The sequence below is a fragment of the Grampus griseus genome (assembly GCF_964374135.1).
Source record: "Grampus griseus genome assembly, chromosome: 13".
Classification (NCBI taxonomy): Eukaryota; Metazoa; Chordata; class Mammalia; order Artiodactyla; family Delphinidae; genus Grampus; species Grampus griseus.
Window position 1 is genome coordinate 46,259,184 of NC_139007.1, and position 107,993 is coordinate 46,367,176.

The 107,993-nt window shown below is 37.9% G+C and overlaps 2 protein-coding genes across 3 annotated transcripts; one reads left to right on the plus strand and one right to left on the minus strand.

The window, feature by feature from the left end:
- Window positions 1-20,498: 20,498 nt before the first annotated feature.
- On the minus strand, window positions 20,499-61,381 carry GOPC (golgi associated PDZ and coiled-coil motif containing). Of its 2 annotated transcripts, XM_082668893.1 has the most exons (9): window positions 60,901-61,381; window positions 38,845-39,009; window positions 37,256-37,279; window positions 33,455-33,630; window positions 32,307-32,472; window positions 29,837-29,932; window positions 29,009-29,173; window positions 26,710-26,890; window positions 20,499-24,005 (listed from the first exon to the last, which is right to left on the minus strand). In XM_082668893.1, the coding sequence occupies exons 1-9, from the start codon at window positions 61,186-61,188 to the stop codon at window positions 23,875-23,877; spliced, it is 1,392 nt and encodes a 463-aa protein (XP_082525019.1). In that variant the 5' UTR covers window positions 61,189-61,381; the 3' UTR covers window positions 20,499-23,874. The 2 variants fall into 2 exon arrangements, with proteins under 2 accessions (XP_082525019.1, XP_082525020.1); XM_082668894.1 differs by lacking the exon at window positions 37,256-37,279.
- An 11,678-nt stretch (window positions 61,382-73,059) lies between these two features.
- On the plus strand, window positions 73,060-90,932 carry LOC309831712 (nephrocan-like; the record flags this gene model as incomplete). Its single annotated transcript, XM_082669026.1, has 3 exons — window positions 73,060-73,248; window positions 79,485-80,386; window positions 90,485-90,932. The coding sequence occupies 3 exons, from the start codon at window positions 73,060-73,062 to the stop codon at window positions 90,930-90,932; spliced, it is 1,539 nt and encodes a 512-aa protein (XP_082525152.1).
- Window positions 90,933-107,993: the final 17,061 nt, after the last annotated feature.

The following is a 107,993-nucleotide window of genomic DNA, read 5'->3' on the forward strand; positions in this document are numbered from 1 at the left end:
TGTTTAAACTTAATCTTGTTGTTATTATGGCTCATTTCCTTTCCTTTGATATCGAGAACTAAAAGCATTGTTAACAGTCTTCTCCTGGAAGGAATGAAATTACTTGAAGCAAGAAAAGCACACCAGGGTGGTTGTTTGTTTGCAATTATGACTGTAGATTAAAAAGAACAAACAAACAAAATACACCACCTCAGCAGCTGCCAGTTCCTTAGACTCCACTTCAGGTGGGGATGCTCAGCGCCTGTGAAGGTGTGCAAGGTGCAGGGGGTCTCTGGGGCCTGCAGAGGCCTCGCTGCCCGCAGCCTGTGCGAGCAGGCTCCTGAGCAGCTGGCCTTCACACTGCTCGCTCACCTCAGGCCTGGCAGATACTTGCTTTCACATGCAAGTCTGCCTTTTCAAACTGTCTGCAAAGCCAAATGCTGAGACTTAACGGCAACCAAAACTGCTCTCTCAACAAACTGAATGAAGGTGGCACAGCAATTACGCTGTAAATTACTGTGTCAGATGCTTTTGTACCTCAGATTAAAAATATTGCTGAGGTCAGACACCCACACTTTTCATGACTTTCTTCAGAAATAGCACATCGTACTCTGAAACACAGAGAAGTTACTTGACGTGTTCTTACAAAAGTGACTGAGGCCAAATCTACATAGAGCTTTTCTACTGAGATGGTTGGAAACTGAACTAATTTTGTAAGAAAAAATTTCCCCTCGAGTATGTGTCTGTAATTCCAGATTAGCCCAGACTTCAGCTGTACCTCATGTTCAGTGGTTTTTACCTGAGTTTGCTTTGTGAGTTCATGGTGGGGGGATTTAACCTCTTTTGCCAAAGAGGAAAGTGTATGTTTGTTTGTTTTAATAGAAAATGTGGACCAAAAAGATCCTTTCCCTAAAAATGTATTATAATCCTATTTGCATGACTGACTTTCTGTGAAACATAGATTTTAGAATACTGAGGTGCTGGAAGGTCACAGCAGACTATCTGTGGTTATTGTGGAGGTTAAACCATTTACCTTGTGAGTTTACATGGTTTTCTACGATTACTAATTGCAATAAACTATGCCAAACCAACGTACATACCCCAGTCTCTCACTGGTGTCCTGCTTGCTGGGCTACTGAAGGCACTTGAGGCTTGCTCCATAGAAGTGCAAGTGGTGCAGTGGAAGGAGCATATCTGGCTTCCTCTGGTTGGTCCTAAGTTGGAACTGGGGACAAAAATTATGGAAGCTGTCAGTTATTAATAAAATCTTAGCGATTTGGGGTCGATTGTTTCATGCTTCCTGGATTGTTACAAAAAGTAACAATCCAGTCTACAACTTGTAGACTTCCTACAAGTCTGACTTACAGCAGGCTGCCGGGTTCTGGGCTGGTGACGATGGATGATGAGTTGGTTTCCCGTGCTTACTGCTGTGCACTGCCAGCCACAGTTCCGTTTTTCCTTATGGTATGGCCATGATCCATTTGTATATTCAGTTGGTCACTACATAACCCTAAGCCTCAGTTTCCTCATGTGTAACAAGGATGTGAATGTGCCTTCCTCCAAGGCTTAATTAATTGTGACAACATTTGGGCTGTATATATTTTTAACATTAAAATATTAGTCCATAAAAACAGACTTCTTTATAGTGGGGCTGTGTCCATCTATCACATTTCTTCCCTGTATACATGATCTAATCATGACAGAAAGTGGGAGAACAGGACTTTGTTTTGGAACACCGCTTCCTCAGAATGGCCTACTGTGTAGCCTAGCATGGGCAGTGGAAAAGTCTGTCTGATACACGCAACACAGCCAAGCTAAACTAGAGGATAAGAGCAGGAAAATACTGTTTTTCTTTTCCACTGTTCTGCAACGTTAGCACATAAGATAAGGCAATTGTCTGTTTTTCTGTTATCAAATCCTATTGGGAGGCAAAGATTGCATTCTGTCACTTTTTACAATTGTGGTGGAAACACATCTGCTCTGACAGACAAGACTATGCAGTCCACAGAGGCTGCTGAAACTGTGCTCTGGGTTCTACTACTGTGATTTACACTTGCACCAATATTTATAATCAGCCTAGAAAACCTCTGGAAAGGATGCTAGAGATTTTTCTGTGTTTATCTTACACTGCTTTAGATTCTTAGCAGAAACTAAAATCAAATTTATATTATATGCACAACTATAGACACCATGAATAGCCTTTCATAAAAACATCACCACAAGGCCTTTCATAAATACATACATCAGTTCAGCAATCCAAGTATAGCCACCAGCTTGGCCTCACTATTCTCAAAATGCTTCTCCTGCATTCATTCATGCACCAAATATTTATTAAGGTTCTGAGAGCAGTGCTCATCCTGTACTTACTTGAGTTAAGAGAGAGCACATGCCTAGGCTCTTGCCAGGAACGGGGAGGAGCTGAGTCCCACTAATGAGAAGCTAGGGTTGAATACAGTCCAGCTAGCAGTCCCTCCCCAAAACACAGCCCATCCAGTCACCCAGTGCCCCTCTCAAAGCCACACTGCTGTGTTCATGGCCCGCTACACATCTCTCATCTCCCACTATGGGTCTCTTGCCCAGCCTCTCCCTATTTTGGGAATAAATTCCCTTAGAGGCTTTAAAGATTTCTCACTCTGCTTTTTGGTATTCTGCAATTTTACCACTTTGTGTGGGGCTATAAATTCATTTGTATTCACTTGGGACTTGTGCTTCTAGAATCTTAGGATTCATCTTTATCAACTGTGAAAAGTCTCAGCCCCCTTTTTCCAATACTACTTGCCTCTTTGCTGTTCTCTTTATTCAGTCCTGGAATTCCTGTTGGATGCTCATTGGACCTTCTCATTCTATCCCCCAGGTCTCTTCATCCCTCTTACTTTCCATCTCATTATCGTTCTGTGCTGCGTTCTAGGTAAATTCCTGAAAGACAACATGGCACAGTTGTTGAGTGCATGGTGGACAAGGCACCAGAACTTCTCTGCACCTGTTTCCTTGCTTGTTACCTGGGGGAAAAAAATACTCTCCCCCTACCTATGGCTGTTATAAAGATTAAATGAAGCTTTCAGAGCACCGTCTGGCCCACATGAAGCACTGTATAAGATTACATATTACACTCCAGTTTACTAATTCTCAGTTCTGCTATCTAATCGGCTGTTTAATCATTGAGGTTTTAATGTCAATTATAAAAAAATTTCTGGACGGTCTGCTGATTCTTTTTCAAGTCTTCCCTTTTCTACACTGTCTTGGTATTTTCTTTGGCTTTGATTCCTTCTTTTAATCATTTGAAACCTACTAATTTTACATTCTCTTTGATTTTTCTGTTATCTTCATCTCATTTAGAGTAAAAGCCAAAGTCTGTGCAGTGATAAGGCTCTGTCAATACTGTCCAGTAAAACTTTTGCAAGAATGGAAATACTCCCTGAGCTGCTCAGTAGGGTAGCCACCAGCCACCTGTGTCTATGGAGCACTTGAAATGTGGCTGGAGTGACTGAGGAATACATTTTTAATTGCTGAATTTTCATTTATTTAAATGTAGATGGCCACGTGTGGCTACTGTGTTGTACAGGACAAATCTGTGATCTGCACCCGCCATCATGCTGTCACCTCTCTGACCTCATCTCCCACTTCTCCCACCTTGTTTACCCCATGCCAGCCACGTGGGCCCTCTGGCTGTCACCTACACGTGCACTTGCTGTTCTCTTCCTGGGAAGCTCTTCCCCTGGATGGCTGCACGGCTTGTCCTTTTACCTCTGTCAAGTCTGTACTCCACTGAAACCTCCACAACCTCTTCCTTCCTCTCCCTGGCAGAAAACTGCACATTTCTCCTCTAACATATTTTCTATCTCCTTTCCTACTTTACTTTTCTCCTTAATGTGTGTCACTAATCCGGCACAGTTTTGTTTTCTTATTATCTGACTCTGCCACTAGACCACATCCCATGAGGGGAATGACTTTTACCTGTTTTGTTCCCTGCATACTCCCAGCACTTAGGACAGTGTTCAACAAGTATTTGCTCAGTGAATGAACAAGCAGAAGTTCTTGAGGCTCTGTCCTGTTTGTTGTTTCTACCGACTCTTGTTTGTGATGGTTTGTGTCTTTGTGTGGTCTCAGACTTTTGATTGTGAGCCATCCCTCCAGCAGGGCTTTTTCCTCCTTGTGAAAACTTCATGACAATGTCCTTTCTGAGGGGTTTCGAATTTCTATCTGTCAGGTACACCAGGTAGGTCTGCCAGATAAAATACAGGATACCCAGTTAAGTTTGAATTTCAGATAAAAAACAAATAATTCTTTAGTTCAAGTATGTCCTGTGCAATGGGACAGATTTATACTAAAAAAGTATTCATGTCCTTTAACTTTTATTTGCTAAATCTGGCAACCCTAATACCAGGAGTATCACCCACCCTGCACCGGTTTGTATTTTAACTTTTGGATTGGCGGTTCCTAGACTATACTGAAAGTTTAGACCCAAGCCTGTGTGCAGCACAGCCCCCTGGTTTTAATTCCTCAGGGGAGACTGCCCTTGTCACCCAGGGTCATTCATTCATCCTTTGTTGTCTTATTGGGCAGATTTTTTTAGGTTCACTCTTTCACTGTTCCTGCCATGCCTAACCCCAAATCTTGTTTCCTATCCCCTCCTGGAGGTTAAATACCCAGCATCTAAGGAAATGAAACCCTCCCCAACCCCAGGATGCCCAGAGCCTCAGCTCTAGTCAGTGCTTGTCACTCTACTTGTCAGTTTCTTCTTTGATTCTGATACCTGGGTATTTCCCTTTATTTCTTAAGATTAGCTGGGCCTTTTAAAGAATTCTGATTTTATTTTACTCAGGAATTCATAGACAGTTTTTCTTATCTAGTCTGCCATCTTGGAATAATACCTCCCCAACAGACAGAAGATATCATATTTTTTGCAAATATCACAGGCTTTAGAACCATATAGAACTCAGGTTTAACCTGGGATTTAATCTTTTTAAATACATGATTTCAGGCACATTATACTGGTGTTAAATTAAACAAGGAGGACATGAGACTGATGTGGCTCTAATGCCATGGCAGCCTAGGTAAGCAAACCAAAATCTAAGCCTGTAAATAACTCAAGGTTATGAAATGGAAAGCTAAGGACAACCAATCACAAATAGCGAACTAGTCTTTACGCTGTAGACAATCAAATAATTTCCTTTCTTTGCTTCCATACTTTCTCTAATAAGTCTTTCTTCTGGCTCCTTTGGTGGAGTGCTCCTAACTACTTCCAGCTTGTCTTTACCCAATTAGAATCCATAAATGCTCAAACAAACTCTTAAAAATTTTAATACGCCTCGGTGTATCTTTTTTTTTTTTTTTTTAAGAAGATGTTGCGAGTAGGAGTTTTAGTAATTTATTTATTTATTTTTGCTGTGTTGTGTCTTCGTTTCTGTGCGAGAGCTTTCTCTAGTTGTGGCAAGCAGGGGCCACTCCCTATCGTGGTGCGTGGGCCTCTCACCATCGCGACCTCTCGTTGCAGAGCACAGGCTCCGGACGCGCAGGCTCAGGAGCTGTGGCTCACGGGCTCAGTTCCTCCGCGGCATGTGGGATCCTTCCAGACCAGGGCTCGAACCCGTGTCCCCTGCATTAACAGGCAGACTCTCAACCACTGCACCACCAGGGAAGCCCAACCTCAGTGTATCTTTTAACACTGGTGATTTCTAAACCCACTTCTTAATCCCTAAAGTGGAAAGGATTATAAAAGGGCTGTTGGGGCTTCCCTGGTGGCGCAGTGGTTGAGAGTCCGCCTGCAGATGCAGGGGACACGGGTTCGTGCCCCGGTCCCGGAGGATCCCACATGCCGCGGAGCGGCTGGCCCCGTGAGCCATGGCCGCTGAGCCTGCGCGTCCGGAGCCTGTGCTCTGCAACGGGAGAGGCCGCAGCAGTGAGAGACCGCGCACCGCCAAAAAAAAAAAGGTGGGGGGGAGGCTGTTGTGAAGACTAATTATATCAGTGTTTTGCATAAACAGGTGATCAATAAATACTGCCTCCTTTTCTTTCTGCCCAATCTGAAGTCTAAATTGTCTTCCAACACCATTTCTTTTAGTCCTTTTCAAGTGGAGGCTGCCTTTTCTCTTCAACTATCCCACAATGCACACCTTCCTCCTGATTCCCACTTCCCCATCCACTCTCTTTCAGCCCCATGCAAAACTCTCTGCCTTTATGATACTCGTGCCGGCTAGCTCTACCACCTTTTCTTCTCCGTGTGTCCCCTAATATCTTCCAAGCCATTTTCCCCATTGACTGAGGACTGTCACCTAGCTCAATTCTCCGTTTTTCCTCTGTTAATCATGTTGAACAGTTCAGTGTCCAACATGGTCACTTGTATGATTTTTTGACATTTACTCTAGAAACCTGCAGTTCACTTAAACCACCTCCACACACGTCCACACTTGTTATCAGCAAGAACTCCAGCTCTGAAATCTTAATAATTCTGTCTCTGCTCAAAACCTCCAATTCTTCTGATTCCTCACCTTTTATACTACTTATTCATTGATCTCATTAAGAGATTTAATTTAATTTCTTTAATGCCTAGATCCAGTCATTTTCCTCTGGTTGCTAAGCTTTTTCAGTTGCCTCTTCTTCCCCATCCATCACTTGAACTGTCTTGTCTGGGCATTTTCACTCTATAGTCTCTCCTGGACTGCCAAACCTGAGGCCCCGACAACGTAAGTGCCCTTCAGGAAACCATCTTCACATCTCCATCACCGCAGCAGAAAAACACTGTGTAACTATTCACACAGGGGCTCTTACCAACTCCCAGTTTCCAATTTACCTGGGGCTCATTACTCCTCAACCCTTTCACTTATCTTGGATCCACTTCTTTTTCCATCTCTCAGCAGCTATTCCAAAGCAATGCCACTCCGCACAGTTTCCCTTTACTCTGAGATCTTGCCACCTCCTTCACCTAGGAAAGTCATTAAAATCAGATCCTACAACTACCTGTCCATCCCTCTTCCCACAAAAAGCTGTATCTACTCCAATCCTTCCCTCCTGTGTCGATGGAAAAGGTGTTTGAAACCTTCACCCACTGCCTCTCCCTCACCTCTGATTTCCCTCCAATTATTTCCATTTCCCTTATTTTCAACTTCTCCCTCTGAACTGGTATCTTCCTCTTGACCTATAAACTTGTTCAAATCTCACATATGTAAAGAACTCTCCCTTAATATCCCAAGCCCTTCTAATTACCTGTCCTCTTTCTTCCAAGAGCGATCTAAGCCTAGAATTTTCATATGCTTTATCTCCCATTCTTTTTTCTAATGGAATTTTTATTTTCTATAATAACCCTTTCCATTTGTTCAAGCCTTCTTTTGCATCCTTTCAGGGCATTTTAAATGGTCTTCATATTACTAGTACACATTTTTGGTTTAATTTATGCTTAGGTGTTTTTTGTTGTCATTGTAAATGATCCCACGCGCCTCCTTTTATATATCAAGAACCACTATGGCCCTAGTGGAAAAAAGCATGAATTCTGGGACTAGCCTGCCTGGGTTCAAATTCTGCTCTAGTTGTGTGACCAAGAAAATGTTATTTTACCTCCATCTGACTCCATTTCCTTATTTCTAAATGAAGATCATAATAGTATATACCTCATGGGGTTATGGTGAACACTGCAAGAGTTAATACATGTAAAACCTTTAGAACAGTGCCTGACCCACGATAAGCACTATGTTGGTATTAGCAGTTACAGACATATATATTTGAATATATAATTAATTTTTTGTCCTGATTGATTTGTTTACACACTGCTCCTTTACTAAATTCCTTATTTCTAGTAGTTTTTAGTTGATTTAGTTTTTTGGGAATGTGATCATGATGTCTGCAAATAGTGCTGATGCAACCTCCTTTAAAATACTTATATGTACATTTAATTCCTCCAGTGCCATATTAAATGCTTCTAGTATCTCCCTACTCAACATGATGCTGGCTTTGGGGCATACATTATGTTGGGGTATATGTTATTAGATTATGTCCCTTTTTTCCCCTCACCAAGAATGGGTATTGAATTTGACCAATGCCTTTTCAGCATCTATGGAATTAGAAGCAAATGATTTTCTTCCCTAGGATCCCTCTCTAGACCCAGCCAAATGATTAATTATACCAATAGATGCCCTAACATTAAACATTTGGTTATGGCATATGAGTCTATTAAACTGCTGCTGAATTCACAGTGATAACATTTTATTTAGAATTTTTGCATTAATATTCTTTTTCAAGATACCCTTTCAATTTTTTCTTTGTGCCAATCCTTATCAGGTTTTTTTAGCTTGACAAAAACAATTTAGAAGTTTTCTTCTCTTCCTAGGTTCTTCGCTTGCTAGGCATTAGAATTATCTGCCCTTTAAAGGTTTAGTAGTATTGCCCTGTGAAACTATATATTGGAGTAATTTGTCAGGGTTGGCAGCAATCTGACCATTTTTTTCCTAGAGAAATCTGTTTAGATTTTAAAACTTCAGTTTGGGTAAATTGTATTCTCTTAGAAAAGTTTTCAAATTTATTCATATGGAATTAAACAAAACAGTCTTTCGTTATCCTTTTAGTTCCCTCTGCTTTTATGGCTATTTCTCCCTTATTTCCTATTTTGTGCATTTGCCTTTAGTACTCTCCTTTTTATGACTGGTATAGCCAACAGTTTGTCTTTTTTCCCTGAAAAATCAGTTTTTAATTTTTTTTTTAGTTCTACTATTTTCCCACTTTCAGAAGCTGATAATCCACTTGTTACAGCCATAGGCAGAAGTAAAAATGCCCTTAACAATGGTGAGGATGACAATAGGAAGGCACCTAGTGACAATGACACTTCCCTGAATGTCACAAACATTGCTTACTAAAGAACTGGGAACCGTAGGCAGGCGCGCGCACACACACATACATACACACACACACAGAACATTCGTGTGGGGGAGGAAGGGGAATGCTATAGTCTCAAGGATGGAGGACTCTACTTGTAACCTCAGAAGTTCTTGCATTCTAACAGTCACTCAACTACAAAGAAACTATTTCTACTGAAATCCAGGGCAGGTCAACCATCATTTTTAAAAATCAAAACAGCTGGACTTCCCTGGTGGCACAGTGGTTAAGAATCCACCTGCCAATACAGCGGACACAGGTTCGAGCCCTGGTCCAGGAAGATCCCACATGCTGCGGAGCAACTAAGCCCATGTGCCACAACTACTGAGCCTGCACTCTAGAGCCAAAAGCCACAACTACTGAGCCCACATGCCACAACTACTGAAGCCTGCGTGCCTAGAGCCCATGCTCCACAACAAGAGAAGCCACTGCAATGAAAAGCCTGCGCACCACAACAAAGAGTAGCCCCTGCTGGCCACAACTAGAGAAAGCCCACGTGCAGCAATGAAGACCCAACGCAGCCAAAACATAAATAAATTCATTAATAAAAAAAAATCAAAACAGAATCAATCCTAGGCTTCATCAAACCTTGCACTATTTAAGAGAACTAAAAATAATTATTGGGAGAGCAAGACTGAAAAACCAACAATTTCATCTGTATTTCCCTTTTCCCTCTTTGAATATGGCCTATTAAAGATAAACCAAGAGATGGATTTGAGTTCTGCCTCTGACACTTACTAGGTGTGTGACCCTGGAAAGTAATATCTTTCCTAGTTCTCAGTTTGTTCATCCTCATAATAAACGTTATTTTTTTTTATAATCTTTATAAAGCCTTCCAGCTCTTAACAATAGGTGGCAGTAAAATATCACATTTGGAATCTTCTGCCCCCTGCTGGCATTTTAGCAAATTGCAAATTTTACCTTTCCAAAGCATTTACGTTCTGTTTTACGTTCTGTGTATCTAATTTTCCTTCTTATAGTCCATTCATCTATCATCCCTAGCCTATCAAAGGCTAAGGCTTTCTTTTATAACCAAATACCCTCTTTAACTTGAACTTTAAAACAATCTTGTTACTTTTGCTGTTTAAATCTTCCTTCTCTCCTAGTTTCTTTGAAAGTTTTTTTGCAATCTCCACTATTGTGAGGGACTTTTATAATTTTCTTATGGTTCTATTTTTACTTTATAAATTTTGAGGCTAGTTAAAATTGGCATATACAAGATTAGCATTATTTTCACATTGGAATGTGAAGTAGCAGGATACAAAATTAATATACAGAAATCTGTTGTATTTCTTTACACTAACAATGAAACATCAGAAAGAGGAAGTAAAAAAAAAAAAATCCCATTTAAAATCACATCAAAAAACCCAAAAAACCCAAAACCTAGGAATAAATTTAACCAAGCAGGTGAAAGACCTATAAGCAGAAAACTATAAAACATTGATAAAGGAAACTGAAGATGATTCAAAGAAATGGGAAGATATCTCATGCCCCTGGATTGGAATAATTAATATTGCTAAAATGGCTATACTACCCAAAGCAATCTACAGATTTACTTATTTTTTTATACAGTAGGTTCTTATTAGTCATCAATTTTATACACATCAGCGTATACATGTCAATCCCAATCGCCCAATTCATCACACCACCATCCCCACCCACCCACCGCTTTCCCCACTTGATGTCCATATGTTTGTTCTCTACATCTGTGTCTTTATTTCTGCCCTGCAAACCAGTTCATCTGTACCATTTTTCTAGATTCCACATATGTGCGTTAACATACGATATTTCCTTATTTCTTTCTGACTTACTTCACTCTGTATGACAGGCTCTATCTAGGTCCATCCATGTCTCTACAAATGACCCAATATCATTTCTTTTTATGGCTGAGTAATATTCCATTGTATATATGTACCACATCTTCTCTATCCATTTGTCTGTCGATGGGCATTTAAGATGCTTCCAGGACCTGGCTACAGTGCTGCAATGAACAATGGGGTGCAGGTGTCTTTGAATTATGGTTTTCTCTGTGTATATGCCCAGTAGTGGGATTGCTGGATCATATGGTAATTCTATTTTTAGTTTCTTAAGGAACCTCCATACTCTTTTCCATAGTGGCTGTATCAATTTACATTCCCACCAACAGTGCAAGAGGGTTCCCTTTTCTCCACACCCTCTGCAGCATTTGTTGTTTGTAGATTTTCTGATGATGACTATTCTAACCGGTGTGAAGTGATACCTCATTGTAGTTTTGATCTGCATTTCTCTAATAATTAGTGATGTTGAGCAGCTTTTCATGTGCACCTTGGCCATTTGTATGTCTTCTATGGGGAAATGTCTATTTAGGTCTTCTGCCCATTTTTTGACTGGGTTGTTTGTTTTTTCAATATTGAGCTGCATGAGCTGTTTTAATATTTTGGAGATTACTCCTTTGCTGATTCGTTTGCAAATATTTTCTCCCATTCAGAGGGTTGTCTTTTTGTCTTGTTTATAGTTTCCTTTGCTGGGCAAAAGCTTTTAAGTTTCATTAGGTCCCATTTGTTTATTTTTGTTTTTATTTCCATTATGCTAGGAGGTGGGTCAAAAAAGATCTTGCTGTGATTTATGTCAAAGAGTGTTCCTCCTATGTTTTCCACTAAGAGTTTTATAGAGTCTGGTATTACATTTAGGTCTTTAATCCATTTTGATTTTATTTTTTCTGTATGATGTTAGGGAGTGTTCTAATTTCATTTTTTTACATGTAGCTGTCCAGTTTTCCCAGCACCACTTATTGAAGAGACTGTCTTTTCTCCATTGTATATCCTTCCTTTGTCATTAGTTGACCAGAGATGTGTGGCTTTACCTCGGGGCTTTCTATCCTGTTCCATTGATCTATATTTCTGTTTTTGTGCCAGTACCATACAGTTTTGATTACTGTAGCTTTGTAGTATTAGTCTGAAGTCAGGGAGCCTGATTCCTCTAGCTCCGATTTTTTCCCTCAAGATTGCTTTGGCTATTCGGGGTCTTCTGTGTTTCCATACAAATTTTAAGATTTTTTGTTCTGGTTCTGTGAAAAATGCAATTGGTAATTTGATAGGGATTGCACTGATCTCTGGACTGCATTGGGTAATATATTCATTTTCACAATATTGATTCTTCCAATCCAAGAACATGGTATATCTCTCCATCTGTTTGTGTCATCTTTGATCTCTTTCATCAGTGTCGTATAGTTTTCCGAGTACACGTCTTTTACCTCCTTAGGTAGGTTTATTCCTAGGTATTTCATTCTTTTTGTTGCAATGGTAAATGGGATTGTTTCCTTAATTTCTCTTTCTGATATTTTGTTGTTAGTGTATAGGAATGCAAGAGATTTCTGTGCATTAATTTTGTATCCTGCAACTTTACCAAATTCACTGATCTAGTAGTTTTCTGGTGGCATCTTTAGGATTCTCTAAGTATAGTATCATGTCATCTGCAAACAGTGATAGGTTTACTTCTTCTTTTCCAATTTGTATTCCTTTTATTTCTTTTTCTTCTCTGATTGTTGTGGCTAGGATTTCCAAAACTACGTTGAATAACAGTGGCAAGAGTGGACATCCTTGTCTTGCTCCTGATCTTAGTGGAAATGGTTTCAGTTTTTCACCATTGAGAATGATGTTTGCTGTGGGTTTGTCATATACAGCCTTTATTAGGCTGAGGTAGGTTCCCTCTATGCCCACTTTCTGGAGAGTTTTTATCATAAATGGGTGTTGAATTTTGTCAAAAGCTTTTTCTGCATCTATTGAGATTATATGGTTTTTATTCTTCAGTTTGTTAATATGGTTTATCACATTGATTGATTTGCGTATATTGAAGAATCCTCGCATCCCCAGGATAAATCTCACTTGCTCATGGTGTATGATCCTTTTAATGTATTGTTGGATTCTGTTTGCTAGTATTTTGTTCAGGACTTTTGCATCTATATTCATCAGTGATATTGGTGTGTAATTTTCTTTTTTTGTAGTATCTTTGTCTGGTTTTGGTATCGGGGTGATGGTGGCCTCATAGAATGAGTTTGGGAGTGTTTCTTCCCTTGCAATTGTTTGGAAGAGTTTGAGAAGGATGGGTGTTAGCTCTTCTCCAAATGTTTGATAGAATTTACCTGTGAAGCCATCTGGTCCTGGACTTTTGTTTGTTGGAAGATTTTTAATCACAGTTTCAATTCCATTACTTGTGATGATGGGTCTGTTCATATTTTCTATTTCTTCATGGTTCAGTCTTGGAAGGTTATACCTTTCTAAAATTTGTCCATTTCTTCCAGGTTGTCCATGTTATTGGCATAGAGTTGCTTGTAGTAGTCTTGTGATGCTTCGTATTTCTGTGGTGTCCATTGTAACTTCTCCTTTTTCATTTCTAATTTTATTGATTTGAGTCCTCTCCCTCTTTTTCTTGATGAGTCTGGCTAAAGGTTTATCAATTTTGTTTATCTTCTCAAAGAACCAGCTTTTAGTCTTATTGATCTTTGCTATCGTTTTATTTGTTTCTATTTCGTTTATTTCTGCTCTGACTTTTATGATTTCTTTCCTTCTACTTTCAGTTTTGTTTGTTCTTCTTTCTCTAGTTCCTTTAGGTGTAAGGTTAGATTGTTTATTTGAGATTTTTCTTGTTTCTTGAGGTAGGATTGTATTGCTATAAACTTCTCTCTTAGAACTGTTATTGCTGCATCCCATAGGTTTTGGATTGTCGTGTTTTCATTGTCATTTGTCTCTAGGTATTCTGTGATTTCCTCTTTGATTTCTTCAGTGATCTCTTGGTTATTTAGTAATGTATTGTTTAGCCTGCATGTGTTTGTGTTTTTTATGGTTTTTTCCCCATAATTTATTTCTAATCTTACAGCGTTTGGTCGGAAAACATGCTTAATATGATTTCAATTTCCTTAAATTTACCAAGGCTTGATTTGTGACCCAAGATGTGATCTATCCTGGAGAATGTTCCATATGCACTTGAGAGAAAGTGTAATCTGCTGTTTTTGGATGGAATGTCCTATAAATATCAATTAAATCTATCTGGTCTATTGTGTCATTTAAAGCTTGTGTTTCCTTATTAATTTTCTGTCTGGATGATCTGTCCATTGATGTAAGTGAGGTGTTAAAGTCCCCCACTATTATTGTGTTACGGCCAATTTCCTCTTTTATAGCTGTTAGCATTTGCCTTAGGTGCTCCTATGTTGGGTGCATATATAATTGTTATATCTTCTTCTTGGATTGATCCCTTGATCATTATGTAGTGTCCTTCCTTGTCTCTTGTAACATTCTTTACTTTAAAGTCTATTTTATCTGATATGAGTAGTGCTACTCCAGCTTTCTTTTGATTTCCATTTGCATGGAATATCTTTATCCATCCCCTCACTTTCAGTCTGTATGTGTCCCTAGGTCTGAATTGGGTCTCTTGTAGACAGCATATATATGGGTCTTGTTTTTGTATCCATTCAGTGAGCCTGTGTCTCTTGGTTGGAGCATTTAGTCCATTCACATTTAAGGTAATTATCAATATGTATGTTCCTATTACTATTTTCTGAATTGTTTTGGGTTTGTTTTTGTAGGTCCTTTTCTTCTCTTGTGTTTCCCATTTAGAGAAGTTCCTTTAGCATTTGTTGTAGAGCTGGTTTGGTGGTGCTGAATTCTCTTAGCTTTTGCTTGTCTGTAAAGCTTTTGATTTCTCCACTGAGTCTGAATGAGATCCTTGCCGGGTAGAGTAATCTTGGTTGTAGTTTCTTTCCTTTTATCACTTTAAATATATCATGCCACTGCCTTCTGGCTTGTAGAGTTTCTGCTGAGAAATTAGCTGTTAACATTATGGGAGTTCCCTTGTATGTTATTTGTCGTTTTTCCCTCCCTGCTTTCAATAATTTGCCTTTGTCTTTAATTTTTGTCAATTTGATTACTATGTGTCTTGGTGCGTTTCTCCTTGGGTTTATCGTGCCTTGGACTCTCTGTGCTTCCTGGACTTGGGTGGCTACTTCCTTTCCCATGTTAGGGAAGATTTCAACTATAATCTCTTCCAATATTTTCTCAGGTCTTTCTCTCTCTCTTCTCCTTCTGGGACCCCTATAATGCGAACCTTGGTATGTGTAACGTTGTCCCAGAGGTCTCTTATGCTGTCTTCATTTCCTTTCATTCTTTTTTCTTTATTCTGTCCTGTGGCAGTGAATTTCACCAATCTGTCTTCCAGGTCACTTATCCGTTCTTCTGCCTCAGTTATTCTGCTATTGATTCCTTCTAGTGCAGTGTTCATTTCAGTTATTGTACTGTTCATCTCTGTTTGTTTGTTCTTTAATTATTCTAGGTCTTTGTTAAACATTTCTTGCATCTTTTCGATCTTTGCCTCCTTTCTTTTTCTTTGGTCCTGGATCATCTTCACTATCATTATTCTGAATTCTTTTTCTGGGAGGTTGCCTATCTCCACTTCATTTAGTTGTTTTTCTGAGGTTTTAATCTTATTCCTTCATCTGGTACATAGTCCTCTGCCTTTTCATTTTGTCTGTCTTTCTGTGAATGTGGTTTTCGTTCCACAGGCTGCAGGACTGTAGTTCTTCTTGCTTCTGCTGTCTGCCCTCTGGTGGATGAGGCTATGTAAGAGGCCTGTGCCAGCTTCCTGATGGGAAGGACTCGTGGTGGGTAGACCTGGGTGTTGCTCTGCTGGGCAGATCTGAGTAAAACTTTAATATGCTTGTCTGCTGATGGGTGGGGCTGCGTTCCCTCCCTGTTCGTTGTTTGGCCAACTCCAGGAGGGCTCACACCAAGGAGTACTTCCCAGAACTTCTGCTGCCGGTGTCCTTGTCCTCGCAGTGAGCCAGAGCTGCCCCCCGCCTCTGCAAGAGACCCTCCAACACCAACAGGCAGGCCTGGCTCAGTCTCCTATGGGGTCAGTGCTCCTTCCCCCTCAGTCCCGATGTGCACACTACCCTGTGTGTGCCCTTCAAGAGTGGAGTCTCTGTTTCTCCCAGTCATGTCAAAGTCCTGCAATCAAATTCCGCAAGCCTTCAAAGTCTTATTCTCTGGAAATTCCTCCTCCCATTGCCAGACACCCAGGTTGGGAAGCCTGACATGGGGCTCAGAACCTTCACTCCAGTGGGTGGACCTCTGTGGTATAACTGTTCTCCAGTTTGTGAGTCACCCACCCAACGGTTATGGGATTTGATTTTATTGTGATTGCACCCCTCCTACTGTCTCATTGTGGCTTTCCCTTTGTCTTTGGATGTGGGGTATCCTTGCTGAGTTCCAGTGTCTTCCTGACGATGACTGTTCAGCAGTTAGTTGTGATTCTTGTGCTCTTGCAAGAGGGAGTCAATCTACAGATTTAATGCGATCCCTATCAAAATACCCATGACATTTCTCAAAGAACTGGAATAAATAATACTAAAATTTATACGGAACCACAAAAGACCCAGAAAGTCAAAACAACTGTGAGGAAAAAGAACAAAGCTGGAGGCATAATCATTCCAGACTTCAGACAATACTACAAAGCTACAGTAATCAAAACAATACTACAAAGCTACAGTAATCAAAACAGTGTGGTGTTGGTACAAAAACAGACATATAGATCAACGGAAAAGAACACAGAGCCCAGAAATAAACCCACGCACCTATGGTCAATTGATCTACGCCAAAGGAGGCAAGAATATACAATGAAGAAAAGACAGTCTCATCAACAAGTGGTGCTAGGAAAGCTGGATAGCTACATGTAAATCAGTGAAATTAGAACCTCTCATCACACCACATGCAAAACTAAACTCAAAATGGTTTGTCATGACACCATAAAACTCCTAGAAGAGAATATAGACAAAACATTCTCGGACATAAATCATAGCTGTATTTTCTTAGATCAGTTTCCCAAGGCAAAAGAAATAAAAGCAAAAATAAACAAATTGGACCTAATCAAACTTAAAAGCTTTTGCACAGCAAACGAAACCATTAACAAAAGAAAAAGACAACATATGGAATGGGAGAAAATATTTGCAAACAATACGACTGACATTAGTATCCAAAATATATACAAATAGCTCATACAACTCAATATCAAAAAAACAAACAACCCAATCAAAAAATGCACAGAAGTAAGTAGACATTGCTCCAAAGAAGATACAGACAGTTCCCCAAAGAAGACATTCAGATGGCCAACAGGCACATGAAAAGATGCTCAACTTTGCTAATTATTAGAGAAATGCAAATTAAAACCACAATGAGGTATCACTTCACACCAGTCAGAATGGATGTCATCAAAAAGTGTACAAATAATAAATGCTGGAGGGTGTGGAGAAAAGGAAACCCTCCTACACTCTTGGTAGAAATGTAAATTGGTGCAGCCACTATGGAAAACTGTATGGAGGTTCCTTAAAAAACTAAAAGTAGAGCTACCATATGATCCAGCAATCCCACTCCTGGGCATGTATCCAGAAAAGATGAAAACTCTAATCTGAAAAGATACATGCACCCCAATGTTCATAGCGGCATTATTTACAATAGCCAAGACATGGAAACAACCCAAGGCCCATCAACAGACGACTGGTTTAAGAAGATGTGGTATATGTCTACAATGGAATACTACCAAGCCATAAAAAAGAATGAAATATTGCTATTTGCAACAACATGAAACAACCTAGGGAATATTATATTAAGGGAAGTCAGACATAGAAAGATAAATATATGATATCACTTAAATATGAAATCTAAAAAATAATACAAATGAATCTATCTACAAAACAGAAACAGACTCAAAGACATAGAAAACAAACTTATGGTAATCAAAGGGGAAAGGAGGGGGGAGGGATAAATTAGAAGTATGGAATTAACAGATACAAGTTACTATACATAAAACAGATAAACAACAAGGATTTATTGTATAGCAGAGGGAACTATATTCAATATCTTTTAACAACCTGTAGTAGGAAATAATCTGAAGAAAAAATATAACTGAATCACTTTGTTGTACACCTGAAACTAAAAAAATATTGTAAACCTACTATAATTTTAAAAAAATACATATATATATATAAAAGTAGCTTTCTCCATGTCTGATAATGCTTTTTTTTCCCTTGAAGTCTATTCTCTCTGATATGAATATTAACTATCTCAGCTTGCCTTTGGAGAATATATGCCTAGTGTATCTTCTTTATCTTTTCACTTTCAAACTTTCAGTATCCTTAGGTATGTTCCTCATAAAGAACTTTTTGCTGGATTTTTTTCCAATTTGAATCCTTTCTTTCAACTGGAGAGTTTAGCCCTTTATCAAGCACTGTCAAAAATCTAATCCCAGTAGCACTTCCTTGGCTTCTGCCAGGATACACTAGCCAAATCTTACCTTTTTTGATGTGTGGTCTTTCTTCTCCCTTACCAGGCCCAGCACATCTGCAGCCAGGATTTGCTAGGATTTAACCCTAGTTATAGGCCTAGGAGCAAAGAGGAGAGGGGCAGTTACTGTCTTGGACTGCGGGGGAGAGGGGGAAACGGGTGGGAGGAGGAGGGGTGGATATCAGCCTCTGAAGCATCTTCCAGCATAAGCAGAGGTGACTTATTAGGGAAGGCTGGGCTGCTTCTGAAAGACTACAGGATGCAGTAGGGACTGTAGAGTCAACATCTTCAGAGGCATCCATCCAGGTTTCCCCATGGCATGTTTCAAGGTTCTAGGTTTTCCCTACCAGCACCTTGAATTTCACAAAATATAATGTGGCTGAACATTTAAGTCAAGTCTCCGAAGCTTTGTGACTGTAACAATTAGATGCTCAGCCTGAATCTCAGCTGTTTCAATCCTTCCATTGCAGGAGAAAAGGCCTCCTTATGAGCTCCCCAGAGGTCCTTTGGCTCTCACATTTCAGTATTAACAGCTTGATAACATCCCTCAGTCTCTCATTATCCTTCTATAGGTCATCAATACAACTAAGCAGTAACCAGCCAATTCTGCTGTTTTTGTAGACACTGTCCTTTCTGTATTTATCAAATACCTGCCTCATTGAACTTCTAGAGAATTCCTCTCCATGGGGATATTTGCCTAAGTTACCACCTGTTTCTGGGGTCTCTAAAACCACCCCCAGGTTGAGCGACTTGCTAGAAGGGCCCACAGGACTAAGCATAGACCTGTACTCACAACTGTGATTTATTACAGAGAAAGAACACCAAGCAAAATCAGCAAAGGGAACAGGCACATGAACAAAGTCCAGATGAAATGAGCACGAGCTCCAAGAGTCTTTTCCCAATGGAGTCACATAGGATGAGCTTAATTCCTCCAGCAATGATGTATAATAATATGTATAAAGTACTGTCCACCAGGAAGCTGGCCTGAGCCTGGGCATAGCAGTCCAGGGTTTTTATTGTGCCCAGTCAAGTAGGCACTCTTTGCCTAGCATGTACCAAATTCGTGATTCCCAGAAGGAAAGCAGGTGTTCAACATAAACCCTATTGTCCGTACAAACATTTCAGGCACAGTAAACCACTCTTATCAATTAGGGAATGGGGGGAACACCCGTGAAATCCAAACTGCTGGACAGTAGCCACAGGTGGACCTCAGAAGCAGGCCTTTCTAAGGATAACAGGTTCAGGCCTGCTTTGGTAACTCTTTTCTGCACACCATCTGTGAAATATCTAGTAACTGAGCCATAACCTTGTGCCAAGGCCTATATGTACACCACTCACCAGCCAGGATGTCATCCTCTTCATCCTTTGGGAGGGAGATGAACCAGCTCCTAATCTCCTATTAACCTGTTTTCTCAGATCTCACTTCTGGTCCACTTGTGTTAGTCTGGGTCCTCCAAGAAGCAGACACCAAGACCAAGAAGGGATGAGCTATAGAACAGACTTACTAGGGGCAGTGCTAGTGAGGAAAAGCAGGGTGGGAGCTGGGGTTGGTGGGAGGCTGGGAGGCAACCAGCCCCTGATGCAGGCATGACCCCAGGTAAATGAAAGAAGGAAGGTTGAGTGAAAGTGACTTAGAGACTATAACGCAATCCTAAAGGAGTCTGGCAAGACCGTCAGGTAGTCTTCAAGCCAAAGTGAAGGAGTCAACTCTCTGCCATGCTCAGCCCCTGGTTGGCAGCAGCATGAGGCAGAGCCTGTGCGTTAATGTGGGGATGACCAGAGTGCAGAGGCTGGAGGGCCTTCAGTCCCTTATGTTCCTTCCTGCTGGAGAGCTGAGGGGTGCATTCTCCTGGCTGCCACGACCATGACTGTAGCTCTCAAAATACACCTGAAAAAGATTTGTGATCAAAACAGATATTTAGCACCAACAGCACATGGTAATTTGCAATAATACCTTTCAGCTAAAATTTTTTTTAAAAGGTTAATTATAAAACCCCTTTAATAAAATAATCTTTTTAATTTAATAAAAAGAACAATATCCTATGTGGGTGAATTCTGGGGAAAAGACTTTTCCAAATTGCTTGGTGAATTGGAAGCTGACACACAGCGTATTGTATTAGGACTAAATCAAAGTTACTCAATGACAAAAAAATAAATACCTCTAAATGTTCATAACTCAAGTAATTTTCTGAAATATGGTTTACATTAATTAATACTTAGAGTAAAATACCATTTGTGAGTTTTTCCTCCTGATTGACCTCAGATACCCTTGATAAAGAAAAAGCATTCCTACACATTCTACACATAGTTCTTAGGTTGACTATAAATGACCACACGTACAACTTCTGAGGCAAACAAACTGAACAACGTTTATAGATATTTCTAAAATTATTTTATATACAATTTGGGAACTTCTAAATCATATATGCTTAGATGATAAAATGGATAAATACCTTCTTACATAGTATCTAATAGGATTTGTTTTCTAATTTTTATCAATGCTATCCTCAAAGGCAACATTCGCCATCAATATTTGTAACATAAAACTCACCCAGGGAGACTAGAGTTTTTGCATCTGCTACGATTCAACAGAAAACTGGTCCCACAGCTGCTCTGGCAGCTTCTTCCAACCAATATGCTTTTAACTAATTCAGATTAAATAGTTCCTAAAATCAAACAGTTAATTCCTACTAAAAAAAACTGTTCCACCATAGTAACTAGGTTCAGCCTTTGCATGGACTTTATGACTTGCTGGTACAAATAACAGAAGCTACTAGAAATAAATAATAAATAAAATATATAACATGAAAGAATTGCAAAATGTTTATTTTTTTAATGCGATTAATACCATTTTAATGTAGGAGAGGCCATCTTTATTTACAGGCTAATAAAAAAATACTAAATTCAACACAGCTAGATATAATACATTTGTCAAAAATCCTATAGATTTGAGGCTGACCCTATGTGGAAGACTGGATAGGTGGGATAGTGATTACGTAATAAGGATGTCAGAAATGTGCAACTTACACATGAATCAATATACTGTTTCTAAACATGAAAACAAAATAAGTCCACGGTGGGGGGAACAGAACCAGCACCAATGACAAGCTGGGCTAACTTTTGACAACTGTTCAGCTAAAACCATTCAGTTATATTACCAAGGATCAAAAAACTGTCATCTCTTTTCAATCTATTTTAACAAGTCTCATAACCCAAATGTTGTCTGCCATCATATTCACAACAGACACTTAGAATTTTAGAAGTTAAATGTAAATATATACACACATACATACAACCCTCACATTCTTGAAAATTTTTTCTCAGCTATTCTGTTTGTGTGTGCATATGTATATTTTTCTTTTTCCTTTTTAATTTAATGGCTTTGCAACAGTTCTCTCCTTATCTGTTTGGTTTTGTCCTTGAAACTCGTTATGAGTTTCTTTCCTGTAAACGTGAAAACATAAAAACTGTTTCTCATTCAGTCCTTTGGGAAAAGTCTGTAATTCTTAGTTCATCCCCCAAAGACTATATATTCTAAAATGAACTTTTAACTGAGTACTTTCTAAACACCTGATGGGAATCTCATAGTAGCATCTGAGCAACAGTGCTCTCACATAGGCCTGCAAAAGCAAGGTGAGGCAGGAATGAAATGGGAACTGACCTTTGCAATTTTAAACTACCTGGGAAATTTTTCATTCTGCTTATCACCCCAAGAAAGTTTGTATCACAACCATCTCATACAGTTCTTCATATCACATGGCGTCCTCACAGAAATGCCAATTCAAGGCTCTAAAGAAAAAACGCTTTATAGACACATTAGTTCTTGAAAATCAAAAGGTGTTACCTAATATTTCCTAAGGAATCAGTCTTAGTGGTAAAGGATACTCTCTGAAAAAGTGCCATGGCCATCCCATCCCAGGCTGTGTTTTAAAAAGGTAAAATAACATGGTTTCAAGTCAAAACACAAAGTTTTCAGATACGTGACAATGGAAATTTTTTTGACTAAATGAATACACTGGCTAAAATCCAGTTTGCAGATCTCATGTCATGCATGGGGGCATGTGTTGGAGCAGGGGATGCATAAGGAGAAGACTTTTTTTCTTTTAAGAGGCCTAGCCTACCAGGAGCAAACAATAACATGTAGCTTGCTTATTCAGTTATACAATTAAATACTAGCTTCTGCTTAGAGGCAACGCTATGCTACAAGGTATTTTAATATCAGTAACCATATATACTATGAAGTGCATTTCTATTACAAATTAACATGGTGATATACAGATGAACAAAACCACCCAAAACAAACCATAAATGAGCAACAGTTAAAACATAAAATTTATAAATAGCAAAACCACCAAATAAAGTATATACATTTTATAGATTTACCTATGAACAAATATACAGTGCATCTAGGAAAGATAAAAGAACATGTTTTATATCCCATAACATTTGAATATTAGAAAGAGATACTGATAATACTATAAAAGCCTTCTCCCAATCAATACTGCCTTCAACGTATGTCCTTTAAAACAATGATATTGGCAAAACTATCATCTCTTTAAATGCAATATTTTCACTTTCCCCTGCCCAGTACAGTGGCCTGCGGAACAGTAAATAAGAGAGCAGGCACTCCATGCTTATTCCTGGGATAAGCGAAGTAGCAATCTAGTTTGCATATGAAAAGCACTTTAGTCAAACAAACACAAACAAGAAAAGCCAACCAAAACAATTACCATTTCAAAACAGGTTCACCTTATCTTACCCTCCAGTGCCTCAGCTTTTTGGATGACTGGCAAATCAGTTAGGTACTTTCAGAGAAAACTGCTTTTGAATGTATCTCATTGACATGGTAATAAATTTGAGCTTTTACTGACAGAAAAGATGTATCTTTAAGTGCCAGGACTATCACAAGACAAACATTATGAACAACTCAAAATGTATAAAACTGTCTTTCGTGGATTCCAGAAAAAAAGCATTTGTGACTAAACATTAATAACGTAATACTCCAATACCATGCACACAAGATCAACATAATTGAGAACAGATATTTTACACTCATCTGCATTTCTTCTAAAAACCTAAAATGTACAATGTACAATAACTTTTCTGAAACTATTTCTAGTGCAGCACTGATTGATAACGGATTGCTTAAAGAAAACTATTTTGTACTGAATGAATAACACTGAAAAGCAAACTCATAATAAATGATCATTAAGAACTGATTTAGATATCAGGAAGCACATTAAGTTAAAAAAAAAAATTAAGTCAAGCCTACATTTCTGCTATTCAAGTTCTGTCCTTTGAAACACCACACTTAACATTCTGGAATATACAGTATGAATTCATTTATTCTCTTATATTTAAAGGCTATTTCTTAAAAACATTCCAGTTAGCACTGTCCTTCTACTAAATGGAAAAGGAATCAAATAAAACAGTAGTGCTTCATTTAGTACTTAAGAGCCTACTACTATCCTTTTGGGAAACACATGCTTTGGTGCTTTACAATTTTAAGAAAATCAAAATTACTTTACATGCAATAGCCAATTATGGTATACCACAGAAAATAGGGAGTTTTATGCATTTAGAATTGTTCACGTGAAGCCCTGAGGTACCCGCCTTTCATTTAGGCAACAGCCTCCCTTGATCTTGTACAGTCTTTGTCACCGTCTTCCCTAGTGCCCCAAATTCAGAATAGTCTGATTAACAATCTTGTCTGGAGATAGTCAGTTTAATAAGATTTTTTATGATACAGACTGTGCAGATCATCTAATTTAGAAGCACCATCTTGGAGTGGAGTTTCACTTGAAGTTCCTAGGTCTCCATTTTCATGTCCATCAGTTACTGCTTTCTTATTAAATCCTGAAAGAAAGAGAAAAAATCCAGATACTTTCTAGTTAAAAAAAAAAACTCATACTTTTATTGAGCTATAACGAAGGAATGCCCACTGTAATTAATAATAATATGGAGCAAATAATGGGACCCTAGATTAATCAAGTCAGCAATCTCTGACAAAGGAATTCTTCCTTCTTATAGCAGATATCAAACACTGTACAGATTTTTTAATATTATCTATTGGACCTATCTAAAAATTATATAAAATTTCCTACCAAATTTTCTATGAAACTTAGAACTGACACACACAATCCCAAAATTCAGTAAGTTCTACTCACACAAATACCTGTTGAACTGTAAACTGTATTTTTCTTTTACATTTTGCTTTCACATTATTTAACTTCAGTTCACTGAGGCACATACTCGTTTACCATTACATCTAATTTGTCCAATGTCCAGATAAAATTTAAAACTGATTTTGGTTAATCTACAAATAGTACACATTTTGAGTCACATTTTAAGTAGTTTGCAATTTACACAGGTGATAGAGAACCTTTTAGCCTCAGCTGCAAAAAGCAAGGGACAAGACCTCTAATCCTGACAAAAAATAGAAGAAAGGGTGAAAGACAACAAAAGCAAAGGAAAAGTAGCTCAACAGCGCAAGGTTTTGACATAGTGTCACAATCGTTTTGTTCAAGATGCACGGGGAGAACGATTGCTACTGCTGTCTTTGTATAGATAATTCACAACATATAGATTTACCAAAAGGGCAACAGTTCATCAGTTCACTATAAAACTCTATGCCAGCAGTTCTCAAACTTTTTGGTCTCAGGATGCCTTTACACTCTTAATAAGTACTGAGAATTGCAAAGAGCTTTTGTTTATGTGGGTTATTAATGTTATGTGAGGTACTGATGTTTACCACATTAGTGATTAAAACTGAGAAATCTAAAAAAAATTTATTACTTTATTAAAAATGATAATAAACTCCATAAATGTTAACATAAATAACATATTTGTTTAGTGAAAATAATTCTACTTTCCAAAAAATTTAGTCAGAAGAATATCATTATTTTACAGTTTTGCAAATATCCTTAATGTCTGGCTTTACAGAAGATAGCTGGATTCTCATATTTGCTTCTACTCAATGAGTTACAAGTATATGAAGAAAGTTCACTCTCACACAGATATATAGATAGAAGAGGGAAGAGTAACTCAGCTTTTTCAGATAACTGTCAATATTCTTCTTTGATCGTATACCAAAATTTTACAGTATAGAATCTAAAACCATATCAATGAACTTTCACACTCTGCTACATTAAAATCATTTGTCTATCTTGCACTTTGAATGGCTCTTTTACCCATGCAGGATTTAGTAACATCATGCACTGGTCATTTGAAAAATATCAGATCACTGAGTTACGTAGCAATTGCAAAAGCTGACACATTTCATTTTACTATATCAAAAAAAATCACAGTCGTTAATATCACCACCAGTCTTATTAGAAAAGTTCTTTAAGTGTCCGGAAGCTGTTGAGCTCATGGTGGTTGATGCGTGTTTTACAAAATTCTAATTTTCACTTGAAAGCTCACGTTTTATCACTGGCAATAAATAGTCAGTTGTTCTCTTTGAAGTGATGGATTCACTTTGTTCATTTTAAAGAAAATGGCTGCCAAATAGTCTGAACAACCATAATTTGTCGGTCATTCTTTCAAGTAAAAATTGTCATGCTGTCATCCATGAAAAAAATGACTAGTTCAGCTAGCAAATTAATCACTTAAGTACTTTTCCTCAAGACCAGTATCTCTGTTCAGCATACACTCAGTAATACAATGCATACTTCCCATTTCATCACACAGAATATTAAAAAGTCATATATTCAAGATTTAATAAAATTAGCAGTTTTTACTATTTCATCAAGGATATTCTTAAGAGAAGCTGGCATTTTCTTCTTCTTCATTCTGAGTGGATGGCAAGGAAGAACACAGTGATCACTAGTAAAGTGGTACTACTGCTTTGACTCGCACTAAAGTATCAATAGTTTTACCCCCATTGCTTTTGTACCATCAGTGCAAATATCAACACAGCAAAAAAAGACAAACAATGCCTTAGTGTTATTATGAAAAGTTTTGACCTCAAGAACCCCCTGAAAGGTCTCAGGGTCCCACAAAGATCCATGTATCACAATTTAAGAACCACTGCTCCATGTAAAAGAAAGTGCTAGAATTTTTCTTTAAAATATGTATAAATGATAGCAAAGGAACTAAACCAAAAATCCTCAAGATCACATATCCTGATTCTATTAATAACAATCATAACAGTCTAATCACTTATTCATATTTAGCCTGTAAAATCATTGCATTATGAGAGAAGAATGCGCATTACAACAGCAAGATGACATTAAGATGTATCTACTCTAAAAGGCATGTTGGTCTTTGTTTCAGAGTCTAGAAAACTTGAATTTTATTTATTTTTCAAGGATCAGTTATAGTTTAGTAATTGGTCACGTACTTGTCCAAGATGACTCTAGAAGAACTTACATGTAAATAAAATTTTGGTGTAGTTACTGGTGTACAATAAAACTATAATTTAGCAAGGGAAAGCTATCTATTTTGTTAATGATGGTTTCCCCATCATTAAAACAGTGTTACTAAAGAACAGCTAAGGCTTTTATATTTTTAAAGTTTATTAATAATAAATACATTAATTATAACTTTGAGTAATTTTTACCTTGTAACACTTTGATTTCCCCACTCGTGTCTTTGCAACTAGCACCAGGATTACTACTTCCCTCTAACTCATCAAGGTACAAACGGTAACGATGTCCACTCTCATCTTCATATTCCACATTTTCATCATCAGAATCCACTTCAGGAGCCACATAAACTACTTCAAATTCAATCTCTCCTCTCTAAAATGGGGAAAGAAAATGAGGAAACCAAGTTACTGTAATTATAATTTTAAAAGATTTCCAAATTCTTTGTGGTGAGAAGTAGTAGTTGGACCTCAGATGTATCTCCTTTCAAGACAACAAATAATGAAATTTTAGAATCTCAAGAGGTAAAAGTAATTTCCTTTTAATATTACAGATTTTTCTACTGATCAAAATATTTTTGTTAACAGACCTAAAATAAAAAAGGATGTTTATTCAAGTTACAGAATTTTGGAACAAATGTTCAGTTTAAAAGTCATTTTGCCCTTTTATACTTTCCATAATAGCAATTCAGCAAATCCATCTAAATAGTCAGATATTAAAGTTGCACCTAAGGGTACCACACAAACTTTTCTCTAATTCAAGAAACCTCTACACAATGATTTGTTTCTTACTGAATAGGTCTTGAGCCTTTCCTTAACTTTCACCAAGTGCCAAAGTGTTAAGGTATTCTGTTCAGCAGTAATAGTAATTACTGTATTTATTGTACAAAATTACTATCTTTCAATCCTCAGAATAACATTATTATAGTCCCTTGTACATGAATGAGAAACCTGAGTTAGTCCTGGAGAGAGCAGGTAACTCTCTCAATAAGATGAACAAGTAAAACAGAAAAAGAGAAATTTGACTCCAAAGTCCTTGCTCTTTCTACTATACTAGACTAAATGTGCAGTATTTATATTGTAATTCTTTAATAACAACTTTATGTTCAGGTAAAAAGTTACAGATTATTTCATGTTAAAAAAATTACAAGCTACAATTGTCATTTTATAAGAGACTACAATCACTATTCCCAAGTCTGGTATTTATAATTCTCTGAAAATTATAGCCTGCCTTTGCTCAAAAGAAAGCATGCCATTTTTTTTTTTTTTTTTATTGCTACTCACTAAGTTAGTCTCTGCTGCTCCTCTTTCCCAGCAGTTTAAGGTTATACTTCAGAATTTTAACATGCGCTTAGTGTTTCCATACAACTTTGTATCTCATGAACTGCATCTCATGAACTGACTGTTTACATCTCCTTTACCACAGCTGCTGTTCATCTCACTCTTACGCTACTGGATGACAGCCAAGTCAGGCTGAGAAAACACCAACTTAAAGAGACTAGCACTGCATTCTTAGGCAATGCTTTAAAAATACCATTTGGGGGGAGATGGTAAATGCAGTGGTCTTCAGTAAAGTTCTCTAGATGACAGAATCAGGTCTGTGGGTAGCTGTCATGAAGAAACAGATTTTGCGCTTAATATGAGGAAGAACTTTCTAAAAATCAGCAACGTACAACAATGAAATGGACTGTTTTATCACCAACAAGTCCTCCCTTTAATACAATTATTTAATTAGTGATATTGTAGATATTTATGCATCTCGTAAAGTTAAACTAAACGAGCTATAAATTCACTTTCAAGTCTGAGATTCAATTCTACCCTGGCATACTATGCTGATGATCCAACACCTCCAAATATCTCAATGTACTAACCAACACCTCTCTAATTCCCTCAACCTTATTCTTGAAGGAAAAAAACAAAACAAAACAAAAAAACGTTGTAAGTGCTCTGGATAACAAATATGACTCCTGGATGTAACTCTCAACTCTTTATATGTTCTGCAACCTTAAGCAAATCATTTAATTTCTAAGAAGCGTAGTTCACTCATTTTAAATAAGAGGGTTGGGCTAAATGATTTCTAAGGACCCTTGAGTGCCAACATTTATGACTGTAAAATCAATCCACTTCTAACATTGTTTTTTCTATAGTACTTTATATTTGTATAGCGTTTTAGTCATTAATAATGTTTTGCCTTCTAAGAGCCAAGTCCTGTTCTGAACACTTTATATGTATTAACATACTTAATCCTTACAGCTCTTAGATGAGGACACTGCAGCATAAAGGACTTTAAGTAACTTGCTCAAAACTATACAGCTGTGAAGAAGAGCAAATCTTTTTCAGTAAATCTGGCTGAATGTCTTCTATAATAGGGAACTAGTATCTATATATATACACTTTACTACTTGAGAAACCTCCTAGGGAAGTACAAAATATTCAACAGATTCAAAAAGGAACAATCAACAGATCCAATTTTAGTTACATAAAGGGTACTTACCTGCTGGGAAAGAATGGTTACAGCTTCTTTATGCTTTGTGTCCCTCAGGTTAACTCCATTAACAGCCAGAATAGCATCTCCAACATGTAGCCCTCCACATCTATCAGCAGGTTGCCCTGGATGAATCTCAGAAATGAGGATTGGAACACCATGTTCCTTTCCACCCTAACCGAAAAAAGCAGTAAATTAGTTTACCTTTGCATAGTCACAGACTATTCTACTGATATTTTCCTAAGAACATTTCAGTAAGCACCTATACTATCTCTTATTATAAATACTGAGTGAAATTCTATTTGCTACTATATTTAGGTAATGGTAAATCAAATTATTATGAATATCAAAGTTACTTCTAAATAAAACGATTAATAATATACATGTGCTTTTTAAAACGCATTCCAGAGCCAAAAAACGAAGAACCCTAAAAAAACCAAAAAAACAACAATTAGCTGCTCTCGTAAATAAATAAATAAATATATTTTATGTATTAGTAGTCCACAGCACTATTAGATTTTATCAAATCTGAGTCACTATGAACGGTAAGACAAACCATTATTTTATGTTCCACAAAAATAATTATAAGATGAATCTCAATTTCACAGATGTTAAAATGTGAAAAAATATGCAACACAAAGTGGATGAAATGCAATGTTTGGTACATTCCACCTTCTAGCTTTTAATCATAATTGTGTGTGTGTTGTTACCCATGGGGATAAATTTAGTTATTTAGAAAATATATTCAGAATACTTTATTTCCCAACGATGTCCAACAAAGGAGCATGATAATACTAGACAACTGTAGAAAACAAGACTGGAAGCACTACTTCTTACTGTAATTGAAATGCCAAGGCCTTCATGGTCTTCCTTAAGGAGGAGAACTTTTCTAATTGGACCAACACCTTGGCTTTTCTTTAAAGAGTCTTGATCCTTATTGAAGGAAAAAAAGAAGAAAAATTAGTACTACTTAAATAATATACCATATAGAATAAACCCATACTATCATAACTTGCTTTTAGCAATCTTTATTAGTTGCCTGTAATGGATACACAGTATAGTGTTAAGAAAGTAATTAATAAATAGATAAAATGGGAAAGCAAAAATAGTTCCTCTGTTAACACGGTGAAATACAGATGATTTTCTCACGCTCTTATTAACTTCTTTAATACATCTGGTACATCTCTTTTTAAATTGTAGGACATTACAAAAGAAATCACTGCCAGGAACTGATAAACAAATATCTTCAAGAAATGAAAGGAGGTAACTTTATCTTAACTGGAAAAATGCCTTAAAGATCTATATCCATTTTAACTGATTTGTAGAACTGAAAAACATAATGCCAACTGGATCATTAATTACTTTTTCATTTCTTTGCGTTCTGGAGTCTACCTCTTAACTAAAGGACCTTGTTCCATTAATAATTCTTTCTCTGGTACCTTTACTCTTTCCCTCTCTCTACAAGCTCCTTCCCTAATTCAGCACATGAAAAAACTCCAGGTCTCATCCAGCTTTAAAATACTGACCATGTACAAACACAAAACAACACAGATAAAAACCCTTCAATCACCCACTGTCTTCTTTACCTACTATCCTCCCTCCATCTTTCCTTAACCGGCACACACAGTTAATCCTAACTGTAGTTATTTCCTTGCCTCCTACATTCAGTACTCCAACCACTGTAATTAGGGTTTTGCCCCCACTTGCTCCAATGAATCTGTCTTCTCTACAGTCACTGGTAACGAATGTGGCTACTTCCAATGAATACGTTTGTTAGTCACTGCCCTTCTGAACCTTGCAGAAACTTGATACTGTTCACTATCCCCTCCTTGAAACCTTCTCTTTTCTTTGGTATCTATTACACTAGTGCTTTCCTAGATGGCCTATATCTGATAGCTCCACCTCAGGCTCCTTCCTTTGGTGATCCATTTCCGTCCCTCACTCCATAAAAGTCTCCTTCCATCTTTTTACTTTCTATATATTTTCCCTGGGTGACTTAATCAATTCCATGGTTCAAAGGATGATTTACCTAATAATCTTCAACTCAGAATTCTCTCTAGAATTCCAGAGCCATATATCTAATTGGATATAACTTGGCTGTCCCACTGGCACCTCAAACACTACATGTCTAAAACTGATCTCATCATCTTTCTGCCAAAATCTTCCTTTCCCTCTATTTGCTTTATCAATGCATGCCATCTCACACAGCTGCCCAAACCAAAAACCCACATTCCCTTCTCACTCACCTAATTAACCAAAAGCAGTTAGTCACCAGATCCTCTTGATTGTACTTCTCTCAAACCTGTCCTTCCTCTAACCACTTTCTCCTTATTTTATTATCTTTCTAAATGTAACTCTCCGACTTCAATTAGGCCCTCTTCCAATATATCCTCTTCACTATACCAAAGTAATTGTCAAACAAATATTAAATCTTATTAGTCCACTATTTTATTGAAAAACCTCATGATTATCAGGTTAAGGTTCAAATTCCTTTATTTAGCATAAAATAACATTTATGATCTGGCCACTGCCTAGAAGTTAATGGGGACCAACAGTGTCCCAAAGTAGACAATGGCATAAGCGCTTATTGCAATCGCCACTCCTCTCCCACCAACTAGACATACATATCAATTTTTCTTGCAATAATCTTTTCAGAGGCAACAAATAATTTTACTATTCAAGGTCAGGCTTTATGTGTTACTAAGATATGTGATCCACTGGGTAGGAGTTAGATATGATTTTATTATATTAAGGTTTCTATCATTAGGCTGCTGTTGTAGTGAAATTTAATAAATTTTTATCCAAGTAGAAAGAAAACCTCCTGTACAGTGGTGGCTACAGAAGCAGACAATTGGACACAGACCTCAAATTCCACCTTAATGCAAGACCAAACAGTTATAAATGTTAGTTCAGAAACTACAAATAAATCTAGTTACTAAAAGTCCCCTGTAAAGAACTATCCAAAAATATTTGCCAATTTATCAATGGGATCACATGCTCTCTGCTTAGCTTAAAATATTTGTAAACATGCCTAATCAAGATTCAGGAAAATTCTGAAATATGAGCCAAAGCAACATGCATTTGCTAGCAATAGTTCACTGTCTTCAGAAATATCATTTTTGGGCATTAGTAAATCTGTAAAGAGCTATATGGGTTGCTGAAACTTTAAATATGTACCTATTTTAAATAAGTTTAATTCACTTTTAAATAAAGGTTTTAAATACTAGTAGAATTTTTTTAAATGCAAAGGACTTGTGATTAAAGAAAGGGCAAGGCTGAGTGAGAAACAGCAGAAAAGCAAACATACATGGCCTGGTGGTGCATGCATTGGTCGCTTCAGGTCATTACGCCCTCTACAGGCTCTGATAACAGTTTTGTGACGATGCAAATGTATTTCAGCTTCCAACTGGTTCCAAAGCTTATCATGAGCAGGTCCCTTCATATCTCGTCCTAGTAATTGTATTTGTTGGACCCTTCATATTGGGAAAAGAATTCAGTTAGTTTTTTATCATACATACTATAGAAAGAATTCAGAAGAATTACTGAACACAAGTAGTTTTTGCATAAATCTAATTCAGTAATAAAACTAATACTCAGGAACCTCCTGATGTGTCTCAGATTTAGAGACATGAAAATTCTGAAAGAGACAGGTGTCTTCAAGGGAAAATCAGTTTAAAAAAAAAAGAATGATTGAGACCTTCTTTAGTCACATACTTAATTCATATACATCTTAGAAACAATTTACTAATGTCAATTAACATGTTTCATGTCTTGCATGCAATCACACTAGTCTTTAGGTGAGGCTAACTGTACAAAACATTTTTTCCAATGAGAGTATCTTTTTACAAAATGATTATTTCTTTAAATGTGGTAAAATTATTAGAAAATGTGCACTTCAAGATGATATAAATTATTTTTATTTGTTCCACATCAGTCCTTAATATGACATTAGAACAATAAGCTGAAAATTATTTAGTAATAATAATGAATCACCAAAGTTTGTGAATAATTTACCATAAAAAATTAATACAAGCAGAACTCTGTATTATTATGATAAAACCACTGTCATTCCAACATGTTTTTGAGGGGCAAGAAAGACTGGGTTTCAATGATCACAGAAAGAATTCCTACGGAAGTCCTGCCGTACATGGGAACATCAACTGTTATGGTGTCAAGGCAGGAAATGGTAAAAAGTGCAGCTCTAAGAGTTGTTAGCATTTCACAGTAATTTACTAACAGTGTGTGTGTGTAAACCGGAAATACTTATTTAGTATGGCTAAATAAATTTGCAATATGTTATGCTATCAATATTAAGTTAACAGTAAGCTACAGTCAATGATAAAATCACTCTTAGGACAAAGATTAATATTTCATTTACCAAAAGAGATAAGAGTCAACCTCTTTAACTATGCAGTTGGTCACCTAAGAGCACAGGGGTACTCATTTTCCACGCACCTCCCTGCCAGTTCCTTATCCAAGTACTTGGCAGCTAGTCTTGCCCCATAAACTTCAGCCTGGAGAACAGCTATATGTCTACGAAGGGCTTCATTCTCTTTTCTCAGCAACTTCACTTCAGCTTCAAGTTGAGCTTCTTTCATTTTCTCTTTTTTGTTTGCTTCAAGCTCTCTTTCCTATTGCAATTTTTTTATAAAAAATAATGCAATGAATACACTTTTAAGACTCTTTAGCAATAGACCATGTTCCTTAAAATACACAAAAGCACACAATCTATGACACCAACAATGAAAGCATATGATAAAAATTACCACTTCGTTTCTATAAAATGGAACACAAAGATTTGGATCCAGTTTTTTTTAAACTAGTACCAGAAGGTGTTGGAACCACTTCTAGGTAAGATAATAACATGGCTTGGGGCACCTTGATCCTGAGGATACCAAGATTAGTAGCCTTCTCTAAGCTCATGTTATCACACACTAATAGTAATGGCTTCAATGGATAATTAAATCTACTCCCTACTTCCTAAAAATGACTCTAAAACTAGACCAAAGTAATCACTCTGGTGGTTGTGCCCAAACATTTAATGAACTTTAATGCAGCAATTCTATAAACAGGTCAAAGCCATTCAGTGACGCAGAGATACATTCTATGACCAATTTATCTTACAGCATTATAAGAAACTGACAATGCTTAAATTAGAACAGATATTCCAATTCTTTTAAAACATTTTATGGTCATGGAGAAATGCTGGTAACAACTGCATTAAAATATTTACACATTAAAAAATGTCTACACAGAGAAGAGACTTGTGGTTGCCAAGTGGGAGGGAGGGAGAGGGATGGAATGGGAGTTTGGGGTTAGTAGATGCAAACTATCATGTACAGGATGGATAAACAAGGTCCTACTGTAGAGCACAGGGAACTATATCCAATCTCCTGGGATAAACCATAATGGAAAAGAATATTAAAAAAGAAGATATATTTGTGTATAACTGAGTCACTTTGCTGTACAGCAGAAATTAGCACATTGTAAATTAACTATACTTCAATTAAAAAAATATGGCTTATGGTAAAAAATATCTATAGCATAGATATCTATAGTATAGTATCTATGTATATATATCTATGGTATATCTATGGTATAGATTATCACTGAACTTTGGGATCTGGATCATCTATTTGTCCATATGTTAAAGTGACTGAAGAACTGTTTTCTGAGGAAAAATACTGGCCTCACTTGCCTACTATGAGGTTGGATGGATATTCATTTTTACTCTCAAAAAAGGATGCCATCCTATGCTCCACTTGGTAGATAACCCATATATATGAATTTATAGGTGTTAGCCAGAGAATATAACTTTAAGATCTTTGCCATCAAATTTTTATCACCAGCTCAAATGTCAGAGAAATAATTCTCAATATACCTTCAAAGTATAAAGTACAGTGTACCTATACATCAAGGGTTACAAATGTAAATACCTTTGGAATTCAAGCACAGAACAGATAGGCAGGTACAAGACAAAGTGGAGGGGAAAACAGAAGGTACAAAATCCTGCCTAAAGGGAGTCAAATTCAAATTCAAACACACACACACACACACACACACACACACACACATAGACTGTGTGGCAAAATAAAACTCTTCTGAGAGTTGGACAAAAGATCTTTTAAGTGTTATTTTTGGATCAAGAGAACCATCCCAAATTTGAGTGGAAGTGTTTTTACTGACTTAGAGAACTGCTTTTACTGACTCACTATGTACAGAATCTATAAATCCTGTGAAAATTCAGTTATATTTATTGATGAGATGTGGATGACACTGTTCACTACACCATGTCCCCTTCAGGAGATTTAAATAAAGATCTACATCTCAGCACAAGAAGAATGTTTCTATTGAGTGAATGGCAAATGATATTGTTTCTAATGTATGAGTAGTGACTATTATAATTATTTCCCTTTTTATCGTGAATATTAAGCTGAGAAACAAATGTAAGCAAACTTTTAACAATTAATGGAATGTATTTGGTAGTAATTTCAATGTCTGCTTTGATCTACTGTTTTGACAACAGCATATCAATATATGACATATTTAAACATCAATATATGATATACTCAAATACAAGGCAGTGAGTACCACAATCGTAAAAACAATAACAAAAAAAAATACAAACTAAAATGAATGACAACTACCAAATGTTGAATATATTTATCACTTCCTTGATTAAAATATCTGTCATTATATATGTGATAAACAAAAGGAAGATTAATTAGCATGCTTTTTCAACTTGTGTAAAAAAACAAATATAACCATTAGAACACAACTTGTAGATTTAAAAAAAATTATTTTATTTTATTTTACTTTTTTTGGCTGCACCCCACAGCCTGTGGGATCTCAGTGCCCCGATCAGATATTGAACCCATGCCCCCCGCACTGGAAGCACGGAGTCTTAACCACTGGGCCGCCAGGGAAGTCCCTAGATTTTTTTTTTTTTTTTTAATCTGAAGAACTAATAATCTAGAATCCTCTTTTTACAACAACTTTGGAATTCTTAACATCTCAATTTACTTCAGAATCTCTTTCCTAAAAGGGCAGGTATCAGTTACAAAACCTCAGTTTGGACAAGATGAACAAAAATCTTTTTTTATGACATTTACTGAGGTTAATGCTGTTTGTTTCATAAAATGAGTTCCTAGAGACCAAGAATTTTTTATTTACGGGCTAAATAAATTTTATGTTGAGGATTATCTACTTACACTTTAATGAGCTATTTATATAATATTTATGAAATCTGAGAAACATATTAAGACACTACTTTGCTTTAATGATTTAAACCCCTAATGAATCTGACAAACTTGCAGACCTGAAATTAACAGATGCAAGCAAGAATAGGACTAAGAACACTGAAGTTAATCACTTTTAGATTTTTTTTTTTCCCCGGTACGCGGGCCTCTCACTGTTGTGGCCTCTCCCGTTGCGGAGCACAGACTCCAGACGCGCAGGCTCAGCGGCCATGGCTCACGGGCCCAGCCGCTCTGCGGCCTGTGGGATATTCCCGGACCGGGGCAGGAACCCGTGTCCCCTGCATCGGCAGGCGGACTCTCAACCACTGCGCCACCAGGGAAGCCCTCACTTTTAGATTTAAAGGAAAAAACCTTTTTGTTTTAGTTAACCTGTTCATCATTAGGTAACAACAAAGAAGTTAATTTTGTATTCCGATATCCAAACAGTATATTTTCAAAAGAAGAAAAGTCATATGACAATTTAGAACCTGATTAGGTTGAAGTAGTGGGAAAAATATTAAGAATTTATATATTGTTATTTTCCAAAATAAAAAGGGTTTCAAAATTCAGTTGTTTCAAAGGCCACACAATTATTCTCAAGACTGATGAAAAGTTATAACACATGCAGTGGATAAATAAGAAACCAACATGCACATTCTTTCTCTGGGAATAAATTCAAACAGAAAAGGAGGAAAGAGCTAGGCCTGCATAAGGAAAATCAATTGTTCTTTTGAAGTAGCCTATGAGCAAGTTACAAAGCTCAGAAGTTGTCAAACGCTGATGGGTTCTGCAAATAATGGCAACAAATCACAAACAAAAGAAAAATCTTTTAACAACACAAGGTGCGAAAAGAGCAATGGGCTACTCGCTGAACTTTTCACGTATTGGCACATTAAAAAATTACCATCGTTAATATCACTTTCAAATACATACAAAGTGACAACATGTACTATGCAAATAAAGCACTAAGAACATTTCAGCGTAACATATTAAAGCAAAACAGAAACGGCATACTTACCAGCTCCTCCACAGAGGGGACAGACTTAAGATATAAGAAAAAAGTTTTATAATTAGAAAAACATCAAACAAATGAATTTATTTAGTGGTACAATCATTACAAGGAAAATTCCCATATGTTGAATATCACTTGGGTAAAGTTCATTAGAACAAATATATTTGCAAATCCATAAGCAATAGTAACTGCACAGGATTAGATTAAAAATGTTTGTTTTATCGAAATTAGTTAACACACCTGGTTCAGTGCCTTTCCACTACAGCACCATGTTTCAAATCTAATGTTAAAATGTCAGGTGAATCCTTTTCTAGTGAAATTGTACATTGTTTCTCAATGTTAGTATCAAACATTCCAAAGAAGCAGTTATGAATCTGACTCATTTCAGTTAAATAAAACAACACTAATAATTTATATTTATAGAATTTCAGAATTTAAAAGGACTTTAGGAGAATGTAAATATTCATTTAAATAAATTCTAACATATCCTTATTAGAAACTAACCAATTAAACAGAATTAACTGAAAACGAGTAAAACTTTGAACTGTATTACTCTCATCATCAACATCATTTCATCTTCTGCCTCTCCCAAGCTTTATCTGTCTTATTTACTGCTGTATCCCCTATAGTTAACAAAGTGCCTGGTACATAGTACACAATACATATGAGGTTAAACAGAAATGAGACTTTAAAAAAATTCTATTTCAGCAACCTACATTGATTAAGAGGGCAATAGTTAATCATGGAACATTTACACAATGAACATTATGCAAACATGACAAAGCACTCAGTGGCAGGGAAGATACTTATATTAAGAGCAAAAGAAAAAATGTGCCACCGGTTGGCACCCCATTCCATTTTCCTCTTCTTCCTTATTAACAGAACTCCAATTTTACTGGAGGTGGTCATGTGACCAACTAAGGGAATGACATGCAGCTAGGGATAGCCAGTGAGACAGCGAAATGATTGGCAAAAAGCTGACGAGGATTCCGTGAAAAGGTCTTTAAAGAAAACTAATGCAGCTGGGAAGCATCATTTTGCCCTTAGATCTTCCTGCTTCCTACCTGGAATGCAGATATGAAGAAATCCTGAAGACAGAAACCATGAGCTAAAGATGGCAGAGCAGAACAACAAAAGGAAACTGGATCCCTGATATCTGTGGAGCTGCCATATCAGCTCTGAATGCCTGTCTCAGGGCTTCTTTAACTAGGAGAAAATAATTTGTACTATTTAAGAATAATTCCAATGTTACTTGGGATTTCTGTTACATGTAACTGAACTTAATCTTAACTGATACAATAGGTCCAAAAAAATGTTTATATGTTATAATCACAAATATCTTTTAAGTGTATTTATATAGATCTTTTTAAATGGGAAGAAGATCCTATTCTAAGTATCAATTGGTTATTGATGTTATCACTGATCATCTCCAGGTGATAAGATTGTGGATGATTATGATGACCTTCACATTTCCTGTATTTTCTAAATTTCCCAGGAGCACATATTAACTTTTATAATTAAAAAGACTCATTAAAGATTGTCCTTTTCACCCTCTAAAACACATATAAATATATGTTACCCTCTAAACTACTTACCAATTTTGCCTTAATGGTACCAGAGTCAACACTTTGACCAGTTTTAGCATGAAGCTGAAGCTGAATAGAGTGCAATTGTAAAAGCTGATCATGTACTTCTTTCTCCAATACAACTTTCTCTGCTTGGGTCTCTGTCAGTTCAGATTTCAGATCCACCAACTGTGCCTTATAAAAACAGCAACAATAGCAGAAATTAACACAGCGTTGTAAATCAACTATACCCCAATAAAAATTTTTTTTAATAAAACAGCTACAATAAAAACATTAAGTATGCTTAATTTTCTTTATTTTGACTCTAATAATTATTATTCAAGAATGACATAGGCTATCTTTGAAATGAATAGATGAACACTAGAAGTCCATTATTAACTGTAAGCTACAGCTAACTGTTACACTGTAGCAGAACAACTCATCAGAGCCACTCAGCCATTCAATCTGAAGCTTTTCATTTTTCACAATCGATACATTGTTTTACAATTGCAAACAGGACATATCCCTTGTGTGTGTTTGATCTTCCCAACTAACAAGTAGGTTAAAGACCAAGGCAAGGCCTTAGTTTTCTATTGAACATAATTTTACTAATAAGCATCTACGGAGCCAACAAGTATGCTGGTTCAATGAGGGGAAAAAAATTGTGGAGAATACTTTCTAAATTATAGGTGATAATTATTTATGCCCTTGAGAAGCTTCCTTATCAACTGAGGTAATAAATATGCATCGAACCAACTAAAGAAAAATGTGTGGCAAGTTACAGATATATTTAGAATCGGTCAGGTCCCAAGAAATTCAAAGTAAAGGAAGGTTTAAAGAAGGTTAGTGAGGAAAAGAGAGTTTAGAAGGGCTTTGAAGTTAAATGACAACAAGGACAAATAGAAGCAGTAAAGCAGTCAAGAGATGAGAAGACTAGCAAGGGGAGACAGACTAGAAGCAACGTAGGTAAATTCTCTGAGTAGAGAGACCAGAGAATTAGAATCTACCTAAACATCCCAACTGCACCAACTAGTGCCTACTACATAAAAGATGCTCAATAAGTATCTTGAAGTTGAAACAAATTCTAATACTAGCCCTGTGATTCCAGATAAATCACTGTGTCCATTCAAGTTTCCCTGATTTTAAAATAGGATAGTATCTACTAGGTATAAAATAAATAAGATACAAGGATGTAATATACAGCAACAAGGAATATAGATAATATTTTATAACTTTATATGTAGTATAATCTATAAAAATATCAAATCACTTTGTTGTTCATCTGAAATTAATGTAATATTGTAAGTCAACTATACTTCAAATAAGATTTTTTTAATAAATAAAATAAAATAGGGATAATACCCATGGCTTTGACTATTTTCATATTATTAATCTTATATATGAAAGCACTTACTAGAATATGAAGGTGTTATTAGCAAGGAGATTAGACTACTGACAGGGGCTGTACATTGACAGACTGCACAAAACTGGATAGGAAAGTGAGGCTAGATACAACAAATGGCTTTGGATGATAAACCAAAACTGAGATTAAATCTGGTAGGAAATCACTACATGCTCTCAATGACATTTTTGTTTTTGTTTTTAATAACAGCTTTATTGAGATATAATTCACTTACCATTAAAACTCACTCTTTTAAAGTGTACCGTTCAGTGACTTTTCGTATAATCATAGAATTGTGCAACCATCAACACCATATAACCGTGGAACATTTTCTCTCAATGACATTTTAGCTACATGATATGTGCAGGTAAGGAGGTGAAGACAGGTACACTAGCAACACCCTACATAGCTTTCTATGGAATACAATTCTGGTGAGTATATATCTAGGAAGGAAACTTCTGGTTTACAGAGTATGAATATGTTAAACCTCAGCAGAAAAGGCCAGTTTTCCAAATGGTTGTAGCAACTGACATGCCCACCATATATGAGAACTCTGATCGTTTCACAACCTTGCCTTCATTTGGTATTGTGAGTCTTTTTAATTTTAGCCATTCTGGTAGGAATGTAGTGGCATTTCATTGTGGTTTTAATGAAAACTTCTTGATTACTAATAAGGTTGTCCTTTATTGGGTATGAGTTACAATTGCTTTCTTCCATTCTGTGGCTTGTCTTTTAACTTTCTGAAAGGTGTCTTTTGATGAACAGAGTGCTTAACTTCAATGTAGCTCAATATGTCAGTAGTTTCCTCCCCCACATTAAATGCTTTTTGACCTGAATTCTACCTTATCTGTTATCAAGTTTGCAACTCCTACTTTCATTTTATTTGCATTTACCTGGTATAATTTTGTCTATTTTAACCTTTCATATTTTTCATTTTATAGTTGTAAATAGCACATACACATGTAAGGTCTTAACTGCTCATTGCTAGATTTTAAAATATATATATTTTTTAGTATTCTGGAAACTCTGTAACTTTAATAATTACTTTTAGATAATATCTTTAATTTCCTCTTTAGATTATATTTAAGATAACATCCTTGCTATGAACAGTCACGAAACTATTAGCATTTTCTTCCCCCTTTTCTTACTCTTCTCCAGCATCTTGATAAAGCGTTATCTTGGTATTTCAGCTAATAACTATGAGCAATCATCAAGCTTATACTACTTTCAAGATACTCTTTTCTCCCATTTTCGGTAGTTGCGCTATATTTATAATGCAGAGCATACAATATGTAATGTTTAAACATTTTCTCATCCTTAACACTGATAGTCTTAGTTCCACTATTAAATAAATTCTATACTGACCACTTGACCTTTTACCAGAGCTGCTCCTATGAATTCAACTCATTCTCTAGCCTTGTAGATTTCTCAGAAAGCTCTCATAACAGTATTCTCTGATTTCTGGCATGTTCATAACTATTTATTTGTGGTCTTTATATCTGAAGTCAGTTTGGCTGCATATAAAATCTTTGGCTCATATTTTCTTTCCTTGAGTATTTTAAATATGTTGCTCCTTTGGCTTCTGGTATGAAACGCTTCTATTTAAATGTCCAAAATCCTAATCTTTTCTTTCTCTTATAAGTGACTTGATCTTGTGTCTGCTTTATTTTTAGTCCCATATTTTACTAAAATGTAGCATGGTGTTAATCATTCTAGGTCCATGTGTACTCTTCTCAACATGCAGATTCAATGCTCTGTTATAGTTTTAAAGAGTGAATTGGTTGGTAATTTGTTTTTTATTGAGGCAAAATTCATATCACAGTAAATTAACCATTTCAAGTGAACAATTCAGTGGCATTTATTATAATTACAATGTTGTGCAGTCACCATCTGTATCTAGTTCCAAAACATTTTCATCACGCCCAAAGAAAGCCTCGTACCTGTTAAGCAGTCACTCCCCACTCTCTCTGTCCCCAGCTTCTGGAAACCACCAATCCACATTTTGTCTCTATGGATTTAACTATTCCAGATATTTCATATAAATGGAAGCATTCAATATGTGACCTTTTGTGTCTGCCTTCTTTCACTCGGCATGTTTTCAAGGTTTATCCATATTATAGCATGTATCAGTACTTCTTCACTCCTTTTTAGAGCTGAATAATATATTTAACTATAAAAATTCAGATATAATATATTCAGCTATATAGTCCACTGTATGTACATACCACAACTTGTTTATCCATTCGTCAGTTGATGAACATTGGGCTATTTCCATCTTTTGCCAATTATGTTCAGTGCTGCTATGAACATATGTGTACATATATTTGTTTGTGTACATGTGTTCAATTCTTTTGGGTATATACCTAGGAGTGGAATTGCTGAGTCATAATTCTATGTTTAACTTTTTAAGGAACCATCAAACTGTCTTCCACAGTGGCTGAACCATTTTACATTCCTACCAGCAATAAATGAGAGTTTGTTGATAGAAGTTTTAAATATTGGTTTTGTTTCATGCTTCTTCAGGGACTCCAATTATACTAATATTAATTATTCTTTCCCTATCTTTTATATTTGCAATTTCCTCTCAAATCCTTTCTGTTTTCCCCTTGTATATCCTCTTCCTCTTGCTGTACTTACTGCACTACCTATTTTTTACACTTCTTCCAAATTAGGATCCATTCTGAAATGATTTTTTTTCCTATTTTTTCCCAAAGTTCTGCAAGTATTCTTTTTATTTTTATTACTTTATTTCTGAGTTTTCCTATCTCTGAATTATTCTGTTTTATTCATAGGTGAATAACATTGTTAATTTCCTTTATTTTCTAATATAGTTTACAGTTTCCAACTGCTTTGCAGCCTTATTTTTCTGATATGCCTTCGTTGTCTGTTGTCACATTATTCTATTAATTTTTACCTTTTCTGATTACAGTACATTTATATGGGGTTTAAATAAAATCCTTTTCTGTTACTCATGTTTAAATGAAATGGGTTTTCATGTAGTACATGTTAGGTAGGAGGAGACTTCCATGGAGGGGTTTGAGGTGAGCAGAGGGAGCTTTCCTAGCTTCAGGCTAGCGGGCTCCCACCCCTGGCCTTAAACTGAACTATTTAAAACAACGGCCTGTCTGTAGCCAGAACTACTGTTTTGCAATCAACCTCCTATGTATGTATTCCTCCCCTATCTTGAATACAAACTCTCCTCACTTCAAACTTCATGTTTCTGCCCTGCTGAATTTGGATTCTATTTCCAGCAGTGTTTCTTCAGAATTGGACTGTCTTTCTCAAAAGCAGTTTTGTCAGAAATCTCTGAGATTCTGAAAGCCCACCCCAAGTACTTTCTAATCTTCCCGCTGCTGCTTAATGTGTCCCCATGGTTGTTTTGCATTCCCCTGCAACCTGGTGGCAGTTTTGCCAGTTGTTCTTAGATCGTTTGCTCAAGTTTCCCATCCAAAGTGATGTCTTCTCCTTTGGGGCTCTGTTAGTGATTTCTGTGCCTGGGTCCCCTTGCTATTATTTATTTCTTTTGCCCCACAGGTGCTCATCCACATGCACTCTGTGTTGGTCCTGCTACCCTGACCAACCCATGTTCTGGGGTTTGTGAGGATATGCCCTCCTCATTTAGTTTTGCTGAAGAGGCTATCACTGGGTTTTGTGGGGTGTTTTTGTTATGCTAGTTTTTCTGTTTTTACAAAAGATTTTTTAAAATTTAAAACTATCAATCCACTGTGATCCTTCTCAGACCAGAAATCCTCAGCTCATGTTTTCATTGCAATAGAAAAGCTGTGATATTCTAGTATAGCGCTGCCTAAAAGAAATTAAATATGAACCACATATGTAACTAAAAATTTTCTAGTAGTCACATTTTATTTATTTATTATTTTATTTTGCTTTATTTTTCTGGCTGTGCCGCGCAGCATGCAGGATCTTAGTTTCCCCACCAGGGACTGAACCCATGCCCCCTGCAATGGAAGCATGGAGACTTAACCACTGGACCTCCAGGGAAGTCCCCTAGCAGCCACATTTTAAAAAGTAAAATTAGGGACCTCCCTAGTGGTCCAGTGGTTAAGACTCCACGCTCCCAATGCAGGGGACCTGGGTTCGATCCCTGGTCAGGGAACTAAGTCCTGCATGCCACAACTGAAGATCCCGCGTGCTGCAACTAAGACTTGGCACAGCCAAATAAATAAATAATTATTTTAAAGTGAAATTAAACAGGTAAAATCAAGTTTTATAATATATTCTACTTAACCCAACACATCTAAAATATCATATAATATTATATTCAAGCATATAATAATATAAAACAATGATTAAAATATTACATTCTTTTTTTGATACTCAGTCTTCAAACCCATTACGTATATTACACATACAGCACATCTCAATTTGGACCAGCCATATTTCAAACACACAATAGCCACATCAGGCTAGTAGCTGATGTATTGGGCTGGCCCTTTTATTATGAATCTGAAACAGTAACAAATTCCATTAAGATTTAAATGCTAAAATAAATAATAATACTAGTACTTGACTCTATTTTTTAAATATAGTAAACATATGCAAGAGATTAAATAAAGTAGAACTTCACTTCTATTGCCTTCCAGAAAAGAATGTTAGTTTAACAGTTTTTACACCTTTCACAAATACTCCTAACCAAAAACCTTAGAAAAGAAAAACAAAAAAACAAAAAACTTACGTGTATGATAAAAATGTATTATAGACATGCATCAATTTAACAAATTGCCCACCAAAAAAAAAAATTATAAAAATTTAAAATCACCTATTACTAGAATGTTCAGTATTCCCTGAAGACTGTACCTTTAAAGTACAAATGAGCCTGGTCTAGACAGTCCTTCTTAGTCAAAAAAATACCTATTGAGTTTTATAATCTTTGAAATAAAATAATCACAAAAGGAAAATAGATATTTGAATAATATGCACTTTTTGAGCAATATGAAGCTTATGCTAAAGTAAACCTACCCAGAAATAGTTTAAAATAGGCCATTTAATCTATAACAACCCTTATCTTTTTTTTCATTACTTTGACTTTCATTCTGTATCTGTCTTACTGTTTCTTTGCAGTGTTGTCTAATATATTCCTCTATTCCTTATATTTCCTATAAACTACAAGTAGATCTAAAGGTTTAGATTTACAGTCAGCCCTCCATATCTATGCAATCTGCATCCACAGATTCAACCAACTGTGGATCAAAAATATTCAGAAGAGAAAACTCCAGAAAGTTCCAAAAGGCAAAACTTAATTTGCCTCATGCTGGCAACTATTTACATAGCGTTTACATTGTATTAGGTATTATAAGTTATCTAGAGATGATTTAAAATATACGGGAAGATGTGTTTTGCTTATATGCAAACACTACACCATTTTATAAAGGGGACTTTAGCTTCCATGGATTTTGGCATCTGCAGGGGTATGGGCGGGGAGGCCTAGAACCAATCCCCTGCAAATACTGAGGAACTATGGTACTTAAATGTTTGTGGCAAGAAGTACACTGTGTGTTTCAAGAGGTATATATTGTCTGGTTGTCCCACTATGATTTATGTTTCAAACCAAAAATCTCATGATTTATTAATAACTGAGTAAAACTGGCATTAAGATGCTAAAGAGGCACAAGTGGTATTCATTAATTAATGTGGCAGACTAATATTCAAATCAGAAGTGACTGTACTCTAAAAAGGCAAGGAAAAACAGGGTAGTATGGAGGTTTTTTGAAAGTGGCCTACTAGAAACATGGACTCTTCATTAAGTGAAATAATTTCTCAAGAGGTCGCTCAAATTTTTAAAAATTAAGTAAAAATTCTTTACAAAGCAAGGATGCAGGTATCAAAATTCAAAGCCCAATTTAATTATTTTGGAACAAAACAAGTGTTTCAAGTTTACTCTATACTTCATAATATTTAAATAACTCTTTTCTTGTCTATGATATCAGCATTTTAGCTGCTAAGAAAAGTTAGTTAATGGTAAATTTTATGTGAAGATTAGAAATTTCCATATTTTATTCAATGGCTAACCTCCTAATATCACAGAACTTTATAATCAAAGAGATCTTAGAGAACATAAAAACTATGATTATGACGATTACTATTACTATTATTACTATTTAGATAATAAAACCAAGGCCCATCAAAGCTGCTTTTATTTCTAGGGCTACCCAAATGGTCAGTAGCAAAACAGCACTTTGAACTCAATTCTTACTCTCAGGGCAAGGTAGTAAAAGTATTATCAAGCAGTTAGCCATAAGGAAAAATGTGTTTCTACAGCTACGATACCTATGTTTGACTTACTAACAATATTCACAGCTACCATAAAGCAAGCATTTACCTACCAATATGGCAAGCAATCACGTACCATGCGCCATCTGTTAATTCTTACCATGATACTCTTTTTTTTAATAGCTAAGGAAACTGGAAATCAGAGTTTAAGCAATTTGCCCAAGATCACACAGCTAGTAAATAACAGACTAAAAACTAGCTTGACCATAAAAAAAGGCTGACCATCTTTCACCTCACTGTCTTACCTTGGCAACACTATAACTAGCAAAGAGTGAAAATTAATAAACAGTTGATTTCAACCTTCAACTCTTAAATTTTCAAGTGATTCCAAAAAAATCTTTTAAAAAGCAAAATCAAAACCAGTTAATCAACCAGTTAACCCAATCTCTTCACTTTCCTATATTTGATCTTGGATTCATTTACAGAAAAAATAAAATAAAATAAAATAAAACAAAGCTGACCATCAGGATATTCTTTCCCTAGAACTCATCAAGGACAAAATGACCTCACTCTAGGAGAATCTCTGAGCCTTAAGACCATGGCCTTCATTTAAAGGCCATTAAACAACCAATGGTGAGATTTTCTAAGGTAGTGATTCTCAAAATGTGGTCCCTGGGGACCTCCCTGGTGGTCCAGTGGGTAAGACTCTGTGCTCCCAATGCAGGGGGCCCCGGTTCGATCCCTGGTCAGGGAACTAGATCCCGCGTGCATGCTGCAACTAAGAGTCCGTATGCCACAACTAAGAGTCCACATGCTGCAACTAAGAAGTCTACACGCCAAAACTAAGAAGTCTGTATGCCGCAACTAAGAGTCTGCATGCCTCAACTAAGACCTGGCACAGCCTAAGTAAAGTAAATAAATATTTTTTTAAAAACTTAGTTAAAAAAAAAATGTGGTCCCTGGATCTCCAATATCAGCTGGAATGGAGTGGGGAGATATATGAAACTTCAGGGCACATTCTGCAACATAGGAATGAAGTATCCCCAGGAATGAAAAAGACAGAGAGGCAGTGTATTTAAACAAATTTTGAGAATTATCATTACCATTTATTTGTAAATGCAGTCATTACTATTCTATTTCTTCTCTCAAACTCTTTTCCATCAGGATAATTCCTTTCTAATATAATTCTTAACTTCTGGATTCCACTCTGTGGCACCAAAATCTAAGTAATTTTTTATTCAGAGTTTCCTATTATTCTACTCTGTCTAGACCTTAATCCTCCATCCATATAATCGTGTAAAAATACACAACAGGACTTCCCTGGTGGTGCAGTGGTTAAGGGTCCACCTGCCAATGCAGGGGACACGGGTTCGAACCCTGGTTTGGGAAGATCCCACATGCCACAGAGCAGCTAAGCCCGTGTGCCACAATTACTGAGCCCGCATGCCACAACTACTGAAGCCCACACGCCTAGAGCCCATGCTCTGAAACAAGAGAGGCCACGGCAATGAGAAGCATGCGCGCCGCAACGAAGAATAGCCCCCGCTCGCTGCAACTAGAGAAAGCCCGCGCATAGCAACAAAGACCCAACACAGCCAAAAATAAATAAATAAAATATAAATAAATTTATAAAAAAAACTACACAACAGCTGCACTTTCTCTTTCTAAACGAAGGCTAGTTTTTATTTAACTGTCTTATAGATAAAAATGCCAACTACTTTACCTTAAGCACCCCTCAAAAACCTCTTGTTCTGGGGAGGATTAAACTAAGACAAGACATTAGCAAACATCAAACAGCAGGGAACTTTGATCTAGCTCACTCATTGGTTTTGGCATTTCATATAGCTCTTTTGATAACATTTTAGAAGATGTAAGAACCTAAATTAAAAATCTGGTAAAACATCTTTATTTTGCACATGAAGAATTGAGGCCCAAAGAGATTAGGTGAGTTGTCCTAAATTACAAACTGCATGGGATTAAAACTCAGACCTCCTGACATCCTTTATAATTCTGGCAGTAATAGGAAAAATGGAAAGGAAGGTGTCCATGAGTTCCGAATGAGATCACATTCCCAAATCTCAGAACTAGACAGGGCTCTAAGCAAGAGACTACTCTGAACATCATCCACCTAGCCAGCCCCACCCTTCACACACCCAAATGCATGCACACACACACACACACACACTGGAACTCATGTGCACACACAGACACACGTGTAGGCATGCACAGGCATGCACACAAAAGCACACATACTCCAAGTTGTATTCTCTGTAAGAATTACAAAGAAAATAGCTGACTTCAAATAGCAGTTTAACTGTTATGAACCATAGCATTGAAAGCTGCTGATAAAGATGTAAATATTATCTCACGTTTACCTACAAATTGCTTCCACACCTTTTGTTTTAAAATAGTGTACAGGGCTTCCCTGGTGGTGCAGTGGTTGAGAATCTGCCTGCTAATGCAGGGGACATGGGTTCGAGCCCTGGTCTGGGAGGATCCCACACGCCGCAGAGCAACTAGGCCCGTGAGCCACAACTACTGAGCCTGTGTGTCTGGAGACTGTGCTCCGCAACAAGAGAGCCCACGATAGTGAGAGGCCCGCACACTGCGATGAAGAGTGGCCCCCACTTGCCGCAACTAGAGAAAGCCCTCGCACAGAAATGAAGACGCAACATAGCAAAAATAAATAAACTCCTATCGCCAACATCTTCTAAAAATAAATAAAATAGTGTACAAAAGGTAATCACATCATTAAAAAGAAACAATTATGCTTTTAAATGTCTGTATGTTTTTAATATTTGCAAATGCAGTTTAGGATGAAAAGTACAGACTGGAACTTAATCGCTAGCAATTATACCATTTAATGCCAATATCTAAAATTTATCATCTACACCCACCTACTTACCAAAAGGCTTTAAAGCTCGTAAGAGCAATAAAACAAATGTAAAAAATAAAAATCATAAAGAGATGGCAAGATATGACTGTAAAAAAAAAAAGACATCTTATTACTGTTGAGTATTAAATACTGAGTCTCCTATTAATAGGAGAACCTTTACAGATTATAGAATTCTCCTTGACTCATTTAAAGAAGCAACGCCATTTTATCTGGTGAGACTGTCTTTTTTTTCTTCGATCGAAACTTTTAAAAGAATCTATTATAGAGATTCTTATATAAAAGATCCTAAGCTATTTATTTATACCTGACAGACAGCAGAACCATTCTTCAAGGTGATAATGTAACTAATGAAAGCATTTTGATCCATTCTCTTTCTTTTCTTCTACTTCTTCAAAATAGCTGAACAAAGTCTTAGAGCTCATTTAATTTAAGCAACTCCTTTATAAAGAATCTTCCTCAGGCTTCCCTGGTGGCAATGGTTGAGGGTCCGCCTGCCGATGCAGGGGACACGAGTTCGTGCCCCGGTCCGGGAAGATCCCACATGCCGCGGAGCGGCTGGGCCCGTGAGCCATGGCCGCTGAGCCTGCGCGTCCAGAGCCTGTGCTCCGCAACCGGAGAGGCCACAACAGTGAGAGGCCCGCGTACCGCAAAAAAAAAAAAAGAATCTTCCTCTATTTTATCTTTTCTTCCTGTGCTCAGGATGGTTAGTGCTGCCCTACTATCGAAGATCACAAAAAGCCAATGAGCCTGTTCTAAAGCAAAGACTGTGACCAAACAGAAAATATATTCAAAGGTCAAAGATAAAAATCTCTGTCATCCCTCAAGATAAGAAATAATATTCTTTTTTATTACATGTCAGCTCTTGAAGCAGTCTGTTCATTTGGCTTATGAAAGTTCTGTGAGAAAACTCCACCTATTTGCTCCAATTTCCAATCCGAGCATAGAGACCGCAAACTTCATCTGTCATTATTTCTCCCCGAAGTGTTCTACAGTTCAAGACAAGCAAACATATTTTTAGTTTTAGTCTCCCACAACATCACACATTCATTCAACATGTATTTATTAAGCACCAATATATGCCAAGCAGTGGGCTGGTTTCTAGGGATACACTGGTAGACAAAACAAATGTGGAGCCTGCCCTGCAGAGCTTCAGTGGCCTTGTGCAGGAGGTAGCTCATAAAGAAAATGAATGGCATATATAATAATAGTATTAACCATGTGCCAGGCACTGTTTTGAACATATTCATGTTTTAATTGTCCTAATCCTCAAAGATACTTTTTGTATTGAGAAGGAAAGTGAAGCACAGAGGTTAGGTAACTTGCCCAAGGTCACAGCAAAGCCAGTAGTAATATACATAACTACAAACCATAATAAGTTATAGGAAAGAAGCAAAGAGAATCAGAATTAGTGGGGTGGGAGTGTATGGCTATCCTTCTGGGAAGTGTTTCGGTTTATCAGAGCAGCAGTTCTCACAGGTCTATGTGACTATTTCAGGGCATCCACAAGGTCAAAACTATTTTCATAATAAAAAAATATGAATTGCCTTTTTCATTGTGTTGACATTGTACTGAAGGTACAAAAGCAATTATGAATAGAATGCTTACAACACAAGTCAATGCAGTGGCACCAAACTACCAGTAGTCACTGTACTCTTCACTCTCATGCACTCGCAGTCAAAACAAAGACAAAAAACAAGGACTTCCCTGGTGGCACTGTGGTTAAGAATCTGCCTGCCAATGCAGGGGTCATGTGTTTGAGCCCTGGTCCGGGAAGATCCCACATGCCGTGGAGCAACTAAGCCCTTGCACCACAGCTACTGAGCCTGCACTCTAGAGCCCATGCGCCACAACTACTGAGCCCACGTGCTGCAACGACTGAAGCACGCACCTAGGGCCCGTGCTCCACAGGAAAGGGAAGCCACCTCAATGAGAAGCCCGCCCACCACAACGAAGAGTAGCCCCCGCTCACCGCAACTAGAGAAAGCCCAAGCGCAGCACTGAAGACCCAACACAGCCAAAAATAAATAAATAAATTTATAAAAAACAAATAAACAAAAACAAAACCCAAAAATTCACTTAAGAATGTCCTTGATAAAGCAGTAAAATTATTAATTTCTAAAAATCTCAACCCTGAGTAAGTCTTTTTAATATTCTGTGTGATGAAATGGGAAGCATACATAAAGCATACCTGCTGCATATCAAACTATGTTGTCTCAAGGAAAAGCACTTATGCAACTGCTTGAGATGCAAAACTGAACTTTTTTTCTTGGAACACCATATTTATTTGAAAGAAGAACAAACTGTGGTTATTAAGATTAGTATAGGGCTTCCCTGGTGGCACAGTGGTTGAGAGTCCGCCTGCCGATGCAGCGGACATGGGTTCGTGCCCCGGTCCGGGAAGATCCCACATGCCACGGAGCGGCTGGGCCCGTGAGCCATGGCCGCTGAGCCTGCGCGTCCGGAGCCTGTGCTCCACAACGGGAGAGGCCACAGCAGTGAGAGGCCCGCATATCGCAAAAAAAAAAAAAAAAAGATTAATATATTTGGCAGACATGTTCTTGAGAATAAAGTGAATCTGTTATTTCAAGGAAAACAACTGACAGCATTTGTTGGCAATGATAAGAACTTATACTTTCAAAGTGAAAATTAGAATTTTGGAAAATTGGAATCCATCACCATAAGCTTGACAGCTTCTTAATACTTACAGATTTTTCTCATGAGACTGCAGATATTAACAAATGTGATTTTTTGATATTGTATAATGAGACGTGTCCACATTTGGAAGATCTGGATAACTCAGCAAACCAATATTTTCAAAATGACCAATGCACAATGTTAAAATCATGCCTTGGTAAAAGATCCATTCAAAGGCTACAAAGATAGACCAATGTATTTTAATGTAACGGTGTATGAAAAGTTTATTGATAGGGTTTCAGACTCCACATTGTAACTAACCTTTAAGAAACTACCTTTTACTATCAAAGAAGAATATCCACAATTATCTGAAATGGCTACTAAAATACTCCTCCGTGATCGAGCTACTTCTCTGTGAGGTCAAATTTTCTTCCTATAACCAAAACCACAAACCATAACTGTTTGAAAGCAGATGTGAGAGTCCAGCTATCTTCTATTAAACCAGATATATATTTTTAATTTTAATATAAAATAATACTACTCATAATTTTTTGGAAAATGTAGTTTTTTTTTATTAATAATGATATTAACATGTAATGGGTTTATTGGGTTTATTTATGGGTTTATTTATGGGTTTATTGTTGCTTTTTTTTTTTTTTTTTGCAGTACGCGGGCCTCTCACTGTTGTGGCCTCTCCCATTGTGGAGCACAGGCTCCGGACACGCAGGCTCAGCGGCCATGGCTCACGGGCCCAGCCGCTCCGCGGCACGTGGGATCTTCCTGGACCGGGGCACGAACCCATGTCCCCTGCATCGGCAGGCGGATCCTCAACCACTGCGCCACCAGGGAAGCCCTACTGTTGCTATTTTTAACTGATGTAATATTTACAGTTTTCTCAGTTGTAATTTCTAACACAGTAAATACCAGTTGATATAACCCATATTAAGGAAAAAAAAAAGCTCTTTGGGGACCTTATAATTTGTAGAATGTAAAGGGGTCCTAAAACCAAAAAGTTTAAGAATTATTGTCTTAGAGTTTCTGAAAGGAGACCCATGTGGCCTGGGCCATACAGAATAAGAGGAAAGAATGATAAGATACGACATTGGAGGGCTATCCAGAGGTCAGATCACACAGAGCTTATCAGTGATAAGGAGGCTGAATTTATTCAAAGTACAATTGAGGAATTTAAAACAGAATGACATGATCAAATTTATGTTTTAAAAATGGCAGCTGGACTTCCCTGCTGGCGCAGTGGTTAAGAATCCTCCTGCCAATGCAGGGGACACAGGTTCGAGCCCTGGTCTGGGAAGATCCCACATGCTGCAGAGCAACTAAGCCCGTGTGCCACAACTACTGAGCCTGCGCTCTAGAGCCCATGAGCCACAACTACTGAGCCCACGTGCTGCAACTACTGAAGCCGTGCTCTGCAACGAGAAGCCACAGCAATGAGAAGCCCGCGTGCCGCAACAAAGAGTACCCCCACTCACAGCAACTAGAGAAAAGCCCATGTACAGCAAGACCCAACACAGCCAAAAAGAAAAGGCAGCTATGTGTAACATGGGAGACAATGTCACTGAACTAGAGTTGGGGGATTTGAAATGGAGACAAGTAGATAAGTCTATGATGTATTTTTAAAAGTTAAAGTACTTTAAACCTCAAAATGAAGTTCCAAACAAGATAAAATGTTTTCTGTTTTCATTTTAAAGAATTCAGCTGCTCTATAATTAAACTCGAGGTGGGATGAGGAGAATCAACCTACCAAATATACTAGAAATGTCAAAAGTACACTAAATCCATATTCAATATTCTAATGTAATGATGTTATTTTTAGTCAGTTTCAAATTTTTCTTAAAATGGAATACCATGAAATATTAACAAATCATATCTTTGTGATTGATTCAGTCTTTCACTAATATGGTGGGCCCTATGTTAGACACAATGGATAGTAGAGTCAACAAGACAGACCCCATCCCAGCTCTCATGAAACTTGTATTACAGAATGATTACTGATAAACTTTGAAGACTCATGGCAGAATGAGGCAACTAAAGTTGTTTCAAATAATTTATTCATTCAAATAAACATTTATTGAATATACACAGTGTGCCAGGATCTGGAGACAAAATGATGAATAAGACATGGATTCTGCCCTTGAGGATTTTACTGTCTAGTAGAAACAGATAAAAAATACATTCCCAATTATGATGTAAAGTGTTGTAAACACTAGTGTACAGGCATGTGTGATGTACCAATTCAAAAAGAAACAAAGGGAGTCAGAAAGGAGAAGTTTACCTGAATGCTGAATGGAGAAAAGCTAATACATGGAGTAGGGAAAGGGAAAGGTCTGAGATGTGAAAACCCCTAGCAAGTGAGATAAGAATGTTAAGTGGGTCAAAAAGGTTGGTGTTTAATGTGTGAGTTCCAAATTTCCAAAAATTGGCCCCTTTTTAAAAGGGGCCAAACACCAATTCTGTAATTCACATATAAATCAACTTGATATCATGGAGAAAAAAACTACCAACCAATTCTTAGAAACCAAAATGGGTTCACAAACGGATAATGCTACCACCAAGTCAGCTTTCACAAGCATTTGATAGTTCAGATTATTTCAGCTATGACAAAGTCTTGGCCTTCAAAGAGCTTACCTTCTAGAGGTAGAGAAATGTGGCAACCACAAGTTATAGTACAATGTATAATAACAAATCTTGTAACAGCCCAAGCAAGTTCAAGGTGTTAAGACAGCCTCTGCCTATAGAGAGCAGAGAGGAGTTGGGTGAGGAAAGCCTTCACAGAGATGGTGATGTAAGTGGTGTGTTGAAAGATGAGTGGGTGTTTGACACTGTAGACAAAGGGGACAGAGAAGGTATTATACACAAAAGCCTGTGCCAAAGTAGAGATACCATGAAAGAGCAGGCCTATTTAGAGAAATGCAAATAAACCAGTTTTATTTGAGGCAAAAGCAGCTAAGAGGGGGTGACAAGAGATGAGGACAGACAGACTGGACACTGATCAACATGCTGCAGAGTTTGAATCTTAGCCAGTAAGTAATAGGGAGGTATACAAAGAAGAGTGACGTAGTCAGACTTGCCTTTTGATATGAACCATTAATATGAATCACTTTAGAATGATTTTGGCAATGAGAGGATGATGTGGAGGGGGTAAGAAGCAATTAGGAAACTATGTTAGGAATATGCAAAAAAGGGATACGGACCTTAACCATGCACAACCTCCTAAACTCAACCCATTATCTTTCCTGCCAGACCCACTCCTTCTCCTGGATTCCTTACTTAAGTGAATGGTATAAGTCTCCTAGGGTTGTCATAACAAATTACCACAAACTTGGTGGCTTAAAAGAACAAAAATTTACTCTCTCACAGTTCAGGATGAAGGAGCCCCAAATCAAGGCACTGGCAGGGTTGGTGCCTTCTGGAGACCCTGAAAGAGAACTGTCCCATGCCTGTCTCCTAATACTGTGGTTGCCAGCAATCCTTGGCATTTCTTGGCTTGTAGACAAGTCACTCCAATCTCTTATTCCATCCTCACATAGCCTTCTTCTCTGTGTCCCTGTGTATCCTCGGAGGATAGTCTCACTGGATTTAGGACCCACTGTAATCTGCTATGACCTCATCTCCATCCTTATATTAATTACATTTCTAAAGACCCTATTTCCAAATAAGGTCACATTCTGAGGTTCTGTGTAGACACGAATTTGGGCGGGGGAGCACTATTCAAGTCACTGTAGGTATCAACCAATATATTTCCCAAACAGAAATGTGGCATCATCCTTAACCATTCCTCTTCCTTTGCATCTAGATAATTATCAAATACTATTTCTACTCCTTTAAAGATTATCTCCTTTTCTTCATCCCCAATACCATTTTCATTTCAATAACACTCTTGTCTATATAGCAAACTCCTTGCTACAGCACTGGTTGAACTCAATTATTACTCTCATTACTGTGCCTGTATTGCCAGAGAAAGTCATACAACAGGGCAGACTGGTTTTACCATGAATTTATGGTAACTCCAAATTAGTCCCCAGCATTGTCTGGCAGTCTCTATTTCTCTGGCCAACTTGCTCTCCCACTCTTCCATTACCATTTCAAATCTTTTTCACTCTCCTCGAGCTCTTACTTTCACCCACTTTCAGCAGTTGTCCCAGGCTCCTATTCTACAGAGAATAAAGAAGCCGTCACACAAAACACTCCCGCTTCTGTGCTTGTCATCTCTCCTTTCCCTTTAAGTATAATAGCTGTCCTTTCAATATAAAGCCATTCTCTCTACATGTATTTTGGATTTCATCTTCACTCAGAAATCTTACTAATTATCCTCTCCTTCTCTAGAATATTCAGATTTTCCCTCAACTAGATGCTTCTCATTGGCTTGTAAACATGTTTAAGTTTATTTTTCCATTAAAAAAAAAAAGAAAACAATACCTCCCTTGAACTCCCCCTCCCCCTCCCGGCTATCCAGCCACACTCAACTATTTCTGCTTGCTTTTTTTCTCTCCACCTCCTCCTTCCCCAGCCAGACATAAATGTGTTTTTGGAGAGCTTGGTTTCTCTAGTTCTGTAGTCTTGGGCCCCTTACTTAATCCCTATAAAATGGGAATAACAATACTAAACCTACCCCACAGGACTATTATGAGAATTGGGTGAATTGATATATATAAAAGACCTAGCACAGAGCCTGGCCCATAGTAACTGATCAACAGTTAGCAATATAGTATTGCTAGCAATATATAATATCCATCCATTTATCCAGCCAACTGACACCTTGGAGTCATCCTGAATTCCCTCATCCCTCTGTTCCACCTCATCCCTCTGTTCCAACCCATCCCTAGATTTTATTTTTACTTCTCAAATCTCTCTTGTTCTGAACACTTTCCTCCACCTCTGCTATCCTACTCCCATCATCTCACATGGATCAGAATTAAGGGCCCCCTAAATGGTTTTCTGCATTTATTCTTGTTATTTCCCCAAATTCTCTCCTTATCATAGCCAGAGTAAACTATTCTAATCTCCTATCTGAGGTTACCACTTAATTTAAAACATTTCCCATTGTTATGATAAAGCCCTCAAATCTACTACATGGTCTAGAAAATCATGTAGATATTGTCCCTACCTACCTGTTCAAACTTATTTTGCATATCACTTCTTTTGCCCTATGCTCTTATAACACATACCAACTCTCAGTTCTTCAAATGCATTAGCACTCGCCCATCACAGGTGCCTTCTACATCCTGTTCCCTCTACCAGAATGTTGAACGATACTCCTATTTCTCTTGGCCTAATTAATTCCTACTCATCCTTTATGTCTCAACTCAACAGTCACTTCCTCAAAGAAGCCTTTCTTGATGCCCCAGAATAGGTTCTCATTACTCTATGTACCTCAAAGTTGGAATTTCACATTTATATGATAATTATTTCAACAAATTCCAATAAAATCCAAGTTCCATAACAGTGATGATTATGTCCGTTTTTGCTTTCCATTGTATCCCAAGTGTCCAACACATAATTAGCACTCAATAAATATATATTGGAGCAATATTAAACTTCAAGTTCAATGCTGCAAAACAACCTCATCGCTTGTTTAAAAACAGAATAGCTTTCCTATACTAGTCTAGATTGCTACCCAGTTCATCCAAGTATGGAACATGGCACTAGAAACTAAATATGAATAGCCTTGGTATAAGTAAGTAAGTAGAAGGGCAAAGGGAAATCAATGTAGTAATTATTGAAAAAGAGCAAGGATGGGGAATTCCCCGGCTGTTCAGTGGTCAGGATTAGGAAGGAGCTCTTACTGCCAGGGGCCCAGGTTTGATCGATCCCTAGTCGGGGAACTAATATCCCACAAACCGAGTGGCCAAGAAAAAAAAAAAAAAGAAGAGCAAGGATGGACAGGTGAGAATGGGGGCAGATTATTGGGGGGGGGGAATACTATTTTTGAAACCCACCATTTTATGGCACTGAAACTGTTCAATGAGTGGTTAACAGCCAATGTTAAACAAATTGCAATAAAACTGATATACTTAAAAAAAAAATCAGAATAGCTTTAAAGCAGTAAAAGGGTAGTATATCATTAGTTCATTTTCAATGTGGCTCTAGATGGCTGTGAACAGTAAATCACTTTAAAAAAAAGATACTTATTCAGCAATTGCTGAGGGAAAGGAGGACATGACAGGAGATATATTGTTTTGCTGTTATTTTAAAGAAGGGGTGAACAGGCAGAAAACCGTACTTCAAGGCAGAGAGGTGAGTTTTTCTAAAGCACTGGTTCTCATCTTTTGTTCTACTCCAACACACCTACTACTGCTACTATTACTATTACTACTACTACTATCCCAATTAGTACCTGTGACTCCAGCACAGCTGTCACCAAGTGGCTCACCATAGCAGGGATTCTCAAGCAGGTGGGAAGTATAAAAGAGATGTGAGTAATTTGAAATGCACTACCTCAAAATATTCTGAATTCTCTGCCCTCCCCTTCCCCTTATAGATATCCCTCTCCCCAAATATAATTTATGGAAAAAAGCAGTCACATAGATGTCACTTATATTTAATTTTTTAATGTAACCTCTGACTTTTTTTGTAGCAAAATTGTTTTCCTAACTACTATATTAGTATTAAATTAACTACCTGAAGACAATGAGCAGAAGAAGGGCGATCTGGAAGGATACTCAAGACGAATTTAAATATATCATAAGTTACTCATACTGGAGGTACCCCTCTTGATTATAAAAATATTTTATTATGGCAATATGGTTTAAGGTATTAATCTCTAAAACCACCGAACTTTGGTGCACATCTGCTATATCAAATTGTAAGTGACCTCAAATATTATGTCTTAATGCCCATATCCTTAAAACAATAGAACTAATTCAATTCACTTACTAAGAAATAAAACAGGGCAAGAAAGTATGGAAATCTCTTCTAAAATTTCAAGATCTCAAAAGATTGCTAACAGTACACAGGCAACCTCTGAAATTCTGCAGATGATACAATGGCAGATCTACTTTGAAAAGCACTACTGACAATGAACCTCTCTCCTCAGCAATACACAACAGATTCCATGAAAACTGTAGAAACTGCTAAATATAGAAAGAATAACCCCACAGACAGAGAAGTCAACTGTAACTGAAAAAACACACCAACAATCCCCATTTCCTAAGATCTTTAAATCAAAGGCTTCAAGCATGTTGAAAAAACATGCTCACATTGTGATAGGCTAGCATTTCTTATTTTGAGAAATAATGCCACCTTCTAAGCCAGGACATGGAATCAGAATATGTAATTATAATTTCTGAAAAAGAACATGCATAATTTATTACAGCTCTGAGTACTCATTTAAAATATTTAAAGATGAAAAAAACTGAGCATCACCTCCTGCTCATAGAACATAATTTTCTCCAAAATCAGGTTTTATATCTGACATCCAAATAGCACTTTAAAGTTTCCTTAAGTCATTTAAAAAATGAATTAGATCTTGTTTCACTTTTTAAAATCTGTTTATCTCAGTAAATACTCTCAGTTGTAGAGTAGCAAAAGCTACTCTTGCTCTGTTATTTAAAGCTGAAGTACTATTTCTAAAGACCAACAAATGTAATTTCACTACATGAATAAATAAACATCTTCTAGAAACTACCACTAAAGCAAGAATTCAAGAGACATTTTCATATACCTAGATTAAGAAGTGATTAGCCTCATATCAACACTTCTAACCTTTTCAGAAAGGATGAAAGAAATTAACAGTCCTTTCAGTGAACAAGAGTCACAAAATCTCCCATATGCAATTCTATGCTAATCAAAGCTAAATTATACCACCTTTTCCACGACTGACAGGAAAGAGAAAGAATGCTAACCACTAAGCAAGGAGAGGATGCATTTCTGATATTCATATTAATTTGGATCCAATGGGCATTCTCAATCACCACAACTGATAGTAACGATGATTTCTCACAAAATCTAATGTTCAAAGAGCTGTGCACATCATTTATTATCCTATTTTTACCTACTTTAAAATGAAAGACCCATTCTCTTATTTAAATTATCTAGTTAGAAAATGATCTTTATGTAATAATGGTAATCTATTATGCTTTCTAAATATTGTAAAAATTTAATTTTCTGCAAAAATGGTAGGTTTGGGGGTTTTTTTTGGAAGCACCACCACTGCACTCACACCCACAACCAAGATTAGAGACTAAAGCAAATGATCATCCTTCACACACTCTCAAAAATAAACCCAGACTTTGGGAAAGATAGTAAAGTACAGACAAAACCTCAATGTTAGAAGTCAGCTGAATAATTGTAGGGCGCTCTGGAGGGATGTGCCTGTAACTTAAGGACCAACTAACTGTAAACTGAAATAGACATTGATACCGTCTTGCTTATCCCACTAACTTTTCTTAAGAGCTTTGATCAAATTCCCCTAAATAGTTCGTGTAGTCAAGGTACAGTACGTCTGTGTGCAACAACAGAAATTGACCTGAAATAGTTAAAAATAATCAGGACTGTGTCTGTCTGGTGATATACAAACCTAGTTTATCAATGTGAAAGTAGATCTAAAAACTCAAATGTTAAAAGGTGAGCTAAAGTATTCTTATGACAGAATCTCTGAGCTTCAGTTAAGTCTGAGATCTGTTAACGTAACAGGCACAAGTAGGCTGGAGTAATTAGTTCCTGCTTCCTCTTCATTGAGATACAAGGAAGGTGGACGACAGGATCCCGGGAGACCCACACGTCAGTCCACACACCTTTTTCTGCTCTAACCTCACCTCACTCCTTTCCTGCGCGCGCGCGCACTCCCCCGTCACGTAGTAAGCCCAGGTGCCCCGGCTGGCAGTTTTCTAGGGTCGTTTCACGGGTGCGTTAAATGAGGTCTGATGACTGGAGTTGAATGCTACCCCCTCCAGCGCCCAAAGCTCACCTCTAGCTTGTGGTTGATTTGGGACACAGTCTGGGCTTTGTGGCAAAGCTGCGCAAAGCAGGAGCTCAGGCTGGTCATCTTCTGTCTCCCCTCATAAGTGATGTCCGCCTGGTCCGGATCGATCTCGCCCAGGAGCAGATCCACATCCACGAAGGCCTTGTCGAACTCCTTCTCCAGCACCTCCAGCCACCGGAACATGGATACCCCGCCGGGGGAGACCCCCACGGCGCATGAGGCGCCTCCTGGGCCCCCGCCGGCTCCTGCCGGGCATGGGCCGCCCGCCGACATGGCGCCGTCTAGGGCCTCCCCCGACTGCTGCTGACCTCGCAGTCCACCCGCGAGAGGAACTGATGGGACTGCGGGAACCCCCGCGTACGCACGCTCCGTCGGTCCCCTCTCTTAACCCTCGCGCGGCTAACGCCGGCTATGCAGCCCCGGAGGCGCAGGAGCGGCGAAGCTCTGGCGCCAGCGGTGGCGGCGGCTCACGGAAGACGCGGGCCGTCCCACCTCTCGGCCCGCCCTCGCCGCGCATGCGTATCGAAGGCCTCGGCGGACGCAGCCAGGAGGGATGAAATGGGCGGGGCTGGGGTGCGACCTTGGCCTATGAAAAGCCTCTGCTTGGGACCGCCTGTCAGCGGCCATATTGACATCTGGCAAACTCCTGCTTGAATCCCCGAGAAACCGAGGCGCGTGGTGTTGGCTTCCAAGTTGGAAAGGCCCGAGGAAGAGAAGGTTGTCCACGTCGCAGAGAGGAACAGCTTCCACCCGTTTGACTTCAGAGTGGGCGGGAGCCGTTTTAGAGTCGTCCGGGAAAGTTTCCGCGGTGACGTCCCGGAGCAGAGAAGGAAGAGTGAGAAAGGGACGTTTGAGCCTGCGCAGTGGCCACGTTTTACTTTTTCCAGTCCAGTTCATTTAGGGTGAGGTGCGTGGGGTGTGTGGACACACTCGTTCTTCTTGGTAAACCAGGCCTTAAATTCCGGGTGGAATCTGTCTAGAACTGCAAGTTGAAGGGCGGCGGCTCACCAAGTTTTGCTGAATTAATACGAGGCCTTTTCTCTTGTGATTAAAAGTCAGGCAGCCTTGGGTTCAAGTTTTAAACTCTGTCACCTATTAGCTGTGCCATCTTAGTTGTATTCTTTAATGTCGAAGCCTCAGTTTCCGAAATTTACTTCACTCAGTAGTAAGGTAAAATGCTTAGCTCCAGTGCTTGGCACTTGGTATGCCTTATTATTCACACCACAGGTCATACGTTTCCAAAGCAACTACCTAAAAAGGTGTACTTATTTTAAAAACTGGCGTAGTGTTCCTACACGTGACAGGTTAAAAAAAATTATGAGGATTCATATATTCATAATTATATTGAATGCAGAACCCTGTTGAGGCATCGGGGGCACAAAAATGAATGAGGCATGACCCTCACGTTAGCAGAACTCATAGGCTACTGAGTCTAACCCTTATAGCTGCAACTTTAATTTGAATACTCACTCTCAACCCCCTTCCACTTCAAGAGTAGCCCAGTCTTGAAAACAGAAGGAGAAACCAGTCTGATAGAGTAGAAACTGCCCCTCCTAGGAGACTTGCCTAAGGGAATATTTTACTGGCAGAAGACAGGCTCTTCCAGTTAATCTCCACCAAAGCCTGCACTGTGGGCCCCTCACTAATGCTATGCCAATGAGGAATAAGAAATCATAGCTTTAGTTTGCTCTCTGAGTCAGGGCAGACTGTTTAGCATAAAGTCCTTTGGCTTCAACAAACTTAGCTAAGCAAAACTACTCAGAGATCCTTGCCTTGAGATTAAGTAGGCACATTCACACAGGTTTTACCCAGAAATAATATAAAACTAAGATTTGCATCTTTCCCCTGCTCCCTTCCAAATTAACTTTTTTTTTATCCGCCGTATTTGCAAGAACATCATTACTACAGCTACCAAGTTCCCACCACTTTCTCTATTCATAATATAGTTAGCAATCCCATTTTCAGGAATTTAAAGTCCGAAAATAATTTAAAGTTGAGGTTGAGGGGCCCACATACATATGGAATCACAATAATAGCTTTCAGTTATTGAATACGTACTATGTGCTAAACATTGTGCTATCTGCTTTACTTCTTTGACTCTCACAAAATCCTGTCAGTTAGCTGTGGTCAGTTTTTTATAGATGAGTCACAGAGAATTTAAGTATCTTGATAAGCTTGGTATACAACTAAAGATGCACTGAGGTGAGATTTCAATCTAGGTGTCTTTTTCTCCCAAGTCTTAGCTGTTAATCACGGGGTATAGAAGGATGAGGAAATCCATTTCTTCATGTTTAAGTTACCAGTGTAATAAATTGGCAAATCAGTCTAAAAGTTATTTTCAAAAAAATAATTTTTCCCAATTATAAGCCATATACAAATCTATTAATATATAAGAACTGTTATCCAAAAAATTAACTGTAATACTCATTTTCTATTACTTAGCACTTTCTTTTGTTTATATGAACTACATTTGAAAACAAATTTCATTTCTTTAAAAAAAATATATCATTCAACTTCCTACTATATTGTGTGGGTACAACTGAAATGCATTTTAAGTGTTTATATGTATCCAGTGCTCTGATCCTTTGTGAATACCCCCATTTTCGGGATTGAAGAGCCTGACTCCACTTCTGTGAACAAATTTTACAACTCGCAAGTCACACCCTCTATCTCAGAACACTTTCATCTCATATTGTCCCTTCTCATTACCATGCGATGTAACAACTTCCGCATCCCTGTGTGCTTGCTGCTTGGTGCTATGTGACTATTTCAAATGCTCATGAGGAACCCTCTATGTACACATTATCTTTTGCCCACCTTGACTGGGGTTCTGCATTTTTGCAAGTCACAGCCTAACAGTGAAGTGAAAGGCAGGGTTTGATGTTCTAGTGCTGCCATCTGTTGTCAGTGTGCTTTATCTACACTTGTTGCCTTTGGTCTACTTTGTTTTGGTCTACTTTGGAATTTGGAATAGTATGTAATCTCAATACTTGTGGGACTTATTTTCCTAGGGATAATAAAATCTTGATACTTCTGTTTGCAATTGCACTGGCAGAAACCTCCAAAAAACTGTTTCATGAATCATGTTTGTGTGATTAAAAATTTCTTGTATAACTTAAATGTGACAGTCTTGTTTTAAGAGTTTTACCATAAGGTATTACTAAGAATACAGTGGGGGAATGAGGAAACTGGGAAAAAAAGGAAGATGCTGAAGATTTCTTTGGTGGGTAGTGGTAATTAGCCGTGAGGTTAGTGTAGAGTTCAAACATTTATTAGCACATCGTTAATTGCAAAGGCACTGTAGTGAATGGGCATAGAAGTCTCCCTCTCCTTGGACTGGAGAGGGAGATTATCACTTATTGAATGTTACTGTGTGCCAGGCCCTGCACTAAGCTTCACATGTTTCATTTACTCTCTGGTAACCCCACAAGGAAAAGGAAAAGGAAAAGATATTAATAAGTATTATACCATTGGTCGCTAGAAACAATTGTATAATGAATAAAGAGGGCCAGGGAAGACCTGCTACCATTTTATTTGAGCAATGTGGGGAAAGTCTTGGAATATCATAGTCATATGTATTATTTATATTTATTCATATTTGCTAAAATCTGAAATTCTGTGATACATATGCTGAAGAAGTTTGGGCATTCCAAGGTGATTTATTAGCTTAGTTCTCCTGATTATTTCTCTTGCATACACATATGGAACAACTGTTTGCCCTCTTGTTCTTAGAACTTGAGAATTTTGGTGCAGTGATGTAGGATTAGCTAAGAAACCTCTTCCAAGAGGCCTTCCTTTATTCTTATTTGGAACTGTGGACTCCATCCCTGTTCAGTTTCCTGCAAATACCTGCTATAGTATTTATCATACATTTTTTGGAGCCCCTTGGACTGTGAGCTCCTTGGCAATAATAATGGTATCTTGCTTATCTTTGAAGCCCAGGTCCTAACACAAGATCTTGAATATAGTAGGAATGCTGAAAATATTTGTGTTGTCAGTTAAAAAATTAAGACATTACAACAGTCTACCTAGGAAATTCTAAAGAATTAGAATTTGCTGCTAGAGAGCATAGCTAAACATATTTTTTTATATTGGCTCAAGAGTTAGGAATATCTATAAAATGTATGTTAAATATCTATAAAATACATATTCCTTTAAAATCCAAGGAATATTTTTCCCAACCTAAAGAGAAAGGTTCATTTAACAGTGATGGTTGATTTGACTAATAAATCCAGTATAATTTAGGCATCAAAAATTATTTTACCTATTCCATAGTTAAAATTTATGAGATACTACATTTGGTATGGTGTACCCAAACGTAAAAACAAAACACAGCAAAAAACAATTTGAAAAAGTCCTATTACTTATTGTTAAAATTGTCATACTACCCAAAGCAATCTACAGATTTAACGCAATCCCTATCAAATTTCCCATGACATTTTTCACAGAACTAGAATAAATAATCCTAAAATTTATATGGAACGATAAAAGACCCAGAATTGCCAAAGCAATCTTGAGGAAAAAGAACACAGCAGGAGGCATAACCCTCCCAGACTTCAGACAATACTACGAAACTACAATAATCAAAACAGCATGGTATTGGCACAAAAACAGACATATGGATCAATGGAATAGAACAAAAAGCCCAGAAATAAACCCACATGTCTATGGTCAATTAATTTTCAACAAAGGAGGCAAGAATATACAATGTGGAAAAGACAATCTCTTCAGCAAGTGGTGTTGGGAAGTTGGACAGCTGCATGTAAATCAATGAAGTTAGAACACACCCTCACACCATACACAAAAATAAACTCAAAATGGCTTAAAGACTTAAATATAAGACATGACCCCATAAAACTCCTGGAAGAGAACATAGGCAAAACATTCTCTGAAATAAATTTTGGCAATGTTTTCTTAGGTCAGTCTCCAAAGGCAATAGAAATAAAAGCAAAAGTAAACAAATGGAATCAAATCAAACTTACAAGCTTTTGCACAGCAAAGGAAATCATAAATAAAACGAAAAGACAACCTACAGACTAGGAGAAAATATCTGCAAATGATGTGACTGACAATGGATTAATCTCCAAAATATACAAACAGCTCATACAATTCAATAACAAAAAAACAACCCAATCGAAAAATGGGCAGAAGATCCACATGAAAACATGGTCATCATCGCTAATTATTAGAGAAATGCAAATCAAAACTACAATGAGGTACCACCTCACACCACAGGATGGCCATCATTAAAAAGTCTACAAATAATAAATGATGGAGAGGGTGTGGAGAAAAGGGAACCCTCTTACACTGTTGGTGGGAATGTAAATTGGTGCAGTCACTATGGAAAACAGTATGGACAGTATGGATGTTCCTCAAAAAACTAAAAATAGAGTTGCCATATGATCCAGCAGTCCCATTCCTGGGCATATATCCAGACAAAACTATAATTTGAAAAGATACGTGCAGCCCTATGTTCATAGCAGCACTATTTACAATAGCCAAGACACAGAAACAACCTAGATGTCCATTGACAGATAAATGGATAAAGATATGGTATATACATACAATGGAATACTACTTAGCCATAAAAAAGAATGAAATCATGCCATTTTACAGCAACATGGGTGGACCTAGAGATTATCATACTAAGTCAGACAGAGAAAGACAAATATCATATAATATCACTTATATGTGGAATCTAAAAGAAGTGATCCAAATGAACATATCTACGAAACAGAAACAGACTCACAGATATAGAGAACAGGCCTATGGTTGACAAGGGCGAAGGGGGGTGGGGGAGGGAAGAATTGGGAGTTTGGGATTAGCAGATGCAAACTATTATGTATAGGATGGATAAACAACAAGGTCCTACTATATAGCATAGGGAACTATATTCAATATCCTGTGATAAACCATAATGGAAAAGGATATGAAAAATAATATATATAGGTATAACTGAATCACTTTGTTGTAAATCCCTATTACTATATTTTTATTCCCTAACACTCTCAGACTGCCTATAACTGCTTTTCCACTGTTACTTGAGCTACATTCTTCATTTACCCTTTCCCACAGCTCCAGGTTTGGGTCAGCACTATCTAAAACCACCATTTATCAACCACGCTATCAGAGTTTACTGATCATTGATCCTTCCTCTTTCATCCACTGTCAAGTTACTCTTTACTTCTCAGATTATCAGACCTTACAGATCAAACAGACTCCCCCTCATCAGCCTCTGTCATTTATTATATTTCTTCCACATTAGTTCTAAAAGGGGCCCAAAACAATTGCATTCTGAACACCATTTAACATTATCTTTTCTTTGCATGTATATTTAAAAGTATAAAAATATTTTAAATGATTGCATTAGAATTTTTGTAGTCTTCTAAATGAACAAGTCAGAAAAGTATAGTGAAACAATTACACAAAAAGCCATGTCACAACCATTGTTAGTAATATAATTTGTTTGGTCCTTGGTTGCAACTCGCTCAAATCTCATTTGGCTTTTGTGGTCATGATGAGCAGCAGTGAGGGTGAAAAGATTTCTATAGTGGACATTTGTCACTACAAATAGGGGACTGTCCATATTTGAACCCCTTTCCTTTGTTTAGGGAATTCCCTCTCTTATGTGACTGGAATATCGGAAATAGTGTCCTCCTCCCATAATGAACTGAAAACATAAGATAATCACTTGCCCAGCTCTGTGACAGCTAGAGCACAGGTATATGACCTAAGTTCACCTGACCAAAATCATCCACCTAAAATTTTTAACGTGGAGATAGTGAGGCAGGGATTGAAAGAATTCTTGTTGGTAGGGAGTAGAGAGAGATGGGGTGGGGGTTAGCTGCATCCTTTTTCAGTAGCCAACAGTGCAGACAACGGTATCCAATTTCCAGTTCAATGGTGGAGGCCAGGGCATCCATGTGTGGTGATACTCACTGAAGTGTGTGTTTCTGGCTATACAGCCTTCCTTTATTCTGTCCATTTCCAAATCTGGTTCTCCAGGTTTTCCTACAATTCTGTGTGCTACCCAATTTTCTTTCAATAATTCCTTTTCTTCTTAAGCCGGCCAGAAATTTGTTTCCATTGCTTGCAACTAATAACCCAAACCCAAACTGATACAACCATCTTTTTTTTTTTTTTTTTTTGCCACACCGCACGGCTTCCAGGATCTTAGTGCCCCAACCAGGGATGGAACCCGTGCTCCCTGCAGTGGAAGCACAGAGTCCTAACCACTGGACCACCAGGGAATTCCCACAACTATCATTTACTGAGACCCTATTTTTGCCTATGGACTTGACATGTCTTAGTACATTTCCTCTCTTTCTTCTGTAAAATTGAAATTATTTCCCCCATTTAATCTTCATTCTACAGAAGAAAACACTGAGGTGTAGAGAGGTTAAGTAGTAGAAAATTTTATTTTTTCTTTTATTTTAAACTTAGGCTGTTTTTGCAAAGAAGAAGCAGCAAACAAGTTTAAAAAAATCATATTCACCATTATTTTATTCTTTAAAATTTCTTTTATTTTGTCTCAGAAAGAGATTTTAATAAATTAAAGTCTTCCGTTTAGCTCTTGGTTGATCAGTTTTATAATAAGAATCACAAGCTAATCTAAATTCAGGGAGAATTTGGGTTAGTCAGTTTCTTCTCTGGAATTCAGTTGCCCTTTGCTTTTTTTTTTTTTTTAACATCTTTATTGGGGTATAATCGCTTTACAATGGTGTGTTAGTTTCTGCTTTATAACAAAGTGAATCAGTTACACATATACATATGTTCCCATATCTCTTCCCTCTTGCGTCTCCCTCCCTCCCACCCTCCCCATCCCACCCATCCAGGCGGTCACAAAGCACCGAGCCGATATCCCTGTGCCATGCGGCTGCTTCCCACTAGCTATCTACCTTATGTTTAGTAGTGTATATATGTCCATGCCTCTCTCTCGCCCTGTCACAGCTCACCCTTCCCCCTCCCCATATCCTCAAGTCCGTTCTCCAGTAGGTCTATGTCTTTATTCCTGTCTTACCCCTAGGTTCTTCATGACATTTTTTTCCTTAAATTCCATATATATGTGTTAGCATACGGTATTTGTCTTTTTCTTTCTGACTTACTTCACGCTGTATGATAGACTCTAGGTCTATCCTCCTCATTACAAATAGCTCAATTTCGTTTCTTTTTATGGCTGAGTAATATTCCATTGTATATGTGTGCCACATCTTCTTTATCCATTCATCCGATGATGGGCACTTAGGTTGTTTCCATCTCTGGGCTATTGTAAATAGAGCTGCAATGAACATTTTGGTACATGACTCTTTTTGAATTTTGGTTTTCTCAGGGTATATGCCCAGTAGTGGGATTGCTGGGTCATGTGGTAGTTCTATTTGTAGTTTTTTAAAGGAACCTCCATACTGTTCTCCATAGTGGCTGTACCAATTCACATTCCCACCAGCAGTGCAAGAGTGTTCCCTTTTCTCCACACCCTCTCCAGCATTTATTGTTTCTAGATTTTTTGATGATGGCCATTCTGACTGGTGTGAGATGATATCTCATTGTAGTTTTGATTTGCATTTCTCTAATGATTAATGATGTTGAGCATTCTTTCATGTGTTTGTTGGCAGTCTGTATATCTTCTTTGGAGAAATGTCTATTTAGGTCTTCTGCCCATTTTTGGATTGGGTTGTTTGTTTTTTGTTATTGAGCTGCATGAGCTGCTTGTAAATTTTGGAGATTAATCCTTTGTGCATTGATTCGTTAGCAAATATTTTCTCCCATTCTGAGGGTTGTCTTTTTGTCTTCTTTATGGTTTCCTTTGCTGTGCAAAAGCTTTGAAGTTTCATTAGGTCCCATTTGTTTATTTTTGTTTTTATTTCCATTTCTCTAGGAGGTGGGTCAGAAATGATCTTGCTTTCTGATTTATGTCATAGAGTGTTCTGCCTATGTTTTCCTCTAAGAGTTTGATAGTTTCTGGCCTTACATTTAGGTCTTTAATGCATTTTGAGCTTATTTTTGTGTATGGTGTTAGGGAGTGATCTAATCTCATACTTTTACATGTACCTGTCCAGTTTTCCCAGCACCACTTATTGAAGAGGCTGTCCTTTCTCCACTGTACATTCCTGCCACCTTTATCAAAGATAAGGTGACCATATGTGCGTGGGTTTATCTCTGGGCTTTCTATCCTGTTCCATTGATCTATCTTTCTGTTTTTGTGTCAGTACCATACTGTCTTGATTACTGTAGCTTTGTAGTATAGTCTGAAGTCAGGGAGCCTGATTCCTCCAGCTCCGTTTTTTGTTCTCAAGATTGCTTTGGCTATTCGGGGTCTTTTGTGTTTCCATACAAATTGTGAAATTTTTTGTTCTAGTTCTGTGAAAAATGCCAGTGGTAGTTTGATAGGAATTGCATTGAATCTATAGATTGCTTTGGGTAGTAGAGTCATTTTCACAATGTTGATTCTTCCAATCGAAGAACATGGTATATCTCTCCACCTATTTGTATCATCTTTAATTTCTTTCATCAGTGTCTTATAATTTTCTGCATACAGGTCTTTTGTCTCCTTAGGTAGGTTTATTCCTAGATATTTTATTCTTTTTGTTGCAATGGTAAATGGGAGTGTTTTCTTGATTTCACTTTCAGATTTTTCATCATTAGTATATAGGAATGCCAGAGATTTCTGTGCATTAACTTTGTATCCTGCTACTTTACCAAATTCATTGATTAGCTCTAGTAGTTTTCTGGTAGCATCTTTAGGATTCTCTATGTATAGTATCATATCATCTGCAAACAGTGACAGCTTTACTTCTTCTTTTCCAATTTGGATTCCTTTTATTTCCTTTTCTTCTCTGATTGCTGTGGCTAAAACTTCCAAAACTATGTTGAATAAGAGTGGTGAGAGTGCAGTTGCCCTTTGCTTTTAATACACCAAGGAAGGCCAATATCTATTGCATAGAAGCACACATTTGTGTTTATTGCAGGGTTTCTTAACAATGACATTACTGACATTTTGGACTGCATGATTCTTTCTTGTGCGGGCCGTCCTGTGTGTTGTAGGGTGTTCAGTAGCATCCCGGCCATTAACCTTCTAGATGTCAGTAGCACTACCTACCAACCCACCCCCATCCTTTTATTGTCATCAAAAATGTTTCCAGGGCTTCCCTGGTGGCACAGTGGTTGAGAGTCCGCCTGCCGATGCAGGGAACACGGGTTCGTGCCCCGGTCCGGGAAGATCCCACATGCCGCGGAGTGGCTAGGCTCGTGAGCCATGGCCGCTGAGCCTGTGCGTCCAGAGCCTGTGCTCCGCAACGGGAGAGGCCACAACAGTGAGAGGCCCGCGTACCGCAAAAAAAAAAAAAATGTTTCCAGACATTGCCAAATTGCCCCTGGTTAAGAACCACTGGGTTATAGGAGGGAAGAAAGGATTATAACTACTGGGTTATAGGAGGGAAGAAACCTGACAAAACTGTTCACATTGTAAAGGAGTAATATATTAGAGATAATGCCAAAATTGCAGGAAAGCTATAGAAATACCATGGAAAAGAAGAAAAATATATTATACAGTATAATTTCAAGGATTAATCAAAGACAAGAGAATCTCATGGCTACCTACAGAGGATAGAAAGTGAAATTCATCGCTATGCTGCATAACAGAAAAATTAGCTGTCATTAATGGTAGATGAAAGGTTAGGATTTTATAGGCATTTCATTTCAAGTAACTAAATATGAACTTACCTTCTTAGCAACACAGAAAGTAAGTGTTCAATGAGTATTTCTCTTTGCCGTTTCGAAGCCTAGGCAGAGAAAAAAATTGTCTGATTTGGAGAAAAGGTTTGATTTGGAGACAGGACTGAAGTTTTTTTTTTCCCGTCCTTGCTCCTTTTTCCAAATTTTCTTTTATTGAGCATTACTTTTCTATTTGAAAATTCTAAAAACTAAAAAATAATTCTATTAATGGACAAAAGAAATAAATAATAAAGCTTCTTGAAAATCAGAATATTGACAGAAAAGAAATCTCTTATCACTTCTTGTCTCTGATAGTAAAAGAAAACAAAAGGCAAACAATCAGAAAAGAGGAGTAGACAAGTCTTTTGGGAAATGCACACAAAAATCCTTCCTCTGGAAATAGAATGAATTGATTATTAAAGTAAAGAAGCTTTTGCCTTCAAAATGAAAATTGTAGCGAAGAGAGGTAAGGTTGAAGAGGAGATCTGAGAAGGTTTTCAATATTAGAAAGTGTTTCTTTAGAGCAATCTGCTGAGGCCAACCAGCATGGGGAAATTTAGGTCTTCCATTTGCGGGGAAAGAGCTTCTCTATATAATCTTTTGCTTAAAATGCTTTTAAATTCCTTCAGCAGGGATGATCACAGCAAGACAAAAAGCCACAACAAAGGGGCACCCAGGACAAGGGAAACCTTCCCTCGCTGGTAGGAACTCACAGCTAAGTTCCTCTGAAGAAACTAGAATCCTTTTCTTCCATTATTACAAATAAATAAAGATAATAGACCTAGTTTTAAGTTTTATTCTCATTTGAGTCAACAATATTTTTGAATGACAAAATATTTTCTATATATGATATTTGAGTGATCAAGTGACAGGTGAATTGAACAAGTTATCTGTGGCTCTAAATATCTCTACATTGTACTCCCATTGTTTCACTAGCAATAAAATGTTATTGAAACAACAATAATAAATAGAAAACCTGCCTATTTTCCCATACTAGTTAATGTGAGAAGAAAACACCTGCCCATTGCAGTTCCACAAAAATGGTTTTAATATAGGGTCACAGAAAATTCAAAGGTTTTATAGCCCACTATAAAACAGCACTTTGTCTTTTCCCACTAATTCCCTAGTGTCACATTTAACAAAACAAGGAAACTACAGATAATAGAGGTGTTTGCAGATTAGCCTTCCAAGCCATAAATAACATAGGGTTTTGCTCACCTACAAATATTAAGGCAGCTTATCAATGTTTAAGCGCCTTCCTCTTTGTAATGGTCGCTAACATTTTAACCCAGGCAAATTGAGAATTTTTTCTTTCCTGTCTTCTTACATTGACAGAGTACACATTCATAAGATTCTATAATCAGATTTCACGTTATAAAGAGTGAGACATCACCTAAACACTCGCCTGCGACCTGAAAGGCCCTGTTTTGGAAGATGTGTCTGCTTTATGCTTTCTTTGTTTTGCTCTCTCTTAGCTATGGTTTCGATCCTAACTGTCCTGGAAGATGCAGCTGTGATTCAGAGCAGTCGGTGCAATGCTACAGGCTAACGGAGGTGCCGTCAGGTATTCCTTCCACCACCAAGAAGCTCTACGTCAGTCATAGCAAAATTCAGCACCTTCAGGTAATTACTCATTCTACACTCAAGTTACTGCAATTTTATTTTGTGAGATAGGGTGAGGGGCAAGTGTGGGTTTGTTAAACTTGATTTAAATAATCAAAACGTAAAGTGATGGTTATGAAGTCGGGTAGTTGCACTAGCTACCTGTTTGCTCTGTATACTGAGATGGGTATATGCCTCTGGATATTTCTTTTTAGGAAAGTAGCCCCCCCAAAATCGGAGTCTATAATTAATTTTTTATTTTTGAAAATTCTAATTATGTTGTTGCAGAGTAAAAGTAAAGAAATGACTCTTTCTTAACAAAAAGAGTTTGAGATCATATGGCCCCTTTGTCTCCCCATGTTAAAAAGAAGTCCTTTTAGGGGAAAAGTAGTTTTGTATGTGCCATAGAAGGCAGATGATACTTAGAACATTATAAGACTATCAAGGTGAATGCAGCATATGAGAATTATTCATACAAGCTCTACAAACCAGCCAGGCATCAGTGTCTTTGTGGAAACATATACAGAAGAAATATGTGTTTTTGTTTTGCCACATTACTGCAATTCTCATTCTACATGCTTTTAATTATGATGTCTATTTTCATGCTTACCTATTCAGAGGGCACTGAAAAGAGTGCTATAGATTTGTCTGACTTGTATAACACAAAGAAACTTTTTAAAATATTTTACTTATTTATTTTTGGCTGCGTTGGGTCTTCGTTGCTGCGCGCAGGCTTTCTCTAGTTGCAGCGAGGCGGGGTCGCTCTTTGTTGCGGTGCGTGGGCTTCTCATTGCGGTGGCTTCTTTTGTTGCCGAGCACAGGCTCTAGGCATGCGGGATTCAGTAGTTGTGGCACACGAGCTTAGTTGCTCCATGGCATGTGGGATCCTCCAGGACCAGGGTTCAAACCCGTATCCCCTGCATTGACAGGCGGATTCTTAACCACTGCGCCACCAGGGAAGCCCGAAACTTTTGTTTTTGACCTTTGGTATTTTGAAAGGCATCAAGAGACTAGAGTTCTCATTCTAGTTTTCTCATTAACTAGAGATAGAACTACCTTAGACAAGCAGTTAAAAAAATCTGCAGACCTCATTTGTTACCTTTATGACGTGAGAAGGCTGGATTAGATTGGGGATCCCAGGAACTTTCTAGATGGAAAATTCTATGACTCTGAGTTTGCCTTTACTGGTCACTGCTTCTCCCTCATTGATCCAAATCTTAAGATAAGGAAATGCCTGTCTGTGATCCAGGTGCAGAGAGTCAGCAGGTGAATGTATTTTTCCTTCAAACAGAGACACTTCCCCCTCCCTTTTTATTTGGTTAAGAAATTTTAATGTAGGTGCACATAAACACAGGGAGTTTAAAATATGTGGCATAGTATTTATTTCGAGGCTCAATAAGCACAATTGCCTGGTCATCATCTGTTTACTTTCCTCTTCTAATCCAGTAGTGCCTAATGCCAGAGAGCAGGTCTGACCCTGTCAGGTCTCAGCATTCAATCAAGACACCTGGTTAAAGGGCAAGATGCTTAAATATTTGTCCTGAGGACTTGAGATACCGAGAGCGGGAGTGTCAACTAAGCCTGGTAATGATCCCACACTGCTGCTTTGCAGCCAATAAGATGAAATTATGCCTCTCGTCAAATTCACTTATTGGATGAGTTCATTTGTCATTGGTTTAAGTTCACTGAACAGCAATACTGCCACTTCCCTGACTTTAACCCAGTTAATTATCTCTAGGAAGCACAGTTCACAGCAGAAAGTTTGGCAAAAGAGAGGATTGTTTTGTGAAGGAAGTAGAAAGCTCTGACCAATAATCCTTCTCTTTTCTCTTTTAAAAATCCTTAGGCTTTAAATGACCATAGTTTACTTGCATTTGGTGAATGCAATGTATATTCTGTTTATTTGGTTTGAACTACAGATTGGGTGCCTATATTTAAAGTAAAAAGTCTTAAAATGGATCTTCAGATTAATAGCAATAGAATTTATATATATATACACACACATATATGTGCATATATATACACATACATCACATATATGCACAACATATATATATATATATATATATACACACACACACGTATATGTGTATATACACCACAATTTTAAATGTTTCAGTTACTTGTTCATATAATTCAACTGTCTTTGGGTCTGTGAATGCTGTGTTTGAGACTGGGGATAAAAGATGAAAAATTCAGTTCTAGGAGTTCCCTGGTGGCCTAGTGGTTAGGATTCTGGGCTTTCACTGCCATGGCCCAGGTTCAATCCCTGGTGAGGGAATTAAGATCCTGCAAGCCATGCAGCACAGCTGGAAAAAAAAGTAAAAATTCATAGTTCCTGCCTTCAAGAGGTACTTTATTTATCCATTTATCTGTAAAAATCCCTACTTCTTTGAGGTGCATGCCATCACACTGTAACACTCTGTTCCTCTGTGTGTCTTATACTGTGCCCCTGGTCCCTTCCATACTGGCTCCTACTCCTCCTCTCCATCCTAAGTCCTGCATCTTTTGGTGTGCCTTCAGTGTCTAATATCCTAGTCCCACTCCTTGAACTCATAAAAAAGTATCTATCTACATTTCCACTTCACCACAGCCGTCTACTCTCTTGCTTATATCATAATCCTCATTGTATCTGAAACTTCTGCACTCAAAAATCTTGAATTCCCCTACCCACTCTCTGGTCATCATGTCCTTTCCCTTCAGCTGCCATACTCTACACTTATCTTTCCACTTCATGGAGACTTCTAGTCCTAGATCTACCCACTTTCTCTCAGATAATCAGTTCATTTCTTATCTATCTTCTTTCCCTAACCCTTCCCTCTTTGCATCCCACAATTAATTATCTCAGCACCTATTCAGCAAAGCCTCAGTCTTACATTAGGGTGATCATTTTCCTTTGTTTCTCCTATATCTGGACAGCTGGGTGCTGCTGGAGAGGATTACACCTGGTGTCATATCCAAGATAGCTTTTACCAAATCCAAGGTCATGAAAATGTATGCCTATATTTTCTTCTAAGAGTTTTATAGTTTTAGCTCTAACGTTTAGAGGACAAATAGAAATGTCTTTATGGTGGCAGTCAATTAAAATAATTGCACTTTACATCTTTTGTGGAGAGAAGAAGCTACTTCACATTCCTCTTGGCTAAGAAATATATGGTTTATCAACAAGTGTGGGGGGGAATTATAGATTCTTTTTATATTCTCTCCATACTTTTCAGATTTTTAAATTGTTTACAGAGAACAAGTGTTGCTTTGATCATCAGAAAAAAAATTCCAACATAATTTACAAACTCCTTGCTGGCTTGGTTCACACATGTCTGAGGCAGTCACTGTGAGGGTGTGTGAGTTTCCTGTGTGCACTGGACCTATAAGGTGACTAAGAAAGGCAGGTAACCTTCTAATGCTTGAAGTAGGGCCTGCCCAGCATTAAAACCTGAAACAAAGCCTTTTCACGGGGAAACCAGCAGAAGTTGCCCCTCTATTTCATTTTACTTGGTTTGCTTTTTTTTTCTTTTTAAACTTTTCTTATTATATAGTAACTTTTATCTACATAAGTATTAGGCTCACTAAACTGTACAACTGTGATGGCAGGAATTTTACTTAGCTAAGCTTCCTAAGCCTAATTGTTAACACCAAGCCATACTTGCCTTGCTTTTTAAGCAATGTTGAAAAACTGCCAGCAGCCCCAAGGTTAGCTGCAGGGCAAAAGCATCTCTTTCCACATCTCTTGAGCACAACCCTGCTTAGGCCATGGAAATGGAAAAACAGGTCTGGCAGAATTTTTTTCCCTTTGTCAGCTCTGCAAACTCAACTGATAAGTTGAAAATCATTGGGGGTCTTCCTCACTGTTTGTGGCACCAGAACTCTCTACTCTTCAGCTAAATGCATGTTATAAACACTAAGGTTAAAAATATATGTGTTGGGGTAAGGTAAACCTGGGTTGGAAGCCGAACTTTTCAACTTACTAGCAAGACATACTTGGACATTTTGTTTTGCCTTCTTGAGTTTACCTCATTGAAAAGGGAATAATCATGCTTACACATAGATCTTTGTAAAGATAAACATAGTAAATACTTAGAAAATGGTGGCCATTTTAACTAATAATAATCAAAAGTAATCTGCACTGACCTGATAAAGAGCAAAGGTTCTCTATGCTTAATAATAGGAAAGAACTATTCACTGGATTCAGTTAAGAAAATGACCTATATTTACTATTAGCTAGTCTATATACTTTACAAATAGAAATGAAGACAAATTGAAGCTCTGACACCACTCTTTGTCTAGTCCCCATAGAAACTGCCCATTCAGATCCATGTCATCTCTGAGACTTGCTACATAGTCAGCAATCTTTTAGGGTCTGTGGTCACTCAGATAGAAGTAGAAGCATTTGCAACACCAAGGTCTTTTTTGTGGGAGATCAACAGACCCAAAGGTGAAAAGCTATGTGTAGAGTCAATCATGACTTTACATGAAAGAAAGCCTAGAAAAAGGTACTTCAGAATGAAGAACAGATTAAACAACACTGAATCTTGGACAGGTCATTTAATTTTTTTTTGGCATCATTCCTTGTATGGAAGTTTTGGACTAGATAATCTCTAAAATTTCTGCTTTTCTAAAACTCTATGATCTGTGTCCAGATCTTGAGTCTTTTTTGAAAAACATTAATTATAGACCACAGGCAATGGAAAATGTATTAGAAAATGATGAGTTGAGGAAGAAAGGGCTTTGGAGTCCAATGGACTTTGTTGAAATTCTCAACTCTTTCAAGTTTGACGATAACAAACTTTCAAGTTTGACGACACCAAACTTTCAGGGTTATTAGGAGAATTAATGATAACACATAAAAAAGTACTTGGAACTTGTAGATGCTCAACAAATGCAAAAAAAAAAGCTATTGATCTTGGGATTAAGACTAATTAATACATCTGTTTAATCATTAAGAAAATATCAAATGTTAGTAACAATATATAAGCCAAGGCAGCTATCAAAACTATTATAATTAAAATCTGTTTATGGAGTTTTTAACATGAGATTCTTCAGCTAGAATATCATATTAGGAGATACTTTAAAATATACCATAATTCACATCACGTGTCTTCCCAGAATATAAATACCTGTAACAAATATGTGATGCAAAATTAACCCACTTTTAAGGTATTAATCATGTATTGATGTTACAAAAGAGCTCAACTTCACAATTAAATCCAACATTTAGAAACTGTAGATAGTAAGACATAAAAGTGTGCACTGAAAATTCCAGTTTAATTGAATTCTAAAGCAGGTTGAAAGTTTTGTAAAGATTTATCAAGCTCAGGAAAATCTGGAACAATTCCTCTTTTTGCCTAAACATGATTTTACTCTGAGAACCAAATACCAAATTACATCATGCTAGAAAAGAGGTGGATGTCCACCTAGGAGGAGTTTGGGGGATATGTGGAGAGATAGGGGTGCTTGAACTTGCAAACCATGGAGAAAGTACAGCAGATTTGGTAATTTCTAAAATCTAGGAGAGGAATAGCATTAGGTCTGGGATATATGCGTGAATGGACTCCTTGCTCTACAGAGATGGAGACACATGTATCCTGTTTGTTTCTTCATGAACCTTTTTCATCAGTGAAGCGTAAATTGGCCGGTAGGAACAACGAGGCTAGTTTTCCAAACTATTATACAGTTGAAAATGTTTTTCTGATAGGCCCATTCTATTGATAGCAGTATCTAGGACATTAAAATTTTTTTACTTTTAATGCTTAAATTGTTAAAAAGGTAATTTATAATTTAAAAAAACTAAACATTGCAAAATGTAGATAGATAATGAAAATTCCTTATAATTTTATCCCCTAGAGTTAGAAACTCTATAGTTTGGTGAAATATTTCCAGATTGTTTCTTTTTTGGCTATTACAAGATGATGCAACCAAGAACAGCCTATTGCATAAATCATTGTGCAATTTTTAAGTACTTCTACCTAGAAGTAAATTTGCTGGGTCAAAGAATACGCAGAAAAAGTTGGCCAACTTTATGTCTACCAATAGTGTGTGAAAGTGCTTAAAATATTTTAGACATGTTATACTGTTAACAAATGAATCAAAATGGTCAGAACCTGAGTTTCTATCCTTTTCCAAGAGATATTTAAATAGATCCTGAAGGGAAATCTGAAGTATCATTAGCATTGAATGATAATGTATATGGCTTTTTTTTCTTACAATAATCCTAATTTACTGCTTTTCTCCCCCATTCCCCATCCCTGAATTTTTTGTAGCTGTCTACCTTCACTCAAATGTCAGCTCTAGAAGATTTTATTCTGCTGGCCAGTGGAACAGAGTCGGTAGAAAATGACACTTTCAAGACTCTGAGTACTTTGAAGACCTTGGAACTCTGGAAAAATAAGTTAAGACAGGTCCCCAGTGCTCTCCCAGCCAGTCTTGAAGTGTTAAAACTAAATGATAATTCAATATATGTCCTTCACGGATCTGATTTTGAAGGACTGAAGAAATTAAAAATCCTTGAACTGAAAAACAATCTGATCTCTTCTCTCCCTCCCAGCATGCTCTCTTCTCTTGTCAGTTTGCAAAGCTTGGTGTTGGACAGCAACAATATCGAGTCTGTGAATGGACCACTGGCACTTCCCCATCTGAAACATCTGAGCATGGAGAATAATAAGCTACATCTCATACCAGCTAGCTTCTTCACTTCTCTTCAGTCTTTGCAGTTTCTCAGTTTCAGTAGTAACTTTCTGACTAAAATTCCTATTAACCTGCCCAAATCCTTGCTCTCATTAAAAATGGAGAGAAACCGGCTCAAAGTGGTAAGGTTTCAAGATATGAAACATTTGGAGAATCTTTCCCATCTTTACCTGTCAGAAAACTCACTCTCTTCCATAGATGGGGCACAGCTCCTTGCCAATCTAACTACCCTTGAGCTGTCCCAAAACCAGCTTCAAACGTTGCCCCTCAGACTACCAGCAAGGCTACAAAAGCTTGATATCAGCAACAATCTGATTCAGAAAGTTACAGCACAAGACTTCCAGGACCTCCGAGATTTGAAACATTTGTTTCTGGACAACAACATTGTCAGCTTGTTTGAAGCTGGAGCCCTGCAAAGGTGTTCCCAGCTCTCCAACCTGGCCCTGGAGCAGAACCTGCTCTTGTCTATACCTCTACGGTAAGTGAGCGTTATCATTTACAGTAACTACTAAAAAAGTTTTCCAAAAACTGGGACAACTAAGTACATTATAAAAGCAAGAAAAGTCATCCAAGCATACATAAAGTATCTGATCAAGGCTATCCAAGGGTTCAGGGGTGGAATTTAAACAGGGGTTTGGAATCTCCAACCCTCAAGCTGACCCCTGCACTGACTTAACTTATCTTGCCTGTAGGACAAGACACCAACAGGGGACATCTGTATTTGAAAATATGCAATGTCACTCTGGGGACGTATGGTAACAAACATCATAGGGGGATGTTACTTGTAAAACTGTGTTCTGGTTTCTAAGTATATGGCCTGGATCTAGCAACAGGCTGACTAGGCATGTGCTTAACCACTAGCAAAGCAGGACACCAGGAAAAAATGAGGTGGGGCGGGGTTGGGGGGAATGTACTAATACATTTATATTTTTAAAAAGCATTGAAGTAGTATTTGTGGTGAAAAAAATCAAAACTCTGTAATCTAACATTGTATTTATTTTGAATTATGTATTGGGAGCCTCATGTTCTTCTCAGTGCTGTGATTTTTAAAGGGCTTAAGGGATGCTGCTTATTTCTCTGGGTGTCTGTCTGTGAGTGTGTGAGACAATTTGTGTCCATCTTACTTTCTGTTTTTGGTTGTTTCTTCTGTTCTCTTTCTCTCTCACACAAACACACACACACCCTCATACTCTGACAGTTAATTTCTCTTCCAAATATCCCTCCTTCTATACCCAACCCACTGTACCTGTACATTAATTGATCCTATTTATTTAAACTTTATCACATGTTCCACATTTTAAAGTAGAATTAAAAAACAGTAGAATAAATACTATTATTCTCCTAAAAAAGATATTATGTTGTTTATTAAATGTGTCTATTAGTGGATTCTTTTTCCTTTCAGAACTATAGAAAAAAATGCTTCCTGCCCTATTATTGTTATCAAATTTCTCATAATTAATGTGCCAGCTTCTGGCTTCTGTAGAATCCTGTGGCACTTGATTTACTTATTATCAGTGTTCATTATGATAATTTTTCTTATCAATGAGAAAGGAAAAAATTATCTGATATGGACAGATACTCATTTTTTTTGCACTGTACCCAATGCAAAACATCGAAAGGTGATTTTTTGAACTGAAATCAGTATTTTAAATTATGTATTGAGGATAATTTGAAAGTAATCAATTTCTCTTAATGCCTAAGCATGTGCATACAATTAATTTAATTCAACAAGTATGTTTTGAGCATTCACCATGTGCCAGGTACTTTACCAGGCACTTGGGATACATCAGTGTAATAAAAGAGGTAAAACTTCTTGTTCTGTACAGCTTAAATTCTAGCAGGGAAAGAGTGACAACATAATATGTAAGTAAAGTATATAATATTGAGATAGTGTTAGGTGTTATAATTAACAACAAAAAGGGGCAGGCAGGATTACCAGGTTCAGGACTACAGTGAACGAGGGTGGATGGTTGCAATTTTCAATGAGGTAAGCATGGTAACCCTTCTGAAAAGGTAAGCTCTGAGCAAAGACTGGAAGGAGGTGAGGGATTTAGTTGTGAAGCTGTCTGGGGGAAAAAGTGTTCTGGACAGAACAGCCCTGAAGACAAGAACATGCGGGCAGTATTTCAGGACTCTAATTCTTGTTGTTATTTAAATAATTTCTCTACTATGTTCAAGCCTTATTTTCTATTACTGCATGCTCCTCCTCCAAACAAAAAATCGTGTATAAAATAAAAACTCATCAAACAGGTTAGGGAGTGACTGTATCACATAAGGATTCTCAGCAGGCTATGACAGCCATGGGCAAAACTGTGAACTCGGTGGGCTTTTCTATTCGGGTGACCTTTAGAAAGCATTTGGTGAAGTAATCCTGCTAAGTTTAATGAGTGAAAAATAGCTTAATTATTTACTCCTGCCAGGGTATTTGTGTTTTAATAAGTGACTACAGAAAGCACAAAGTTTCTACCCAACAGAGTGTATAATGGAATTGCAAGCCTGAGCTAACCCTAATTTTCAAGTCTGACTTTACGATGGAATTATCTGGAGAACTTTTATAAAGCCTACTCATGCCTAGACCTCATTTCAAACCAATTAAATCAGACACCCAAGGGTTGTGGCCCAGGCATCGGTATTTTTTAAAAACTCCCCAGATGAATTTAATGTGTAGCCAGGTTTGAGAACTACTGGGAAAGGACAATGGGGCAAGAAAGAAGATACCAGGGGGCTTTTCCTATGAGGCTTAAATGAAACAACACAACTGTCTGCTTTGTCAAAGAACCTGGCCTGTTATGAGAGCAATGCTCCTGTAGAGAGTGATTTTTTTTTTTTTTTTTTCGGTACACGGGCCTCTCACTGCTGTGGCCTCTCCCGTTGCGGAGCACAGGCTCCGGACGCGCAGGCTCAGCGGCCATGGCTCATGGGCCCAGCCACTCCCCGGCATGTGGGATCTTCCCAGACCGGGGCACGAACCCGTGTCCCCTGCATCGGCAGGCGGACTCTCAACCACTGCGCCGCCAGGGAAGCCCTAGAGAGTGATTTTTAAATTCCCCATCAGGACCACCGCTTCCCAAACCACCATTCCCCAATTTTTCTTTAAATTGGAAAGTGGGAAGGACCCCAAAAAATTTTCCCGTGGTTTTCCTCCCATAAAGAATTAAAACACAATACAATCTATTCCTTATATTTGAATTTTGAGACTTTTATTTATGAGCTTTAAACATTACACTCTTTCTTTTTATTTGAATGCTTCTTATTCATACACAAAACTACACTTTGAAATTCAGTGTTCTATAAATAAACTGTAAACACAGGCAACCTATCTGTGCTAGTTGCTAACCTAACCTAACCTAACCTAACCTGTTAGTCGCCCGTTGTGTATCCTATCACAAACTGTTTCCACAAATCCCTTCCTCTGTCTACCATGCTGCAATCTACATTTCATCAGGAAAATAATGGTATATGGTTTTAGGCACACATGAATTAAAGTATCTACCCCATTTGCCTAAATATGCTAACCGAGATAGAAACAATACCTAACATTTACTAAGTGCTTACTAAGCTCAGCAGGGAATGAATATACATGTTATTCCGTTACTCCCTTACAACAATCCTGTGAAGGTAGGTACACTGTTTTACCTATTATTTTACAGATTAGAGATTAAGGTTAAGAGGTATCAAGAAACTTGCTGGAAGTCATATGGTCAATAAATTTTGGAGTCAGGGTTAAATACAATAGTCTAACCCCAGGGCCTGGGAATTTTAGGCACTGCACCCTCGCCCTCTGAGGTTTACTCTGCTATCAACAATACACTCCACTACTTAGAATTTAGTCTACCCAAGACCTGGGTCTTGCTTCTTGCTGCTTCTCATTTCACCAAGCTGCAGCTCGGGGAGCAAATGTAAGTTACGTCACCCCTTCTTTATTCACAATCTGGATAATTCAAATCCAGGATAGCTTTCTACAACCTGATGAAGCCAGTCAGCATTTTCTCTTACTCAAGTGCCACATACAGACATAACGGGGGTGCGCCCCTTTTTTACTCTGAAAAGCGACACTGCCGAAAGAAGAAATAGCATTTCTAGGCATATGTTTGTCTTAAAATCAGGGCTACCTTTTTGTATAAATCAGACTTATAAAGATAAATTATATCAAAGCAATAAATGACTACCCAAAGGTCACAGAAGGAGGAAATTAGTGACTTCTCTTACAGTGCCATTTTGGTTATCCATAGAAACATGAAAGAAAAAAAAAGGTACTCCTAAGACCAGGTACAGTTTTTGGCTGCCCAGCCCAGAACTGAATAACTGTATTTGTTTAAAAGAAAGCTTGGCTTGCTCATTTTCGTTACTAACATTTTTATGTAACTTCTGTGTACTGAGCACTTTCATCTATATAGTGGAAAATCAGAAGCTTTAAAGAGCTAAATAACTTACCTAAAGTCACATGCTGGTGAATAGAATAGCCAAAGTTAGAACTCGAATCTTAATAAGTAGACTTGACTCTCTGGTTTACTCTGCCGTATCTTTCCTCAGCTGTGCTCCCTGTGCTCCCTGTACTCTCAATAGTTACAGAGTCTCGCTTACTGCCTCACCACCTATTAACAGGCCATTTTTCCTTGAAAAAAAAAAAAAAAGCTATGCACAAGAGATTTCCTGTATAACTTTTAGAGATGTACCTTGTATAAGCTGGTGTGTGCACAAAATTACATTGTCTTAGGGATTAACTTCAAATTCAATTTAAACTGTGGATACCAATTTGAAAATTGTTAGTGGTATTCACAGTAAACCGACTGAGAGAAATGTCTTTGCAGAAGCTTTTATCAAACTGTTAAAATGTGTGAAGTGATTTTCCCTGGTAAATTAATCTGCTTTGTTAGGTAAATTTAATTCCAATGAAAAAGAAAGCACGTTAAACAAATAAGACTTTAAAATACTCAAAAGCACAAGTACTTATGTATGTATATGTATTATACGGTTTAGGAGAGGAATACAAATATAAAATACATGAACGTAGGGCTTCCCTGGTGGCGCAGTGGTTGAGAGTCCACCTGCCGATGCAGGGGACGCGAGTTCGTGCCCCGGTCCGGGAGGATCCCGCATGCCGCAGAGTGGCTGGGCCTGTGAGCCATAGCCACTGAGCCTGCGCGTCCGCAACGGGAGAGGCCACAACAGTGAGAGGCCCGCGTACCACAAAAAAAAACAAACAAAAAAAAACCATGAACGTAAATATATATAAATATAAAATGTAAGTATCAAAGAAAAAAACAAGGGCAAAATTTAGGCTAAGTGCCAATAACCTAAGAGATTAACGTTTCAGAATGAAATTCATATGAGAATAATATTATAACAAACAAAAGGTAATATTGTCATAAAATATGTTTAAATTCATTTGCTTTTTTCTCTTTGACATAACAATCATATGACAGGGACCACCACAAAAAAATTCACTAAATACTAAAAAGAATGAAATGTACATCTAATATGTTCACACTGTATGAAGATAGCATTCAGATGGTATTTCAAGGGACTTTTTTCCTAAAAAGCTTTCTCACTTCTTGTACTTCACAAAGAGAATAGCACTTAATATAAAGTTGTTGACTAGCAGAAAGATTTTCAGTTCACAATTGTGATTATTATTTATTTTTTATCAACAGGCGTTAGCATCACATTTTTCAAATTGGTATCCATGGTTAAAATTTTTTTTTCCTGATTATAAAGAAATACCCGTTCAAGTTGAAAATTTAGCGTGCTGAAAAATAAAAAAGTCACCCATAAGTGTTCAACCAGAACCTATGCCTAGCGATAATTTGTTTTTATGTATTTGAGCAGTCAATTTTTTTTCTATTTTTTCCATTTAACATTATAGTGTGGTTTTTCTCTCCAGTTTCCCTTTTCTATTTTTTCCAAGTATCACTATGGACCCAGGGATCTTAATTCATTCAGTGTGTTATGATCATTTATAGTTGCTAGTCTCTTTTGGTGCTCAAATTTCCCCAAATTTCGCTAGTGGGAGCCCCTCCAAGCTGGTTCCTATGTTCATGAGACATGATTCCATTACCTCTCTTTTTATAAACTTGTGGTAAAATACACATAACATAAAATTTATGTGTACAATTATTAATTTTTACGTGTACAATTCAATATTGTTAAGTATCTTCACATTGTTGTGCAGCCAGTCTCCAGAACTTTTTCATCTTGCAAAACCAAAACTCTGCACCCATTAAACAACTCCTCATTTCCCTCCTCCCCTCACCCCCTGACAACCACCATTCTACTTCCTGTTTCTATGAATCTGACTACTCTAGATATCTTATGTAAGTGGAATCATACAGTAGTTATCTTTTTGTGACAGGCTTTTTTCACTTAACATAATATCCTTATTCACGTTGTAGCATGCGTCAGAATTTCCTTCCTTTCAAGGCTGAATAATATTCCATTGTATGTACTTGTATTTTGTATTTTGCTTATTCATTCATCCATCAGTGGACACTTGGATTGCTTCCACATTTTAACTACTGTGAATTCAATATGGGAGTATAACATGGGTGTATAAATATCTCTTTGAGACCTTGCTTTCAATTCTTTTGAGTATATATGCAGAAGTGCAATTGCTGGATCATATGCAAGTATAGTTTTAATTTTGGGGGGAACCACCCATACTGTGTTCCATGTTGACTGTACCATTTTACACTCCCATCAACAGGGCACAAAGTTTCCAATTTCTCCACATTCTTGTTAACACTTGTTATTTTCTGGATTTTTGATAGCAACCATCATGATAGGTGTTCCACTAATCTTTGAACACTTCACTGCATTCCAGTTCAGACATTCCAGCTTACCTTGCCCCAGACGTGGAATTAGCCATTTTTCCAAGAAGTCTTGCTTCTTTTTTTTTTTTAATTTTATCGAAGTATAGTTGATTTACAATGTTGTGTTAATTTCTGCTGTCCTGCAAAGTGATTCAGTTATACATATATATATTCCTTTCCATATTTTTTCCATTATAGTTTATCACAGGATATTGATTATACTTCCCTGTGCTAAACAGTAGGACCTTGTTGTTTATTGAAGCCTTGCTTCTTTTAAGTAGCGACTGGAATTCTGGAACAAAGATCTGTGTGTTCAGTGAGCTTATGCTATTGGGATCACATTGCTACTAGTGTATAATATTGCTTTTAGGTCCTTTCAGTATACAGAGGTAGAAGATATATATTTTTTAAAATCATAAATTCACATTGGTATTTCCACTTCATATTAACATTAGAGAGAGTTTTTTCTTCTCTTATTTTATATTTGTATCTTTTTCTCTTACAATGAAAATCTTGGTTCCTAATAAGATTAATATATTTACTTATTTTCTTTACCTTACAGTATTCATTAAAAAGTTTTGAATTGTATTACTAAGAGTAATATTAACAATAAATATACTGCGAGAAATTTCTTTGCAGATCCTTTTGTCTTTAGAGTCTAAGGCTTAGCTATTCAGAGTACTTTTTCTTTATTTTATATGGTTACATTACCAACATAAACATTTGATTAGTTAATTAGATTTGTTTGTTTTGGCTTGTGTTCAATTTTAGGGCTTGGTTTTGTTTTTATTTGTTTTACGTAAAACGTTAACATGATTCAGAAGTTAAAACCATATGGAACCAAACACTCCCTATAAGTAACTATTTTAATTCACTTCTGGTTTATCTTTTTTCTTTTTTTTCAAAAACAAGCAAAATGTGTACATGTATTCTCATTTCCCTCTTACATAAAAACTAAGATACTACATACACTATTCCACTTCTTGTTTTTCTTCCCTTTAACAATACTTTCTAGAAATCATTTTATGGGTAATTCATAGAGACCAGTCTCTTTCTTTTTCAAGGCTGCATAGTAGTTCTTTACTGTTGTACTGGGTTGTTTACAGTCTTTTGCTATTATAAATAATACCATAAGAAATACACATGTGCTGTTTTATGTTTGTGGATGTAAAATATGGATATGTTTGTGGATATAAAATATCACATCTTCAGAGATTTTACCTAGAAATGAAATTGCTGGGTCGAAGGGTAAATGCACATTATTTTGTTAGGCTTTGCTAAATTCTCCACAGGAGCCATGCCATTTTCAGCTCCCACCAAGCTATGTATGAGATTGTCTGCTTCTTCATGGCTTTGCCCACAGAATGTATTGCTAAGGATTAAGACATTTTACCAATCTGATAGGTGAGAAATGGAATCTCTGTGTGTTTTTATTCTTCATTTCTCTATTCTGAGTATGGCTGAAGACTTAAAGGCTTTTCTTTTTTTTTCTGAGAATATAAGTTCCTTTTATTTTTTATTTTATTTATTTATTTTTTTAACATCTTTATTGGAGTATAATTGCTTTACAATGGTGTGTTATTTTCTGCTTTACAACAAAATGAATCAGTTATATATATACATATGTTCCCATATCTCTTCCCTCTTGCGTCTCCCTCCCTCCCACCCCTCCAGGCGATCATAAAGCACGACCTGATCTCCCTGTGCTATGTGGCTGCTTCCCACTAGCTATCTACCTTACGTTTGGTAGTGTATATATGTCCATGCCTCTCTCTCGCTTTGTCACAGCTTACCCTTCCCCCTTCCCATATCCTCAAGTCCATTCTCTAGTAGGTCTGTCTTTATTCCTGTCTTACCCCTAGGTTCTTCATGACATTTTTTTTCTTAGATTCCATATATATGTGTTAGCATACAGTATTTGTCTTTCTCTTTCTGACTTACTTCACTCTGTATGACAGACTCTAGGTCCATCCACCTCATTACAAATAGCTCAACTTCATTTCTTTTTATGGCTGAGTAATATTCCATTGTATATACGTGCCACATCTTCTTTATCCATTCATCCAAAGATGGACACTTAGATTGTTTCCATCTCCGGGCTATTGTAAATAGAGCTGCAATGAACATTTTGGTACATGACTCTTTTTGAGTTTTGGTTTTCTCAGGGTATATGCCCAGTAGTGGGATTGCTGGGTCATGTGGTAGTTCTATTTGCAGTTTTTTAAGGAACCTCCATACTGTTCTCCATAGTGGCTGTACCAATTCACATTCCCACCAGCAGTGCAAGAGTGTTCCCTTTTCTCCACACCCTCTCCAGCATTTATTGTTTCTAGATTTTTTGATGATGGCCATTCTGACCAGTGTGAGATGACATCTCATTGTAGTTTTGATTTGCATTTCTCTAATGATTAGTGATGCTGAGCATCCTTTCCTGTGTTTGTTGGCAATCTGTGTATCTTCTTTGGAGAGATGTCTGTTTAGGTCTTCTGCCCATTTTTAAGGCTTTGCTTTTATGTGGATTTCCATTCATACTTTTTGCCCACTTTTAGACTTATTTTAAAACCTTTTCTTCTCAACTTGTAAGAGTCCTTTACATATTAGGGAGATTGGCTCTTTGTCTGGGATATAAAGTGCAGATAGTTCCCCCAGTTTATCATTTTTCTTTTGATTTTGCATATGTCTTTTGCCATATACAATTTCTTTTTCTGTGATTTTTAATGTAGTTGATTTATTGATCTTTTATAGCTTCTGGATTTTTTTTTTTTTTTTTGCGGTATGCGGGCCTCTTACTGTTGTGGCCTCTCCCGTTGCGGAGCACAGGCTCCGGACGCGCAGGCTCAGTGGCCATGGCTCACGGGCCCAGCCGCTCCGCGGCACATGGGATCTTCCCAGACAGGGGCACGAACCCGTGTCCCCTGCATCGGCAGGCGGACTCTCAACCACTGCGCCACCAGGGAAGCCCCAGCTTCTGGATTTTTAAGCCATAGTCAGAAAAGCTTTTTTATAGAACTGGTATTTTAAAAATTATTTGAAAATACGATTTTTATAATCACATAATAGTCCATTATCTCTTAATTTCCATATTAGTGGACATTAGCCCTTTATCATTTTTTTGCTGTTATAAATATGATCAAATGTATGACATATTTTTAAATAAATCTCTATTCACTTCTCCTATTATCTCCTACGCTGAAAGGCATGACGTTATTTAAATTCGATACATGTTACCAAATTGTTTCCAAAATGGTACCAGTTTATACTCCCACTAGCAGAGTTTAAGTTCTTACCTCACTACACCCTCATCAGAAATGAATTTTAAAATTTAAATTCAAAATGATGCTCTAATTTCTAACATTGCATCTTTTATATTCATGAAGAACAACCTTTTCATATTTTTATTCAATATTTTTACCTTTCCTATAAATTATTGATTCATGGCATCTGCCAACTAAAAAGTTGGAAACTTACTATTTTCCTTATCAATTTGTTACATGATCCAATTTGAAATGAAAAATTAAAGAGTTTATGGCTAGGAACCAGAAAAATCAGAGGGCTAGAAAATAAGACCTATGAGAAAGTGTTAAAGACCTATAGATAAGACTGAGGTTTGCACTTTTAATTAACTTTACAAAATAAAGCTTGTTTTCTAGCTTCAGAGGGAACAGAATGGTACAGAAGAGGTGGGTGTTGCTCAATCTGAGTTGCCTAGGCAGTTATGGAATGATGGTCACAGCCTCCTTTCACATCCTGTTTCCATGCTTTTGCAGGCTCCCGGCAACCTTAGCAAGGCTGGACCTAAAAGGCAATGCCATCCAGGATATTGCTGAGAGGGAGCTCAAGGATCTGAAGCAGCTTCAGGTTCTAAACCTTAGGAACAACAAGATCTCTGCCTTAGACCTCAAAGCCTTGGAGGTGTTGCCTCGCCTCAGGCATCTGTATCTGGATGGAAATCCGTGGAATTGCACCTGCAGTCTCCTGAGAGCCAGGGAGGTCCTGAAGGCCAAGGGCACAGATGTGAGGGGAGGACAATGTGCGGCACCAGCTGAACGACAAGGGGAGAGCTGGATGTCTTCCAAAAAGATAATGAGGCAATGTGAGCATCACTTGCATCTGACCGAGAAAAGCAAAGAGACCAAAAAGAAACCAAAGCCTGAAGAGCACTCCAGCATCAGAATCAATGTGGATGATGATTATTATGATTATGAGATAGATTAAGGATGAGCTTAGCTTACAGTTTAGAAAAAGGTTTTGTTTCTTTTTTTAAAATAGACTTCATTTTTAGAGCAGTTTTAGGTTCATAGCAGAATTAAGGGGAAGGTACAGAGATTTCCTATATACCTCCTACCCCTACACAAACATAGCCTGCCCCATTACAACATGTCCCACCAGAATGGAACATTTGTTACAGCTGATGGATCTCTATTGACAGGTCACAATCACCTGAAGTCCATAGTGTACATTAGGGTTTACTCTTGGTGTTGTACATACTCTGGGTTTGGACAAATATATAATGACATGTATTTACCACTATAATATCACACAGAGTAGTTTCACTGCCCTAAAAATCCTCTGTGCTCCAGAAAAAAAGTTGTGTTTTTTTTGTTTTGTTGTGTTTTTTTTGCGGTACGTGGGCCTCTCACTGTTATGGCCTCTCCCGTTGCGGATCACAGGCTCTGGACGCGCAGGCTCAGCGGCCATGGCTCACGGGCCCAGCCGCTCCGTGGCATGTGGGATCTTCCCGGACCGGGGCACGAACCCGTGTCCCCTGCATCGGCAGGCGGACTCTCAACCACTGCGCCACCAGGGAAGCCCAGAAAAAAACTTTTTTAATGTTCAATATCTTAAGCAGAAATATATAATAAATTTAGATATACAAGATTCTTTTTATAAGTTTTTCTCTTTCTTTTTAAGAATGAAGTGAGAGTTAAGACAAGTTGAGGTGGGGGGAGGAAAGTAGAAATGAATGGTCAGAAGATGTATGATTCCTTCCATGTTAAAAGTAATTTGTTTGTATTTTATACTGAAACGTAGACAAATAGTAATGCCCAATAAAATCTCTATCTAACTAACTTCCTACAAATAGAGTAGTTCATTTTATCAAATAAAAAGTGATGATTTTGTGTATGAAGCTGGTACCTATAGACCTACACTACAGGCTTTTGTTTATAAGTAATAAAAACTGACTCCAACTTAAGCAAGCAAGAATTTATTGGAAAGGTTGGGAATAGCTCACAGAATCAAAGGAAAATCTGGAGAATCTGGAAAGGACGGGGATCAGATCTGCTCCTGGGCCCCAGGCAGAAGAAGTAATGAAGAGTCCCTAAGCTTCTTCAGGGTTCTCTGCAGAATGAAGTGTTCCCGCTATTAGCAGTGTTAGCTTCCCTGTTCTGAAGAGTCACATCCCCAGAGGGAGAGGCAAATCCGGCTTGAGTCACATGTTTGCCTTTGGCTAAGGGACAGTAGCCAAGGCTACTCTTTGACAGTCTCACCAAGACCAAAGGGAAACCAGTAGAGGAAATGTAAACTGGCACTGTAATTACCACAGATGTCCCTAAAATAGCCTTCCTGAAAAGGGCTGTGCTTTGGTTACATTCAGTTTTCTCCGAGGACCACAATCCCTGCAGTGCCTTTCTTTTCTTTTTTACATCTTTATTGGAGTATAATTGCTTTACAATGGTGTGTTAGTTTCTGCTTTATAACAAAGTGAATCAGTTATACATATACATATATCCCCATATCTCCTCCCTCTTGCGTCTCCCTCCCTCCCACCCTTCCTATCCCACCCCTCTAAGTGGTCACAAAGCACCAAGCTGATCTCCCTGTGCTATGTGGCTGCTTCCCACTAGCTATCTATTTTACATTTGGTAGCGTATATATGTCCATGCCACTCTCTCGCTTGGTCACAGCTTACCCTTCCCCCTCCCCATATCCTCAAGTCCATTCTCTAGTAGGTCTGTGTCTTTATTCCTGTCTTACCCCTAGGTTCTTCATGACATTCTTTTTTTTTTCTTAAATTCCATATATATGTGTTAGCATACTGCATGCTTTTGAGAATTGCCTGATTGGGGATAGAGGTGGGACTGTAGAATAATTTTTTTTTTCCTCTCTATCAATCTACTTGTGAAAATGATCTACTTGCAAATAAATCTAAAACCCCATCCAAATCAGTTGCTGTTCTAATTGGTAAGACTTATCAGCTGTAGTATTTTACAAGGCTTTTCATCAAAATACCCCCAACGGCAGAGAAAGAAACAGTAGAGATCTGAGTGGGTGAGCAAAGATGCCCATCAGAAGCTAAAACTTTCTCCAGAGTGCCATGTTTTAGCTTAAACTATTGTGCAAATTTTACATTACTTGCTTTATGTCCACATTTTCTTCTCCCCAAATCTTTATAACATTGATATTCCTTGGAGAAAAGCCTGTTAATATTGTGGTTTCTAGTACTTCTTGGCACATTGACAGGTATCCCAAGTATATATGCACAGATGCGCAGAAATAAGGGAACTCATATGATTTTCCTTGCTATCGTGTGGGGCTTCAATTCTTCTAATGTGTTAGACCACAGTTCTCTCTAACAAAGATTAATGATGCTTAATCATTTACACCCACTGACATTGCCTGGATATTTATAATCAGAATTCTCAAGCTGTGAGTGCCTTGAGACAGAATTTAGTCTTTTACAGGTGAGGGAGCTCAGGCTTATAGGGGTGAAGTGACTGTCAGGTTCACACATATAGGAAGTGGCAGAACCAGAACTGATTGCACCTGGGTCAATCAATTTTTTATTTTGGTCCAGTACTCTTTCTACTATAGCATTCAAAGCTACGTAAGATTCCCTTAGCACATTCTACTCACAAACAATGTCTAGAATGGTAATAGGTTCAATAAAGTATTTGTATTCATCTGCTTGGGCAGCCATAACAAAATGCCACAGGCTGGGTGACTTAAACAACAGAAAATTAGTTCTGGAAGCTAGAAGCCCAAGGTCAAGATGCTGTAAGGGCTGGATTTTGGTGAGGCCTCTCTTCCTGATTTGCAGAGAACTGCCTTCTCACCGTGTCCACACATGGCCTCTTGTCTGTGTGCACACACATGGAAAGAGGAGATATCTCTGGTGTCTCTTCTTCTTATGACACCAGTCCTGTTAAATTAGGGCCCCACCTTCTTGACCTCACTTAACATTCATCACCTCCCTAGTGGTCTTATCTCCAAATACAATCACATTGGAGGTTAAGGCTTAACATATGAAGGAATCTTGGTGGGCACAATTCAGTCCATAACAGTTTCTTTCTTTCCGTCCTTCCTTCCTTCCTTCCTTCCTTCCTTCCTTTCTCTCTCTCTCTCTCCCCTCCCTCCCTCCCTCTCTCTCTTTCTTTCCTTTCTTTCTTTCTCTTTCTTCCTTCCTTCCTTGCCTCCCTCTATCTTTCTTTCTTTTCCTTTCTTTCTTTCTCTACCTATTTATCTCAATTTCTGGCTCTTGATTTAAGTTTTTTGATGAATTTACAAAGAAGAAAAAGATAAAAGGTGGAAAGGACAAAGAAAGGGATAAGGAAATTTTATGGCCCAATTATTATATTTTGACACTTATGAAGAGATTTTTAAAAATCAGATAATTAGCGGGCTTCCCTGGTGGCACAGTGGTTGAGAGTCCGCAGTGGTTGAGAGTCCGCCTGCCGATGCAGGGGACACGGGTTCGTGCCCCGGTCCGGGAATGTCCCACATGCCGCGGAGCGGCTGGGGCCGTGAGCCATGGCCGCTGAGCCTGCGCGTCCAGAGCCTGTGCTCCGCAACGGGAGAGGCCACAACAGTGAGAGGCCCACGTACGGCAAAAAAAAAAAAAAAAAAAAAAAAAAACCCAGATAATTAGCTATTAATCCTGGAAAACAGCTAGAGACCAGGGCTGAGATACAGGACAAGTGAAATTTGGAACGGAGAATAAAGTATGGAATATGAGATACTGATTCACAATCCTGGAAGGTGGGTGTAGGTTGAGTGTCACTGGAGTTGGAGAAGGGTCAGTCACCTGGGCACAAGAGTAGACTTAATGCCTGAGAAAAGGGTTACTTGGTAGGTAAAGAAAAGGGTAGATAAACTGTCAGACACCAGTTTTCCAGTTAACTTCCAGTGCCTCTGTTTCTCTTCATCTGTAAAATGGGTATTACATACTACCTCCCAGAGTTAATTCTTTTGAATTAAACCTATGTGGAAGAAAGTCATTTTCCTAACTACTCAATAATTTGCAAACCTGCCTCTCTCTCCAAATGGAGACCTTGCTCTATACCCCAGGTGCCAATCATATGGTGGCATCTGTAAATGGCACCTGCTAGGGTTATGCAGTGGCCAGCGTGTGTCCGTACTGAAGCCCTTCTCTTCCCTCACTGGGTCCTCCCAACAATTCAAATCATGCCTGTTTGGGCTTCCCTGGTGGCGCAGTGGTTGGGAGTCCGCCTGCCGATACAGGGGACATGGGTTCGTGCCCCGGTCTGGGAGGGTCCCACGTGCCGCGGAGCGGCAGCGCCCGTGAGCCATGGCTGCTGGGCCTGCGCGTCCAGAGCCTGTGCTCCGGGACGGGAAAGGCCACGGCGGTGAGAGGCCCGCGTACCGCAAAAAAAAAAAAAAAATCATGCCTGTTTAGTCCTGCCAAGCGTCAGAACCGAGCCACTCACTGCCTGGTCACACACTTCCTACTGGCTGCTCCCTTGGTAATAAAAATCCTGGTTGAAGACTTTAAATTGCACCTGGTAAGGGCTTGATTGTTCTCAGATAAAAGACCAGTCTTCCGCTCAGCTCTTGGGGAAGGCAGCAAGAACTTAATCACAGTTTGGAACCCCAGAAGGAATAACTGAACTGAGTAAATCTGAAAAGAAGGCACTGGTGCTCCTTTCTGGCACACGTTCACATGGTCACACGTGAATATACTGCGCTTTTTTCCCCCCAATTTTGATGACTTATTTATTTACTTAAAGATTGTTCTATAGCCATGTTCTTTTTTTTTTTTTCCCCCGAATAAATTGCTTTTATCAGAGCTGATATTTTCATTCAGGAGCATTTTTAGTTTCTACTCAGAATTGCTTAGAATTTATAAACTTTAAAGAGTTTTTCCTTACAGACTTTATACATTTCTTTTATGCCATACATGCAACAGCAGGAAAGTGTAAACTTGTCTTCTTTTGATATGCAGGCTTTCTGCTAATGCCTTGGCAACGGGGTTCACAAGCCTTCTCAAAAATCTCTGCTTGGTCGCACCTGTGAATGCCTCCCTCACTTCAGAGGGAGGAGGTTCATGGAGGTCCTGGTTTTAGATGGGAACTATGTCTTCAAGGCTGATGCTGGGAAAATCCTCCTTCCTCTGAAGGAGTCCTTTTTTTTTTTTTCCTCTATAGTTTTTTTTTTTTTTTTTACTAGATCCCATCATCAAAAAATGCTCTGGTATTGAGGCTATAGCCCAAAATTCTCCTTTTTCTAAAACAGGCATTCATATATATGTGTGTGTGTGTGTGTGTGTGTGTGTGTGTGTGTGTGTAAGGGGTGAAGGTTGGATGGGGGGGGGTCTGTTGACATTAACTGTTTCATGCCTTTTATACATAGGTTATATAGAATTCACCAGCCCTGAGAAACTGAATAAAAATAATGATTTTTGTTAAGTTCTAGTTTGCCAGGGGTCATGCTTCAGTTATGTCATTCATCACTTGGTTAATTAGATATTTTGCTCTTAGCTAAATTTGCTTAAACAAATATGTACCCAAATGAAATAATTACTATCTTTACAAGTCAGCCAGAAACTTGATGTTTTCGCATCATATAATTGTGCAGTGAATGCTAAAAATTGGATTTTTTGCCAGATTATCAGTCTGAAACCTCAGGGAATGGTGAAAGTGTCCAAAAGCACAGTTTTATGAGAATAAACTTTGTGGAACTGCTGTCATTCTAGTAATAATAATGGCTCATCGTAACATTTTGATTGAGAAACATTACTAGCACTATCTCTGAGCCCTAGGTTTGCCTGTATTCTGGATAGTATCTGGTTTTGACAGGGAATAACTGTTATGATGGATTCCCCTATCTTTTTTCTTTCTAAGGCAAAATATTGTTTCTAATATTCTCTGTAAGCATTCATGAAACACTGTTTTTAGGAATCCAGTATAAAGGGTTTGATTTAATAGCCATTATTCAACGTTCAAGACAGTAAGTGACAATTGCCTTTAGAGTGATCCCAATCTATCTTAGTTTCCAGAAAATACTTAATATAGTCCTTCCTTCCCCCACTTCTCTCCCCACAACACAAACCCTCACAAGCTCCCCGACCCAGCGTTGGATCATTGTTATTCAGGCTTATAGTACTCATTTCTGCTTTAGAACTTATCAACCACTTTTTTCTTTTTAAAGAAATCACAAGTGCCACTGAAAATAATACTGTCTAAACAGACAAAATATAGTCCATGTATCATATGAAAAGTAGCTCATGATAATTATTCATTTGGAAATGGAATGGAATTCCTAAATAAGATCCCTGTGTTACAGACTATGTGTATTTTTTTTAATTAAAAAAAAAATTTAAAGGTTACTTTCCATTTACAGGTATTAAAAAATACTGGCTATATTCCTCGAGTGGTACAATACATCCTTGAACCTATCTTACTGCTCAGCCATAAAGAAGTTCAAAATTTTGCCATTTGCCGCAACATGGGTGGACTTGGAGGGCATTACAGTGTAATAAGTCAGACAGAGAAAGATAAATACTGTATGATATCACTTATACATGGAATCTAAAAAGTACAACAAACTAGTGACTATAACAAAAAAGAAGCAGACTCAGAAATAGAAAGCAAACTCGTGGTTACCAGTGGGAGTGGGGGGGAGGGCAGAATAGGGGTGGGAGAGTGGGAGGTACAGACTTTTGAGTGTAAGACAGGCTACGTGTATTTTTAATTATAACTGATACCAACAGATTATTTTACAAAGATTACTTCCTTCGAATGTTGTATAAGCTAATCAGCAATGTTTATAGATACTTGTTTCTAAACAAGCAACAGTCTTTACATTTTGCCCATCTGACTGGTGAAAAAACTGTATCTCATTGTTTTGATTTTCACTTTCCCGACTACTAGTGAGGTTGAGCATGTTTTTTATATATTTGTTTGCCTTTACGTTTCCTCTTCTGTTTATGACCTGTTCATATACTTTGCTCATTTTTAAAAATTCAGTTCTTTTTTTAATCTAAAAATCAGTGTGCAGGGTTGCTTTGTATAGTACGGATATTATCTCTATTTTGTCAGCTATATTATTCATATTTTCTCCCAGACCATCATTCTTCTTTCAGCTTGGTTTATGATGTCTTTTGCCTTACAGAAACTTTTAACCTTTAGTCAAATCAGTCAATCTTTTATGTATAAAGTATAAACATGTATGTATATATACACACACTAAAATATATTTTAGTGTATTTATATATGTGTGTGTTTATGTAATATATTATATATATGCATATATATAGTGTGTATATATAAGACATGTATTATCTCTGTGGTATAGATATACCTATCACTATGGAACATAGTGACCTATGTTTCAGTTTTCTATGTTACTTAGAAGTTATCTATGGAACTCCTATAAATTAATCAATTAACCTGATTTAATATTATTTCCAACAGTTAAAGTTAACTCAAGATCTTGGAGATTCTATTTAAAATGACACACTACAGATCATAATTAACACTGACATAAAAAATTCATCAGAATTTATATACAGTTGATCCTTGAACAGTGGGGGTCCCACTTACATGAGGATTTTCTCAGTAAATATACAGTGTTACATGATTGGTAGTTGGTTGAATCCACCGATGTGGAACTGTGGAAACAGAAAGCCAGTGATGGGACTTGAGCATCGTCGGATTTTGGTTTCCTTGGTGGGTCCTGGAACCAGTCGCCCTTGGAGAGTGAGGGATGACTATAGTTCTAAATTGTTGAACATATAATTTTACATTTTTCCTAATTTTAACATTATGTGGGAGTAAACTTATCTGATCGATAACCTAGTATAAGAAGTTTGGGAAGTTCAGATTAACTAGTCTCTTTATGAGAAGACAAATCCAGGAAATAAATTTACAGATTTAAAAAAAAAAAAATCCAAACTGTCAAACAAGGATAATTCCTCCAAGGATTTTGGATTCTTGTATAAAAATGATTACGACCTAGCAGTTTCTGTGTGAAAGTGACTTTTTTTTTCCTTAAAAAGCTGGTACATAGTTCAGTTTCTTTATTTTCTGGGAATTCTGGTAATATCAGATTTATGTAAGCACTTTTTAGCCTCTATAAACCAATCTGAATAAGGCTCCTTTTACTTAAGGGATTTTGTAATTTAAGTCAGGTGTTGGCCAACTTTTTATGTACATGACCAGATAGTATATATTTCAGACTTTGTGGGCCTTGTGGTCTCTGTTGCAACTGCTCAACTCTGCCAGAGACAATTCATAAGTGAATGGACATGGCTATCGTTCAATAAAACTTAAAAAAAAATGGTGGTAGGGCTTCCCTGGTGGCACAGTGGTTGAGAATCTGCCTGCCAATGCAGGGGACACGGGTTTGAGCCCTGGTCTGGGAAGATCCCACATGCCGCGGAGCAACTAGACCAGTGAGCCACAACTACTGAGCCTGCACGTCTGGAGCCTGTGCTCCACAACGGGAGAGGCCGCGACAGTGAGAGGCCCGCGCACCGCGATGAAGAGTGGCCCCCCCTCGCCACAACTGGAGAAAGCCCTCGCACAGAAACGAAGACGCAACACAGCCAAAAAAAAAAAAAAAAAAAAATGGGGGTAGACTTCCAGTTTATGATCCAGCATGTAAGGAGTTTGGAAGTTGTTAATCCGTTGTAACAACAAGGGAAAGCTAGACAAACTGAAAAATCAACAACTCTTCTTAGATCCATAAGGGAAGTGAGGTCAGAGGTCAAACTGCTGCTCTCCAAATTGGAGAGACAGACAGGGGAATACAGAGAATTACAACTTATTGGAGCAGAAACCTCCGCGGGAGCCAGTGCTGTGGTAGGAAAACCTGAACTATAATTGATGAATTGCTGGAGGCTCAGAGTGGACAGGTCTGAGAATTAAAAACTCTGGGGGCCCCAGATATCGGGAGCCTCCCCCGTTTTGTGAGTTTTACCTCCAGGAACTCAACCAGGTGCTCAACTGAACACTGGAGAAAAAATTCCCTCGTGCTTCTGGCAATAGGAGGGGGAAAGGGACCATTCTGAAATACCCAAGAGCATTCTGTTCTTAACAAGACGGGCTCTCAAGAGAAACTATTTTACCAGAGCCTAAACTGTTGGGGTTTTATCAGAGCCTAACCGACCTCGGGGAAGACAAATACCCAACTCCAGCCCACTCTAGCCTTTCATGTGGGGGAAGGGAAATACAGTTGGCCCTCTGCATTTACTGGTTCCACATCCATGGATTCAACCAACTGCGGATAGAAAATATTCGGAAAAAAAAAAATCCAGAAAGTTCAAAAAAGCAAGCCTTGACCCTTTGCTGCACTCCAGCAACTATTTACATTGCATTTACATTGTATTTACAACTATTTACATAACATTTACATTGTATTAGGTATTATAATAATCTAGAGATGACAAAGTATATGGGAGAATGTGCTTAGGTTATATATAAATCCTATACCATTTTACATAAGGGATTGAGCATCTGAGGACTTTGGTATCCACGGGGGTCCTGGAACCAATCCCCTGTGGATACCGAGGGATGACTGTACCCAACTCTAGCCCACTCTAGCACCCCAAAAATGAAATACTTAGGTATAAATCTAACAAAATATAAGATCTCTATGAGTAAAAATACAAAACACTGATGAAAGAAATCAAAGAGGAACTAAATAAATGGAGAGATATATTCCATGTTTATGTATAGGAAGACAATACTGTTAAGATGTTTTTCTTCACAACTTGACCTGTAGATTCAATGCAATCCCAATCAAAAATCCCAGCAAGTCAATTTTTGGATATCAAAAAATACATCCAAAAATGTATTTGATAATTCCAAGGTTTATATAGAGAGGCAAAAGACCCAGAATAACCACCTAAATATTAAAGGAGATGAAATTGAGCTATTTGTAATGAGGTGGATAGACCTAGAGTCTGTCATACAGAGTGAAGTAAGTCAGAGAGAGAGACAAATACCGTATGCTAACACATATATATGGAATCTAAGAAGAAGAAGAAAAAAGCTATGAATAGCACATAGGAGAACACATAGTTGGCCTTGGGTATGGCAATTACTTTTTTTTTTTTTTTTTTTTTTGTGGTACGTGGGCCTCTCACTGTTGTGGCCTCTCCCGTTGCGGACGCGCAGGCTCAGCGGCCATGGCTCACGGGCCCAGCCGCTCTGCGGCATGCGGGATCCTCCCAGACCAGGGCACGAACCCGCGTCCCCTGCATCGGCAGGTGGACTCCCAACCACTGCACCACCAGGGAAGCCCGCAATTACTTTTTAGATACAACACGAACATGTGATCCATAAGAGAAATAATTTGTAAGCTGGACTTCATAATATTAAAAACTTCTGCTCTGCAAAAGATAGTGTCAAGAGAATGAAGAGACAAGCCACAGACTGGTGGAAAATGTTTACAAAAGACTCATCTGCTAAAGGACTGTTATTCAAAACATACAAATAACACTTAACACTCAACAACAAGAAAACAAACAGCCTGATTTTTAAATGGGCCTAAGACCTTAACAGACACCTTACTAAGTAAGATATACAGATGGCAAATAAACATATGAAAAGATGCATAATGTAGCATCAGGGAAATGCAAACTAAAGCAACGAGATGCCACTACACACCTATTAGAATGGCCAAAATCTGGAACACTGACAACGCCAAATGCTAGCAAGAATGTGGAACAACAGGATGTGAAAACAACCTAAATGTCCATTGACAGATGGATAAAGAAGATGTGGTACATATACACAATGGAATATTACTCAGCTATAAAAAAGAATGAAATAATGCCATTTGCAGCAACATGGATGGACTTAGAGTTTATCATACTAAGTGAAGTAAGTCAGTCAGAGAAAGACAAATACCATATGATATCACTTATATGCGGAGCCTAAAATATGATACAAATGAACTTATTTATGAAACAGAAACAGACTCACAGACATAGAAAACAAATTTATGGTTACCAAAGGGGAAAGTGGGTGGGAGAGGGATAAATTAGGAGTTTGGGATTATCAGATACAAACTACTATGTATAAAATAGATAAACAAGGTCCTACCGTATAGCACAGGGAACTCTACTCAGTATCCTGTAATAAACCAAAAGAAAAGAATATGAAAAAGAATATATATACATATACACATATATATGTCAAATTGAATCACATTGCTGTACACCAGAAACTAACACAACATTGTAAATCTACTATACGTTAATGAAAAAAGAAAGAAAGGAATTGGAGCAGCAGGAACGTTCAATCTTAATGGCGGGAATGCACATGGTACAGCCACTTTGAAAGACAGTTTGGTAGCTTCTTACAAAGCTAAACATACTCTTACCACACGATCCAGTAATTGTGCTCCTTGGTATTTACCCAAAGGAACTGAAAACTATGTCCACACAGAAACTTGCACACAGGCTTTTATGGCAGCTCTATTCATAATTGCCAAAACCTGAAGCAAACAAGATGTCTTTCAGTAGATGAACAGATAAATTGTGGTACATCTAGACAATGAAATATTAGCACTAAAAAGAAATGAGCTATCAAGCCATGAAAAACATGGAGGAACCTTAAATGCATATTGCTAAGTGAAATAAGCCAATCTGAAAAGGCTGCATACTGTATGATTCTACCTATACAGCAATTCTGGAAAAAGCAAAACTATAGAGACAGTAATAAGATCTGCGATTGTGAGGAATTGGGAGTGGGGGGAGGGTGGGAAGGATATACAGGTGAAGCACAGAGGAGCTTTAGGGCAGTGAAAATACTCTGTATGATACCATAATGATGGGTACAGGTCGTTATTCATTTGCCCAAACCCATAGAACATACAGTACGAAGAATGAACTGTAATGTAGACTAAAATCCTTGGATGATAACGCACGTTCATCAATTGTAACAAATGTACCAGTCTCGTGGGGTGTTGTAACGGAGGAGGCTATGCATGTGGGATGCAGGAGGTAGATGGGAAATCTTTGTACATTCCTCCCAATTTCGCTATGAACCTAAAACTGCTCTAAAAATAGCCTAGATATAAAGACAAAATACAATAATGTCCTGTGGGATTTAAAACATATGTGCAAGTAAGTACCTTGCAACAATTGCATAAAAGGCAGTAGGGAGTAAGTGGGTTTGTGTTAGTCCGGGTCCTCTGAAAGCAGATGCACAGACTGGAGTAGCCATGTAGGAGATGCATTAGGTCAAGGCCTGTGAGGGGACATAGCGAGGGAGCTGGGGAAGGACAAGAGAGCTGTCAGGTCAAATTGTGCATTCCATGTGCTTCTCACATGCAGGTGACACATTTACCAAGATTGACTACATGTTGGGGCATAAAATATGTCAAATAATGGAAATCGTTCATATATGTTTTCTGGACACTGCAATTAAGCTAGAAATTGATAACAAAGAAAAATCTCCCAAATGGCTGGACATTAAGCAATGCATTTCTGAAAAACGCATGTTCAGAAACATCATATTGGAAATAAAATATTTGTAATTGAAGGATAATGAAATATTACATATCTGGAATGCCAGAAGGAATGGAGTTTGTTGGGTTTTTTTACCTTTTATGCAGACAATTTCAAACACATTAAAGTGTAATGGGACCCCTTGGTACTCTCTGTTCTATTTTGCTGTGAACCTAAAACTGCTCTGTGAACCTAAAACTGCTCTAAAAAATAAAGTCTATTTTAAAAAAATAAATAAACAGGGAATGGGACAGATTTGGTCCGTGACCATGGTCTGTTAACCCTTGGTCTAAATTTTTAATATCCTACAAAGGATGGAGGAACGTACAAAACTACACCAAAATACAGACAGTGGGAAACTCCACAGGACAATCTGGTTTCTTCATATATAAATTGGAAAGGAAAACAAAGAGAAGGAGGTGGGATGAATAGATTGAAAGAGACCTAAGAGGTATATCAATCAGTTGCAAAGTGTGGCTCTCACATGGATACTGATTCAAACTGCAAAATATAAAAATTTTAAAAACTTTAGGATTATATAAACAACTGAAAATTGGAACACTGATTTGATATTTAATGACATTCAGGAAATATTGCTAACTTTTTAGGTATGATAATGTACTGTGGTTATATATTAAAAAAGAGCTCATTTGAGGTATGATGAAATTTTATGATGTGTAGAATTTGTTTAAAAATATTATGAGGGGGCTTCCCTGGTGACGCAGTGGTTGAGAGTCCGCCTGCCGATGCAGGGGACACGGGTTCGTGCCCCGGTCTGGGAAGATTCCACATGCCGCGGAGCGGCTAGGCCTGTGAGCCATGGCCGCTAAGCCTGCACGTCCGGAGCCTGTGCTCTGCAATGGGAGAGGCCACAACAGTGAGAGGCCCGCGTACCACAAAAAAAAAAAAAAAATGGGGATATAGGTTTGTTCATGAATCAGTCACTGTTTAAGCTGAGTGATGATACATGGAAGTTCATCATACTTTAACATATTTGAAATTGTTCACATAAAAGTTAAAGCACACAAACTCTACTACATTTCCCAGCCATATTTGCTTCTTCATCACCTGCAATTTCCTTACATTGTTTTCAGTTTATTATATACTTAAAGTGCACTTTTTTCAAACTAACTACATATATCTAATCTAGTTAGCTGTGGGATTAAATTTAGACAACACAACCCATCTTTTATAAAAATGCATTGCCACATTCTTATATCTGAAGTGTAGTACAGCTTGCAAAATCCACCCTGTCATGCTGGTTTACACTCTCCATAACATGTTTTAGCTGAGTATTAAGCATTGCTTCTAAATGTTCTGCAATTGAACAGGTTTAATTTTTAATTTATCATATAAATCCTATGTACTAGATCCATAACTGCTTGAAGAAAAACTTTCCAGTAGCTGTATAGATCATTTTCTCTTTTGCTCTATAAATGATATGCCACCAAATGTGGTGATATTAAAGTTTTCTCTTGAATGACCAAGAAATTGTTCTGATAACTGTATGTTTTTTTCTTTTCTTTGTTTAATTTTAAGAACCTTATTGACAAATTCAGCATGCTGCGTTTCCAAGTATTTTTTTGAAGGTTTAAAACTTTCATTTGCAAAGATATCATTACAAATATTTTTTAAAAGTGCAGGGTCTCATTTTTGGAGCTTACATATTTGACAAAAATATATTTTAAGATACTCTTTTTAAATTCTTATGTCTAGTTCTAGTCTTGCAATGTGGCTTGATGGAAATCAAAGTTTACCCTTTGAGCCAACAATTTTTTTTTTTTTTTTGCGGTACGCGGGCCTCTCACTGTTGTGGCCTCTCCCGTTGCGGAGCACAGGCTCCGGATGCGCAGGCTCAGCGGCCACGGCTCACGGGCCCAGCCACTCCGCGGCATGTGGGATCTTCCTGGACCGGGGCACGAACCCGTGTCCCCTACATCGGCAGGCGGACTCTCAGCCACTGTGCCACCAGGGAGGTCCCTGAGCCAACATTTTTTTTTTAATATTGTCATTCTTTATGCTTCAAGATTCAGCAGTTGAACCTGGACCAGGCCTAGGTATTTTTTACTTAAAGAGGCTTTTACCTTTTAATGAGAAAATGATCCATCTTAGGGGCTATTTGTATTAGCTCAACCACAAGGTTACGGCTGCCAATAATGAAAACTGTAGTAAATGATAATGTCCTTTCTAAAAAAAAAATACTGAAATTTTGCCTTATTTTTTTTTCTGCAGTAGATTAAATTACTGAGCTCTTACTACTGAGCAGACATTATGCTGAACACTTCACATACACTATTGCCCTAATTCTTACAACAATCAAATGAGGACTGGAATAGCATCACCTCCATGGTGCCATTGCCACACTACAGATAAGGATACAGGGATGGGAGTAAGTGGATGAGCTAGCCGAAAGGATCTTCCTTAGAGCCCAGCCTCTTACACATTATCCTGAATTGTTCATCTCTAATAGTTTTCTGTAAAATTGAGATGATTCTACCTGGCCTAGACAGATAATATGTTTAGTTGTGAAGATTAAGTTAAAATATTTTTGTAAACTGAAAAGAAATCAAATACTGTTCCCATAATGTTTGGGATGTAACATCTTTCTGAGGCTGTGCAACTCTTTCTGCATTTTTCTGTACATGGTAGAATTTGAGGAGTTTAGATATGCTTAAGTCCAAAATTTGTATTCTGAACACTTAAAGTTCCTGAAAGTGCCACAATTACCCCTTTTGGGGGCGAGAATGACAAATAAGAAATCATTTAGAAAAGGAAGAAGTTCATAAAATTATTTGGATTGAATGTACATATATATCTCTATATATATAATAGGACATGCAGTGCAGTTTTCCTGTGGTCCCAGAATTGTGGCTGAAAACAAAAGGCAATGAATCTATCTCCTTCTAAGCACAGAGATGCAGCCTGAAATGGGAGTAACCACAGGGCACCTTCATTCTTAGTCCACTGAAATGTGTCAAAGGAGAGAAATGGGCCCCCATCTTTTCCCACCTCCTCTTAGGAAGCTGAACATTCCTTAAGCTAGGAGACCTGCTAACCTAACTCTGGCTTTCTAGGAGGAAACAAACAAACAAACAACAGGAGAGATGCCAGGATCTGCATACTGGGGGTGGTGGTAGAGTCTGTCAGATGGAGATGGTTTGCTTAAGTTTTCAACTCAAAGAAGTAGAAAATTTGCAGTCTGCATGTGCCTTCACACCTGAGTTGGCCATGGGGATATGAGATTGATGCCTCTAATCGTGGCAGAAGAGGCAAACAGTGGGACAAAAAGGTGAGGATAGCAGAGAAATGTGGCAGGGTGTCACCTGGGGGTGTGGGGGTGCCCTGTGAAATATGTAGCCAAATTTCAAAGGGACGCTGGTGCCCGGGGAGCTTCCTTAGCAGGGCATCCTGGAGTCCTGTAAGCAATAGCAATGGCCAGTGAGGAAGAAGACTACAGGCCTTCCTGGTCATGGCCTTTCCCCGCCCCTTCTTCTCTGCTCATCACCAGAGGAGCAGGTGCAGAGGAGACCGAGGGAGGTCAAAGAGTGTGAAGCGGGTGCCTGTTGCCCAGCCCTCACTTCCTCGGGCTGAGCTGCCAAAGGGAGGAAATTTTTGAGACGAACATGAGATTCAAGTTTTAAATTAAAGTGAAGTGAGTCTTAGAAATGAAAATGAGACTAGTTGAAAAAGTGACAATGATTGAAACATTAAGGCATGGAGCCAAGGTGTTAACAGATGTTTCCCAGTGGAAAAGGGGGCCTGAAAAAACAAGGATTAGGTAGGTATCACAAAAAAATGCAACTGTTTGATTTCATATATAGGTTATGTATATGTATATATAATAAAATGTATAATATATAACACGTAATAATATTATATATACAGACCCACATATTTAGGAAGGTGAGAAGTACTATAAATAGAGCCATGAAATTTATGAGGAGCCGTGGACTTACAAGGAGGGAGTGAGAACTTCAGGTTAGGGAATCAGGGAAGTTATATTGAGGAGGTGGCATATAGGATGAACCTTGAGAAATGGGTCGGGATTTGGGCAATACCTAGTTGAGAAACAGGAATTCGGGAGAAGGGAAGATCTTGTGCAAAAGGGTCAAAAATGGTACAGAACTACTGCAGGGAAGTACAGAACTGGCCTGGAGGACCACTTTGTAGTCCCGATTGGCTGTGTGAAGGGAATGATACCGCAGTATGGGCAGTTTACATCAAATAGAGGTGGAGACTGAGGTCAATCGTGCTGGTAGTTAATAATCGCTGAATGAACGAATGAATGAATTGAAGAATGCAGTGACTGGAGCGCCAGGCGATGTAGCCTCTCTTTTATGAACTAAGCAATGAACAGCCCGTAAGGATACCGACTTAGAGAGGAATGAGGAATGACGTGGGCAGAAAGCATTGTGTTTCAGGAACATTACTAAATAGCCTCATTGCCACTCTTGGAAGAATTAGCCTCGGCTAGAAGATTTGTCCGAAGTACAGACCTCTCTACGGGGCACACTTCCGCCTCTGAAGGCACTTCCTTCTGGCGACCCTTGGTTGACCTCCAGCATCAACACATGCTGAGG

Coding starts and splice junctions, on each gene's coding strand:
- GOPC (XM_082668893.1), bottom strand. CDS start 61,188: ATGTCGGCGGGCGGCCCATGCCCGGCAGGAGCCGGCGGGGGCCCAGGA. Junction 26,891..29,008: donor TAACCATTCTTTCCCAGCAG/GTAAGTACCCTT, acceptor TCCCCATTTTAG/AGAGGAGAGATTGAATTTGA. Junction 24,006..26,709: donor GGAAATCAAAGTGTTACAAG/GTAAAAATTACT, acceptor TCTTTCTTTCAG/GATTTAATAAGAAAGCAGTA.